At 35.3% G+C, this 144,179-nt stretch overlaps 11 protein-coding genes across 14 annotated transcripts; 4 read left to right on the top strand and 7 right to left on the bottom strand.

Annotated features, from left to right (window-relative positions):
* The first annotated feature begins 3,258 nt into the window (after positions 1-3,258).
* LOC130645987 (E3 ubiquitin-protein ligase Mdm2-like) lies at positions 3,259-3,847 on the top strand. The gene is made up of 2 exons (XM_057452118.1): positions 3,259-3,264; positions 3,353-3,847. The coding sequence occupies exons 1-2, from the start codon at positions 3,259-3,261 to the stop codon at positions 3,845-3,847; spliced, it is 501 nt and encodes a 166-aa protein (XP_057308101.1).
* Positions 3,848-11,966: 8,119 nt separating this feature from the next.
* On the top strand, positions 11,967-49,971 carry LOC130644955 (dentin sialophosphoprotein-like). 2 transcript variants are annotated; one of them, XM_057450758.1, is made up of 12 exons: positions 11,967-12,269; positions 40,595-40,818; positions 41,385-41,440; positions 41,556-41,612; positions 42,821-42,935; positions 43,064-43,287; positions 43,565-43,716; positions 43,787-43,903; positions 44,421-44,697; positions 46,170-46,279; positions 47,287-47,463; positions 47,727-49,971. In XM_057450758.1, the coding sequence occupies exons 1-12, from the start codon at positions 12,225-12,227 to the stop codon at positions 49,356-49,358; spliced, it is 3,186 nt and encodes a 1,061-aa protein (XP_057306741.1). In that variant the 5' UTR covers positions 11,967-12,224; the 3' UTR covers positions 49,359-49,971. The 2 variants fall into 2 exon arrangements, with proteins under 2 accessions (XP_057306741.1, XP_057306742.1); XM_057450759.1 differs by lacking the exon at positions 11,967-12,269 and adding an exon at positions 37,987-38,138.
* Positions 49,972-62,202: 12,231 nt separating this feature from the next.
* Positions 62,203-70,589, bottom strand: LOC130644954 (trafficking protein particle complex subunit 3-like). Its single transcript, XM_057450757.1, has 5 exons — positions 70,507-70,589; positions 70,328-70,425; positions 64,633-64,732; positions 64,271-64,453; positions 62,203-62,781 (listed from the first exon to the last, which is right to left on the bottom strand). The coding sequence occupies exons 1-5, from the start codon at positions 70,543-70,545 to the stop codon at positions 62,662-62,664; spliced, it is 540 nt and encodes a 179-aa protein (XP_057306740.1). The 5' UTR covers positions 70,546-70,589; the 3' UTR covers positions 62,203-62,661.
* A 1,907-nt stretch (positions 70,590-72,496) lies between these two features.
* Positions 72,497-76,930, bottom strand: LOC130644952 (trigger factor-like). 3 transcript variants are annotated; one of them, XM_057450755.1, is made up of 6 exons: positions 75,196-76,923; positions 74,486-74,801; positions 74,275-74,402; positions 74,176-74,197; positions 73,461-73,899; positions 72,497-73,389 (listed from the first exon to the last, which is right to left on the bottom strand). In XM_057450755.1, the coding sequence occupies exons 1-5, from the start codon at positions 75,341-75,343 to the stop codon at positions 73,830-73,832; spliced, it is 684 nt and encodes a 227-aa protein (XP_057306738.1). In that variant the 5' UTR covers positions 75,344-76,923; the 3' UTR covers positions 72,497-73,389; positions 73,461-73,829. The 3 variants fall into 3 exon arrangements, with proteins under 3 accessions (XP_057306738.1, XP_057306737.1, XP_057306736.1); XM_057450754.1 differs by lacking the exon at positions 74,176-74,197; XM_057450753.1 differs by lacking the exon at positions 72,497-73,389 and having other exon boundaries at positions 73,756-74,100; positions 75,196-76,930.
* Positions 76,931-79,220: 2,290 nt separating this feature from the next.
* On the bottom strand, positions 79,221-85,984 carry LOC130644953 (uncharacterized). Its single transcript, XM_057450756.1, has 2 exons — positions 80,857-85,984; positions 79,221-80,671 (listed from the first exon to the last, which is right to left on the bottom strand). Exon 2 carries the CDS (start codon positions 80,094-80,096, stop codon positions 79,524-79,526), a length of 573 nt encoding a protein of 190 aa, XP_057306739.1. The 5' UTR covers positions 80,097-80,671; positions 80,857-85,984; the 3' UTR covers positions 79,221-79,523.
* Positions 85,985-86,295: 311 nt separating this feature from the next.
* LOC130644951 (uncharacterized) lies at positions 86,296-96,781 on the top strand. The gene is made up of 6 exons (XM_057450752.1): positions 86,296-86,763; positions 87,129-87,401; positions 87,493-87,555; positions 88,608-88,871; positions 88,959-89,047; positions 94,512-96,781. The coding sequence occupies exons 1-6, from the start codon at positions 86,421-86,423 to the stop codon at positions 94,545-94,547; spliced, it is 1,068 nt and encodes a 355-aa protein (XP_057306735.1). The 5' UTR covers positions 86,296-86,420; the 3' UTR covers positions 94,548-96,781.
* A 3,500-nt stretch (positions 96,782-100,281) lies between these two features.
* LOC130645986 (uncharacterized) lies at positions 100,282-101,873 on the bottom strand. Its single transcript, XM_057452117.1, has 2 exons — positions 101,858-101,873; positions 100,282-101,753 (listed from the first exon to the last, which is right to left on the bottom strand). Exons 1-2 carry the CDS (start codon positions 101,871-101,873, stop codon positions 100,282-100,284), a joined length of 1,488 nt encoding a protein of 495 aa, XP_057308100.1.
* A 12-nt stretch (positions 101,874-101,885) lies between these two features.
* Positions 101,886-104,719, top strand: LOC130645985 (uncharacterized). The gene is made up of 3 exons (XM_057452116.1): positions 101,886-102,198; positions 102,300-104,233; positions 104,633-104,719. Exons 1-3 carry the CDS (start codon positions 101,886-101,888, stop codon positions 104,717-104,719), a joined length of 2,334 nt encoding a protein of 777 aa, XP_057308099.1.
* Positions 104,720-106,731: 2,012 nt separating this feature from the next.
* Positions 106,732-107,546, bottom strand: LOC130645984 (uncharacterized). Its single transcript, XM_057452115.1, has 2 exons — positions 107,107-107,546; positions 106,732-106,996 (listed from the first exon to the last, which is right to left on the bottom strand). Exons 1-2 carry the CDS (start codon positions 107,544-107,546, stop codon positions 106,732-106,734), a joined length of 705 nt encoding a protein of 234 aa, XP_057308098.1.
* Positions 107,547-113,535: 5,989 nt separating this feature from the next.
* On the bottom strand, positions 113,536-114,723 carry LOC130645983 (zinc finger MYM-type protein 1-like). The gene has a single exon (XM_057452114.1). The coding sequence runs from the start codon at positions 114,721-114,723 to the stop codon at positions 113,536-113,538; it is 1,188 nt and encodes a 395-aa protein (XP_057308097.1).
* Positions 114,724-115,523: 800 nt separating this feature from the next.
* LOC130644950 (uncharacterized) lies at positions 115,524-119,189 on the bottom strand. The gene is made up of 2 exons (XM_057450749.1): positions 118,836-119,189; positions 115,524-118,671 (listed from the first exon to the last, which is right to left on the bottom strand). Exons 1-2 carry the CDS (start codon positions 119,048-119,050, stop codon positions 116,454-116,456), a joined length of 2,433 nt encoding a protein of 810 aa, XP_057306732.1. The 5' UTR covers positions 119,051-119,189; the 3' UTR covers positions 115,524-116,453.
* Between the last annotated feature and the right edge of the window lie 24,990 nt (positions 119,190-144,179).

Raw genomic sequence — 144,179 nt, 5'->3', positions numbered from 1 at the left:
TGTTAAGTTCACCCTTGAGGATATTGATACCATCCTGGTTAGCCTCCAACATATCGTTTAGCTTTTCCAACCTCTCGGCCACCTTCTCCCTCTGTTCATCCGTGTATGAGGGATCTTCCAACTCCTTCAACTTCATTTCTTCCTTATGTATATTGTTCTCGATATCTACCTTTTTAGCGGTCGTGAGTTGGAGACTCCCCCGAATTTTTTGCACGGAACTATCCAATCCACGAATATCACCCGCGGGATATTTACCTCTCAGTGTACCATCATCGACCAGCGATACCAGGTCCTCCGCACTGTTCACAACATCTCCAGACATGGTTTCTAATTCTATATCGGTCGCTGTTTCTATTTTATCAGGTGACGGTAGTCTCTCTTCTATTTTGTTTAGCCTAGCGGCCTGTCGGGGGGTAATACTACCTTTCGGTATATCGAACCCCAAACTGCGCAGCCTTTTCTTGCCTAATAGATCTGCAATGGTACCGGTAGACCTTAGAGATCCACCATGTGTCAGTGGTCTGTTATCACCCTTGTAGTATAGTTCACCACCACGAATCTCAAACAGATCGGTATGTATCACACTAGGGTCCTCGTTTGGATATTTAGTTAGTAGCGCCTCATATAGTGATTTAACCCGCTCACTAGTAACTCTAGCGCGTTGAGAGGAGCCTCCACCGAATGATGTCTCCTCTTCATCAGGTGTGTGTATCTGTACCCGTGTGCGTTCCTTCGGTACCAGAGGTGTGGTTTCATCGGGACCCTCATCGGTTTGACCATGTTCACCAAACGGATCAATATCAATATCAATATCAATATCAATGCATATTGGCGCTTATGGAGGGTATATCCGAAACCGTGGCCGTTACCAGCTCGATAGCGACCGCAGCGATCATTATTAGAAAAGGCCGCGCAGTTTGGGGTTCGGGTATGTGTCTATTAAGCTCTGCTTCATGTGCGGTTACCACCGAATATATTAAGATATATCGGGAGAAACTTAACAAAGTCAGAGCCTCATGTCACGTTGTACAAAATGCCATCGATGTGTTCGATAAAACGCTACCAAACAGCCGGTACATCTGTAGAGCCGATTTTGAAAGTTTGTGTGATACATATCACAGAACTCTCAAGGATCTGGATAAACTAGATATAGGTTATTTAGAGTAAAGTTTTTTTCTTTGTAGTAACCAATGGCAGAGATTTATCCGAAGCTACCCACGGCTCCTGAGTATTCGAGCGAGCAAGACAAGTTTAACACAAATACAGTTAATTCCCAACTTGAGGAGTTGATAAAATTAAAAAACAAATTCAACACAAAGTATGAGAAATACAACAAGGCATTACACCGATTAGTGCTTTTAAATGCCGGCGCGGGCACCCTAACCATTGCCTCCGGTATTGGTTCAATAGTAACGGGCGCTACCCTTATTGGAATCCCCGTTTCTGTCGGATTGGGTGGTGTGGCCCTATCTGGCTCTATTTCCACCGGCATTATCACAGCCATGATTAAAAGATATCAGAGCAAACTTGACAAAGTCATGAAATTATATGATGTTGCGACGTCTGCCATCGCCGTGTTTGAAAACTCCTTCTCGCAGGCCCTGAATAATGATGACATTAGTCACATTGAATTTCAAACCCTGTGCGGTATATACTACGAAGCTCTGGATAAAATTACGAAAACCGACAGAAAGATGGAGAGCGAAACGCGCAACCAGTTTGAAAAAAGTCTAATGGCCGAGGTCCAAAGTCTAAAAAAGACATTAAATCAGGAACAAAGTTAGTAATGTGTGCCTGCATACCATTAGCATATTTCGTGTGCTATTTGAAAAATCTTTACCAGATACAGGTAAAGATACTTTTTATGTATCGTCCCCCTTTTTCACCAACCTTGCACATAATCAGGAGGTAATTCTGTATCTTCAGGTATTAACATCAATTCCTCTTTTACAAAAGCCCGTCCGGGTCCGTCTTGAACATAGTACATTACACGGTTACCAGGTTGCGCTATTACCTCACGCAATCTATATGTGTTTTTCGACCATATTCTATCGGTTGCCCGTCTCCGCCCATCATCATGCTCTTCACCGGGTTGTAGTAGTTATCTATACAGGCCATCTTTAGGTAATTCTACTTCAGGTGGATAATTCTCTCGTTTAGCAAGAGGCACCTCTTTCATTATAATAGCATCTTTTGGTTTCATACCAATCATCTGCGTCTTTGTATCGTTTAGCCTATCAATCAGTTTATACAGATGCTTAACCCATGTAGATGATACCTTTTCCGAATCATTCAGTTCTTGAGCATCTTGTATTTTGAATAAATTTTCCGCAAGTATCTTGTTCAACGCCTCAACAAAAGCTGTGTGCGTATGCTTATATTTTGTAGTCGCCCTTTTAATTTCAACCTTATGCTTCTCCAACAGCTTTGTCACATCTGCTTTGAATTCTGAACCGTTATCACATTGGAAAGTTTTTGGATAAGTTAATGGTCCGGCCTTGTAGATGTCTTCAATCATAGCGGCAACCTCTTTGGCTTTCTTAGTCCTCAAAGGTCGGGCTACTTTGTATCTGGAAGCAGCATCGATTCCCGACAAAATGTACTTATATTTATTACCATACAGTATGTCACCGGGCATGTACAATAAATCGAATTGATGTAAATCATAAGGGGTGGTAACTTCATAATGTGGTCTTTCAACATGTTTTGGAGCGGGTAAATGTACTTGCCAAAATGCTTGTTTTGATAGCCACTTCTTAATCTCCTTTGGCTTGAAACCGAATCCTCTTAAATTCTGAACAGCCTTTTGTCCTTTCCATAAATTTTGAGGTTGATAGTAAGTCTCTTGAAGTTTAGAGTTTGACATGTTTTATTTATGCACACCTTTATTTATCTCTTTTTGTTATGATGTGGTACGATAAAAGTGCTTAAAGTTTTTTATATTTATATTTATATGTCAGACATGAATACCACACCAGATTACAAATTGATGAAACTGGGAGAGTTGCGAGAGGTTGCTAAATCCCGTGGGGTGAAGTATATTGCGGGGATGAAAAAATCCAAATTGGTTGAGGTGATTGAGAAGAATGATCTCGACCCATCCTACACCATCGATCTGGATACCAAGAAGGAATGGTATGGATACTGTTCAAGGTGGAGGTCGGACAACAGGGAGGCATATCTAAAATCTCAAAAACGTTATAACGACAAGAGATCCAAGTGATTGAGCATTTTTTTTGTTACTCGAGCGGGTAACAAATGTCGGTGGGTGAGTACCCATGGTGTACGGGTCGCGAACCTCCAATACGATTTATAAAAATTGGGTTAAAGATTACAAAATCGTATATCATAGCCAAGCATGACATCGAGATTTATTACTTCGATTTGTAACGTTCACCCAGACACATGTGTCTTAATACGAAATCAGGATATAGAATGGCACATTAACCATGAATTAACGGTTACCGAATTAAGAGATATCGCTGGAGATCTCAGGAGTAACCGTGACTACCAGGATCTCGGGCGTAATGAGCTTTTCACATTGGTGACTGATCTTCTCCCTTTGGTGACAACTGGAGCTATAGCTACGGAACGGGTGATTGAATTAATAAATCCAGAACCCATACCCGCTCTGGTTGAGAATGATAATAGTGATGATGATGACCTGGATGAATCTGAAAAATGCATAATTTGTCTTTCTAAACGAAGGACCGCAACCATTGTTCACGGTAGAACAGGACATTGCTGCTGCTGTTTATCGTGTGCGTATATATTGGAGAAGAGGAAAGATAAATGTCCAATATGTCGAGCACCAATAGATCTTGTCATTAGACAATATATGTCATAATCACCTAGATTGTTTTTTGTTACTCGATCGAGTAACAAATGTGGACTAACGACCCTCGAAGTGCTGGTGGGTGGGTACCCATGGTGTATCGATGTATGTGTGTTTTAGCGTGATGGTTGCATTACAAACGAGGACACTCACGGCCCTCCAACACGGTTTATAAAAATTGGCTTTAAGATTACAAAATCGTATATCATAGCCAAGCATGACATCGACATTTATTACTTCGATTTGTAACTTCCACCGAGACACATGTGTCTTAGTAGAAAATCGGGACTTAATATGGCACATTAGCAATGAACTAACGGTTCTCGAACTGATAACTATCGCTATGTATCTCGGAATACTTGACGAACAAGATCTCGATCGAGATCTCGGGCGTAATGAGCTTTTCAAATTGGTGACCGATAGTATTATATTACTAGCATGCACACCACCATCCGAATCGAAAACTGTAGAACAACTAAAGAAACTCGTCAGGGAGCATTATCAGTACGGTTACCCATAATGTGATCACATGGATCTTTGTTACTCGATCGAGTAATAAATTAATCTTTTTATAGTTTCATGATTATATAAAACCATCTTAAAGATTCAAAATCGTATATCATACACAAGCATGACTTCGAGAAATACCGTTGTTGAATTAAGAAAACTCGCTAGAGAACGAGGTCTACATGGATACTCAAGGCTCAGAAAGGCCGATCTGATCGAATTATTGACACCCACTACCGTGTCAGCACCGGTTAGACCGTTACCCGTGCCGAGACCCACCAGACCAGTACCAACGCCGAGACCAAATAGACCAATACCGATGCCTAGACCTGTACCGGCACCGAGACCCTCGAGATCCGGTATTAGCCAACAAGACATGGATTTGTTTGAGCTGCAAGAAATGATTAAAACCAGACCTATTGTGAAAAGTAAGTTGAATGAATGGAGGGAATGGTTGATAAATCATGTACCTAAGGCTATTAAGGATAAAACAACAAAAGCTTTCAAAACCATGAAGGATAAGATCATGGGTTTGTATAAAAAGGACAGTGGAGAGGAAGAGGTGAAGGAGGAGGAAGAGGAAAACCCCTATACCCCCATTGAAGAAGCGTTTGTAGGTTCATACAAACGCTTCAAGATAAACTCGGATGGTGGGAAGAATGTCAGGGTCTTTCTCGAAAAGGTCGAGCATGTCGTCAAGAGGTTGATGAGTGACGTGCTCGGGCAGAAGAAGTCATTGAAGACCCAGGCGACCTTGTGGGTGAAGTGGGTAAGGGAGGACACCAGCTCGGCTGATGCCCCGTGTGTACATGTCGATAAAGCGTTCAATAGCTATATGGAGATACTGCACGCCCACGATGACATTTTCGATGTTTTCGATCGGATGTGTAATAAGATAATCGAGCAGATTGAAAACCCTGCTCTACCCGCCAGCGGATTCACAATCGAAAGGATCCTACATATGCATGTGGACTTTCACAAACTGAAATTGACCAGAGGTAGTTCTTACCTACCGCTGCCGGAGAACTTCAGTGGTAAGCGATCCGTGATTAATCCTAAAAATGAAGATGATGATGAATGTTTCAGATGGGCTATTATCGCCGCGCTTAACCACAATCTGATCAAAATTAATCCTGAGCGTATCTCAATTCTTAAGAAGCATGATAAGTATAACTGGGATGGTCTAACTTTCCCAATGGCGCTAAATAACATAGATTTGTTTGAGAGAAGGAACCCCGATGTCGCTGTGCATGTTTTGACAAAGGATGAGGGAGAAGGTATCTACATGTGTCGCAAGTCGAAGCATCTGGATCGTAAGGAGACAGTTGTTTTGTTTTTACTGTGTGATGGGGATAAGAGACATTATATCGCTGTTAAGAACCTGAGCGGTGTCCTGAGCAAGGTCAACTCAAAGCATAAAAATAAAGAGCATTATTGCCTGAATTGTCTTTCTGGATTCCCGAGCGAGCTGAAAAGGGATGAGCACTTTGAGTATTGCAAGAATAACGATGCCGCTAAGATTCAACTCCCTGAGGAGGGTAGCACCTTAACCTTCACCGATGGTAAGTTTCAGCTCAAAGCCCCATTCATCATGTATGCCGATTTCGAAGCTTTCACAAAAGAGTTGCCCGAAGAAGAGACAAAATGCGGATCATCCACCGAGAAAGTTGGTAAACATGTCCCAACCGGATTCTGTTGTTATAGTAAATATGCTCATGGTGAAGTTCCCAATCTTTACCGTGGTGAGGACTGTGTTCCGTGCTTTGTTGATCATGTGGTTTCTGAGGCTGAAAGGTTATATAACATGTTTCCTCAGAAAGAAATGGATCCACTGACGGATGAGGAGCGTGACGGTTTCAATAGATCCAAGGTTTGTCACATTTGCATGAAGGAGTTTGATGGTGATGATGACATCAAGGTTAGGGATCACTGTCATTTCACTGGTAAGTTTCGTGGAGCCGCCCATCAGGAATGTAATCTGCGATATAAGGTACCTAATTATATTCCGGTTGTATTCCACAATCTGAGCGGATATGATGCGCATTTATTCATTAAGGAGCTTGCGAGGAAGTACGGAGAAGATGGTATGGGTGTAATCGCGGAGAATAAGGAGAAATATATCTCTTTCTCGACCGATGTTAAGGTCGGTGAATACATTAACAAAAATGGTGAGACTAAGGACAAAAAGATAAAGCTAAGATTCATAGATTCGTTTAGATTTATGTCTAGCGGCTTGAACAATCTTAGTGCAAATCTCGCGGGTGTTAACAACATGAGATGTGATGAGTGTAGCTCAGGCTGCTCGTTTGAATATATTGATGAAAACTATATTGCTCACGGGAAATGTGGTGAATGCGATGTCGGTTGCAATAGAAATCTTGATAAGCAGAGTTTACTTGAAAAGTTTCGTAATATGCACACGGGAAACGATGAGCAGTTCAGGTTGCTGTTGAGAAAAGGTGTATACCCATATGAGTATGTTAACTCATTCGATAGGTTTAATGAAACTGAGCTCCCGTCAAAGGATGACTTTTATAGCGAGCTTAACATGAGTCACATCAGTGATGCTGACTATGAGCATGCTCAGAAGGTTTGGAAAGCCTTTGATATTAAGGATCTAGGTGAATATCATGACATCTATCTCAATACAGATGTTCTATTGCTCGCCGGTGTGTTTGAGACATTCAGAGAGACGTGTTTGAGATACTACGAACTAGATCCCGCGCATTTTTACACAACTCCTGGATTAACTTGGCAAGCATGTCTGAAAAAGACCGGGGTTAGTCTAGATCTATTGTCTGATATTGAGATGGTCACGTTCATTGAAAGCGGTATTAAGGGTGGATTGTGTCAAGCTGTCCACCGCCACGCCAAGGCCAACAATCCATATATGGGCGATATGTATAATACTTCGGAAGATACAACCTATCTGCAGTATCTTGATGCTAACAATCTGTATGGATGGGCCATGATACAGAAGATGCCCACCGGAGGGTTTGAGTGGGATGATTCCGGTAAACTTACACCCGAACTCATTTCAGAGTTGGCTGTGGAAAACGGTGAAAAGGGGTACATGCTTGAGGTTGATGTTAGATATCCACCTGATCTTCATGACGCACATAACGATCTTCCTTTCATGCCCGAGAGGAAGGTTATCAATGGGGTCGAGAAGCTGACACCATGTCTTTCGAGCAAGACAAACTACATCATCCATATCCGTGCGCTTGCTCAGGCTTTGAATCACGGTATTGTTCTTGATAAGGTTCATAGAGTCTTGAGATTTAATCAGAGTGCGTGGCTGAAGTCGTATATAGACTTCAATACACAGCTGCGCACGGAGTCGAAGAATGACTTTGAGAAGGATTTTTTCAAGCTGATGAACAATTCGTTCTTTGGTAAGACAATGGAGAATCAGCGTAAACACAAAGACGTACGCTTGGCTACGAAGAAGGAACAGTATGAGAAGCTGGTGATGAAGCCAAACTTCAAGGGTAGCACATGGTTCTCGGAAACACTGATGGGTGTAGAGATGTCCAAGATCAAGATCAAAATGAATAAACCAATCTACCTAGGACTGGCAATTCTGGACATGTCTAAGATGATTATGTACGAGTTTCACTATGACTATATGAGACCGAAATATGGTGATGATGTGAAACTTTGCTATATGGATACTGATTCATTCGTATACCACATAAAAACGGGCGATTTCTACAAGGATATCGCTGATGATGTGTCTGAGAGATTTGACACATCGGGGTATGATAAGGAAGATGGTAGACCTCTACCATTAGGTTTGAATAAAAAGATCATTGGGCTGATGAAGGACGAGTTAGGTGGTAAGGTGATGACTGAGTTTGTAGCCCTAAGAGCTAAGACCTATGCATACAAACAACTATGTGGTAAGGAGGATAAGAGGTGTAAGGGGGTGAAGAAATGTGTTGGAAGGGAGATCATAGGTTTCGCTGATTATAAGAGATGCCTGTTTGAGGGTGAAAATGTTTACAGGGAACAGATGACCTTTCGATCGATTAAGCATGATGTTCACACGGTGAAAACAAACAAACTCGCGCTCAATGCGGATGATGATAAGCGTATAATTTTGGAAGATGGTATTACCACACTGGCAAGAGGACATTATAATTCATAGGGCACGACAGGTGAGGGTGGGGAGGGACCCATGGGACGGGGAGGGGGCCCGGGGGACACGACAGGGGAGGGGGGTTTTGGACGGATATTATAGAGCATGCCCGCTTATTTAACGTAAAGTGGTAAAGTGCTAAGGGGTGGTATGGACCTTTTTACGTTGATTTAACGGGTATGCACGCTTATTTGACATGATTGCACTAACATCCGCCTTTTCCTATCTCTGAAGTTACCATTCTGTTTCCACTTATCACAATCAACATATGCAGTATGCGAAGGAGAAGGCGCATGACGGAATGCAACCTGAACAAGGTGCATTAATATTACAGCATTGTGCTGATTATTAATGGCGTTGTAGGCCAATTGCAACCTGAACAAGGTGCATTGACATTACAGCTTTGTGCTGATTATTAATGGCGTTTTAGGCCAATTGCAACCTGAACAAGGTGCACATGCAACCTGAACAAAGGTGCAGTACAGCATTGAGGTTTTTTTATTTAAAATGTTAATTACAACATAAATTTGTCCTTCATTTTAGGTGTGACCTGCTGAGTCCCATTGGCTACCTTCTCGTGGTGCAGGTTGTCAAGAAGAGCTTGTAGACATCTAATATTTCTACTTGGGATATTAAAATTTAGTAAATATGTTTTTTAAATACACCTGATGTTGATAGGCATACACATTTTTTGAATAAGAAAAAAGTCTATATAAAAAACCCACAACTTACACAGGCCAAGTTTTAAGAAACATTTAAAAAACTTTATCAGGCTCAGAAATCTCTGACATCAAACTTATACATATAACATAAAAATACATACAAACATGTCATTTGTCAATGTTATTCATATATATCAAATTTATAGTTTAAGCAGCAAATAAGGAAAATTTAAGAAACTCTAGGCTTAGCAAATGTTTAGGTTTCTTATAAAGAAACGTGTAATTAACCTCACTTTTACAAAATTCACGAACGTATACTTTTTCTTTCTTGAAATAAGATTTCTAAGTATTTTGTGCGTTTTTGGTGAAAAATGATAAAATAGCTTACTGGATAAACTTTCGCGAATGAAGAAATTCGGAAACTTTCGCGAGATAAAGTTTCTGTGCCGAAAAACAGTCGTTGGGAGCATTTATCAGCTCCCAAAACTACAGGTCCTGGAAGGCGTCAGGTGGTGTTCGCGTTTACACCCAGGAGGACGACCGGAGGGGAAGGATGAACATGAAGAGGAGAGGAGGCAGCTATAGCGGAGGGAGGGGAGGAAAGTGGTTTTAGGGGTTTTTTTTGTTTTAAGTTTATTTTTTGTTAATTTGTTCCAATTTATTTTAGTTTATCAAGTTATGTGTATATATATATGAGAAAATTTAGTCTTTTTGTTGACGATGCAGCACTATAATTCTGTTCATTAACAATTGCGCCAAGATAGCTTTAGAGGGAGAAGTATAAAAGACTTTATACTTTAGTATTGTTCTTATTTTGTGGTAAAGTTTAGATCGGCGTTGTTCTTTAGTTTTCGAAAGTGATTGTTTAGTTTTTATTCTATCATCGACCACTTTTTGCAATTATTTATAAACTACAGACTGCGTACTTATTACTTTACATTTTCAAATATAAGCCTTGTTCTTTAGTTAAAATGTGAACATTTTGTTTGTTAATAATATATATATATAACGTATTTACTTGAAAAAGCAACACCCCTCCCCCGAATTATCTTCCTTTTTGGCGTAAATATTTAAAAAATGCCTTAAATAAGCGCCTCTATTTTCTCAGGAGGTGCTAATTTCACACCAACTATTTAAAGCAGCGCTTTTTTAAAATAAAATTTGTTAACATAATACACGCTTTTTTATAAGAATAGTGTTTTTTTTGTTGAGGGTGAAGTATTCTTATGATTTAGCAAAATATGGGGGTGAAGTATTCTTAATGTAGTCTTATTTTTCAGAGTAAAGTTTTTGTCACATGTATGAACAAGAATAACTATTTCGCGACAGCTGAATATGTTTCTTTTTCTAAGCAAACTCACCCTGGAAATATTCTTAAGATATTCTTACAATTTAGGCAATTTTCACCCTGATATTCTTATAGAAGTTATTCTTATAAAAAAAAGCGTGCAGTTTAGCCATCTTTCTTTGACTCATACATTTTTTGTTAGATTTATTACTTTCATTGTTTAGTTTAGAGAGAAGATAGAGCTATATTGTGGTGTCCTTGATTTTATTTAATAAGTGCCTTATTTTAGAATATAAAATTAGCACCCCCCTTTGAGAACTTAAAATTAAATAAGAGCCGCAGGTACTCAAGTACGGTACAGTTGAATTTTAAAAATTTTGTTAACATTTATAAAAGAATATAAACCATAAAATGTTGATATTTCTTTTTGAGAAGTTCCTTCTTTGTTTCACGTTTATAGGTGTCATTCATTTATATCAAAATCATAGTCCAAGCGGCAAAAATAATTTTTATGGTTAAAAAAGGAAAATTTAAGAAACTCCAATTATTTGAGCCTGAATCTGTTCTCATTTTGTTTTTATTTTTTGGAAAAATTTGAGTGCTTGTCTCTTATGAAATTGTTCTTATAAAAATGCGTATATTTTTTTCGATATGCCGTTTTTACTTCCTAAAACAGTGAATAATTTTATGCCCCGTTGGTCTAATGGCTACGACACTCATGCAAATGAGAGATCCGGGTTCGAATCCTGGACGGGGCTAGGAAACACAATTATGCATCTAACAACGGCCAGGTAATCCGTCGGTATACCTTATGGAGGGAAAAAACGAGTAAATTCGAGGTTTGGTGGGTTTCCTCCGACCAACATTTCCCCCGTGTTTTTTCCCCTGATAAGATACAAAGTCAGGGAGCCAGGGGTCAAAATTGGACAATCAAGGGCGGCAATTGACTTTGCTTTTATTCAAAATACCCCAAATTTAACAAAATTAAATGTTGCCCATCGAACTTTAACTTGTAGATTAATTTGTATTTAATTTGAAATTCCCGGACTATATATACCTTAGAAATATTGAGTATACATAATCTTTGATTTGTAGGGGGAGAGTTTCTATTAAGGTGCCTGCCCCTGCCTTGCCGTTGCCTTGCCAGCACTTACCGTGCCTTTGCCTACCCTTCCTATACCTTTTCTGCTGCCTGCCCACTATGCCCTTGCCTGTGCCTCCCATGCCTTGCGTACCCCTGCCTTGCTGATTCCTCTTCCTGTTCCCTTGCCTGCCTTGCCAGCACTGACCATGCCTTTCTTTACCTGCCCTTGCTATGCCTTTTCTGGTGCCTGCCTACTAAGTCCTTGCCTGTGCCTCTCATGCCTGTGCCTCCCATGCCTTGCCTACTCCTGCCTTCCTGATTCCTTTTCCTGTTTCCTTGCCTGCCTTTGCCCTTTCCTTTCCTTGCCGTGCTTAACGCCTTTGCCTTGGCAACCTCTCCGCAACACTTTCTATACTGGTTTCGTGGCAGATTTTTTCTAGTTTGAAATATGTACTCATCACTTCAACTTAAAGGGGATTTTCACGATACGAATTGAACGGCGAATTCGACGGCGAATTGTATCTGAGCATGCGTAGTTTTGTTTGTTTTGATTTTGCATCGAATTATTCGCTTCACGGAAAAGTAGAAACAGCTCCTACAGTAAACAAAGATACTATTTAAAATCACGCGGGCAAAATGTATAACATCCTGGTAACCAATAATAGATACATCGGAAATACGAACTCAGAGGCTTTAGGAAGAAAAAAATGGCCGATCGTATCGAAAACAACACAGCCCAAATAAGACACAAGGTGAGTAAAATAGTTATGTAAAGTTAGTTTTTATTATAGTTAATACACGAGTTCACAGTTTCAGCTTACCATTGTTTAAATAGATTTTTCTTTTGCTACCACGCTCTTTATTGAGAATTGAAAAAAGGAAGTAAGAAAGAAAAGTTACAATTCTTTCACACACACAGATATATATATATATATATATATATATATATATATATATATATATATATATATATATATATATATATATATATATATATATATATATATATATATATATATATATATATATATATATATATATATATATATATATATATATATATATATATATATATATATATATATATATATATATATATATATATATATATATATATATATATATATATATATATATATATATATATATATATATATATATATATATATATATATATATATATATATATATATATATATATATATATATATATATATATATATATATATATATATATATATATATATATATATATATTATAGTATTCTCTTCGTTGAAGAGAAAATACACTCGAAAGCTTGTCAAAACCGTTATTTTTTTCTTTGAAATATATACTTTTTTAAAAATAAAGCGTTGCTGTCTTTGAAGATTATATATATATATAGATATATATTTTTATATAGATATATGAAAGATTATATGGTTTAACCAGCGGTTTAGCAAGAATGTAGAAACAAATATTGGCAGTTATTTGCAAAATAAGTTTTCTAAATAAGCACTTTCCCGCAAATCACAAATAACACAAACTCTTTAATAAAAATACGGTTAAAATGAGCTACAGTTGTACAAAAAATATGAAAGCTGTTATCAACGGCCATAATCATAAGATTTTAAATACTGAGAAACGTAAACATACAGAGAAAACATGCAACTGTATAAGAAAAGAAAGCTGTCTGTTGTACAGAAAATGTCTTCAGGAGAACATTATTTATAAAGCCACGGTATCATGTGATGATCCGGTTTATCTTGACAAGGTGTATATTGGTATTTCCAAGTCTACTTTTACATATACATATCATATATACGATTTATAGAACAGTAGTAGAACAACAGTAGTAAAACACAGCATCGGGCATGTATACATTATATAATATTCATAACTGGAGGTGATCTCTATCAACGAAAGTGAAAACTTGGACCGAGCCGGATTTGAACCAGCAACCATTGGGCTAGCACCCCACTGCTCTGCCAACTGAGCTATTGGTCCGATAGTGAGACGTTTGCAATTGCCTTTTCTGTCACTGCAGGATCGAGCCTGTTGGTGGTTCAAGCCAACCAGGACAAGCCTTAACTTCTGCCAATCACTTGAAGATCGCATACATTTTCCGTGTTACAGCCCAAGTAGTCCAGTCGTTAAAGTAAAAAAAACACATTGACGCGGAAAAAAATGATATAGAGCTGAAATTTGGCACACTTACTCCTTTTTATATGTAAATTATACCAGAAGAAAAAGTCCCATTGATAGTATTCGTAAAAAATGAAATACGCACCATTTTTAAAAAAGGCAACTTCCTAATTTTTTAGAAAATGAAGTTTGGTAAATTTGAAAACTAATTAAACTATTCAAAAGAACCTTCGATTTGGAACAAAAAATATTTTAATTTATACACAGGGACTGATGAGGTACAGTACAGTCCAGATGTAAGCGTACGCTTACGCTCAAGTTTCACACCTTTTTCTCAGAGGCGGTAGTTGTTTGTCTTTTGTTCTTATTAATTATCTTGCGAGTCTGGAAGTCATTAACTTGCGCGTAATAAACAAAAGTTTATTGAAGAAAAAATAGCTTATTATAACTGCGCTTAACTAGAGTTAAATAGTGTTAACATAACTATTCCGAATAGCATAATTGCAAATGTTATCAACTCTATCAATATGACACGAAGAGCCATTGTTTAATATTTTTATTAAACAAATGTTTTGCGTGGAAACTAAATAAACTAGCGAGAAGGCATTGTTGGTTGCGCAGGTTAAATAAAGCTTTTAAGTGATAGAAATTATTATATTTTAACAAAGATTGAAACTTTAATTTTAAAACTTTAAAAACGAAAAACGGCGATAGAAATGTTTTTTAGATCGCATTTTAAAAGTTTAAAAACGGAAAAAGGCGATAGAAATTATTTTTTTAGATCGCATTTTAAAAGTTTAAAAACGAAAAACGGCGATAGAAATGTTTTTTTAGATCGCATTTTAAAGTTTAAAAACGGAAAACGGCGATATAAATGTTTTTTTTTAGATCGCATTTTAAAAGTTTAAAAGCGAAAAACGACGATAGAAAAAATTCGTTATATCACATTTTAAAAGTTTAATAACGAAGAGCGGCGATAGAAATGATTTTTTAGAAAGTTAAAGAACGAAGAACGGTGATAGGAAAGCTTCGTTAGATAGTGTTTAAAGGGGAACTCCAGTAACTCCAGTTGTTATATACGTACTCAGAAAAGCATAAGAAATAAAAAAAAAACTTACTTTACTTGTTTTTCTTATTTAAAATTGTTACTTGTGCCTTCGCATATTCAATTTTTTTCTCATAAAAAAACAGACAGGCGCGATTTCATTTAGGACTGGACCCGATTATAAATAATGACATCACATCATGCAGAAAGTTTAAGCGAGCGCAGAGAATGTCCATGTTAAAACCTATAGCTTACATTTAAATCGCTTTTTGCATGTAATTTATGTTTAAATCTTTAAAAAATGGTTAGTTGCTTTGCGTTTCGATGTACCAATCGACCAGAGAAGTGTAAAGAAGTAAGTTTTCACAGAATCCCGTCTGTGAAAAAGAAAGAACTCAAACAAAAATGGCTAAACAAAATACGTCGTGCAGGTGATCTAACAAGCTATCAAAGTTTTTATATTTGGTTGGCGCACTTCACAGATAGTTCTTTTAAAAGAGCTCTCCAAGAAATAAACTTCCATATTAAAATATTGCCACTTTGTAAAAATGCCATTTTAGCTGGTGAACGCGATCAAAGTTTCTCATTTCTTCTCATTATTTGTACTTATATCCACAGAACACAACCAAATAACGTCACTGAGAAAATTCCAACGTTACATAAAATTTGTTTGCATTTGTGCGCAAAAAAGCGTGTGCGGAGGAAAAATATTTCTAAACTGTGAAATAAAAATAAATTCGCTTGTAAAGTAGGAAAGTTTTTTTACTGAAGCAAATGATAAAGTTTTTTAACGAAAAGAATGTTTAAAAAAAGTGATTAAATATATTTTCTATTTCTTTAAAAAATATTTTGCTAAGAACGTTACTTTGAGTCAGTAAAAGACACCTCGTCACTTTGCATCATTATTAATTTCTCCCTTGTGAGACACAAGAGGTTCGAAGTCGTGTGCCTTTGGAAAGTCTTTTTCATGAAGAGAATTATCCTATTCTACGTTTTAAGTTAAAATCTTCGTCATTACTACAAGACGTCTTATCAACGAACAATGTAAACAGTAAGTAAACAAACTTTTAGAAGGTGTGCTGCTGAGCTCACGGACTTTCTGCATGATGTGACGTATGCTTATTTATTCAGACCTAGTCCTCTCAACTTTACGCGACCTTGCAAATTTATTTAAAATTGAAGATGTTTACAGACCCGATTAAGGTATATGTAAAAGGTTTTTTCTGACATATTTATGTATTCTTAAAATAACATTTTTTTCAAATATTTTTTTTCACCGGAGTGCCCCTTTAAGTATCTAAAATGTTATCAACTCTATCAATGTGACCAGGCGAGCCATTGTTTGATAGTTTTATGAAATAAAATAAAACTAAATAGTCAGCGAGATGCATTTTTTAAATCTTTTAAGAGATAGAGCTGTTGCGCGCTAGAAAAAATCAAAGACAATGTTTTTAACAATAAAATGTAGCGTGATGCTATAAAACGTCAAAAGTTATATTTTTAGATTTTTTCTTTCTTCGGTATTAAAATTTAATTTGTTTTCGAAATGTTATCGCGAAGGGAAAAGTCCCGAACGTAGGGTTTTTCCGTTTGCGTTGCTAAACGTTGCTTTTTATAAGAATAACTTTTAAAAGTTTCGCATGTTAAAAAATATGTTTCGACAATAAAGAAATATTACTAAAAGTTTTAAAAGTAGCATTAGTTTTTTTTTAAATACAGTACTGGAATCAGGACACCTAACATCGTGGATCGCGTATCATGCGCGTCACACACGATTCACAATGCTGTTGCGATAGTAAAGTTTTTTAGCTTGTAGTTTAGCGCATCGCGCACGATTCACGATGCTGTCGCGATAGTAAAATTTTTTAGCATCGTGAAGGTCGGGATTCATCGAGGGGTCGACTTTCACGATGCATCGTGACTTTCGCGATCCATATCGCGACCGTCATGATACATCTTTAAACATTATAAAAATCACGTAATTAATGTCTTGAGAGAGAAGCGCAATTAAATATGAATAATTGTTTTTTTTTTTTTTTTTTAAATCAAAACAAGAAGCCCTGGGGGCTCTAAGAATTTCCGCTCGCTACCAAAATATTTGATGACAACCTGCTAATTCGTTGTGTTATTGTGCCAAACATTCGAAGAGGTTTGGTGAATGAAGCTCTGAAGATAAAGCACACAAGTGACATTATGTCTTACAACAAACGCAAACAAAACGAAACGTGTCATAATAAACTCACATTTTAAAAGGAATTGCTAACAAAAAATACAGTCTGTCATTCATGGTTGAAAGTCTTGCGATTGAAACGTTTATGGTCTTAAACGGCATTTAGTTGATAAAAAATCAAAATTTTGATGTGACCATCATTTTCAGCATACTTTATTTCTTAACTGTGCCAAATTTGGCCGAAAATGAAGTGGTTTTAATTTTTGGACCAATTTTGGCCTAAAATGGCATTTAGGTGACAAAAATCAAAATTTTGATGTCACCATTATGTTCAGCATAATTTTTTTGTTAACTTTGTCAATTTTTGTTAAAAATGAAGTAGTTTTAATTTTTGGACCAATTTTGGCCTAAAATGACATTTAAGGTGGCAAAAAATCAAAATGTTGATCTCACCATCATGTTCAGCATACTTTATTTGTTTACTGTGTCAAATTTTGTTGAAAATAAAGTAGTTTTAATTTTGGACCAATTTTGGCCTAAAATGACATTTAAGGTGGCAAAAAACCAAAATTTTGATGCCACTATTATGTTCAGCATACTTTTTTTGTTAACTGTGCCAAATTTTGTTAAAAATAAAGTATTTTTAATTTTTAGACCAATTTTGGCCTAAAATGACATTTAGGTAACAAGGAATCAAAATTTTGATGTCACCATCATGTTCAGCATACTTTATTTGTTAACCGTGCCAAATTTTGTTTTAATTTTTGGACCAATTTCGGCCTAAAATAACATTTAGGTAACAAAAATTAAAATTATGATGTCACCATTATGTTCAGCATAATTTTTCTTGTTAACTGTGCCAAATTTTGTTGAAAGTAAAGTAGTTTTAATTTTTGGACCAATTTTGGCCTAAAATGACATTTAGGTAACAAAAATCAAAATTATGATATCACCATTATGTTCAGCATACTTCTTTTGTTAACTGTGCCAAATTTTGTCGAAAACAAATACCAAATTTGGCCTGAAACGTCATTTAGATGACTGCCAGGTACTTAGGGAGCTTGGGTACGAAATTTAAATCTGTGACGTTGCAATTGACCATTTGGGACAGGGGTAGTTAGTTAGTAAGTTATACCAATACTATCCTCCTCTCAGAGGAACTTGAAATCCCAGGGTTGATTTTTTCTCAAAAAATGCTCCAAAAGAAAAAAACGACGGTTTAAAAGAATTTCCTACGCCTTCGGGCGCGGAAATTCAAATATTTTTGTTGTCGTAAGCTTTTTTCTTGTTTAGACTCTAACTTATTTAGTTGTTCTACGGGCCCGCCCGACCCTAACTTTCACGATAAAAAAATAATAAAAATATCAACAAACAAACATTTTCTTATCCCATCTTGTGAGAAAAAAGATTATGAATGTCGTAACACCCTCCTTCATTATGATTAATATATGTTTAAAATTACGCTGCTTCCTAAAATCTTAAATTTCTTAGTCGATATCATTTAGGAAAAATAATTAATATCATTAAATCTTTTTTAAGGATATAAGAAAAATAATTAAAACAACGTAAAATACCGTCGTAACACCCTTCTCCGTTATGAAAAAAATAAATAATTTTAATGTCGCGAAAGACTTTAAACTTTTTCGTTGTTCCGAAGGAAAAAAATTAATAATTTATCTCACCAAAAAAAATGTTCAGATAAATTGTGCTCTTGTTTTGAATTATTAAGTAGCTGTCAAGGTAAACAAATAAAAATACTTGCATGCTCAAAAACTTGTTTTTAGAGGGTTATGCGGCAAAAAGTTTTCTCGTGCTGGTTGTAAAAGATATACAGAATATGCTTGCGTTGTTTTGAAAGTTATATCTATACAGCAAGTTATTCTCCTCCCACTAATAATGTAAAAAAAGCTTCAAGCGTTCTTTAAATGTTTTTTCCACAGTCTTATAAGAAATTCTAAATAAATCTAAGTGTAAGTTTTTTTTACGGAATATAGTTTAGTTACCAATATTTCAAGTCTTTCGCAGCATTAAAGTTAATTAATAATCATGACGAAGGAGGGTGTTACGACAAGCGTATTCTGCCCTGTTTTTATATCACATTTCCTATATGGTAGACTATTTTAATCGAAAGATTATACATTTTAACTAGCGTAATATAAATCGTTACATGTATAGACAAAAGATATAGCATTTCTTTCGTGTGCAGAACAATAACATTCGCATAAGCGTTTACAAAATCGAAGATACTTTAACAAATAAATTCATGTGTGAATAAAGGATGTTCGTGTGCTAAAACAATAGAGACACGAAGGGTAATTAACTTTTTAAACATTTTTTGTGTTAATCCCTTAGCAGATGCGGTAATTATAAAAAACAATAAGCCACACGAAAATCGTTAAAGTTCTGACGCTACCGAAAGCTCGTATAAAGGTGATAACTATCGTGCACATGTAACATTACATTCAGGCGGTACTGTAAACTATTGTCTGTGAAACTTTTTTGCACTTAAATATTAATTTTCCTATAAGACTGCGCAAAAACATTAAAAGCACACTTAACTTTTTTATTAAAATAAATTTTGTATTTTATTATTTTAAATGGGAAAATAATAACTTGCTGTATAAATTTCCAAACAGCATAAGTATAACCTGCTCTATATCTTTTAAAGCAACGCAGGTATATTCTGTATAACTTTCGAAACAGCACAAAAATAATTCTTGATGTAGAGCTTTCAAAACAACACAAAAAAACTTGCTGCATAACTTTTGAAAACAAGTTTTTTTAACATGCAAGTATTTTTATCTTTTCACCTTGAGTACTAGTTACATTTTTTTAGTGAGACAAAGTATTATTATTTTTCCTTCGCAACTTAAAAATATAAACTGCGTGCGTTATGCAAAAATACATAGAAAACGGTTGTCGTAACACCCTCTTCCGTTGTTATTTTTATTAATTTGTTGTTGTTCCGACCATACATTCTTATTTTTCCATGAACTTTCATTAAATCGGACATTCGCTAATTTAACATTCGCTAATATAAGCAAAACATAGATAGAAAAATATGCTTGTCGTAACACCCTCCTCCGTTGTTATTTTTTTTTTTTTGTTGTTCCGACCATTTATACATTCTCGATAAAATTATTTTTATTTCGCCGACCGACAGACCGTAAACTACTATCTACTTCGTGCGTAGAACAAGTAAGTAAGTTGGAGTCACCTTATTTCTAAAATCTAATTTCTAATAAAAATACAAGATGCAAAAGAATTTTTAAATGTAACAAAAACAAAGACACAAGATTAGCTATACACATCTATTATTTAATATTTTTAATGTTATTCACGATCCATCGCGACAATCACGATTAATAGTGACGATCGCGATAGCATCATTATTTTTTTATACATCGCGACTATCGCGAAGCTCTTCGTTAACATTTTTTCTATCGCGATGGTCACGATAGGATCGCGGATCGTTCGTGTCGCGCATGATACGCGCTCACGATGTTAGGTGTCCTGATTCCAGTACTGTATTTAGATCATTGGATTTGTTGTTTTTTAAAAGAGCTTGTGTTTTTTAAATAAATGGAGATGAAAATCGCGTTACTATAATTAGTTTCGTTAAAAAAATAAAAATTCAATGGCCTTCGCCTTTAATTTATTCTCGCGCAGAGTATTGTTTTTAAACAATGTTTCTTGCTATGCTTTTGTTTTTTTTAATGAAAGCATTTATTTTTGCAAGTTGAGCTACATCTGAACTGTACTGTAGTAGCTGTTAAACTCGCAATATGTGTATGACTGTAGGTATGACTGTAACCTGTAGGTTATCTTAACAGTTCTCCTAAATACTGCAACACCAAATAAATCCGATTGATTTATGCACAACACAATATAACACCACTATTCCAAACACAACGATTTCGCCAGCAAGATTGGTTCAACACAATTAACCCCCCCCCCCCCCCCCCCGCAAGTTTTGATCAAACAGTTACCGAAGACTATTCTCTCTTGGGTCCTTAGTTGTGTGATGTCAAGTGCTAAGTGGTATTTCAGCAATGAATTCTGACTGATGTTAACTGATGTTTTGTGGGAGTCCACTTCAATATAACTTCCTTTTGATTGATGCTCTGTCTGAGAGAAGCCATGTCAACTCTTAAAATCGCTTATCTTCTAAAGCTTTTGTTGAATGTGCAGCTTCATACAAAGATTTGTTATCTGTGTAGCACAAGATACCTTCTAGATTTGTCTTCGAAATTTCCATTATTACATTTTTTACCCATACATGCATCAACAAGTGCTAATGTTTCTGCTGCAAGTGTGCTGCACACAACTCTCTTAATCTTTTTTGACTGGCAGGTGATAGGTGTCATGATGTTCTCAACACCTTTAAGAAAAATAAAAATGAGGCGTCAGCGTACAAGATTAATTGTAACAGAGGCTTCAACTTCCAAAATTTTTGGCAAATATCAGGATCGAATTTCAACTTCTTTACTAATTTATTAGCTCTCATAACATCACCAACATTTGTGCGGTTTAACTTTGTGCTTAACTGACAAACAAAAGAAATATCTGGCCTTGATTGAGATGATACCCAATTTAATTGACCACAAATATATTGTAACTTAGATTGCGCTTCATGTGAGAGTTGTCTATGTCTGTCTTTGGTGCTTTGAATCTCAACCTGTTCCATGTTTGCCACATATTTACTTTGGTCATACTCAATAGAACTATTGAAGTGTTGTTTGTTGACTCTGACATACTACTACAATTCTCTGACCCAACCCGAAATATTTTTCTAATAGGTGCAATGACTTTCACTTGAAAATTTTCTGATCCTCCCCAAAGAAAATCATCAACATGTATTACAATCAATCCTTGACAACAGTCATCTTGAACCCAATAAATAAAGCCTCATCAATTAAAGACATTTTCATTCCCAAACCAAATAACTGTTCCTTTACTCATAAATACCAAGCTCTTGAAGCATCAGCAAGGTCATATACTACTTTATTCAATTTCCAAAGAACCTCTATTGCTTTTGCTTCCCTTGGGGGCTTTATAATTACTTCCCTATCAATCGGGTTACCTTGAAGAAATGCTGTTTTGACATCTAAGGTGTCGCATTCCCATTCGTTTGTTGCTAACATTGTGATTACAATTCGCAGACTTTCTTTTGAAAACGTTGGGGAGTCTTTGGTCAGATTTTGAACCTCCTCTTCTTCAAAACCTCTTATGACCAAACGACAATTTTGTTGCCCTCAATATTTTTAGTTGTGATTACCCATCTTGTGGATATTGTAGATTGACCTCTGTCTTCAACATTGTTGTCTTGCCAGTTGGTTAATTCTTTAAATTTCGCATTAAAGACCTCGTCTTCAATAGTTGCTTTTATCGCTAATAATACTTCTTTAGTGTCATTGGCTTCAACGACCGGTTGCTATTCACTCACACATCTTTTGAAATCTAACCAATTAATTTCACCTGTGTCTTCATTTTGCACATCTAAACAACTGCCATATTGCCTGCCTTCTTTTCCTTTTCTACTCACTTTACTTGCTCTGCTGTGAACTAATCCTTTAATCCACTCACTGTCTGGAGTTAGCTTATAGATGATTCTGGTTTTTAACTTTTGTATTCCTTGAAATATAGAGGTATTGCCTTTTTTTCATTGACTGTGGTTTTACTTTTTGATGTTTCATTAAATCTTTCCTCTATTGGTGTCCCACTTGTTTGTGAATTATCAATGGTCGCATCCTCAGTTACTGGTGCTTCTGTTACTGGTTCTTCCGTAGTATTACTTTCAAGATCATCTATGTCAATAATTTCGTCTTGCACTGAAACACAGTTGTCTAACTGCATAGTTGCTACTTCTGGGCTCTTTTCATAGTCTTGTGATGGTTTCTGTGAGAGTACTACTTTATCTACCTTTTGCAATCGACAAATATGGACTCTCACATAACTTCCACCATGCTTGACAAATACTTGTTTATTTTCTTGTCAAATTACAGTGCCTGGTCCATGCTATTTTCACTGTCTTTTCTTTTATGAAAGACTTTATCACCAGTTACATACTGCACATCATTGTAACACTGGACATTATGCTGCAATGCTCTACGTATTCTTTCAGAAGATTCTGCTGCTATAAATGCTCTTCGTGATGCATGCATCACAGCAAGGTTATGGGCCACAGTTTTACTTGCAACTGTATCATTCATGGCTGGTAACTGATCAGTGTGGATGCAGGGATAGTCATAGTTTTTTACCAAAAACAAGTTGGTTTGGTATAAATCCATTGTTGTTTGATAAAGAATTCTTGGCACTAATAGCCCATAAAAGTGCTTAATTAGGTGTACATTTCATATCTATAATCTTACTCAGCATTTCCTTAATGATACCATTATTCCGCCCACATAGCCCATTCGACCAAGGACTTTCGGTGGCTGTTCTGGAAAACTCTATATTAAATTGCTCACACATTTTTTCATACACTTTTTTGATAAGTTCTCCTCCATTGTGAGTCAGAAACTTTCTTGGTTGCCCAAATCTTGCTAACCAAATTTCAAAGATAATGTCTGTTATCACATATTTTCTTTTGTGTTTGTTAACTTTGAAGATGAAAATCTTGTGAAAGTATTATGATATGAATAAACCACAATGATTGTGAAGGTTGCACTAAATCTAAAGCCACACACTGATTGAAACCCGACGACATTGGTAAGTCAACAATAGGACGTGGTTTTGGTTTTCTATACTTCAGGCATACTTCACAAGAGTGTGAGATAGTTGAGAACTTCTGTTACTTAGGTGATATGTTGGGCAGTGAAGGGGGTGTTGGAAGAAGTGTGACTTGCAGGATAGGTTCTGCTTGGAAAAAGTTCAGAGAGTTACTTCCTTTGTTGACTAGCAGACTCCTTTTTTACATCTTCAGACTCCTGATTCTCATAAGAATGGGGACAATTCACAGCTCAGTGATAAATGGTTTACAAATATTGCACTTTGAAGGATTTCCAAATTCATCAGCCGGATTCATTACTCTGTTACTTGATCTGGTTTTCCTCCATCCATATCTTTGATTTGGTGCTGCAGCCCTTCCTCTTTTAAACCTTGAACGCTGATATCCACCTCTTTTAGTGAAGTAATTCTGTCCTGTAAAACAGGCTCTATATTTACAGCATCATTTGACACAGATGGCCACAGTATCACCAAATATTTTCCTTAACTGTAATACCATTGAATCATATCGTAATTCATTTATAGTTGCTCTAGCCAACTGTTGCTGCTCTGGTGTAAGATTAGCGCTTTGTAAAATTCGGTATGCCAAAACTCTATCAGGAAGTTCCATATGGTGAACTTGGATTTTGTGATATAATTCAAACTATAAGGTCATTCATGCTCATTTAAGAGGGCCGTTTGAATTTTTCAAAGGTTTCCTAAGCCAGGTACGCAGTTCGATTTTCATCCTTTAAGTAAATTTTGTCCAATCTGTCAGTAATAGCTTCTTCTAATAGAAGATTAACAATAACTAAGTTTGGTAAGACTTATGATTTGGTTACAAGATTGAGTAACCCTTACCTCAGCAAAAGCTATATTTTATAGTTAACTTTTACACTTCACCATATTATATGATCTTAAGAAAAAATAAACAAGGGCAGTTGGTATATTGAGGCTTGATCGTAAAGGAACTCACAATGCTCTAAAAATAAAAATTTAAAACAAAAAAGTGATGAATTGGTGATGTCGTACAAAGATGGAATGTGTATGTTGAAGGTGTATGGCAGGAAAGTGGTAACATTGATGTCTATTGTATATGACAATTTCTACAGGAAAGATTGATCGAAAAACAAAAGAGCCAATTAAAAAGCCCTTTTTCATGGCAAAGTAAACATGGGCGGTGTTGTTGCAAACAATCAACTGCTCAAATACTCTCTTTTTTTTTAGGAGAGCCATAAAGTGGTGGAAGAAAGTATACTCAAAAGTGCTTCATCTGATACTAAGCAGTATCAGATGAAGCACTTTTGAAAATGTTTTTTAAGGTGACGGTATACCTTTTGAGCATGTTTTTTTAAATTGTGATTTTCTCAGCGATAGTTAATTAAAGTTTATTCATTCATACATCACCAAAAGGCATTTTTAAACACCTATTAAATGGTGTAAAAATAATTTGAAACTTTTTAACTCGTGAAAAACGAAAAAAAAACACTACGAAAAAGTGTTTTAAAGATTTTTTTATATATCACACCTTTCAAACATACTCATAATGATGGTGATACTTTCACACTTCTGAGGCGACGAATATTCAGAAGGTTGTCCTTTGAAATTTTATTATTCGCAAAGACGTGACTGAGAATACCATAGAAATAGAACTTTCTAAGTCGTTTAACATTTCGTTTAACATTCCAGAAACAGAACAGGATGGCATACATTTTTAGAACTGAAAGTGTTTTTTTTTTCAGATGGTTATTTCTTTTCGGTAAGGAAATATAATTTATTTTTAAAAGTTATACTCAAGAGGATGATAAGTGTTAAAAACATTCACCCTTAACTCTTATTCAATTTGAGGTGTGAAAGACCGATCAGAAAAAAAAGTTAGTTATTTGGATAAAAACAATATTCCCTTTCGAAAAATAAATAAATAGTTTCACCATTGGAAAGATCGTCGTTTCTGTGTACCGTCACCTTAAATAAAATTTCATTTTTACAAATTTGATCATAACTTTTGATTTACTTGTTGTTAGGAATTCAATGGAGGCTTGAATTAAAGCTTATATCTTGTAGAATTATTTTACAAAAAAAATCCAAAATTTTTATTAAGAGATTACATTAAAGGGATCTTGAGGTACTTTTACAAGTTGGACTTACCTGAAAGATTTTCATAAGAAATTCCCAATGACATATTCACTTTTTGTTGAAAGTTCATGTAACCCCTGATATCGTTTTTTAAATATTCGTTTTTCCTGACACCTTGATGACTGCTTCGATCTTCTTGTTCGTTAAAAATTTCAGACTAGCTCCAGTCCTCTTTAGTGGCACGTGTCCCAGTTACGTAATATTTTAGTAATGCTCACAAATTAATGACTTTCACTCACTATTATTAATGACTTTCATAGCCAAAAACAATTAATATACTGACGCAACAAAGTTAAAAAACTTTCCACATCGATCTCTGTACGAATAATTTATGTTGTTTTTTTTAAAAAATAATTCAACATGATATATTAGCCGTAAAGCAATAAAACAAAAAAAATATATATTAGCAGCAGGTGTGTGCATGATTTCTTTTATTTCAAATTTAAAAGAATTTATTTCAACAAGCAGGTTGTAAAAATTACTGATCCATAATCTATTGCCAACCTTGTTCTCGACAATCCTTGGGGACGAGGTTGCCTAAGTTACTCAGTAGATGGATATATTTTCTATTAAAAAATATTAAAAAATCAATAGAAAAGAATACTACTTTAATTCATCCCACGAAACAGAAAGAGACAGAAATTACTGTCTAATTAAAGCTTGTTTTCATGATATTCTTCCATTATGTAGCGCAAACATCAACCCTGCTCTGCACCTCCATGATTAACCTTTTAAATGCATACATCATAAATTAATGTCCAACGAAACCCTCATAATTTGCCATTTTTAGCGTCAACAAATAACTGCTGTGGCTATATTCGCACTTATTAAAATACTCTGGCAGCTTCTAAACTTTGAAACTTAACAAAACACAAAAAAAATTTTTAGCTACCTCCTAAATAAAAAATATTATTTTTCCCGGAGAAAAGCAAAGAAAAATAAATAATAAAATAATTATAGTTAATTGCATAAATATTAAAGTTCAACGCAGATAAAACGGCATTTTATTAAATATATTTTTCTGCAATGATTTAATTACATTGGTGACAAACTGTTTTTAATGATGCAGTTGAAGCGCAAAACTAACTGATTTTTTACTAAGAGTTTGTTGTTCGTGCATTGCCCCAGGAGGCAACTGAACTATGCTCTGGAAAAACAAATGCTTTTTTCCGTTAGGATTTTATCTTCAGCTATTTTTCACACGTCTGATCGCACAAGGCCTAGGGACTTTTTATGTGCGATTTTACCACATCAATTAATTGCTGATGCGAAGGTACATGTTTTGAAAATATGTCAGTAATTACATCGGCAAATGCTGTGTGCTGTCTCAAATTACAAAGGTTGTAACCAACCGTATTCCTATTCATGCTGGAGGGGAAGGGGCGATTTCCCTTTCCTCTTTAACTTTTTCCATAAATTTTTATGGACTTATTATAGTCACACCTTGATATTTTGTTACTTTTATTTCCCTTCCAAAATATATCCTTTTGAAATAAAATCATACACAAATGTGTGGCATGTTGAATAATCAGTAACTTTCACAACCTGCGTCTCAACTAAAAGTCCTTTGTACGATGGCCCCTATGGCTCACTTCTCTTTCAATTTAAAAACACTTCTCTTCTATAATTTAAACAGTTCTCTTCTGTATTGTCACACTCCTCTTCTGTATTATGACACCTCTTCTCTGCGCTTAACATTTCTCTGCTCTGCACAAACAATAGCTCTTTTGTTTAGAACGATAGAAAAATAAGAATAGCATGGTCCACTACATATAAAATTTTTAGAGAGTCGTTAATTACTAAGAATACTTGATCTTTTTCATAGTTGTGAGCCAGTGTATGTCATGTCATAACGGGAGTAATCAAAATCCAGCTCCTTAATCAATATTGCGAACCAGAATTGTGTCTGGGAATTTTTTGAGTTAATGGAAGAGGAGTGTTTCACACTTTGGAAGAGAAGTGTTTTAAACGGAAGAGAAGATTTTGAAAGAAAAAAGGGAAGTGCTTTGACAAAGAAGAGGAGTGTTTTAATTAAGAAGAGAAGTGAGCCATGGGGCCATTGTACCTTTAAAATAAAAATCATGCACAACTTGCGTCTCAAATAAAAAGTCCTTTGAAACAACAGTCATGCAAATTTTATTTTTTCGTTTGATTGCTGTTATGTTAGGACATATTCAGAATTATTTTTTTTAAAAAAATAATCGTTCGCAAAGAACTTTATGCAGAATTATTTTAATTTTTTTTTAAAAAAATAATCGTTCGTAGAGAGTTTGGTTTTACTTTGCCACGCTAAGGTATCTGTTCTGGCTATAACAGTCAGTAATAATTAAAGTGCTACTGAAATATTACGTCTTACCATAGTGACTAATTATTAATGCAGGAGTATAAGAAATTCTATAAAAAACTTTAAACCTCTTTTCCACAGTTTTCATTTTTTAAGAGAGTACTTCTTACGTTTCAAAACTCTTTTACAAAACTATAAAGGCTCTGGGGTGGAGAGCACGCCTAGCGTGGAGAGGAATGTTTGATCTAAAAACGATTTTTTTTTATTTCGTGAGTTTGAGTAGAACGCAAGTTATGATGAGTCCAACGATCAGAGGTTAAAAATTGTCGCAAAAAACACCTTTCTTGTATACTCACGCCTTAAGCAAACCGATCCGCATCACATGGGTTAAATGAAAAATTTTCTGGGTATTAATCTTCGCGGATAGAAAAAATCTAATTATTTTGCGGTTAGTCGTAATTAGTAGTACCATAAAGGTCTGGTTCTGATGATTTCTCTTCCAAATGTAAGAGTATATTTTGTGATATCTACAGCAATGCTGAATTATCACCACTTTTCTTTTGCTTGGCTGGATACTTTGTGGCTCAGTGAAAATACAAACTCACTTGAATACCCTGATGAGTATAAAAAAAATTTTTCCTTCCTAACTAACTCTTGATTTTCGAAGAAAACAATGAAATTCTAGTGCTGTTATCAAAATTTTTTGATAAGATTTCTCGAAACAAGGAAATGAAAATGCAATAAAAATCCAAACACTGTAATAACTTAGAATGGAGCATTTGTTATAAGTGTTATGTCTTCTGGGTTGGGAAGAATTTATGGAAAGAAACAAGTATCAAAGGACATTTCGGAAATGTGTATTTTTGTTAATATTTTCAGACCATGTGATTAAATATCTAAAAGACAGAATTGAGGTGTGAGTGGGGGAAAGAAGTGCTATGTATTAAACATTGTGAAATTAAAATTGAATGTAAGTAAAGGTATTTACATAATTATTTTCCAAAAGCATATAAAATTATCTAGACAATAATGTAAATATTATGTGAAAAAATTAAATCGTAGATCTTAAAAAAGCTATAAAAAATGACCGCTTCTTTAGAAAATTACCTCCATTTACAAAACTTGAAGATTTTCGTACATTCTTTTATAGTTTTGTATTCACTATACATTTATCTCGGGAGCATTCTTGAATTATACTTCGAAATTTAATATGAAAAGCATCATAATGTTTACATTCACACCTTATTCAACAAAAAATTCCACAATGGCATATCGGAAAAGTGGGACTCGGGACCTGGGACCCCTGGTCGGGACTCGGGACCCGGTTTCTGGATTTGGGATTTGAGACTCAGGACTTGAGACTCGGGACTCAATATTTGCAAATGTGTAAAAATCAGATCAAAATAAATACCGAAAGTCAACAGCTTGTTTTTCTTAATAAAAAATATACACAATATAAGCTGTGATAAAAAAAGATCTAGGTCTAAAACAGGTCTAAAATTACTGATGAAAGAAAATGTACAATTTTTTTGTTACTGAAATATGACATAGTAATTCATGCAGCATAATTAAATCTGAAATTCTTTAAATGTGAATATCTTGAGAACGAAAAGAGTTTTTTAAAAAATTTAAAAAGACTTGTTAGCTAAGTTTTTAAGCTCTATAATATAAGTCCAACATCATGTTATACCTCGAGTTCCCTTTAAATTTCCTCTTATTTTATAATTTTTGAAGTTTAAATATTTTATGTTTTAGCCCCATCATCATAGCTTCCTTCACAAACTTTTGTATGTTTTATCCCACTCTTTACACTTCTCCTTCCTAGCTATGTTGTGGCCTTTATGTGCTACATGGTAAACAGTAGGGAATGATCCTCTTCCCATTTCTTGTTCCCGGGAAATTTCGTTCACATCAAATTTGGGTAGACTGTTTGCACCTGGTGGTATTGCTATACTCTTCAAAAGACCATCTGTTATAAAAATATGAGACTCAAAATACTTAAAAACACAATTTCCATTAGCGTGTATCTTTCTTTTCATCATTTATTTTTCCTCACTATTGCAGCGCTATCTAAACAGATGAACCTTTCTTTCTTCCAAGGTGTGAAAGATAAAGATACTGTAATTGTGCATAATTAATAATTTTAATAATAATTATCCACAAGCAGTACCTGCAATTACCTTTATTGGAACTCTCTATTGGAACTCTGTAATAGCAACAGGGTGACAAAAAACATACTGAAGATAGTTCGGTCAGTATTTTACAGGGTCCCGAGTCCTACTGGCATAATATATCATTCCATTACAAAAAATATTCACCCTCCACCTCACATCTTTTATCATTTTGTAAACATATTGTGTACTCTCTGAAAAAATGAAGTCTGTGAAAAAGAGTTTCAAAGGTTGTTTTAAAAGTTCCTTATTTTGTGTATAATTAATTAGTTGCCATAGTATGTATGATGCACGCATGCCTACTCACTTCTGCACTTTGATCATAACAACATGGGTAAAATAACAATTAAAAAAAGGAGTGAAAAATTAAAAGAAAATGAGATAATAGACGAAAATGGTTGTCTGATTTGACTGATTCAGTATTTTGAATCAGTCCATTTCCCCTTTTCTCTGAAATAGCAGTGCAATTGCTCTTGCTAACGTAAAGGCTCACCAAATTCTGAGAAATAAGAAGAAACTAGCTAAGCCAATAATTGCTCCCCCATTTTCAAAAAAAGTTTTTCCGGCTAAGCAATATCGATTCATCTTACATGGAAATCAATGTTCTTTCTTATTATTTACAGTAAAAAGAACCAAAATATATAAAAAAAGATAAAATAAAATATATAAATAAAAAAGACTTTGTGATAAAATATGCGTTTATAAACGTTTATTCTATTTATTCAGATTGCTCGCCCAATTTAGATTATTGTAACCTTGGGGAAGCGATTTATTGCTCGGGTGTTATTTTCTTACTGGCAGGCCTGCATTGCTTGCAATGTCTTGATTTCAGTTTAACATGTAAAACTTGAGAGTTACAATCTGCAATAGCTGATACAACACCATTATTAGCAGTCCAGCCACGACTATACCAAGTACATGAAAACTAGTGTGGTTGTGAGGGGCAATAGTGACATGCACTCTTAAAAATTTTCTCTTAAAAATAAGCGAGATATTTTATCCTCATTGCTAAACGACAAAACGTGGGTAACTAGGGACCACCAGGACTAAAATGGGACCAATTTCCTAGGGGCTGGGTTAATCCACTCGTTTCGGAACGAACTGATTAATGATGTCATCCAAAAACTTTAAAACTCAATCTCTCCAACTGATTATTAAAATCACATGATTCTGTACATTTTCTTGATCGGCATTTCAAGCACTACACAATAGAAGTAACTGTCAAACAAATCTGTGTATTGATGAGTCTTTGCTGATTAACCCCCTACATCTCCTTAGCAATTCATCGAAAGCAAATGATCCTATACATTATTTTGATCAGAGTTTCAGGCTCTACACAATAGAAGCAACGGGTAAACTATTTTCTATAAATTATTTTTTGCAACTCAATGGGTCATTACTAACGTTAACGTTAAATTTTATCTTACTGACTTTTTTTATTGTTTTTCTGCCTCACTGGATTTTCCATGGGCTCATTGACTAGTTGTGTTATATTTTAAGTTACTCTAGCTAGTTTTATGCTGTAAGACAGAAACCAATAAGCATTTGTTAGAAAATTTCACTTAATATCATGTATTATATTTCCATTCTTAGGGTCCATTTTTTTCAACTTAGGAAACAGTTACAAATACCACATGTACCAACGACACTTATCAGGGCTGAAAAAACATTTGATATCTGGCCACGAACACCGCCATTTTGAAAATGGATAGTTCGAAAATAAAATAATTATTTTGTTGTTATTTTCATAAAATATCCTATGGACAATATAAATATCATGCCGCAAAAAAGCAAGTTTATTCTAGGCTGTGTTTTGGACAGCTATCTGTCATCGATGGGAAATGATCAAAATCCTTTTTGGATATCTATTAGTTGGGGAGATTTAGAGGAGTGAAAGTAATAGAAGTTAGCCAATCATATCGTAGCCAGGAGACCCAGCATATTTTTTCTTACCACCAGGAAATCAGAATAGTTAAGGTGGAAAAAATTACGCTGTGTCTCAAACATTATTTCTAAAGTCAGAATTCTGATTTGTTTACGCCTAAACTTTTATTTGAGAGAAACTGAATCAGGTATCCTCGAAGAAAGCTTAGTTAACTATGCTAATCATATCACATCGATTAAACCAATTAACTTTTTGCGACAATAGTCAAAATGATTAAAATCTAACACCCTTGTCTGTGTTCAACATGCAAAAATTATCCTTAAATATCTCATTCATTATGTTTTTTAGTGAAAATTGGTAAATTTCACACAACATTGAGGCGAATTAACTGACGTCTTCTTCTGGATGGATAATTAGGGGCCACCTGGTTGATGATGTATAAGACCATGTGCTTTTGACAAACAGTCACAGAGATTTTGGCTTCAAAAATTTTTTAATGATGCTGTGTATCAGTCATGAATAATGTATCCTGAATAACCTAATTTTTGTGCCAGTCCTAGTTCATATGTGAAAGGAGGTGTCAGATATTTCCATACGTTTTTCAAGTTATTAGGCCTTAAAGTTTTAAGTGCGCTACAATTTTTTTTACTTATAACTGTTGCGTTATTGACCTCAAAGAAACTAATGTATCAACATCGAAACAGTGCCAATTTGTTGGCTAACAAACGAGACACCCTCTTCAGGCTGCATCATATAAAAAACACAGGCGTGTGGTATGTCGCGCTTCTAAAAAATGTTTTCAGACATTTTGGTGCGTGCTTTATCACTCGCCTGATCGGTCCTGGTCTTTTGAGGTGCGTGATCGCGCCCCGCACCTCCGCACGCTCCTGCAACAATGGAGCAGCGTTTTCAATCACGCACCAAAACACCTTAAGTCACTTCAATAATGCGCACCTGAAATGTCTTCTGTATAAAGTAATTATTTACTATACTAATAATCAAAGAAAAAAATGACTTACAGTTCGGAATTTGAATGAAAAACATGCGCGTTTAAAAATGAATTATTTATTCATTAGTTTAGGGCATCATTAGGTTGTATATCGCGGAAGTCGTCAGTGGCATGCTTCGAAAATGCCTGTCACTGGCACAGCTTAACATGAAGCAAAACTGTACAGGGGACTCAATTGTTTGAGTCTTCGCAGAACATCTCTTCTCACAAAACCGAGGGCAGGGCTGACTTATTGCCTGCTGTGTCGTGTGGGAGACAGAACTTCTGGACTTCTTTTTAATACGATATACAATTTTTTCGATTATTATTACTAAACATATTTGATTTCTCTATCCCCTTTTAAAAAATTTTTAAACTTTATTCAACATGTTTTTTCTTTGGTATTACATCACGAGAACATTCGTCCGAAAGCTGTATTAAGTTACAGGACACCTAACCTCTCCCATGTTCTGGTTATATTTAACTTGCATGGCTGCGCACTCTTCTCGCAGTATTCTCTGTGATGATGAAGTTCGGACTGACTTGTGGCATAGTTCCAAATGGTCTTCCGTTTTTCATTCGAGTCTCAGTGTAATGCACCAGCCGAGCATAAGAGTGTCAGCATGAAGGAAAGGAGCCGACTTTAACGTTCTTTATACCTTACGTTCTTCATAATAGCACCGACCGTTTTTGATTGTGGCATTTAAATTTCACAACAAAGTTACATCGGCAATTTTTTTGCGGACGTAATCATACCAATAAAAAAATAATGCGTACCTGATACTTCGTCACAAAACTTGTTCCTTCGATATATGCCTGCATTGCGGTTTTTGCTGTCCCTTTTATCGTAGAACAATTTTGTATCTCCTTTTTAAATTTGGCACAGATCTTACACCACACAAAATTAACAACGTTTGCGCTGTCTTTTTAAGGCCAAACTATTTCCCTTTACAGTTGCCATCTCTCCACGCTACTTGCAATTCTGTACTCTAAAGAACTTTATTTCTGCTTCTATTTTTTTACCTTTTTATTCAAAAAAATGATCAATGGGTTTTACCTGTTCATTCAAAAAGTGAGCAATGAGTTTTCCCGATTTATTTTCGAACACGCAAATCTTTTTCTTCTTTAATATTCTAGAAATCGCGTGACCTTATTTAAAAGAAAAATTTTGCAGTCTCGCATTTGTTTTTCTTTCCGTAATGTGATTTCTAAGAATTATTACTCGCTACAGTTTTATTTAGGAGCGTGATTGTTCACGCACCTAAGAAATGAATTGATATTTTAGGCGAGTTATTTTTCACTCGTCTAACACATTTTAGGAGCGTACAAAGGTGCGCGTGCGATCGCGCACCTAATATGACACAGCCTGCCTCTTTGTCACAGATACATTAGCAGATGGAAGTAGAGTATTGGTATAAAGATTTAAGATTAATAATGCTATATATTATTGAAAATATGAAAAGTTAAAGCTGATAATAATTATTTTTGTTAAAGCTTCCGACTGTAACATCACCTCCTTTAAGAAACTAAGAACAGTTTGATGGTTTATAGGGAGAAGTCCAATTTTTATAAGAGCATTGTGTCATCCCTGTTATATCTTATTGATAAATTAATTGCTTTGAGTTCCAGAATAATAACACAAAATTGACGGAAACAATGTATTTCTGTTGGAATGAGTAGATACAACATGTTCAGTATGCGTTGGACTTTTTATACAAATTTTGGGAAGTGGGTAGAAATGTAGGTGCCTCCTTCATGCTTCGTCACATGCACATATATAAAATGCATATCCTCACCGTCAGGATATGCGTCTTCATGCCCTGAGCGTCTGTCGCATGAGACAGATGAGATGCCCTGACCGTCAGCCGCATCGACATGTCCTGAGTATCAGACACATGCTAATTATGGTGTTTTCATTCATACCCTGAGCATCAGGTGTATGAGAGAATTGAGATGCCCGGATGGGCCAGGCTCATTGATATGCCTTAAGTGTCAGGCCACATTTTCTATTCACGTGATGATTACAGTTGAGATGCCCTGAGCGTCAGGCGCATAAACATAAGGCTACCTACAGACTCGTTGTTTCTACCTCTGGGCGAAAACCCTGACAAAACATGAGTCAAAAGAAATGTCAGGGATACCTTGAGGCATTACACCACGGTGATAAATTAAATTGGTATCTCATATCATAGACGTGTTGATGATATAAAATTAAAAAAATTTAGGTGAAGAAGACTCAATATGTAAAAACGTGTGGGAGGGTGTGTAACTGTAAGCTTAAGGTACATATGAAGAACTTGTGTGGTGTGAGGTGTTGGGATTTTTTATGCAGCTATTATTAATTAAGACCTGGGTTCAGTTCTTTTGCAGGCAAGCGAGACTATTTTCCCTGGCAACCTTTAAGATCAGGTCTATAGGTAGAAACCACCCCCACTGTGCAAGGCTGCACCAGGCATCATCATTGACAAGGTAAACCTATAATGTATAATAACCACAAGTGCTGAAAAACTGTACATCTGTCACTACAATTAACATAGCAAAACCTGCAGTTTAGCTCTATTTGTTTATTAGTTTGGGAATATTTTGTACATGGTCACCTACTATATATGGTTAGATTATTTATTACTTAGTGTAAACTAATATATAAGCCTGTCTTGTTTAAAAAAAATATGCTGATTTCCTGATGATGCCGCAGTTACAACCAAAAGCTTCAATAAGAAAAAATTATTACTACCAACTTGAATTTTCCATATTTTCTAATATTTATGTCATTTCCTGTTATGTACAATGCCTAATTTTTTTATTCAACCCTCAAAATGGAACACATCAGAATGTAAACATATATAAAGCTTAAATTGCCATTTTTTAACAGTATTTTAATAACTGATAAAGCCACAAGTCAAAACTTTACACTTCACTTTTCTGTAATAATTTGTTATTTTATGGTTTTTGAAGAAATCCTGTTGCTTGGACTAGTAGAAAAACTAATAGGGGTTGACAAATTGGGGATTGTAAATACAAAAATTGATCAAATTTTTGACACACATTTACGTCATTTGTTAACGTGTACACAGCTCATACTTTTTACTGCTTCTCCACAATGATTGGTTTCTTCTCCGTCCAGTTTTATTAGACTGCTGATAGACAACAAAGGATAAATGGTTTCAAGAAACAGTGTAAATATATATATTTGGGCATGTTGTATAATGAATATGGGTACGTGGAGATTAAGTTGCCTTCCCCTAATTTATACTACAATTTTCCTTTAAAAAAAAAACCCTGTGTAATAAAAAGAGGTTCCCATTATTACTGAAAAAAGTCACACTGAATTTTTTTACGTCAATGTCAATTACGTAACTGAAAAAAACTAAATAATAAACAAAAGTAGAAATCTACTAGTAAAGATTAAGAGAAACTAATGTATAGTGCAAGTATGAAACATTTATCAATTAATGCAAAATATTTATGATTTGTTTATTTGGTATGTCATTTTATTTACATGCTTTAAGAAGATTTCAGGAGAATTAGCTACAAAGATTAATATTCTCACAGTAATGGTGAGCCTGGCCATTTTTAACAGTTTACGAAATTAACTATTTGGTAGTCGATAAGAAGATTTTCTAAATACATTTTATAATATCTATAAAAACTACAACACTACAAAAATTACAACCCCAGCTCTTACATTTTTAACACAAAAATAATAAATCAAAATAAAATAAAATTTATGATTTCCCATTTTTTTCATTGGCGATGGAGGTGGGTGCTTATCCAACCTAGGAGTTCATTTCAGTGTGTTTATTTATTACAAAAAGTGTGAAATTTTACTCTTCAAATTTCACAAATTTTATGAGCCCCAACTTTTCACCACCTCATGATTTTTCACCAGTCTCTTTCAAACTTATGCATATTTTCAAACAATTGCATAAAGCGATGTTAAAAGAAAAATATTCAAAGTAAAAATATCTCTGCACACCATATCATATCTGCATGATTCTCAAAACATTTTTAAAGGAAAAAGAATATGCTATCAGAAGTTGAAGCTTGTGCAGTGCAGTACTATAAAGATCGCCATAGAATTCTATGTTATGCGTTTTCTTTGTTGTTATTAACGTTTCTCTTTAATAATTACGTCATTTCTTATACTGAATAATTTTACGATCGTGGAGCACTGGGACTGTATCCACCAAATAATTAATTATTCATGACATTTAGGTTTAAAGAGGAATTTTTTATTCAAACGGGATATTTTTAGTGAAAGATAATAGTATTATACCTATAAATCGTAATAAGAGTGGTAAAACAGAAAAAATATGGATATATAGTTGAGAATAACTTCTAGTATATATCTAATTATGTGAAAAGAATTTCGAAAGGGTTACTGCCACATTAATTAACAAAGTTGTGCATGTCCAATTTTATCCATTTTTATATGTTCACTATAATGTATTTTTCTCATTGCAAAGATAAAAATATATAAAATATAAAATCTGCGTAAAGTAAAAAGAAGATAAATTATAAAAAATATGTTTGTTTTATACAACTGTTTTTGTAATACTAAAATATTTTTCAACACTTTCCTTAAATGATTTTTATTGTCGAAAAACATCTGTACTGTAAAATATTATATGTTTTTATGTTTTAAAAAATAAACCGATGTCTGAATAATGCCGTTTTAAGGCTTTTGTAATAAGTTTTCTTCTGCTAGAAAGTTTTGAAAAGTCGTGTTCCTTTATGAATTTGTTTTGTACAGTTTAAGAGTAACAGCTTATTAACAACCTTTGAGTAAAAGTATTTATACATTTGAAATTCCAAATAACAAATTCGTGAGTATATTGACTATGTTTGCAGCTTGTTTTTCACCTGCAGCTGTTAAACTGACTACACAAGAGAAAATTTATTTATTTAATCGGAAGAAATCGATGCAGTGAATATGATATGATATACTGTTTTATTTGTTGCCATAACTGTGAGAAACAACAACGATAGATAAAGGTTTTTACTAGGGATTTAACTTATAGAAAACTTGTAAAAAAACAATAGCAGAAGATTCAGTCAAAGGTTCACAGGACGTATTCATCTTATTACGCAAGTGAAGTGCGAACTTATGTAAGTAATGTGATATCAAAATGCTGTGTCAGCGTTTTGATATCCTAACATATCATTATTTCTTTTAAAAAAACAATGTGGTATGTTTGACTATTTAAGTAGCAACAAGTTTTTCTATGCTCTCCGACTGTGGAGAGTCATAAAATCATAAAATTATACGATGTTTGTGCCTGAGTTTAATAATATTTTGGTAAGGCAGAGGTTTTAGTAAAATAAAATATATTTTACAGTACTTTGTTACAGGACCTTTTAAAAAATGACCATTTTTGTGTATTTGTCATGAATGAGACATTTAACTGCATTAGCGGACCTTCTTTCTAACATGAAGAAAATACATCAGTTTTCTAAATTTATTGGAACTAACGATTGCTTCTGTGCTTCCCCTCTACCACTCCATTTGGCTCAGCCTACATAATTATATATAGTACCAGTGATTGTATTGCAATGCATCCCTTATGATCGTGACTTCCCTGAAACTTATTAAATGAACACGAATTACTTAGGAATTGCCCTTATTCCTTAAAATGCATATACTAAGTCTCATTGAACCTAATCATAAAAAAATGCTAAATCATTCAGAATGTATATTTTAAAACGTGTTTTAAAAAGGAAAATATATCTCTATTTAGACTGTAGATTTTTTTTTTAAATTCTCTTCAACTTTCAATATGTCTGATATTTACTTTTACCATGTATACATTGCTTTATTTTGGTTAAGTTAGTTTAGTTAAGTTTAAGTTTTGGTTTAGTTTGCTTCAGTTTTGTGATATGTAGGCATGGTATAAAAGATTTGTTTTAGAATTGAAATAAGGGAGATAATATTAATGGAATAAAATGTATGTGAATGTTGTAAAAAGAGAATAAAATGAAATCATTTCTTAGAACAAAACTCAAAGGGAGAAAATGTTTATATTAAATCATGAAATTTTTAATTGGATTTTTTATTTTATATTAATGCTGCTGGAGAAAGGAGTAAAGTGAAAGCTAGGCATGGACATGAAAGCTAACTGTAAGAAATGTGTATAAAACATCGCTAAAGTTATAATTATAAAAAGCTAGTTCAGACTGTATAGCGGTGTTGATTAGGTCTTTTATTGTGTACAAGAAATTAGAAAAGTCTGTGTCTAATTAAAATGCCCATACCACAAGAAAAAACACACATGAAAAAAATTCACCAAGGCTGAGCAATATGCTTTAACATATGCTTAAAGAATTTCCCTATCGAACCCTGAATATGCTAGTGTTATGCATATATACAACGTGTAACGTTTAACAATGTATAACGTTTTCCGCTAGGAATTTATCTGTTCTGATGTTTGCTATCGGCATAGTTGATATCTTTTGTTATAAATCTAATAAAATATACTTTTTAAAAAGTAAACAAACAGTAATGAATAAGTCATGGCTTTTAAACAAGTTTGCAGTAATAAAATTTTGTTTTAAGTAAATGTTGTGTAATTGCTAAACGTACAAACCCAACATTTTTTTAAAAAATTTTAATTTAATCGTTTAACGTATTAATTTTTTTTGCTAAAAGTTTTATTTTTTTAGTTGTTTGAATCATTATTTATATGAAGATTGTTCCACCCTTTAGTTTTGTCTTGGAAGTAGAACTATTTTAATCGTTTTTTACTTTAGAAATAAATGAAACACTCCAGTTAGGTGAGCCTTTAAAACGCCTTGCTATTAACTGGAGAAGGTACATTATATCATATGTGTGTATATTAGAAGATAATAGTCTTTTAGAGGACTGGGTATATAAAAAAAGAAACTTGTATAATGTTATTAAAAATTTAATATTATTAAAACCAGAAAAAGTTTTTGTAAAATTTAAGCAACCTTTGTGGTATAATTATGATGAAGTTTTGTCAGACCTAATTATTTTAAATGTTAACAAGAAAAACCCGTTGTGAATTTAACATTCGTTCTAAACCGAATGTCAAAAAGTAAACAAGAAACTACTAAACTAATACACTCCATCGTGAACGGTCGAGTGTAATTAAAGTCCGACAGTACGTGTTGTTGTCTAGGTGCATTAACATGTTTTTTGTAATTTTTGGTTTTGTACCACCAAAATAAACCTGTAGTTTTCCTAACTTTTTTAATGTTATAAAGGGAATTCAAGGTGACTAATAATAGTTTGTTGTAAAGCTTACAAGTTTAGTTAACAAGTCTTTACATTTTTTAAAAGAGCCTTTTATTAGATCCTACTTATTTAACTTTGCTTGCCCATGGTAAATTACATGTGATATTTAGGTGTCTGATATTTATTTATATTGATTATTGGATTCTTGACCTTTAAGTTTAGCTTTATAATTTGCTTAATTTTTTTGACTCATAAAACATAATTTGGAAACTACAGTTTTCTTAATTTTTCCTTCATTTACATGCAACAAACCAAAAACAAACCAATTTGCATCCGATACCTATATTGAAGCTTGTACATATTATTTTAGATGGCCAAATTAGACATGGCTGATGACTTACAACAGAAGATTGATGATCAGATTCGTATGAGAGAAGGTGCAATGAAACTAATGACAGCATGCAGTACATTGAACCAAGCATTGGAAACAAGTAAAAATTTACTAACAATCAATGCAAGAATTCTAGGCTTGATGTCAGCTCTGCAGAAACAGAAAAAACAACATGTTTTAGAAGAGTATAACCGTCAGCGAAGGCATGTACACTGATTTTTTTAATTTTTTTTAAACACATCGAGCCCAGCAACCTGAAGTACTTATCAAGGAGTTTTGCTTGTGAGCAAATCTGGAAAACTGTGGAGACTTTGCCTTTATGTAGAAGATATTTTTACAGTCAATATTAGTTTATTTTTATTTATGTTTTCATGTTGTTAAAATAAAGGTGCAGAAACTATCCTATTATCTACTCTTTTCTGCAGCTAATATTAAAATTGGTGAAAATAATTTTGGAAAGTGGAAACCCATAATTACGCAATTTTATTTACTAAAGAACCTTTGTTTATTTTTTTTTATTTTACTAAAACTTTAGGAGAATTTCTGGCATGATGAGGTCATGAGGATTTATTGTTGTCAGACTATTTTTTAATGATTACAAGGACATCTTCTTTTTACTTTCCCCTGGCTCTCAGTTAACAATTGATGTTTTCAAGTCATAAAAGTATTTTCTTTCACATTTTGAAATATCGTAACATAGCCTATCATTCTATAGGTAACATTTGTCAATTTTTGTGCAATAAATTATAACTTTTCATATTTTTTATAGCTCAGCATGTTCTGAATCACTAGTAGATGTATGCACTGGAAGAGTTGCGCTTTCAGGTAAAGCAACAATGTTCTTGCGTTTTATTATATTTGACAGATAGATCAAATTGTTATTTCGTTATATGTCATTTGCGAAAGTAGAGTTTTGGAGGTGAAAACACTTTTTATTTAGATATTCGAGTTCCTCTTATGTGGAGAGATAATGTACACTTCACTGGAAAAACAGGAGGTAAAAAACCAGTGGATTCTTGTACTTTGTTTTTAGGCTGGTTACATGTTGTTGTTTTTTAAGCAATTCCAGCTTCAGTAGAGAATTATTAGAGAAGGGTTTTTTAATTTTTTAAAAAACTATTTTGTAGGTTGTTTGTTTAGATTATCTAACTTTGAGCCATGGTTGCGTAACTTTCATTTTAAAACTGTCCATTGCTTTAGGTTTTGACCAAAACCCCAGCCTCAACTTTTGGAAACCCAGTTGCTTATAAAAATACCTGGTATTGTGAGCATATATTAACATTATGCGAATCCATCAAAGGATCCACTTGAGCATAACGTAATTTATTTCAAAAAAATTTTTGAATCGTTGTTACTCTTTGAACATCAAATGCAGATAGTTGATGAATGTTTTCAGCGCTGCCACGTCTCCTCAAAACTCTTCAACTCTCCTCAATTTTGAAAAATCTTTTCAAAAATCCTTTAAAATTAGATGTTTTAACAACTCCAGAAAGTTCTCAAATCTCCTCAATTTTAGTTTTCTAAAACTATATGGTAAAATACATAAAATGCTACATGGGTACAGCAACAATCTATTCTGTACTCATGACAGTACATTAAAAATCTCAAATATTTTGATTTTCTGTGAAAAAATATAAAAATGTCCCCAATTCTCCTCAATTTTTTTTATGGAAACACCGTGGTCTTCTCAAAAAAGGCTAAAATTCTCATTAAAAGTACCAATTTTGACTCTATAAAAAGAGTGCCAACCCTGATTTGTTTTAAAAAATCTTTTTAGATTTTTTAAATGTACTCTCTCAGTTTTTTGCTCCATTATCTAAACAATTGAAGTGACGGGATTTTCGTTTCAACATCAGGCAAAAAGCACAGTTAAAATTGAAAGATCTAAGAATGCAAACTGGTGTAAAAATGTAAAGGGTGCTGTTGTTTAAGCAGCCTAATTCAACTGACAAACAGAACTAGATTTTGTGTGTGGAAATAATTTAAATGAAACCTGAGAAAAGACATTTTGCATTAATGATATGATGCAAGCAAAATTTCAAGATGATATTCTTAACTTTTGGTCTTATTTCATCTTGAATATTCTTATAGTGTATATTCTTAAAAGCGTGTACATATCTAACTGTGTAATTTTTAAACATGTGTTATAATTTTCCATTTCTACCATCAGGTAGAAATGGAAAATTCTAATTTATTTTAATTTAGACCAAAGTTACTATGCTTTTTCATTAATCCGTTGTGGTGATCAAGTGAGAGATACTCCACTGTATGAAGTTACCAGTGCTGATACTGATATGTATTTTGATCAAACTTTGATCTTGTAAGTATGTGTATTTTAAAACAAAGCATTTTTATGCATTTTACAGATGGCCGAAAATTAAAATTCATATAAGACTTTTAAAGACTTTTTTTCTTTTGCTCTTAAATTTATAAAAACCTGCTTTTTAGTGAAGAGCTAACACCAGATTTTAAAATGGACCTTGAAGTGTACTACACAGTTATTTCGAGTCACGAAGTGCATGGTATAAGAACCCCAATCCGAACACCAATGAATTTACGGACCCCCAAAAAATCCATTCAGTTTAAAGCTCCAAAATTTTGCTTGGCTGGTCATGCGCAACTGACAGTTGACGACATTAAGAAAGGAATTATATCAATGGATCTTGGAATGGGTATATATATACTTCTTTCGCCTTTTTTACTTTTTTCCCTTTGAGAATTGTCAACATCATAAGTGAGATGTGCAAACAATGGTTTTTATTCATACATATACAAGTACGCTTTTTACTACGTAATATTTTTTTTTAACCCAGAAAACTGTAATTTGATCTTTAATTTTTGATCTGCAGCATTGTTGATGTAAAAAAAGTTAAAAACCCCTGGTTTTTAAATTAGTTCACAGACAAACAGGAAGTATTATAACATAGATATCAACAATCCAATTTTCAGGTGGTAAGGGTGCAAGCGGAGTTGCTGTATTGGGAGATATTCACGAGTTTCCAATTCATCCAATGGAACTGTGGGGACAAGTATGTTGTCAGTTAGCAGCACAGCCAAAGTGCATGCTTGAAGAAGCTATCTCTGGCTATTGTCATGTCCAGGTATACTTTTTTGCTGCAACTTTAGAGATAGTGGGCGCGTTTATTTATTTTTTGTCCTGCCTTTTATTAGGTGGATAATCAATGGGTGGAGTATTTTTGTAAAGTCTACCAATCAGCAATCAGCTGTTGGAGCGAAAAAGCGCTCTCGAAGAATACGAAACCTACTTATGTGATGTCATTCACAAATGTAAGAAGGTGTTTTTGTTTTTGTTCTATTTATTTTCACAAATTTGTTCGCTCTTTTTCGTGTGAAGATATTGATTTTTGCTTCCTTGAAATCTAATATTTCAATTTTGTTTATTATTCTTTCCATAATCTGTTGGACATCTTCACCTTTTTAGGGCATTTATTCTTTTTTGCCTTTTTGGGCATTTATTTTTGTGGAGCCGATATCAAAAAATATTTTTCCATCTTATATTATCACAAATGAGCCGTTTTTAAGGAATTTTTTTCTTAGTTTTTTTGCATTGGGTTCCGAAAATTACTTTTTTACGAATAATGGGCGAATTTACAAAGTAATTTAGCAAAAATAATGCCGCAATTAATCCAGCGTTAATCCTCTTAAAATGTTAATGTCTTTTTCCATCAATCTTTTATATGATCAACTTACCTGTATTAAAACCCCAGAGCAAAAAGTCATTGTTTTGTAATTCTGTGCTTATGAATACCATGGAAGAACATCACGTTTTTTTTTTTTACTTTAGGTTATGAAAGTGTCACAGCCAGTCGTGACTGAGAATCAACCGGACTACATTATTAACATCATCTCCACCAATAATACTACGCTTCACTCTCTAAAGTTCGAAGGCAACACTGCATGTTTGAAATGGAAATACGCAGTGAAACAAGCTGTCACCAACTTCAGTGCGTGGAAACAAGCTTGCAATGAGATTATGTACATCCACGAAGTGAAAAAGCGTCGCTTGTCCATACCTACTACGGCGTCGTTCTACGATCAAATTAAGACATCTGATATAACTAGTAAATATGTTTCCTTTTTATATTCGTCTTTTTGTGTTGATGAATTCCTGTTTTCCGGTAAAGTGAGATACAGTTTTCTTTTATTTGGAAGAGTGGATTGACGATTTCGTGAAGTCAACGTGTGTTTTTTTCCCGGCTGTTCTGTACAACGAGGGAATCTATTTATTCTCGCAATGGATTTCACTACGCACAATTGAACCGGGACAAATGCAGCCGTACATTTAGAAAACTTAACCAGAAATAAAGCACCGTTAACCCTGTTCGGTCTGAAGTTGTATTCTTCATACCAAATATACCGAATACCAAATATACCTTCTTCCGGTATATTTTTAATAACTCGTTTTGGCTCGGCTGCATGGTTATGATACTTCCTATGTTTTAATATTTATTTATAAGACACCTGCATGCTAAATATTTAGGTCCCATACCTCTTAGACACGTGAGTATTGGCTATTACTCGACACTACTCCTAAAAATCTCTATGAAATCTTTATAATCGGGAAACTATAATAACTTTCGTTAGGATTATACTTAGAAGTTGAAACTTGCAACACAATATAAAAACGATATAAAAATTATTGCACACCAGGCAGGCAGGATAATCACGGTGGCTAAAAAACCTGGAGAATTTGGAAAAGTCAAAATTTTAAAATTTTGTCCAATAGTCAGGAGGTCTAAAGTGAAAATTGAATAGTGGTTTAAAAGTGTTATTTTTACAATAAAGCAATTTTACGAACGTGGAAAGTCGGAAATTTTTATAACAGTCAAGAAAATTCGTGGAAATTAAAAACCAAATTGGCTGGCCATTCACTTACTGCTATTTAAAATTACACTTTTTCTCAAATATTTTTTTTTAGGTGTTCGTTGAAGCATACTCTTTACTGTGTTTAGTTTTGTTTTAGTGTTTTGAGTAACCTTTCTCAGTAATATATGCGGCAAGGTTTTTGCTTATATTTAAGCACACAGATCGATCGTCCATGGCAACGTTTCTGTCCTAAAAGATTGGAAAACACTCAATTTTCTTCGTGTGGTTTCTATTGCAAAACGAAACATGGATTTTTTGGGCTTTTCAATGCATAGTGCACGTTTATAGCCATTGCAAATGGTCGTTTCATATTGCGCATGTGGAAAATGCATGAACGAAAAAAATCATTATAGATGCAAGTAAAACATGAATCTTTGGAGCAGTCTTTTACGCCATCTAAATTTTTAAATACGACTCAACCAATGCTTGCGTACCTTTTTTAAGTTAGGTGCAATTCATGTGAAATTGCGCAGTGGACACATATTGCGCAGTGGACACATAATCAGCACTGAATTTTATCTAACATATTGTGGGTTTAATTTTGTTTTAATTTAGCCTTCTCTTAATTTTTATTCTGGTGTTTTCTCTTGGTTTTGGCAGATTTTCTGTTTTTACTTTTTCTATGATTTTTTTCAGTGGTTATTTTATTTTAATTAATTTTCATTAGATAATGGCAGTTTGTATAAAGCCACGCCTAATGGTAACAGTTTAGTTAACACCGCTCTCAATAGCAATCGTACAACACCTCTGCTAGATAACATCGACGAGAAATCCGAGGTACAAACTAATGTTATGTGGGTGGCCTTCTTTACCTTTGTCAACATTGCCACTGAATCACCAAATTTTAAAATGTCAACATTGCCACTGAATCACCAAATTTTAAAATGTCCTCGAAACGAAACACACCATATACGACATAATTATAACATAAAAAAATTAAATATGTTAACCATTTTATGTTGATTAAGTTTTCCACACCTCAAAACCAAGAAAATGAAAAGCGTTGCTCTTTATTTTTCATTGTAGCTATTCTCCTTTTTGTTAAAAAGAATTTTTAAGTAACATTAAAATATGGCCAAATTGCAACTTTTTCTAAACAAAATAAACCCGATATGAAAAATTAAGATGATAATCATTCGTAGCTAAGCAGTAAAAATCATAAATAAAAAGAAAATTTTGCCAGGTTTTGCTTCTTTCTGACCATTTTCCTATTATCTTTATAAAAGTTAGTGTTTGGTATTCCATATACCTCTTTCATTTTGTAATTTCGAAATTTGATGGCAACTGGCGAAGAAAGAAACATGCGTGTTGTACGAAAAGACAGAAAACATTACACGTAGATGTATTAACGTAACAGACAGACGCTATAGTTACAACTTACAACTGAAAACAGTAATCTTTTTAACAATCAATTAACGTTTGAGGAATTTGCTTCCATATGTTTTTATCCAATGCGAGAAAAAACTAGCACGTACGCAACTATCATGGTGAATATCAAAAGTAGTTAAAGTACTAACATCCCTCTTCTTCAATACTAAAATTTTACCATCAACTCTAGAATTTAGAAAAGTTGCAACTAACCATAATATACCAGACACGCAGAGACATGCTAGTAACTTTATAACTACCATATTTGACTTGTAGACTGACTTTTCGGACGTGGGTACACATCGTATGTTTTCGGGTTATTCTATTTCGCTTTTTCTCTACATCCTGATATATTGCTGTAACGTCTTCTTTTTTTGTCACTCTTCAATCAAACAGTTTTTGTCCTTAATTTATAGTCAGTGAAGACAGAGAAAGCATCAAACAATTCTTCAGCTACTTCAACGACCTTACCATGCGCGAACGATCTCCCTCAACAAAATCCATATCCTCCAGATATGAACATTCCGCTTCAAGAACAAGTAACTCCCCCTATAACAGTTTCGAATCAGAAAATCGCCACCCCATCGACTCAGGTAGGTTGCCTGCTGTCTGATAACCTTGATGTATGCTAAGCGTAACCTTTGTGCTCTGCGCTAAAACAAAAAAATGACGACAAAGTCTTATCTACGTTTTCTAATTAAATTGACTTTCGAATTTTCCCATCTATATAAAATTGCGTACTTAGGCCGTATTTGTGCGTGAAATATTCTTGAGACAAATAAGCTCATGTTGTGAACCAGTAAACATCACCTGGATCAAAGACTTATAGAATTATGGTGTTTACATATTTTTCTAGGAGACAACGAACAGTGCAACCAAAACGAGTGAGGCTGAAGTAGCTGAAAGTAATAAAGAAAATTTAGATTCAAATATTCCTACTGTTAAAATTGATGTGGACGTTGAAAAAAGCACGGAATCAGGTGTTGATGAAAGTGCTAATGTGGACACGGAATCACGTGTCAATGAAAGTTCTATAAACACAGGGTCACGTGTGAATGAAAGTCTTAATATAGATTTGGATAAAAATAGTCAAGTAGTTAGCAACGTTGAAAGTGATATTAAAGATGACCAAACTGTAAGAACAGACGAAGATGTTACGATTACGACAGAAGATGTAGCTTCTGAGAGTTCCACCGTTAATTCGGAGGATGAATCTGTGGAGATTAAGGAAGAGGAGGTCGTGGGTAGTACGTCGTCAAATCTCGAAGCAAAGATAAAAGAAGTAGAAGTTAATGATACACCAGCTGCAGTTGCTTCCGAGGAAGCCAAGAAAGCTGATGAAGTTATTGTAAACGAGGCTGCATCGGCTGGTCAAGATCCAGAGGTTTCTAAAAATCAAGGCTGTGAAGTGGAGAAAACTACTGATAGAAGAACGAGCACAACTAATACGAACACCGATTTGTGTGATGGCGACAACACTAATAATGAAGACGTTTCCGAAGTAGGTGGTATTATGGCAGCTACTGAAGACATGCCATCAAATATTAAAACTGAAAACTATCCGAATAACGAAGTTTGTCAGGATACTGTCGGGGCATCTGTCGTAACTGATGAAACTGGTACGGCTGTTGAAACATGTGATCCTTTGACCATATCAGTAGAATCTACGAACGTTGAGGAACACAGTAATTCGGACGAAAATCTGGTTAATACGGATACTTCAGTCAATGCTGCAACCTTGGATAAAGATAAAGACTTTGCCGATCATAATGGTGATTTGGACCACGCTGTTGAAAATAGCGTCAGTCAACCGACGATGGAGTTGGATGCACCAGATCCTCAAAAAAGTCTTTTAGTCGCCACACCTGTTGATAAAGACGGCACAGATACATCTTCATCGTCATCTGACGTTGACAAACGAAAAATAGCAAGCGAAGCCAAACCTGTGAATAAGGAACCTTCTATGGAAAGGAAGGAAGAGGAAGCAGGGAGAGGATCTTTGATGAACGTCGAAGGAGCCTCAGACGAAAAGTTGTCGGCAGTTTCAAATGACATGGTTATATATACTGAATCTTGCGAAGTCAAGGTACAGTGGGATGAGAAACCACCCGAAATTCCCGGTTGTGATGCTGAGTCGGATACACATTGGAATAATGAGACGTTTGATAAGTCTGCTACCGATGAGTTTGACAATGAGTCACAAAGTAACCATAACGCTAACTATTCGTTAAAGAATCTTCAAGGTACAAACCATGTAGGCAATAAATCTGATAGCGTTGAATTTGAAAAGGAGAATCCAGAAAGCAAACATCTATGCGGAAGAGATAGAACCGACAGTCAAACCTCTGAAGCAAGCAACAACACAGAACTTAGCACAATGGAGTCAGTGGATAGTTCCGATCAAAGTAAAACTGACACTAACCAGACGAACAAAAAAGCGAAAGTGCAAAAACAAGCTTCACTTTCGAAAGTTCAGACAACAGTTTGATTGATTTTATTTGTGATCACGGTTGTTTTTTAAGCATCTTTTTTATAATAAGTACCGCGAAAAAGGAAGAGGTCAGCCTAAAAGTTTTGACTGTGTAAATACGTCAAACCGGGCTATTATTTATCAAATAGAACTAGGTGCTAAATTATTTAATATCTATTATTCATTTGAAACTTTCGAAGATTTTTTTAGTGTTCCACGCCGTTGTACTTATTGTAATTTAGCGATAAATTTAAGACAGAAACTGTTTTAGTGGAACAGGAGAAGGGAAAAAAATGTCTCACTTGACTGGAACAAGGATAAGTGCCGTTTTAGTTAAAACTCTTAAATTGGTTTTTAGATAAAAAAAAAATGATGGTAACAGGTTCCTTCATTTCGCAAAAGAATGTGTTGTTTTATCAACTTATGACAACGAAGCAAATATTAAAAAGATGTAACAATTACCCACCCCTTAAATAGGTGTTTTATGCAAATATAAATAGTCCCATCTAGGGCGTGCTATATTTAAGCTTTTTTTGTTACATAATTGTTCCACTTATCCTAGGTAGCACGATGGTGTTGATCATGTTCATTGTAAAAAAAACTTTCAGTAAAATATTTTTTAACTCGTTTTTATCGTCGTGTACACTCTTTTTACGCAACCTATGAGGCTAGTCTAATTTTGCTAACTGTAGATATCAAGACCATCTTCATTTTAAAAATTAGATTAATTTTACAGTCTCTCAAAGTATGAAGTTCTTATCTTAGATGGCTTAGACTGTCATTACCTAAACGAAGTATTTTGTTTTTAGTGTTTTAACCTTAATTTACCTTAATTTCTTTTTCATTAAAGAGTGCTCAATAAGATAATAGAGCAAATACAGTGTGTAAAATGAAAAAAACAACTTCGTTTGGAACTCAAAGTTTCATGCGTTCGTTGGCTGAAGATTGTGTATATATATATATATATATATATATATATATATATATATATATATATATATATATATATATATATATATATATATATATATATATATATATATATATATATATATATATATATATATATATATATATATATATATATATATATATATATATATATATATATATATATATATATATATATATATATATATATATATATATATATATATATATATATATATATATATATATATATATATATATATATATATATATATATATATATATATATATATATATATATATATATATATATATATATATATATATATATATATATATATATATATATATATATATATATATATATATATATATATATATATATATATATATATATATATATATATATATATATATATATATATATATATATATATATATATATATATATATATATATATATATATATATATATATATATATATATATATATATATATATATATATATATATATATATATATATATATTTATATATATATATATATATATATATATAGAAAGGGGTCAATATTTGAGTTTCGTCAATTTTGTATGAAACGAGGAAATTAATGTACAGTCCGTTAATTCGAATGCCGCTTTATTCGAACTTTCCGTTATTTCGAACAAACTGCCAAGTCCCTTGACTTTGATTTAATAAAGTCTTATATTTTGAGCTGCTTCATTGGAACTCCGATAATTCGAATAATTTTTTAGTTGCAAGGCTACATTATGCTCGTTAATTCGAACTTTTGTGTATCAATAAATAAAATCTTATAGGAAAATCAAAAAAACCTTTAATTTTTATTGCATTAATGTGTGTGTGTGTGATTTCCAAAAAGTTTGATTTTAAAAATGTTCTAGAAACAAATCGAACGTTGAAAACGTTCTAGCTTATGTTTTGAAAATGGGAACAGCTAAAGTAACATTTGAAGAGGACAAAGAAAAGGAGATAACAATATTTAGGATGCGGCTGCAAGATGATTGTGCACATTCTGGGATTAGCGCGAATGACGAAGATACCATCACTAAAAGTTTCTTAAAAAATGAAAAATCAAGCGCCGTAGTCAATCGACAGGACTTGTGCGTCGCCTTTAAACATTACCAACTTAAAGGGAACTTTTTGAACACTGTTTCAGTTATTACCGATTGTTTTTTTTGTTAGCCTTGTGTACCATATGCATTGCATTTTTGCTTATATTATTTGTGGGTAATTAGTAACTAGCTATAAGTGGCTCTAGCTATCTCTACCTTTATTTCACAAAGGAACAACAGAAACATTACTTCCTTTGTATCCATCACACAAAATTGCAAAACTCATTTTACACAGTCTACCATTATTAAATTCAGAATAGGTACTTTTGTTTCTTGTTAAAAAAAACTTGTTTTGCCTGTGCGCTGTTGTGGGCTAGTAGTGCATTACTGCTGCGTTAAACTATTATCATTGAAGTTTCTCGATTCCATCAATGTTTGTTTCATATCGCGAGGAAAAAGATGCTTATTGCATACCACTTTAAAAACTTTCCGGGGCCCATATGACGGCTTGTTTCTATAAACCTCTACCCCTGTGGTTAATGCTGGAAGACATATTTTGCATACAAATAGTGGTTCTGCATATGCTTCGTCATCAATTTGAAAAAAGTCTAGCCAGTTGGATTTTTTCATCAGAATTCACCTGAATCAAATATTTTCCGAGAATTTATTTTTGCGATTGTAACAAAAAATTGGCGAAACTAAGAAGCGCTGGGAACGAGTTTGCCAAAAAAGTTTTTTGGAAAATTTTCGAAATAAATAATAGACAATAGATTAGTTTTATCTTTACAGATTTTTTACGTCAATAGTTATGTTATATATTGAAGTAACACAATAAGCATTGAGAAATTTAAAAATTTTTGAGCCTTTAACTGCCTTTGAAAAATTAAGTGCCGCTTTTAAATGAAGCTCACGTGAGCTACAATTTTCTTTTGTTGAAGCAAGTTGCATTAGTATGTTGGCCGACAACTGCCATGCAAAAAAATAATCTAAAAATAAAAAAATAAATCAACTTTCTTTAGAACAAATGAAATGAAACGAAATGAAATCAACTTTGCTTTAAATCAAAGTGAAATGAAACGAAATGAAATCAACTTTGCTTCAAATCGAAGGGAAATGAAATGAAATGAATTTGTTTTTATAAACCTAAAGGTTGCTCAAATCAACGATTTTTTTAAAAAATACAATATTTTTACCGCGGAAATGATGAAATGTGATGTTTTCGCTTATGAAAAATTGTTAATTGTCAAAAATGTGGTTTCGACGTATAGCTATTGACTCCAAGATTCACGAACCAAATGTAATACTCTTAAACTTTTAATGTGCGCTAAAGGCCGGTTTCCATACAGCTACATTTTGCGCCCAGTCGTAAAATGCGCCGCGACTTTTATCACATATACCGAACCATTTCCATTTAGCGATTTTTGCTCATGTGTTTTTTGCAAAACATGGCTGATGTAAACAGACGATATTTCTTGCTGCAAAATTTGAGAGTAGTCCTAGCAATATTTTTATGGCGTAGAAATAAACAACGTTGTTTTCTTTGTGCCTCCACAGACCCATTAATGTTAGTTTGTTTTTCATCTACTTCACTTGATTGATATATTCTACATTCATTTGGCTTTGACAAAAATTTAACACAGAAACGAGATGTTGCTAGCCATATTGAAATGATCTAATTAAAAATTCTTTCGTAATTCATGTACATTGCTACCTTTTGATTGGCTGTTAAGCTGAAGCGCAAAATGTAGCTCGCAAAAAGTAGAGCCTGTTCAACTTTTTTTAAATCGCCCCAGCGCATGCAAAAGCGCGAGGTCAGCGGCATTATTCTGATAATGCGCATGCGTAGATCAAAAGTCACGGCGCTTTTTACGACTGGGCGCAAAATGCAGTTGTATAAAAACCGGCCTTAAGACAGAAATGGCGGCGAATAAAGTGGAAGCACTTCGCATGGACAAGTGGAAACACTTCGCATGTAAAATGAAAAAGAAAAGAACTAAAAAGCCCGTCAATGGAAAAAGGAAAAGTGAAGAAGCCGGGGCTACAATTGGAGGTAACATTCTGGCGAAAAAGAAATGATTGTTCAGCGTTGTGCCAGTAAAACAACAGGTCTACGATATGAAGTATCCAAATATTGGTCCTCTTGAGTTTGTACCTTATCCTTTCGAAGAAATAACATTTAATAATGTCAAAATTACAGTCTATGCAATAGAAATATGGAGTGTGATATTTGAAAATCAGTATAAATGGACCATCTTGTGTTAGAATAGATCAAATTAAATCATTTAATTTGATTCATGTTAAATTTTTTCAGAACACTTCAAGAAACTATCCTATGAATAAGGAAAATGATTCAAATCAAAAAGTGCTAAGCAAACTTATGATGAACGCACTAATAAATTTCAACAAGAAAAGGCAAAGAATGAATACAATCAAAGTTTATCATAATTTTCAACCAAGTCATGCCAGAGACTAAGTGTGAATCGGTCCTTTCTGCTTAATGTTCAGCATGAGATCTTAGGTGGTTGTCTAGTTAAGCAGTTAGCAAGCTCCTTAACTACTGGGAAGTCTCGTATTGACGTTTCAGGCTAAAATTGGTATTTGTTTTCGCCAAATTTGGCACAGTTAACAAAAAAGGTATGCTGAACATAATGGTGACATAATAATTTTGATTTTTGTCACCTAAATGTCATTTTAGGTGAAAATTGGTCCAAAAATTAGAACTACTTTATTTTGAACAAAATTTGGCACAGTTAACAAATAAAGTATGCTGAACATGATGGTGACATCAAAATTTTGGTTTTTTGCCACCTTAAATGTCATTTTAGGCCAAAATTGGTCCAAAAGTTAAAACTACTTCATTTTCAACAAAAATTGGCAAAGTTAACAAAAAAAGTATGCTGAACATAATGGTGACATCAAAATTTTGATTTTTGTCACCTAAATGCCATTATAGGCCAAAATTGGTCCAAAAATTAAAACCACTTTATTTTCGGCTAAATCTGGCACAGTTAACAAATTAAGTATGCTGAAAATGATTATGGTACAAAAGTTTGATTTTTTGTCACCTAAATGTCATTTCAGGCCAAAATTTATCCAAAAATTAAAAATGCTTTATTTTCGACAAAAATTGACACAGTTAATAAAAAAAGTATGCTGAAAATGATGGTCACATCAAAATTTTGATTTTTTGTCAACTAATGCCGTTTAAGGCCATAAACGTTTCAATCGCAAGACTTTCAACCATGAATCGTTTTGTTTGCGTTTGTTGTAAGATATAATGTCACTGGTGTGCTTTATCTTCAGAGGTTCATGCACCAAACCCCTTCGAATGTTTGGCACAATAACACAACGAATTAGCAGGTTTTCATCAAATATTTTGGTAGCGCGCGGAAATTCTTAGAGCCCCCAGGGCTTCTTGTTGTTTATTGTTTCTCGTGAGTTTACAAAATTTATTGCAACAGATTCATTGGCTTCAAGAAATCGGTTTTCATAACTAGTGCCGTTATTTTTAAGTGAAAAAAAACACATGCTGCTTCGTGCGCCTTCTTGTCTCTGAAAGTCTCTATTATTATCTGTGTTCCGAGTATTATTTTCCGGTTGAAAGAGTACCTTACGATGCGCATCCCCTTAATTCGTGACATTTTCGCACACTACGGATTGTACAACTCGATGTATTGCATTTCTTTCAAAATAAGGGTTTTAACTTTATAAAAGTATAACTTTGCATGGATTTTTAGTGCTAAAAGCTTCATCAATGTTGGATTTACGTCGGCCACCACTGACAATATTGTGATTATTGTCAATATTTAATCTTATAATTCTGTGAAAAAGAGGTTTTACGAAATTTCTTAGTTATCGTTTATGTTTAGTTTCGCGCGATCTAAATTTCTCGTACCTTCTTAAAAGAAATATTCCGCATATATATATATTGTATTTTTGCCAAAAAATCACTACTTTTGCACAACGAGTTGTTGTTGTTCCGCGGAGAGTTTATTTTACAACTTCGTCGCCAGGGTTTTCTACGTCTATGATATTCAGTTTTGGTGTATTTCCCAGATATCAGCTGCAGTAAGATGTAAGCACCTCGTCGTTTTATATCAAAGAGAAACAAAAGCACTAGGGTCAACTATTGGCTAGTTTCGATTTTGCTTGCAACTTGCGTAATGCTTCGCAACCTTTTTTTAATTTCTAGTTTGTATAACATAAACTACTACAGTGTTTGTCATTATGTATCACTCTTACAACTTAGCAAGGCTCACGTGAATTCATTCATTTAATGTTTTTTCATTCCATAACCTTATCTTCCATATCTTCGCGAATTGTAACACAACTACTTGCCTGAAGTTCATTATGAACTTAATTTTTATATCTGTCAGAGAGGTGTTTTCAAAATGGAACTTCGCACAGTTTCAGTATACTTGTTTCCACAGTTACAAGTTGAAATCTTTATATGATTACTTAAATTCACATCGAGAAGGTAGTATAATGCTCTTTTCACTTCATGCTCTGTGTTGATTTCCGAACATTTATTAATATATTTTTGTAGCTATCAAGATTTGTTTCCCATCAGTTATCTGTAAAATGTTGTAATATCTCTACAATCATAAATATAATCCAAATAAAGTTGTTAATTACGATATGATGTGTAATATACAGTTTTGAGTCCATTCCATATCTTAATTCCATTTTTTGGAAGGTATATGATACAAATCTTTCATTCATACAACTGAAACTGGGGCAAATCTAACTTTAATCAATCAGTTATCAGGCATAGAAAATTCTTTAAAACAACTGTATATTAAAATTGTTTGTGAAAGTGTTCAATATCATTTTTTCATTTCTCTACGGAACATGCAGCACATGATTAAGTACAATACCAAATACAAAATTGTTATTGAATTTTGAATAAAATTATATATTTTTAGATATAAGCCAAGATTATATAGCAATATATAGTGTAAAAAATACACAAAAATTGAAAAAAAAGGAAAGGCTTATACAGTTACTGAATAAGGTCACTATTCACTATTTATAATAAATAACGAAAACTTAAAACCTCTGACAATAGGAAAATAAGGATTATTGATATCTGAGGAACATACATAGCTTGAGAAAAGTTGCGAAAACATGAGAATCTAAATAAATACTAAACCTAGAAAAATTATAAAAAGTGGATAATGCATCCAGTCTTGAGACAACCTAGCTATACACAGAACAAGAAATCCGGGCGGCTAAAGAACTGTGGAACCTATCGCAAAATTCGATTCAAGGAATAGCGCTTTAAATGCTAGAAAGGTCGACCTCCACTTGCCCGCGCGTACGCAAGCGCAGAAACTTTTTACGTGCGCGCGTACATTGTCAATTCTACCCCAGTCTCTTGGCGCGCACAAAAGAAAAACAGAGTGTAAACAAATATGGCTGCGTTCAATCATTCAACAAATATCATGTGGGAATGTCATTGGGGGAAGGGATTACGTTGTTTATATTTCCTAGCAATCTGATTGGTCCAACGGCGAGCGGCTGCAAAGAGAGTCGAACTTGGTAAAATTATAGCAAAATAACCATAATTTACTTCGCAAATTTTTCTTGGGCAAAAATTACTAACAGGAAAAATTGACAGGTGAAGTATTTAAATACACATATTACCACTGTGAGTAACAGTTTTTTTTCGTGGAAAATAGATTCACTTCAAATATAACTATAAAAACCTAATATAAAATCTCAGCTTCAAATTTCAAAATAGAAAGGTGCCATTACAAAATTATGGCATCTATGAATGTTTAACACACGCGTCATGCAGAGACGGATATACCGTTTTCGTTCAGCAAAAAAATGTGAACAAAAAAAGTAGTCATTATCAAAACACTACACAGTAAAAACAAAACTCTTGATACTATCAAAGTATCTAACACAGCGTGGTACAAGAACGATAAAATATAGTCATAAAGTATCATGCGTTGTGGTATAAATTACAACAGCATGTTACAACAACGTAGAAACCTGTATTATATCTATATAAAAAAATTTAAAAAATGTTAACAGAATCAAGATATGAATTCCTATTAGGTTGGATCTAGGCCACTCATCATTTTTGTCCATATTAACATCAATATCCTTTTTGTTGTTTAAAGGGGCTACGAACCGGTTAAAATGCTCACATTGCGTATATCCTGCGCACATATTAAAAATCCGGCAAACGCGTTTGCGCAATAAACAGACCAGCGCACTTTGCTCGCTGGTTTAATATTTTTTTTCGAAAAGTATATTACAATGAAATATTTCAACAAGACTCATTCTTGATGAAAACATGACCAAGGTCGGAGAAGGTAAAAAATCTAGATATATCTATATGTTCGAGTCTGTAAATTACATACATGCTAGAAAAATAGCCATTTTTGTTTCTCACCGCCATCAGCTCGACTTTCGTGTAAGTCACTAAAGTCAAAAACCAACAGCCGTTCCGAAGCCCCTTTAAGTCGATATCAGACGGAAGTTTTTCGTCAATTTTGTTCTTCTCATTGGGTTGATGAATGGAAACAACTTTTTCTTCATCAACATCATATTTATTTTCACAAGAGTGCTTAACATCGCTTTCACAAGTTTCAATTTTTTTGAGGATGGCACATTGTAAAACTTTTCAACGATTTCAAATTTAGTGTTACATGGAAATTCTCTTTTGTTGCGTTGTCTTTAAATGAAAATGACAACTTCTGAGTAGACACACATTCCTCTGACGATATGACATGGTCACACTTAGTACATTCAATTATGTCTTCAGTATCAGTAGAAGACACTGCACCGTTACAATTAGTGCATAATAATGTTGTGTTAAACGACTTCATATCGATAGAGGACACTTTTCCTAATATTTCTTTCTGTACATCATTGACAACAATCTTAACACTCATATCAATGTCTTCGTTTTTGCAAACTGTTATCTCTGTCTGTTCAGTTGTCTTTAAGAATCGTCGTGATTTGAACTTATGAACCATTGCATTTGTTATTTCATAGCACATATCCTCCTCCACTTTGTTGGTTAAATCTTCGTAAAATGTAACATGGATAGATCCAGTGTTATCACACATCACAGTTTACGATATTTCAAATTTTTATCATTATGAGTAGCACTTTCTATTTCGGACATGTTTGCAACACTCCTTTCAAATGAACTCTTTCATAGAGAGCGGATTCGTTAAGAATATCACTAATGGATTTAAAGGTATAGACTTGTTTTGTCAAACTTTAGATGAATTTTCTTGAATGAATTCAACAGTTCACGCTTTTCCGGACTTAAACATACAGCCCGGCTAAGATCTTCTTCTGCGTGAAAAGTGAAATCAAAATACTTTCTCTTGTTCTTCAAGGTTTTGATAAGTGACTATTTTGCTGTTTATACAACGTGTCACCTTGCGCCAATATATATTCCAATTCGTTGCATGTTTATCGACTTACTGCTGGAGAGCTGAAAAGCATATACTGAAGAGAGATTTGCAAGAGCATTGTATTCCCTAGTATTTCCAAACTTTTCGTGACCCTGGTGAAATGATGCCTGAATACATTTCATAATTGCATGAAGGACCTGGATTTAACTCTATGTCGCCAGAAGCAAACAGTAGAATTTTTAGCAAAGTATGACAAAAGATATTAAAGAGAAGGCATGTTCGCGGCAACAGTGACATATGAATGCCAAGCAGAACTTCAAATAACAGGCAGTAGAATATATAAAACGTTTGATAATCAACTCACTTTACACACGATCCTGGCAGCAATGCTGTGAAAGTCAGAAAATTCAAGGTGGCTCGAGATTTGTGCACAGTTTTTGAAAAGCGTGCGAACAAGATGACGCGACAAAGTCTCTGAATAATCAGCCAATCATGGGTCAAAGAATGAGAAAATTCACTATCGTGCAAGGTACTTAAAAAAATTCTTTTACAAGCGTACCAGTACCAACTGCGTGTATGACGCACATAGTAATAGGTACAGAATACTGAAAAGATCAGGAAAGTTGTTAAAACTAAGCAGACATGGAATCTTGCACGCCGCTTATTTTAGAAACTGGGTGTTCCACAGTTAATGAACAATGCAATAGATTCTGAGATTATATCAGAACAGGTAGTGACAATTGTCACAACTCAATACTCTAAAAAGCTTTGTATGGGAATAAAAAATGATTTTTAAAGAAAAAAATAATTTAGGGAATAAACTCCACCAAAACCTCTGAAGAAACTTTAACAACTCCCCCCCTTATACCTTTTTACCCGTAAATTAAATAAATAAATAAGTTCTATTTAAAGGGATATATCTTTAAAATTAAATTACTTTGCAATTTTTAACCAATATATACTATAGTTTGTTTGAAGTGGTTCCAGACTGCATGACAGCTGAGGCTGTGTTATTACAATGTGTTACTATTTTTCTGTAACATATCTTCATTGTGTTTTGGGCGGGGGAATTCTCTAAAAATATAGAGAGAGCATAACTTGGATAATTTGGGTCAAAAGGTGTGGTGAATTGGGATGTGAGAAAACTTTTACAATTAAGATCAAATTGGTTGTTTTCACTTTATTAAGTACACCAATAATAGAGCTGTCACCCTTTTGTCACATAGCACTTCCAGTTCTGACAATTGAAACTTCCTTCATAATGGATCAACATTTTCCATTGCATAATGGCTACCACATGATGAGTAAACAGGTGCAGGTGTCTTTGAACAACCAAATATTTCTACAAGACGTTGATGTATATAAAGCAGTAGTTTGTTTGAGACCAGTGACACTTCATCTATGATAATTATCTGAAGTTGTGAAAGTTTATTTCTCAACGTAGACTTTCTCTGATCACTTAATCTTGGTACAAAATCAATCTTTGAATGTCCTGATAATGACATATGTCTATTCTCATTCATCTGATCTGAATAAACATCATCATCAACATCACTCAACATTTCTGTGGCGACCATCAACCTCATTATTTTACTGTTTGGTAAAAGCACCATAGTTTTGGAGTAAATCACTACGAAGATTATTTAAAGCTGTTTCTACTAACTTACCATATGGCTGTATAACTTGTTTGTTTCTGTTGATTATTTCTAAGACACCAGGTTCAAACAGTTTTTCAATGTAAGTACCATACTCTTTCCGCCTTAGTTCACATTCACTTCTAAATGGATAATACATGAATAAATGATAATATGCAAATCCTTCTGGATGTTTTTTTCTATTTTTGGACAATGCATGCTCAAAACAACTTTCACTTTTCGGCATGTCAAAGTTTCCATCACAGATGACGTAAGTGGAACAGTTTTTGGTAGCATAAAGGATGAATGATTCACCTACATTATTTTATCGACTAAAATCTTAACCTGATTATCATTTTGTACATCATTGGGCTTCAATTTAACATGTAATTAGCTAATAATTTGGTATTAATTACTATGAGCAAATGTAACACCCGGACATGTTTTTCTCAACCAAACCATTCTTTGTTTATATGATACACTCTAGCAATATTCTTCATAAGTTTAAATTTTTTATTTTTAAAATCTTCGGCCTCTCTTGCTTCATTGCTTCCGAGGTTTCGTCCTCCGATGTAAAAAATAGGCACACACGTAAGTCACAGCCTTGTAATGGTTGGAAACAGGCTAAATGTTCAAATTAGCTTCCCAAGCCATCAGGCTGAATATTTTTGGTGATAGATAATGCATTATAGCTATAAAACCGTGACAAGTGTATTATAAAAGAAAAAATAAGAACATGTAGTCTGAAAATAATCTTTCGTAACTGATTATGTAAAAAAAAATTTGCTGCCACCTTTTAAGATATTTTCCAATCTGTTTTTCAGAGAAAAAGAGAAAAAAGAAAAATTTTCGGCCTTACCGTTGTTTTTATTTTGTTTTTATTGTTCATCAATTTTTCTTTTAAAATTGTTCTTATAGAGAAATGAACTTTATGTAAGTTAAGTTAGCTATGATTTACAGTTACAATAATAATAAAAAATTGAATTTTAAAATTTTAGAATATTCAATGATTTTGTTCCCCAATATTAGTCAGTCCTCTTCAAAGTTCAGTACTTTTTTAGATAATTGCTAAAGGTAGAAATCTTTAAGCCGCAGGGCTTCTTGTTTTTGTTATTTTGTGCTGTGTCGTTGATGTATTTTACGGCTTTTTACTGTTAATGTTTTCCTAACGAACATAAATGGATAAATGTTGCCTTTCCAGAAAAAATCCATATACAAGGGCCCTTTCCATTGTCAATGTTGCATGTTTTTTTGGTAAGTGTTCCCCAAGTCGAAAACGGAGGCTCGTTTAATTCGAATATTCGTTAAGTCAAACTATTTTCCCCGGTTTCTAAGATGTTCGAGTTACTGGGAGTCAACTGTAAGTTGTAGGAGTTGCTGTGCATGTTCAGTTTACGAAAATAATTTTGGCCTCAATTCTGCAAAATTAAGCTCCAGAAAATTTTTTAAAATCGAATAAATTTCTTCCGCAAAGTTTTTTAATTTTTAATTTTTTCCTGCTTCCATTTTCTGTAGGAACTATGCAATTTAAATTTTTACTTGAGCATTTCAAAATAACTTTATTCCGGAAAGCTAAATACGTGTTCACAACAATTACTAATTCTTCAGTACCCGTAAAAATCTATTCCGTACATTTCGGGAAAATGCGAACATCCAAAAAAATTTCTTCCGCAAAATGAAACATTTTGGAACCACTTCGTCCGCAAAATTTAAGTATAATAAGTATCTAATTAGAGTTCAAGTATTTCCAAACCTTTTCGAGTACGTTATACCCATTCATTTAAAATGTTCAACTTCCGTAATTAACAGAGTTTTTCAAAGCCAAAATAAATATGAACACGGGTTCTTACAGCAGTTGTGTTTATTATTGAAATTATATACTTCTCACAAAAAATAATAAAATTTAACATTAAGCATTGTAACCTGTTTTGTTACAAACGATTTCAATTTTTAACTGCTTAATACTATCATTCAAATTAGCAGTGCCTTTGTAGTTTTCCCCAAAAAATAAGAATTCTACAAACACAAATTCTTACACATCTTTAGCCACATACCAAATAAAGAAAACTTTGTTTGTGAGAAAAATTAGAGTATTTGAAAAGATGTCACGGTTTACATCAAACACAAAATAAAAAATATTTTACTCTTCTTTGTGCCATTGAAATTCCATTACTTTTACACGTTTGTTATCTCTTTATGCTCGATGAAAAATGATATCATAAATTTACCAACTGTTACACCATACACGTTGAGATAGCAAAACAAAAGCAATTTCGTATAATATTTTTAGACGATCGCATGTTTATTCTTCTCCAACAGGCACAGCATCTTCTAACCTTTTAACAAATCGAACTCTCATTTCGGTAATACTATCTCCACGTAGAACGTCTTGTACAAATCCTGCATCGACTTCCATTTGGACCTGTGTAAACAAGGACGGATATAAAACATACGGCGATTAAGTACAGAGACATTGGAGTTGCAAATGGATATGATGTTGCAGTGTCAGCAAATTTCATTGTTGTAACACAAAGACAATCAATAGCTGATTAATTGATTACAAAAAATGCGATTTTCGATTTAATGGATGAAGAAAAAATCCAATAAGTTTTAAAGTATAACTGATGCAGATCTTCTTTACACGTAGAAATTAATACGAGATAACTTTAAGTGAGTTTAGTGTTTGATATTTGGTCTTTCGCATTGTGTTTATGATTAAGGATACGGTAACCCCCTAGGCACATACTCAGCATAATTAAAATATCTCCTCTGCTCGCTATATTAACCCTAGCAAATATATATATTCTGAAAGCCAAATTAATTATCTCTAGAGTGATGAAAAAATATTTCCATAAAAAAATCCAAAAAGGAGAAAAAAAATTATATACAAAAATTCACCCTTCCAGTTCATTTTGTCGAACACTCCCCTCAGTAAAATTTTTGTTCGTTGAGAAAATATGATTGCGAAGCTCTTATTCAGCTCTAAAAAACTTTGCTTTTTTTACTCAAAACAACACGTGGTTCCAAAAATATAGCATATTTTGTGTTACAATAGTTGTTTTATGACTGATTTATCTATTTTTAAGCATGATAAATCAATAACTCGATATTTACTCACTTTCTGCGTTAGAAAAAGCAAAGTTTTGTAGCCAAAGATATAATTGTCGCAACAAACTTGTTTTCATACAATTTCGACAAGATGGAGGGGAGTGTTCGACAAAAATATATACCGTTACGACTAAAAATTTTATTTCGAGAAAAAGCAAATCTAAGACATTTGCTTTTACCTGCAAGTATCATGGTTACACCCAATTAAACGTTATGAATAATTAATAACTCATGAATATTTTATTTAAAATTAAAGATAAAGTGTTTTCGTAGAACTATGGGTCTAGTTATTGTTAAACAGACAACAGGATAACATAACATAACAGGATAAAAACGAAAAAAATAAAGAAATAACTTATAAAGGTATAGATGATAAATAAAAATATATTTGTATAGATTATTAAAGTGTAAATGATTCCTGTGTTATATATGGGGATGCAATTTTTTATTTGTTTTGCCTAACTCTCTTTAATTATTATACAGATTAAATATATTTGAGGAATTTTAAACTTTGAGCACACTATTGAAAACTCTAAAAGATAAAAGGATTTTTCCCATTTTATCCCTCTTAACAATAAATATTTTTGATTCTTTTTTTAAAAATGTCAGGAAAATATGCCAAAGAATCAATTTTTTTTAAAAAAAATGACTCTGAAGGGGGTTACCGTATCTTTAAAGTAACACATAAAAACTTTGAGCAATAAAATATCTAATCATATTTTTTTTCAACAGAGTCTTATTTCCCAAGCCATAAGATGATTTCATCACTTGGCACCAAACTTCTACACCATCTGTAAACTTACCATTTCTAAGGCACCTTTGATAACACCAGCTAATATACTAGAATACCATAAGTTATTATGTCCTTCTGGCAGTTCAACGAACTCTGCCAGGGGATTACTGTCAAATAATAACGAGAATTCATCACCGGCAGAACTCCAGTTAGTCACTTGTGGTGTGATGCCAAGAAAAGTTTTAAAACCAACCTAGAAATAAAAGTAATATTTTACAAAAATTAGGGTTTTGTCTGTCTGTTTTTTCATTTTTATTATTATTTCCTGGGCATGTTTTGTAACAATAATAAACAAAACTCGAGCAAAAACCTCCTAATCCCGTGAATAATCAGCACTGGCAACAACTTAAGAAGCAATGGAAAAAGGAAAACCTTTGCAATAACATCAGCTGTTTCTCTGAAATCATGACATCTTCCCGTGCTTGATCTTGCCAGAAAATCTTCGATTAATCGCACACCAATATTGTATCCCCTATGTGCATATTAAAAATTTCATTACTGATTTCAAGACTTGTTGTTGGGCTTAAATCTAGTAAATTTCAAGCACTTATCATTAGCTCCACTGCTTAGTGGTAGCATCATGCCTTACTACATCAAAAGAAGAAGTTTCGACAGAAAGAAATTATATAACTAAATTTCCACACAAGATAAGTTTTTTTAACACTCACTAAAATTAAACTTGACAAAACGTTTTTTCACGACCACCAAATTACATACCCGCTGAAATGAATTATTTTTTGCTCCCTGTCAATTTTAAAAAACCTGATTGGTAAAAAATAGGATTTTAATGGAAAAGTTTTTTATTTTAGTATTTGACGATTGACTTTATTTTACCTAAAAATTAGGGGTTGTTATTGCAAAAAAAACTAATGTCCAATATAAAAAGATGACTACAAGATAATAAAATTAAATGCATGACTACTAGCTACTGGATACTGGAAAATGAAACGAAATTAACAAAATAAATATAAAATTCATGGTTTATTTGTCAAAAAGGTTTGTTGCAAATTTCATTTAAAGGTGGAAATAATTTTTTACATAAATTTTAAATAATTTTTTTACATATTATATATACATGTACAATTTAATATTTATATCCTTTCCAGTTGTTTGTTGACTTTATGGGGCCGTAGTTTCGTGGTTATCACTCTTGTACTTAGTGCAGGAGACCGGGGTTCGATCCCCCTTGGTGGGGATTTAATATGGGCAATTGAATATTACCATAGCCCCGGGTTAACCCAAGCCATGTGAGGGAAATTGGGGAGATGGCGCACTGTTTGGTCTGTTGGATGTTGCAGGGAGTTGTCTGGCAGAGCGCTGACCCTAATTGAGTTTGGGTAGCTCAAAGAGAGCATTAAATACTCCAGGACTCCCCATCAAAGCCACGGCCCCTCCTGGAAATAATAGACAGGGTATATCCCTCAATATTTGTAAGGCTAGCCATGTAAAATATGCACATCTATCTAAGTTTCCTCTGTCATTATGTTCATTATATCTTTTAGGTTTAGATGTACGGCTTTATGCCATAATTAACAATAAAGATCTTTTCACATTCTGGTAGCAGAGGCTAGTTAAGAAGATGGCAACTGGAACAAACAGGATGGCACAAAAGTATGGATTGCCCCAATTTTCTGAAGATGGGGATTTTGATGCATGGTTACATGATCTGGAATTATGGAAAGTAGTTACAGAACTTCCAAAGAAGAAACAAGGGCCAGTTGTTTATTTGAGTTTAAATTCAAAAGTACGTCAGGCATGTTCAGCCTTAACGAAAAAAGAATTGAATGAAGAAGATGGTTTAAATAAACTTGTTAATAAATTAAAAGAACTTTATGGCATTACTGTTACCGTTCCACGACAATGTCGATTAGTGATTATGTAAATGAATTTGAACAGCTGAATCAAAAACTTAAAGAGTTTTAAAATTGAGTTACCAACTGCAGTTCTTGCATATCAACTACTAAAAAATGCAGATGTACCGAAAGCTACACGTGAACTAACACGTGCTTTCCTTCCCTCACATACGACTCTATGAAAAAACAGATAAAAGCCATTTATGATCAATGTGCTCAAAGTGAAAGTAGTACAGACAGTAATGATATTGGTGTTAAGCAAGAAGTATTATATGGTCAAAAGTTTGACAGACGACGTTTTAACAATTGGAACACTCGTCGATGTGGCAGAAGTGGTAAATATTTCAGTGCTAAAAGAAGCCAGTACAACCCTAATGGTCCTGATGGATATCCATTGCAATGTCACCATTGCAAATCTATAATGCATTTCATGAATGACTGTCATGATAAGAATAAAGGAAGCAAAGGACAGGATGAAGTACATGTGCAGTTTTTTGCAAAGGGTGTGGAACAATGCTTTATGGAGCAAGTCGTGTCTGAGTCTTTGAATTGTGCTTTACTAGACTCAGGATGTTCATCGACAGTTTGTGGTAAAAATTGGCTTGACTGTTACATAGACACTTTGCCAGAAGGGACAGCTTTAGCTGAAAGTAAGAGTAACAAGTCCTTTAAATTTGGGCCAGATGGAAGCTTCCCCTCAGTTAAACAAGTTAATATCCCTATTAATATGGCTGGAATGCAAGCCCATATTTTTACTGATGTTGTCGATTGTGAATTACCATTATTGTTATCAAAAAAGAGTCTGAAAGCAGCTAATAGCCAACTTGATTTTGTTAATGATAAAGTCACTATGTTTGGAAGAGACATTCCTTTACAACACACGCCAAATGACCATTAATGTATACCTCTTACACCTAAGCAAGTTGCTGCTAACAAAACATCTCAGGGTGAAAATGCCACCAGAGTTATATTCACAGTCAACGATCTTACTGTAAAATCACCTGAAGAAAAATGCAAAATAGCTACAAAGCTTCACAGACAATTTGGAAATCCCATAGACAGCAGCAAACTGAAAACTCTTCTCGAAGATGCAAATGTTGAAGATAAAGAGTTATTTCAGCAAATTGACAATGTTACAAAGTCTTGTGACACATGCAGTAGATATATGAAGGTCGATCAAGGCCAATTGTCTCACTACCAATGGGCTCAGATGTCAATGAATGCCTGCCATGGACCTAAAATCCCTGACAGTTGATCATAAAAAGTTAACCATACTTCATATGATTGATGTGTTCTCTAAATACAGTGCATCAACAATTATCAAATCCAAGAATGAGGAAATTATCGTAGACGCAATTCTCAAGCACTGGGTTGCTATTTTTGGCACACCAAACTCGGTTTTTTCAGACAACGGAGGGGAGTTCAACAATGAGCTCTTAAGAGATGTAGCAGAACTGTTAAACACAAGAGTGTATACAACAGCAGCAGAAGCTCCATGGTCAAATGGTGTATGTGAGCGTCATAATGCCATCCTGGAAAATATGATTTTGAAAATTGTTGACAACACTAGTTGTTCTGTTGAAAATGCACTTACATGGGCCACTTGTGCCAAGAATGCGTTGCATAATAACCGTGGATTCAGTCCCAATCAGCTTGTATTTGGACGCAATCCAAATCTCCCATCTGTGCTTACAGCCAAGCCCCTGCTCTTCGAACAGTTACACTCAGTCAATTAATTGCGAATCATCTGAATGCCCTGCATGCTGCTCGCAAAGCATTCATTGAAAGTGAATCTTCAAGGAGAATTAAAACAGCACTCAGTCATCAAACACGGACATCTACCAGCAAAGATCTTTACAATGGTGAATTGGTATACTATAAGCGACGTGGAGAGAAAGAGTGGAGAGGACCTGGTGTAGTCCTTGGCATTGATGGAAAACAGGTGCTTGTTAAACATGGAGGAACTTACGTTCGAGTAAGTCCTTGTCACTTGCAATCAGTGAAGGGACACCGTAGTTGTCAGGAAAGCACAAGTGGAAACCCTCAAGTGAAGAAAACTACAACCAAAGAAGATTGCGTTGATGAGATTTCAAACAGCGTAGCGAATGGGTTGCTTAAAATCGTAAACGATTTTGATATCAATACATCGTCAGAAGTTGTACTTGATGACATTCCTAGTGGCCATGCCGTAAATACAAATGATATCCCTGCTATTTCCCATGCTCAGGTTGAAACAACACATCAACCAAGCATTGAGCAAGAAGTTTCTAACACACCTTGCAATGAACAGTCATTGACAGTGACCCTTCCAAAAGTCAGGGACAGGGTTAGGTTTATTGATCCTGATACTAATAAACTTGCTGAATTTATGGTTGTTAGTCGTGCTGGTAAAGTAGGAAAATCTGGAGTTGGAGCATATAAGAATTGGTTGAATGTCAAAGATGTTTAAACCAAAGCCATAAAATCAATTGACTTTGAAAACATTTTGGATTGGGAAAAGGTAAACACAGAGTCAGTATATAATGTAGAAAGTCATGTGATGTTAGTGAAGCTGAACATAAAGAATTAACTAAATGGCGTGATTACAATGTTTATGATGAAGTTGAAGACAAAGGGCAAGACATAATCAAACACGCTGGGTGATAACTGAGAAAAGTCATGATGGTAAAACAGAAATTAAAGCACGATTAGTGGCTCGAGGTTTTGAGGAGGACACTATTGGTATACGAACAGACTCGCCAACTGTAAACAAGGAGAACTTTCGTCTTGTGTGTAATATTGGTGCAACCTATGGATGGAGAATTCACAGTCTTGATATTAAAGCTGCGTTTCTTCTGGAAACTAAAAACACATGTTTATGGCTTGTGCGACGCTTCACGCGCTTGGTATGAGACATTATCTATTGAATTCGATAAAGTTGGAGCTACAAGAAGCATTTATGACAATGCATTATTTTTCTGGAGAAAAGAAACTTCACTCAAAGGTGTAATTTGCTGTCATGTTGACGATGGCTTCTTCGTTGGAAGTGATTTGTTTCATGACACTGTCATTGCACATTTACGTAAGACATTCTCACTTAGTAAAAAGAATTCAAAGTCGTTTAACTTTTTGGGATTAGAAATTGAACAAGAGTGTGGTGCAGTAATTATTCATCAGCATAATTATATTAGTAACATTCCACCAATTAATTTGACAAATAGTATGTCTACAATTCCACTTACAAAATATGAAGAACGTCACTTCAAAGCCTTAGTTGGTCAAATTAAATGGGCAGCAAAACAAACTAGACCTGATGCTGCTTACGTTGCCTGTGATTTAAGCACTCGCATAAAGCATGGAACAGTTGCTGATGCTCGTAGAGCTAACAAGCAGCTGAAAGATCTGCAGCAAACTGAAGTAAAGATTGTTATTTCAAATACTGGAGATGTTAAAGCATCATCGCTCATACTTTTCAGTGATGCATGATATGGAAATTTAATTAATGGTGGCTCACAAGGTGGATTTGTTCTGCTACTGCATGGTGAAAGCAAAATTCCGCCACTTATTTGGAGATCTCACAAGTTAAAACGTGTAGTTAAAAGCGCCATGGGTGCGGAAACCATGGCTCTCTTAGAAGGTGCGGAACATGCTATGTTGATCAGAGCCCTAATTAAAGAGATTTTTTCAGTTGATATACCAATTATCTGTATATCAGACAATAAATCGCTTGTGGAAGCAGTCAAAAATACCAACGTCATAGAAGACAAAACGATTGTATATTGATATTTGTGCACTTTGTGAGATGGTCGAAAAAGGAGAAATCGGGGAACTCATTCTTACTAAATCAAGTGGTCAGATTGCTGACTGTCTTACAAAAGGCACTGCTTCAGCTGAAAACCTGCTATGTATACTATCCGGTAGAGAACAGTTGAAATACCGTTAAGTTTTGGTTAATTAGAACAAATACAACAGTATGCCAAATGACACTTTCAAATGTTTGACGACATTGTCTTTAAAAGCATTCTTAAATTGTGTTCCTGCGTCTTGCAGTTTCTTTTGTTGAACATACTTCATGATTTTGTTTTATTGAGAGAGAATGTAGTGGCAAGATTGTCATTATGTTCATTATATCTTTTAGGTTTAGATGCATGGGTTTATGCCATAATTAAGAATAAAGATCTATTCACATTCTGGACTGCTTTTAAGCTTTTAAATATAAGAAACTTAATATTTACATCATTTCCAGTTGTTTGTTGACATCCTCATCATTTTCAAAGTCCTTTAATAACTGAGCAACCAGCGCACCATAAGTTAAAGTGAAGAGTTCGCCACTCTATAAGAAAGATCTAAAGCTGAATAATGCAGACACATAAATAACAAAGTTGGATTATAAACTTTGTGTATACATACTTACAACTTTTTTATTGTCCCTCAGTGATCCTTGTTTTGACATTCTATATTTCTATAGTAGTAAATTCAGGTGTGTGTGTCTATATATATATATATATATATATATATATATATATATATATATATATATATATATATATATATATATATATATATATATATATATATATATATATATATATATATATAATTCCGCATGAATGAGAGGCTAAACACACATGTTTTCTCTGACGTTGAACAGTGGTGAGAAAATCAAAACAAACCGCGCTCCGGTAAAGTATAGACCAAAACAAAATATCTTATTGACTTATTTTTTTTACGTTTATCTTTTAAGTCAGTTACTAGCCCCGTGTAGCATATATTCGAAAATGTGTTATAAATAATTTAACAGGTTTCCCAGGTTCTGTGTATTTGCTAAAAGCTGTTTGCTGAAGAAAAAACTTAAGAAAAACTTAAGAAAAAAAATGTAAAAGAGGCCGCTTCAGCACGACATTGCGCAATTTCCCCTCGAAAGCAAACTAAAGAACATTTTTTTCTTTTTGTAAATTAAGTCTCAACGTAGAAACATCAAAAATTTGCTGTTAGTAGGGCATACTGTTGGGCGTACGGTTGTAAAAATAACATTAAGTCAAACAAAGATAAAAACAATCTAAAGACGTAAGCAAATTCGATTTTTAGGAATACTACTCTCGAAAATATTATTAAATTGTTCTTAATTTATCTTATTTTGCTATTGGTATTGACAAAGCCTTAAATGTTCTTAAAATCCCTAGAGTATATCATCGTTGTTTCCACTCTTTTTATTACTTCGTTCGATTGTTATTAGTTGAAGTCAGCCTTGGTTGAAGATTCTGAACCATTATCTTTAATCGATCGTTATTAGTTGGTGAAGTCAGCCTTGTTTCAAGATTCTAAACAATTATCTTTAATCGATAATGAAGTTCAATTTGAAGTTGAATTTGATGTTGAATCCAAATTATCAATTGGAATACAGGCCGTACCAAAACAATATAAAGATACGTCAGTACGAAGTACATGTACACAAACGTCGTGTTCCGCAGCAGATGCGCAAATGCAAACGCAAGCGCAAACCCAAGTAGCTGTTGTACATGCGGCTGTCCATAACACACCTTCAACAATACAATGTGGAAAAATGTGGATGCTGTGTAATGCATTCCTGATCTTAAAAGAATTATCATGAAGTTACAAAAAAGTCTCGGAAAATAAACTTCCCTCATTATTTTTGAAAATATATAAGAATAAATCGCTACCATTAACATTGAAGTATTTTATCGCATCGATTTCAACACAGCAAACACACTCTTTCTCTGTCGGCATCCTCTCACATTTACCACAACGACACCAACAGTAACAGGCTTACACAATCTAGAATTTTGCTGAGGATCAAAGTCTACCTGATCATCACAAACATCATTATAAACCTGCCTAGGCTGTGAAGCTATTTCGGAATCTGATCTTTCTGGTTCATACTGAAAACCTAATACCGTAAATGTTTTGTACGACAAAGACATATTAATAATCGTATTTCATAATTTGTAGAGAGAGATTAAAATTAAATGTTTTTTTTTAAATAAGTTTCTAAACAGTTAACTTCTAAGGGGTTTCATATTTTGTACTGTATACGCTACACACTTTCGCTACATAGTCTGCTTTTCACCACTCTTCTACGTCACATGCATAATTAATTTTTAACCCAGGCCGTTTTGCGCCATTTGCAGCAACAAGACGAAGCAATGCTTTAACAACTACGATAAAAAAGTTTGTTTACATGTGTTATGTGAATAATTTAAAAAAAGAAAGGTATATTCTGGTATTTCTTTGGAGGATTCGAACTTGCGAGTTATTACAGCGGGGGGAGATAGGAAAGCTGGGGTTGATGGTTGGTGTACTTGTGGGCACTGCGTCGTAATGGATACGGAAAGAGAGTGCATATGCTGCCACTAGATAGACAAAATAAAATATTTCAAATAAGATGGTTTGCTTTAGTTTATTTCTATTTACAAAATAAACAGTGAAACGATTACACATACAATCTAGTACCCAAACCTTTTTTAGATTGCAGATGTATCACTGAGCACAATAGCTTTTCAAACGTGATGATGGACAGGGGTGTTCTGTGGACTGCTTTGGTATCGTTATATGACAGGGTGAATACATCGTTACCATGTGATAGGGATAACGTACCTAGCCAGTAAGTAGAGTTATATAAGAACATGTAATATATTATATTATCCATAAATGAAATATATAACCTATTTTAGATCATATCGCTACGCATCGTACAGACAGTTTAGTTGGTTCATCCATACTAGGTTGGGACGAGGTGTGCGTAGAGTCATTCCTGCTTGTGTCGTTGCTAAGATAAGAACAGCCTTCCCTTCTGAAAGTGGTAATTACACTGGTGTAAGGGAGAGGGAGGAATGAATGTTCCCGAGATTGAAATGGTGTGGCAATTTGCAGCTCACAAAGACGAAAGCGACTAAAACGTTCATTAGAATACATGTAAAATATCCATGTAAATAATATATGTATGAAATAGTATGTATATATAATTAGATAAGCTAAAAAATAAAAAGTCACCACAGTTTAATCTGCTATACTTAGTTGATTGCTCAATGATAACTTCACGGTCTTCTCTCTCTGATGGTGCTACAGTCAAACTGAGCCTACGTTTGCTGCGCTTTTCCGTGGTTATCTTTCTATTTTCTTCCACTTGTGTGATTATATTACTGAGTATGTCAACAAGATAATTATAATCTTTTGCGACTTTCTTCTTTTTGGCGACAAAACGTTTTGTTGGTTTGCTATAGGCAATGCGAAAAATTGGTTTCACATTACCCTCTTTTTCAGCTTTTTTAGATGTCTCCTAAACGATTAGTTTTTAGATTATATAATTGCTGCACTTAATTAAAACAAAAAAGTAAGACGTATTCGTACCTGTTCTCTATCCACATTTAAGTTATGATCCAAAATAGCTAACTGAGTACCCGCAATCATCTTTCCATATTGAAAAAAAATGGATTTGGGGAGATAGCCGATTTTGACACTATGAAATACTTCCAACAATGTGATATAGACCAATCGGGTCATGTGGGAAAGATCAGCGACAACTTGTCTTTGAAGAACAATAGATTTGAACTTCTCATAAACTTGCGTTTCTTTCTTTAACCACTTCTTGCGTCGAATGTCAGTGTCATTGAGTTTGCCATGTTCACATTTTATTTCCAACGAAATTGGAATGGTGGTTTACAACATGATGCATATATGATGGAACAAAAATGCTCTTGTAAGTCATTTGGATCACCATTACACGTTAAAACAGACCAGTATAAATGATTTACTGTCGCAAAGGCCCATTCTCCCAGCAGATGGAACCCTAAAGAAAACAAACAGACGTGCTATAAATATATCTCAATAGATAGCAATAAGCAACTTATGTAACAATGACTCCCCCTTTTTCTTTGAAGCTTTAGTCAGTTTTTTCACAAATCCTTTAGCAATGTGCCATGGATCGAATTGGTGAAAGATGTGATTAAAGCGAGGATCGGTCCTCATCAATTTTCGAATTTGATTGTGTCTATCAATAGCAACCACTGCTATTTGAAGTTTATGTTTTTTCAGAATGTTTTCAAGGCAACAAATAAATCCTTACTTTTCCATTATGAGTTTTCGACCTACGGCAAGAGTGGTGTTTATTTTATTATGACAAAATACAAAAATTATGACCTTACAAAGGAATGCAATGACTGACCTCGCGAACAAGGACAATGTTGAAACACCAAGAAAGTTTGCTCTTTCTCTTGCACGGGAATTACTAGATTAATCTTCTCGTAATCTTCTTCAACATCTGGTTCGTACGTAGAATCAGTCTTCTCACAGCTATGTTAAGTAAAAATCAATATCAAGCATAGAGTATATATAACGCAGCAGATTCATGTTTTGTGGGAGATTTTGATTCTTACCGCTCTTCTGACTTTTCCAACCACAAATCGTTGAATGATACATTGTGCAATTCTTCTTCATTTGCCTCATCATCTTCGTCTACGTTCTCTATACAACTGTTGTTGCTGTTTGTTATTGAATCCCAGCATCCCAGCATGTTGGCGAAGAATTCTGGAGTCAGGTCTCCCATTTTTTCAATGGTGGTACTATTAAGTTTGGGGACAATGTTATCGTCATCACAATCATCATCAAACTCGTAATTATTATCATCAGTTTCATCATCATCAACATTTTCATTGTCATCAACATTGTCATCTTTGTCCCAGTCGGCTTGGTCTAGGAAAAAAGAAACAAAATTTAATAAGATATGATTGATTCTAAACAAAATTATAAGGAATGAATTTAAATTATGGTCGAGACGTGTTTTACAGTGAATGTTTGTTGTATCTGGCGTTACTTGTACACATTGACTTCTGTGTCAATGTCGCATATTAACTTGATACCCCATATTTCTGACACTAATTGGAGAAGTCTGGGTACCAATGGATCGAAAGACAACTTTTGGTTTACTAGCGACAATAGGAGAATCAGTTTGTGTTCCACATGTGTTGCTAGCTTCCACTTCTTCTTCATGCACTTCCACTACGGCAGTTTCTATGACCTAAAATTTCAGATAACATGGAGTATATGCTCGACATGTGACTCCTATTAACAAATATCTATAAATTACCTCTTCTCTTTCTCTGCATTGGACCCTTCGAACTGAGGCCTTTCTTTCCTTTGGTTGCTCTTGAAAACAAAATATTGTTTGGAAGGCATTTTTTAACAGCATTCTCGGGATTTTTCGCTGGAATATCTGGTGTTGCATGTCCCAACATGGATCAAAGCATTTTTCTTCAAAATGTTTTAAACAAACAAAGACCTTTTTAGGTAAATTTTTTCTCTGCGAAGCATGTATCCACTTTTTGCGCATATCTTCATTTGACGGCAATTTAAAAAAATGAACTTTCTCAGGATTATTATCCGTATGATTAGTACAACCTACAGCAGCACACTACGCCATTTTAAGAAATACAGAAAAAAAAAATCTTGAGCATAAATGTTTTTAAAAATATAGCGACGGGGGTTAAATTGTATAAAATAAATCTAAACTTCTATTATAAATTATTAATAGGTTTAAGAGCAAAACGAACAAACTTCGCATGTGGTGTGTGAAAAGAAGGCTTCTGTATTTTCTATAAAATTGCTTACGTCACAGTAAATCGATTATGCTAATCGCACTTGATCGTGTTTTCATCAGAAACTATCATGGCGGTCGAAGAAGGCCGCTCTCGTGGCGAAGGTTAAACTTTAAAGAACAATATTGTGCGTAGGAATTACTTTTTAAGATATATATATATTAATGCTGAATTATTGTTTCGTGCTATATGAAGTTTTTATATGCAAATATTTATAAAATATGCTATATATATTCCCTTTAAGGCTATATTATTTACGAGATTACACAACTTGGAGAACTTTTTTTAAGAAAAAAATTGCCATGTGAGTTTTCTTCCACACATCCTTCTTGTTAACTTAATTTACTAAGTTCTCCTAATGACATGTCAATTTTTTAAGCAATAAAAAGGTACATGTCGTCTATAAAAGTGACAGAAAGAAGTATGCAGAAAAAAGACAACTTATTTGTGCAAATTTGGGTGGGCATCAACTATTGAAATCCAGACAGACGCCTCAAAAATGGCAAATATTTACTAATGCTTAATCCATTGACCTATTACATCAGTCTTTTTTGGTCTCTGTAGCCTGAGGGGAGGGGTAGTGAGTATATAATCCCGAAAGTTGGAATACCTGTAAAACGTCACGGTATAGTGCGATGAGAGTAATAATGTAGAAGTCAAATAAATATTATTTTACAAAATTAAGCTACCACTGTGAGGAGGCCAACATTATTAGCCTACGGCTATGACAAGATGCTGCTAGCCACCTTCTTACCTTTGTCCACCTTTAACACACAAACAAAAAAACAAAACCTGACAAAACAAAAAAAACATGCAAAACGTATGTGTGGTGTGTAAATATCACATAAAAAGGAAAAGAAACGTTGACAAAATAGCTGTGCAATTAGAAAATGAATTGGATTAGAGAAGAAGTTAGCACAGCAGGGATATTGGTAAGGAAAACATTAGTTACAAGAGTCGATTGGTAGGTCGTATTTTTTTTTATCATGTCGCACTTGCACTGGAGACATGTCGAACATAAAGAAAACAGGAAAAATACCGAACACAAAGCAAAACATCAACATAAAATACACCAATCAACCCCATCCGGCTACCATTATGAAACCGCGTCGGAGGAAAAGACTAGTAACTAGTATAGGAGGGACAGGAAGAAGTAAACATGTTCTGCCCGGATAATGAACATTGGCCTGATTAAGTACGGCAGCTTGCACCGATTAAGAACAGGGCAGAAAATACATAATCAGGGCAACATAATCAGGACAGGCCGGCTTATTACTCAAAAAATATTATTTGGCACTTATAAAAGAAGGGACATATAATCAGGGCAGGCCAGTTTATATACGACAGTGTAATATTATTTCTCATTTTTTATAGAACGAACATAATCGGGGAAGGCCGGCTTATGTATGACAGTCAAATATTATTCCAGACTTATAGAACAAATATAATCGGGGCCGACCGCTTTTATATCATTCGTCATCACTTCTGACAAGCGAATAGCCCTGGTGGCAAAGTTGTTGTTGCTCTCAAATGAAACGAAATTTCGCGGCAAATACTAAATTTTGGGATTCGCAAGTTTAATAACTTTTCACCAAACTTAATTCCCTCAAAAAGAATAATTTAGGTTCCGTGAAATTTTGTTACTTCAAAGTATATTATGCTGAAATGTATTTACTACAAGATTAGTTTTAAACTAAGAATTACGTCGAGACTTTTTCTTCCGCCATCTCTAGTTTTTAGGGGTGTTCTATCTTCCAGAGAATGTTTAATTCACAAAAGTTCGAAGAAAATGCCAATCACAGCCTGCCTGGCCAGCCATTATATCAGCGTTCATAATCCGGTCACCACTACATAACCAGTGCAAAAAAAACATAATCGGATCATGTGTACATAATCCGGCTGTCCCGGTTGTAAACAGGCCGTTTTCGCAATCTGGGCAGAACAAACACGCTCATTTACAATGGAGTTTGATATGATAAGCAAGATGAAAGTTGAAGAATTAAAAAAATATTTAAGAATGCGGGGTTTAAAGGTGTCTGGAAGGAAATGTGAGTTAGTGGCAAGGGTATTTTCTGCTAGTGAGAATAATGTAAAGCTGGTAAAAACTGCAGCGCAGGTAGAAGAGCAGTTAAACGAAGAGTATGTGAGCAAATTATTAGTTGAAGATGGTGTTATACCTGACCCAATGGACATTACTTCTGGATGGTTAGCGGAGGAAGACGGTGTATCGTTTTGGCCAATGATTACATATGGAAATATTTTTAATTATTTAACCTTTACTCCTAGCACACTGGGGAGTGACGACCTAAACGATTACAAAACAAGCAAAGCATATAGCTATTTTACAAATGGTTGGCTAGGACCAATAATGTACCATCCGATTGACGAAGATTCAAAGTACTGCTTTTTAAAAGGAGATTGTAGGCCTTCAGAACGATTAAATGATCCACCTCATAAACTATGGGTATGCGTTCTGAAAGGAGAAAGTAATCGGATTATGTCAGCACACTGCACCTGCATGGCAGGGATGTCCGAGACATGTAAAATAAAGCCTTTAGAGCTTCAAAACATTGTAACTGCGCTGAAAGACACTCTGCCATGTAGTGTATTGTTTACATCTGTTCCAACACCAAAGATAGATTGTTAGAGATTGTTAAAACTGTTCCAGAACAGAAAAATGTATTATCTGTTAATGAAATGATTTCATCTAGTGATAACAAGATCACGTTTCTCAGTAAACTAGATAGCCAAATGACACCAGAAGCCAGAAAAAAAATAGAAGAGATAACTTGTGGGCAATCAGAAATTCAGGCATGGTATTTATTTCGGAAGGATATTGTGACTGCATCAAAAGCACATGAGGTATTAACTAAAATGAAAAAGTTTAAAAAAGAGAATCTTAATGTTAACCTCTGGTCCCTTTTTCAGAAAGTCTGGGTCTGTGTTTATCAACCCAAATATACCTGCACTGAAATATGGAAGAGAAATGGAGCCTGTTGCGTTAGCCGCATTTAAAGAAGAAATAAAGAAAGAGCATAAAAATGTAGAAGTGCCGTCTTGTGGCTTATTTATTGACGGTGACGTGAAGTTTGTTGGTGCTAGTCCTGATGGGTTGGTGACTTGTTGCTGCTGTTCGTCTAGCTGTCTGGAAATAAAGTGCCCCTTTTCAATAAGCCACAAGTCCCCAACAGATGTGGTACTTGATTTCTGGTTGAAAGGAATGGAAAGAAGGTGTTAAAAAAATCACACAAATATTACACGCAGTGTCAATTGCAAATGTATGCAACAAATTTGAAAAAATGTTTTTTTATGGTTTGGACTTCGCATGGCTTTGTTATTGATGACATTTTGTATGATGAAGATTTTTGTAAAAATTTAATTGAGATGGTAAAAGCTATTTTATGAAAAATTTATAGATTTTAAGTTTAATGTTTAAAACTAACTGATGTATTTGTATTTTTTGTGTATATATTTTAGAAAAAATTTGCGTAAAGCCTTGATCGTCTAATGTAAGACACCTACATTGTAGGAAATCCAGGTTCAAGTCCTGGTCAAGGTATTATGGATGTAATTTAGAGATAAAATGGTATAATATTTTGCAAATATGTAAAAATACATAACATTGTTAAAATGTTTTATGTCTGAAATACAGTTTCTGCTGCTATATTCTAACCAGGACTTGAACCTGGATTTCCTACAATGTAGGTGTCTTACATTAGACGATCAAGACTTTTTTTTTTACAAATGCGTGAAAATATTAAATTTATACAAAAAACAGCTATAGTTATATACATAAATATACCTAATCAAATATAATAAATTAACTGTCCTTTTTTTTAGCTTTTTGAATTAACATGGATTTCAAGTTACAAAATGCAGCACATGTACGGACAATATCATCAACGTGATGCAGCATTGTAATTGGTAGAGGTGTCTGCAAGATACGATAAGTTTTCATACGCCGTATTGACCTTTCCACATGTATTCTTAAGTTTGCCACGGATTTGGTTTTGCTGCATTCCATAAATGTCATTTGTGATTTTAACCTGGCTCCTGGAGGTACAACTAGATGGCAGTATCGTAAAAGGAGTTCCTCTGTGATCTGGAATCCTCTGTCTGCCATTATATTGTCTCCATATTCTAGTAATTCAAAAAAGCCACTGTCATTGCAAATAAATTTGTCTGAAGCTCTTCCCCCATAGCAATCAGATAAAAAGGTTATATAACCAGTAGGAGAAATACCAAATAAAAACTTTACAGTGTTATGATGTTTATAGTCTGACCATGTGACAGCTTGAACATTTAAGGACTTGGATCGTTTAATGAATATCTCAGAACAATCAATTATGCACCTTACATTTCCGTACCCCTTTTCCTTGTAGATATCAGGCATATGTTCCAAATGTTCTTGTCTGTCCCCTCTAAACTAGAGCCCAGTTTCCTTTATGCGCGGTTGAGAGCTACGGGGTTGATTGGTGTATTCTGCGCACGTGCTTTTTCTATTTAGTAGAAAAATGTGAGATTTGCTATTTATACAAAATTAATAACTCGTGCTTTTTTAATTTTATTTTATTTCATTTAAAAACGTTTCGCGATCGATTCGCCTTCATTTTCTCGTGGGGAGGAAAACATATTGGAACACGGAAGCAGAGGAAATTATTCTTCAAAACGAAATTAATACCGACTGGAAATAGTTTAATAAAAAGCATTACTAAGCAATGAGAGTATAAAATAAGACATCATAAAGTAATACTGCTTACATGCAAATATTTCAATAGCTGGGAATGTTTAATAAAACTAGAAAAGATCAAGATAAGAACAAAAGAAAGAAACTTAACTTGTTTCCAAGTGGCAATACTATTTCTTTCTTTCCAAGTCGAATTTTCGTTTTCAATACCACATACAAATCAATTGGTGAGTCTGAACCAAATGTCTTTCAACTTGCATTAGACTTTTCTGCTTTAACACCTAATTGTCGAAATGTTTGTTTATCGATAATGGTGACTAGAGTTAGACTGGCCTCCTGGAGCAACTTCCGCCGCAAACGCGCAGACAAGCAAGTTTGCACAATGTGATCGCGAATCATATCATCTTCCAGAGCAGCAAATTCACAAGTTTTTGCAAACGAATACAATATGTGGAAACATTCTCACCCTTCTTTTGTGTTGCAGAGTTGAACAGATGTCTCCGGAACGGAAAGTTTTTTTTGGTAGAAAATGTTTGTTGAACTTCCCAATTGCACATTCAAATTGTTCATTATCAGGTTCTGTTCCTTTTATGTTTCGTAAAGTTCTTGTCTTTGTTCCCCAAGGAAATGTAACAGTAATGCTTTCTTTCTTTTATCATCTCGAATGTTCACAGCAATGATATAAACCTACAACGATTTAACCCATCTCTTCCATAATTCGGTACCATAAAAAAAGGAGCCTTGGAACTTACAACTCACAACTTGCTCAATTGCTTATCAAACCAAGAGTAGATCCACAAGTATGGTAAGAGTGAGAAAAATTGTTCCATGATATAAATTACATTTTTCATATGAACCAAATCAGTAAATTTTAAAATAGTAAGATTAGAGAAAAAGGGGTAGGAGTGGTTCTGCGTTGTTTAAAGGAAATCAGTCCTCTGTATTTCTTCCTTCAAGATCAGTCTAACTGCACAATGTGGTAAAAGATAAATACAATCAATAAAGTATTGACCAGGTTTTGGAACAAGGTGTCGAAGTTTGACTATAGCTTCATTAGCTCTCTGAGTTTAACATTGATCTGAAATTTCCAGTTAATATCAGAATCTAAGGGAATACCAAGGTACTTAATGCAGTTACTGGGGAAGAGTTTCTTGTCATTGATGATTAAGTTTAAATCATAATTCCTTTGTTTAAGCTTGTGCTTAAACAGGATATATTCAGTTTTACTAACATTTAGAGAGATTTTGTTGGTGTCGAGCTATTGAAACAGATTCCAGGTAAAACATTAATTGGATGAAGTCATAATGGATCAGAAATGACGTGTACGTGTGTAAAGTAGGTCATTTTCCTATCTGCACAAAAGTTTCTTATTTTAACAATACAAGTGAAAAGATCCATTTTTCCAGAAATATTTACGTTTATGTCCTTAAATTTGGTATATACATTTTAGAATATGACAATTTTATGACAGTAAAGGGTTAAACATTAATAAATGTATCCCATGAAAACATCAAAACCACACTAATAAATTTCACACATTCTAACTGTGTTAAAGATTTGCACTAATTATTATATATATATACATTTCATGTATACATGTATATATAAGTTAACCCGTGAAAAATCCACGGGTCGCTTGTCTTTGAATTACACGCTATTTCGTGTGCCTGTTGCACGACGCTTTTCTTGCGGACAGGTAGACAAACCGGCAATGACTTTATTTAGCATCGGGCTAATTGGACCTGACACACGACGTACAACATAAAGTAATACCGCTTAATATCTCTACCGACATACAAACTCCGACACCCGTCGACTGAATTACCCCAACCAAATGGACCGACAAAATATACATGATATTCCACATAACCTAGAGAATACTCCCTATTGTTACATAACAGATGCATATTTTTATTGTAGATAATCCATAACCAACGCAATATCGCATAATACTCAACATAACTGTAATAAAACTCTTAATTACTATATAGATGCAAAATTTTCCAGTAGATAGGCCATAATCAGCTTAATATAGCATAATATGTTGCACAACTGTAATAATACTCTTTATTTACATATTTTTAATGCATATTTTGCCAGTAGATAAAGCATAACCAACGTAATATGGCATAATGTTTCATATAAACCCTAATAATACAGCTTTGCCCAAAAATCTGAGACGACAGAAGAAGCAGCTCTTTGTCTGGTTTCCGCACGAGAGATCGGATATGAAGCTAATCGATGAAGAGACTAACATGATTCCTGATTGGGAAGAAATCAAGGCTGAGTTAAAAAAGTCCAAGCATGCATGCCTGTATGTGAGATTAGAACATCCTAGGACTTGGAATTGAAACTCTGTTCGATGAACAAATTCAGCTTCTGTTCAAACGTGCATACCTGGGGTGGTTTTTAGGGATTGTTGATATAAAGAGCAATTTTCAATATTTGGCTGAAGAAACTACAACAAGGCAAGAAATTATAAGAAAAAGTGGGGAGGGTGCCACCCTCCCCTTTGGAAGAGCGAATCCGCATGACGTCTTCGTCACATTGAACGGAGCCCTGGAGATTGTGCACCGCTCCAGGAAACCTAAGGCTGTAGAGCTAACCCACTGGCTAGCTGGGAAGGGGGTGGAAAAATTACAAGGTGAGGTCAGGGAGCGTCGTCAAGCCCTCAAGGAAAGGGATATGGCCATGGCGATCCTAGAGGACGACCTAGACGATAGGGACAAGTAGCTCGTGGCGCTCGGGAATGAACTTGAGGATAGGTATCAGCAGCTTACTGTGCTCCAGGACCAAGTAGGAACATTACAGCAACGTACCGTGCCCTACCTGGAAGACTTTGGAAAAGATAACGGTATGGTCATTATCCAGAACAACAACAACGATCCCTTTCCATACCTGGCCATCTGTGGTCAACAGGGGTATGTAACGCAAACTTGTTTACTATCCCAAGCGTGAGATTGTCGTACTAGCAGAGACACCCAACGCTATTGTACACTACAACTGGCTTCGAGAACGTGGATGTATCTCTGTTAACCCCGAGCGTGTGAGACATTTTAGGCTTGGTGAAAACTACACGCATAAACGTCTCCTAGAGCTCGCGGAATAGACGGCCTCCAACCAAACACAATGTAGAACTACACTTTGGAAAGAGGTATACATTTTAGACCCGTGTTGCCTCCTACTAGAAACCCCTTGAAATAACAACTATGGAAGTATACGTACAACAAAGACAATTAAAAATATCTACAATATCCACGTACCTGTACTACGATGTTGTATCAACGCAGCGTCAGTGACTGGTTATTGTCCTACCTGCTTGGAAAATTTTAGGTTTCGAGTGGGAGAATTCTACGAAGGCTTTGAATACCCTGATGATGAAGAGCATTTAAATAGGGTAGCGTCAGGGGAAAAAGCATGGGCTACATTCGCGAGACGCGAGATTGATGAGGATCTAGAGAATGATATTCAACGCCTAGTGCTGCATATTGTTGATGTCAAAAGGAACAAGTATGGTGCACTCTGTTACGAGGTTATCAAAGATGACGAGTTGAAACTAACGGATTTGGTTGATATAGAAACAATAGGCGATATCCTCAATTTTCAGATAGACGATAGACGTGCTTCTACTAAAGCGCTCCACATGAATGATGGCACAGTTTCCTATTAATCGCTCCACCAGATGTTTAATATTGGGTAATACAGTTCCTTATCCAAACTTTTCAACACCAGGTCCCCCCATCTATTTAGTAGAAAAAATTGAATTTTATTATCCACAAGAAGAATTAAATGGCTATATGTGCTGTAAATCCATAAGCATATGCACCAGTAAAGTTTTTCATATATATACCCTGTTGGTCTAATGGCTAAGACACTCATGAAAATGAGAGATCCAGGTTCAAATCCTGGACAGGGCAACAATAACCACTTTCATTTACATATCACAAAAATGTCATGTTTAGAAAAGGCAATTATACATGTTTGTCCTGCCAAGGAATCTTTTCAAAATAAGGACCACTAAATATTTTTGCTTGAAAACCTAGGGGGGGGGGCAGTCCCACACTCTGCAATCCTTTCTATATTGTTGTATTGTACATTATTATACGTAATTTTTGAGTTGTAGGGGGAGAGTTTCTGTTGAGGTTACTGCCCCTGCCTACCCTTCCTATGCCTTTTATCGTGCCTGCCTACTACTATGCCCTTGCCTGTGCCTCCCATGCCTTGCCTACCCCTGCCTTGCTGATTCCCATTCCTGTCTCATTGTCGTGCTTAATGCCTTTGCCTTGGCAACCTCTCCGCAACCCTTTCTATATTGATATTAAGAAGCGTAGTAAAACTATTTTTACAAAAATGACGCTGAGAAATTGATGGCATTTAGCACATCAACTTGACTCGTTAAACACATATTGCATCTTTTCATATAAATAAAGTTAATATGTTACTAAAAAACTATTTTAAAATAATTTAAAGGTCTATTTAATTAATTGTTTACCATAAGAAATAGTAACGCTTACTGTGTTCGATCACGTTAAGGGTTTGTTTACATACGAAATCAGCCATTATTAGATTACGTCATTTTAAAATTATGATCGCGCTGAAATCGGAGAATGGTGTATTGCTTGCTTCCAGCACCTGTTTGAGATACAAAGCATCTTCTTGTCATCAACATTAAAGAGATCAGATCTCAATTTTGAGTTTGAGCCATAATTAATGGTTTTGGAATATGGAATAGAAACATTTGTGAGGGCAGATCTGGTACCATAGGAATGAAAACTGAAGATGGGTCGTGCAAAATCATGACAAAAAAATGACTGGAACAATCTGCAATTAAAAACCAATAAAAACTTTAGGTCCTTGTCTAAAGCCCAATTAAAATCTCTTTGAACATTATCTTAGTAACTATGTATAATTCTGTTTTTTTTTTCATCCAACTTTGAAATACCACTCTATTACTATCAATACCATGACTCCTATTGCTATCAACAACTCTTCCTTGTGCTGTGTCAATCTCCTGCTGAATCGTTGGTTCCTGTTGATTTTTTGAAAATCCCATCGGTTTCCATAGGCTTTCTAGCCCTGCTAATTCTATGGTTTTCCCTGTGTCGAGCTTATAACATCTTCCACAATCCTAACTAGTGAACCTCCAGTGAAGTTTATTTGATCACTTAACATTCCTGAACTGTAAACAACTTTTTTTTTAACTTTATATATTACCTGAGAAACGAAAGAGTATATTTATATTTATATTTAAAACATAGCTATAGTAACTGTTATAACTATTTATGAGGTCTGTGTGGAATTTCTTAGTAAATTATTTTTAACTAAAAAATGTAAACGCTCATTATACACGAAAAATATATCTATCTATCTATCATACTGAGAAATAAGTATATACTTTATAATTCTTCATAAAATATAAGAATGTAGTGTTAATAGAATGTGGGGAAAATAGGGGTTGTGCTTATGATGTTTTTCCAGGTAGCCATCACAGGTAATTTTGATTTTTATTATTTTTATTATTTTTCATACTATCTGATGGAAAATAAATAACTAACTAACCTTAACCCCTATTTTCTACAATAAACATACTCTTTTTGCAGTCTGCTACTACAACCAGCACTGCTTCCACCAGTTACTTTGTGTGAATATGCTATAATTTGCATCGGCGGGTCACGTCGTGACCTCATGAAAATTCAAATCATGGATCTTTTCCATTGTTCTTCTGCCCAAATGGATTTTTCCATAGGCTTATTTATTTACTAATTACTGTTATTAAAAAACATGATAGCATGAACTTTGCACTCAAGTGATGTCTTTGGAACCAACTTTCCATTATTTTTGTAAAAACGGCTGTTAAAAGTAAATCCCTAAAATGTATAAAATAGTAATACTCTTAAGTTAAGAAAAATTGTTTACCCAATTTAAATTTAGGTTGATGACAGGGTAAATATCGTTACCCACCAATTTTGTGGCCTGACAAACCATGTGATATAGCTTTTGTTGTTTCCAGCAATTTGTGCAGTGTTAATAATGTTGCAATTTAGGCTAATGCACAAAATGTTTATCTTTGCATTTAGAGTTAAGAAGTATTCAGAACAATTTCAAATGGCATCTTCCTCCGGGCAAAATATTACTTCATCAAGCCCAGCTGTAACATCACAACCCATATCTTTGGTTGGTAGCATGGGTCTTGTGCAAAACACAGGACAACAAATTGTTCAAAATATGAATATTTTGCAAAATCCAATTAATGTGCATCAAATTGCTGCTTTGCAAGCACAAGCTCAACAACGGGCTTCAGCTCAACAGGTCCAACCAGTTGTTTTGGGAAATCAGCATGGTGTTACCACCCTGCAAAATGTTCAAGTGTTGGGTGCGTTCAATGCATTATTTTTTCTTATAAACTTATGCTTATATACGCATAATGAGGCTATTATTCCAAAGCTAAAGGTATACAAATGGTAATTGGGACACAAATTTTATCAAATTTGACACAGCCTCTGTACAAAAACGTGTCAAGAATTTATTTTAGTTTTATTCAGGAAAAGAAATAGATCCTGAGTAAATAAAAAAATGCATATTGGTATTGATAAAAAGGCGTATGTAACATGCTTATTGCCTACTTCAAATTTACCTAATGCTCATACAAAAGAAGTGTATTATATTTACTATAGTATGACTAATCTTACACCCAATTTAAATTGTCAACAATTTCACCTACACCTATTTATTCATTAGGTTCTGCTACTCACCACCAAGATGGGATAGGGAATCTCCCTATCAATATCATTACAACAGGGGGTCAAACTTATGCAGTTGCTTCTAATCTTCAAGTTGGTGTACCATCACAGAACAGTGTTCCAGCCCAAATGCAAATCCGATCTATTGCGCCTAATGCAGCCACGGTTGTCAATCAGCTGCAAACAAATCAAGTAGCTGTGCAGCAAGTTAGAGGAAACATTCAGCAACAACGTCTTCAAAATATTGGAAAAACAAACCGTTTTCCAGATGGTAAATATGTTTACCTTTATGATTTGTTTATTTGGTTTATTTGTTCTCCTTTTTTTTTACGTCACCTCTGATACCAAGTGTTTTGTATCAGGTGCATCGACTACAACTATGAATTCTCCGAACACAGGTGGAAAGGCTGTACAGCAGGGGAACTGTAAGTTTTTTTACATTTCTTTAACAAGTTAAATACAATGGCAATTTATAGACGTCTAGCATTATAACTGTTTGACTAGAATCCAAAGTATTTTTCTCACAAATCAATCCCCAATACAACGGAGTCGAACAATTTATGCAATTAGTCTCTCTCTGCTGATAATTAACATTTTTTTTCCAGGATAAAGCGCTCAGAACAATTTTGTCATATTTAATGAAGTGTATTTTTATCATGGTACCTAAAAATTTTTTGGAGACCTCAATTTTTCATTCCCTTCTTGTTAAGTTCTACCTTTAGTTGCATGATCTGAATGTTAAAGCAAATTGTTTCATTCTTCTTTGAAGACCATTTATTGATATGACTTCGTATTATTCATTTACCCTAATGGGCTCCAAAACAATTCAATAAACTCAATCCCTGCACATTCCAAAGAATGGTGTGTAATAAACAGACCTGTTTATGAATTACCTTTTTTTATGATAGTTTGCAAACTTCAGTATTTTAAAATAAGCTATGGTCTGTAAAATATATTAAATATCAGGAAGTCGAAAGTTTGTTTTGACGAGGAAACAGAGACAACATGAGGATGAGGATTTGTAGTTGTTAAAAAATGCTATGTTAATAGCTTTAAGAATACCTCTAAAAAGATTTTAAAGTCATTGTTGTTGTTGCTTCCACTTGGTTATGTGTAATAAACCTGTATGTTTCTATGCAAAAATTCGAAGGATATGGCCAGCTTAGCTAGTTTAAAAATATTTTTTATTAAAAAACTTGAGTTAAAAGCAAGTCAAGTGCTTATACTGAATAAATTATGGATATTCAATATATGTAGGGAGCTTTTCTGTCATTTTCAGTTATATTTAGATGCCTAATATGATATTTAAGATGGTTTAAGGTTTTGTTTTTACTAGTGATCATAAACTTTTCCACCGCCATTAGCTTGACTTTCATGTAAGTCACTAAAGTCAAAAACCAACAGCCGTTTCGTAGCCCCTTGAAAGTATGATGTTTGGTAATAAAGTTGATATACATTTTTTGGTTGTACTTTCCAGTATCGTTACCACTACAGTCCACATCACAATCTTCAAACACCAATTCATCGTCAGCTGCATCTCATAGTCAAATTTTAACGAAACGGAAACTTCAAGATCTATTGCATGAGATTGATCCTACTGAAACAATGGATGATGATGTTGAGGAAGTCCTTCTGCAGATTGCTGATGATTTTATTGAGAATGTTATCAACTCGTCATGTCAGATAGCTAAGCACCGAAAGTCGAACACAGTAGAAGTAAAAGATGTCCAGTTGCATTTAGGTGACTGTAACAAAATAAGTTTAATCAGAATCCTAGATAAATTGCTTATAAATTGTTTCTTGATGTTTCATTTGATTGTCTATTTAGATCGAAATTGGAACATGTGGATTCCAGGATATGGCAGTGAAGATTTGCGTCCTTATAAGAAACTACCCTCTACAGAAGCGCATAGACAGGTAGGAAACTAGTGTACTTTCACTGAATCAACTAATAGCAGCGCGTTAGTTATTTTTTTGTTGCTTAAGATTGTTGGAAAAATTTTAATTGGACACTGCACAAAAAGTTAAGCTATCCAACTGGTATATTAGTGGGGTCACTATGTTCTTCATGTGCGGGGACTTGTTAGAAGAAATTTTTTGATTGAAATCTGGTTTTTAGTTGATTTAAATACAAAAAATTCTAGGTGTCATTTTTTCCATATCTGGGTGTGGCCATGGGTGACGTCATCCAGTTTCTGATCAATAAAATATCAAAGTTGTAATTTTTTATTTCTTTTTCTTTTCCAGCAGATATAAAGATAGCAGAACATAAAAAATGAACAAAAAATATATAAAAACTATATTTTTAAAATGAGGCACTCAAGAGATACAGAGATTTTTAAGTTTTAAATTTCTAATGTTTTTGTTTTGCAATGATAGTTGTTTACAACTGTACAGTTATATGAGACAAGTGCATTCTATAAAGAGTAATTTGTTTTATAGCAGTTTTGAAGTTATTAATGTAATAGTGTACCCCCTGAAAATTCTTTTATATCGTTCAAGACATTATTATAATGTACAGTGTTTGTTCCATATTTCTTATACCTGTTAGTAGTTTAAATTGTCAAATTATATTAGTAATTTGAAGTAAGAGGTAGCAGGTTGAAGTTAAAAGGATGCATAAGACTTATTTTTAGTATGATATTTTTATGATGTGGTTTTTTTGATAGATTTCCTATGAATAGTAAAAGTAACGTTAATTTTATTTTATTAGAATAGACACAGTTTAATTAAAAAATATGAATGAAGAAACTCCAAAAAAAAGAAAAAAAAGTAGTGATTTCAGCTTGAAAAGTGCATTGTTTGTCAAGAGAACAATAACAAGAAGGTATGTTGTATTTTTTCAATGATTCTTAGCTTTATGGTTTTTAAAGCTATTTTATTTTGGAAATTGTTATTCTCATTTTTCATAGATTATTGCTATTCCAAAATTTGAAAGCATGAAAAAGTTAATTGAATGCCTTATTGAAAGAGCCAATTATGAAGATCGAACATTTATTAAATCCTTTGACACCTTGGAAAGTTTGTCAGTTGAATCACTAGTTGATAAAAACGCTTTTTACCATCAAGAATGTTACGAAAGTGTAATTAATAAAACAAATATTTCTCGATTGAAACCACGGTATGAAAAGTTACATGATTCAGCACCCATACGAGGAAGACCATCACTAGAACCAAAGTTGACTAGTAATACAACAAATGACAGTATAACTGATTCACAATTATCTCAACCGAAATCTTTACGCTTTAAAATTACTTTATTTGACAAGGAGTGTTGTGTTATATGTTAAAAAGAAGGAGGTAAACTCCATAAGGTTGCCGTCCTTTCAACTGGGCACAAACTGCTACATGTCGCACAACAACTACCAGACCAAACTTTGTTTAAAAGGCTCAATTCTGTTCCAAATGCAGCTGACGCAGTAGCAAATGGTGTCCAATATCATCTTAATTGTGGGTTATGATACAACGACAAGTTTCTAGCGCATCTACGAATGAAATTAATTATGAATACAAGAGATAAACGATGTCGCAAAGGTTGTAGTAGACATTGAGATAGTAAACATTGTGAAATGTGCCATAAACAATGTACAATCGAAAAAAATGCTTGACATGAACAGTGTAAATACCACATATAACAATTTATTAGAGAATGAAATACATCACCATTAAAATCAAAACGATACCTGAAACAATTATTGGCAAATAAAATAACCAATATTGTATTCTCCAGATCCAAATCTTAGCAGAGAAGCTCAAATAAAATGTTCACGTGCTGCTCATAACAATGCATTTAAAAAGTTACAGAAATTCACTTGTTGACTATAATCAATTGTTTGATGCTGCTTTACTGGTGCGTCAAGATATCTTACGACAAGAGAGTTGGAAATTAACTGGTGAATTTAGCTTCAATCTTCCAGAAAGTCTTAGATCGCTTTCACAGTGGATCATTGTAGGCCCAAAGTTTATAGTTGATATGTGCCCAAAGAAAAAAGGGACCATTGATACAAATGTCAGAAACATTGGAGAGATCAGATTGCGATGCTTAAAAAAGTCATGCCTCAAGAAGAAAAAGTAATATTAGAAAAAGACAAAAAGATTAACGAATTTCAAGCTAAACAATGGGAAAAGGAGAAATTGTTTCGTCAGAAAATTCAGGCGATACAGAAGGAAAGTAACGAAAGGGTAGAACAGTTGCAGTTGGAAAACCAAGCTCTAAGAGCTCTAAGAGCTCTTAGAGTTTGAAAAAGAGAGAAGATGGTTGAAGTTGGAAAAAGAGTTGGAAAACCAAGCTCTAAGAGCACCAAGCTCTAAGAGCTCTAGGTAACTACTTCTTCTGTAGGGCTGGTAAACAAATCTCAGGAAGTTGATACGGGATGCTGTTTATGTGTTTGTTAAGTTCTACACTGTTCATGGTTTCTTTAATCTCCCTGGCCGTTGTTTTGGATCCTCTGTCAATGATTTTTTTCTCATCCTAATTAAACTGATGACTTCTGCTCCAGCTGTGGTCCGCAATTTCGTTTTTCTTCACATCTCCGTTTCTCACTGCGCGCATATGTTCTTGTACTCATTGCTTAAACTTTCTTTTTATTTCGCCTATATACACTGCATCACAATCTTTACACGGGATTTCGTAAACAACATTGCTTTGTTCTTCCAGGTTTATTTTGTCTTTTGGTTTAGACAAGGTGCTTCTTAGGGTCTCTTTAGAGTTAAGAATGCATTTGATCTTGTGTTGTCTTAAAACTTGACGAAGGATCTCGCTGGTACCTGGTACGAAGGGTAGGAATGCTGATGCGATAAATTCCTCTGATGTTTCCTTGTTGTCTCCGTTGCATTTTCTCTTTATTTTATTTTCTACTTGCGTCATGGCTTTATGACTGTATCCATTTACGATTAATGCATTTCTTACACGTCGAATTTCTTCTTTTCTCTCCTGTTTGTCACTGACTACGCTGTTGGCACGATTCAGTAATGAAGATATGACACTTTCTTTGTAAGATTTCTGATGGTTTGATTCGAAGTTAAGGTACTGGTCAGTGTGTGTTGGCTTACGATACACTGAAACTGAAATGGAACCATTCTTGCGTTTGACCGAAGTGTCCAGGAAAGCGATACTTCCATCGTGTTCAAGCTCAACAGTGAATTTGATTTGTCGATGTAGGCCGTTGATGTGTTCATGGAACTCTTCTAGATGAGATCTTTTTATTATGGCGAATACGTCGTCAACAAATCTTTTCCAAACCTTTGGGCGTCTGTCTGATGTGACTAATGCTGTTGTCTCGTGTGCTTGCATGTATATTTCTGCGACTACTGATGATGCAGGGCTTCCCATAGCAACTCCGTATGTTTGAGTGTAGAAGTTCTTATTAAACAGATACCATGTTTTGGTTAGAACAAGTTCGACCAAATGCAGAAAATCCGGTACTGGAATCTTGGTCTTTTCACCGAATGCAGCATCGTTTTCGATAAGATCTTTAATGATGTTTAAGGTGTCTTTTATGGGAACATTTGTGTAGAGTGATGTGACATCAAATGATACCATGCATTCGTCGTCTGCTATCTTTATTTCTCTGATGTATTCCGAAAATTCTTTTGAGTTTCTGCTGTGGTCACTTGCTGTAACTTTGCTGAGGATAGAAGCAACAAATTTTGACAGGTTGTATAACGGTGTTCCAGTGCAGGAGACTATTGGTCGAATTGGATTTCCCTGTTTATGAATTTTTGGTAGTCCGTAAAATCGCGGTGGTGGTCCGTCACAAGGTTTCAGTCGATGTATTCTTTTCTCTTCAAGTCCATTAAGATGTTTCTTGCTTCTCGTTTGATTACTTCTGTAGGATCTTCTTTGAGAAGTTTGTAAGGCCCGTTGTTGATGTGTTCGTTGCACTTGTCGATGTAATCAGGTGTATTCATGATAACCGTTGTTATCCCCTTTTCTGCCGGTAGGATTATGATATCTTTGTCCTTCAAGAAATGATCCACAGTAATATGAATACTGAACAGACAAACCGAAATAATGTGTTCAATTGCAGAAATTGTCATCAATTCTGTAAAAACAAAGAGACAAGCTGATTATAATTCTGCTAACGCATCCTTTCGTAGCACTGCAGAAACACTATTTTCAATAGGTTTAGGTCTCTATATTCATCAACAAACGAAAAGCAAGAAAGTAATCAACACCCTTAGCAATTTGAATCTGTCGATTCCATATCAAAAGGTGATCCAAATGGAAACAGATATTGCAAACTGTGTCACCAATTACTTAGAAACAAACAGAGGTTTTTATGCTCCACCTATCATTTTGGAAAACACTCCAATTTATTTCGCAATAGACAACACAGACTTCAACAATCACACTCCTGATGGTAAACATGAATTTCATGATACTGAACAAGTTGTGTTTCAGAGAACTCAACTAACTTAACTTGACCAACAACAATTGCACATTGAACACTCGATAGTTTGAAGTTTCAAAGAGATATATTTATGCAATCAACAACATGCAACAAACCAACTCCTCCAAATTAAATATTTCCAGGATGCGATGAAAATACATTTTCCAATTTAGGCACTAACGTTTCGGACTGGAAAAGGGATAAACTGCAGAGATGCCGATGTCAACGCTTTCTTTGAAAATCTTGGTCCAAGTCATTGTAAATCACTTTTGGCATTTGACGTGTTTACTGGGTGTGCGACCAAACTGGAAGGTTTTGTGGAAAATCAAAAACAACTGGGTGGAACCATTTCATAACAGCTGACAATGCCACATTGGATGCATTTTCAAGGCTGGGCATTGGCGATACCTTACCATCTCTTGTCGGAACAACGATGATGAAGAAAATGAAGCGGATAAAGATATTGACATCAGTGACGATTATTTATAAATTTTACTGAGATAAAAAGTGTTTTTTGGACTTAAATAAACAAAAAAGCCTAAGATAAAAATTTTTCTACTCAACAAGGGTTGAAATAACTTCAGTAATGAGTATACAACATTACTTAAAAACAACAAATAATTTAAATAGGCATTTTTACTTTCTTTCTGAATTACCGCTACTGACAAACAACACAAAGCTCATCTCTAACGCAAAAAATGTTTTTCAGCCAGGGCAACACACCCAAATACGGAAAAAAATGACACCTAGTGTTTTTTGTATTCAAATCAATCAAAGAATAGATTCCAATCAAAAAATGACTTCTAACAAGTCTCTGCACACGAAGCTCTAATTTTCCTTCATATATCTTTTAATTTTATAACGAAATAAAATGAAACAACAATTGCTTCTAATAAATTTTGCACATTTTGTAGTTGTAACTTTTTAAAATTTTATTTACCCACGTCATTTTTAAAAACATTTAGTTATTACGTAACTTTTCATTACAGCGTCTAGCGTTAATCAAGAAAGCCATGAAGAAATAAAGTCTCTAATCTGTGGTATTTATGCCGACAAATTGCAAAAGTGGGCGATGATGATCTTTGCAGAGTGGCTTAAAAGTTGGAGATGACGGTCTACAAAGTCACATAAAAGTGGTATTGGAAAATTCTGCAAATTGTAAATATGTAAATAGCTATAACTAACATTAAAGACAATTTTTCCTATATATACGAAGGGTGGCACTTGAGGGCTAAAAAATGCTAATATCAGCAGCGAAAATCTGAAAATCACAAGGCAGAACCACATTTTTTCAAAATTACCCAGGGTTCCTCGACGTTGTCCATCGTATTGGCTGCCGCTGAAACTGGAGGATTACGTAAGGGCGCGTTGCGGCGGCAAGGTAATCCCTATTTCATTAATGAAATCGAAGCACGAACTAATACTGGATCTCCCGATCTCGCAATAAATCTAGAGGCCAAGATGAAACACCCAGTGAGCATATTCTTCTAAGAGCGTTCCCAAATCATTTTGAAAAAAAAACTGACAGGATAGTCATACTGATGCATTGCCCAAGTCTCTTAAAAACCCAAATACACATGGAACATGTCGATATGGGGAGATGAGAAGAAAAAAACAGCGCCATAACCACCTCGGTTGCCTTAATAGATAATATAAGTAAACATACAAAGTGCAGGAAGGGAGGAAGGGCAGTATTAGCTCGTGCTTTGATTTCATTCATGAAATCGGGATTACCTTGCAGGCGCTACGCGCCCTTACGTAATCCTCTTTCATTTCATGAAATCTCCGTCGAGCTAATACTGGATGCCTCGAACTCGCAATAAATCTAGAGGCCATAGTCTCAACCACCTCTCTTCAAAGCCCACTAGAGAGAATGGACTTTTAAAATTCAAGACTTGGATCATGGATTTTGCTTATGATAAAACTTTTGAAAACTAGACTCTCCTGACCAATATGCCTGACTCATGTGTGCAATACATACACCTATCACCTTCGCTTTTGATGTTGTTGCCGATCTAGTTGAATGAGAAATAAACTTGGTGATATCAATACCGGCTAATCGAAGCAAATCCTTAATCCACCGTGATATTGTTGATGAAGATTCAGCCTTATGTGGATTCATATAACTAACTAATAATTGAGAATCAGATACTCTCAATATGTCCCTTCTACTCAAATAGGCTGTCAAAGCACAACTAACCTCAGCAAATTTGTGAAATTTTACAGGAGGCTTTTGCTTTCCTGGACGAGAAACCTTAGTAAGATTTTTAAAAATAAAAACAAAGTTTTCATGTTTCACAAAATAATCTGTATTCAAATATGAAATTTCAGAAACTCCGCTAGCAGTTGTTAGGGCAAGTAAGATCGCTACTTTTAAAGTTAATTATTTGTCTGTGAGAAGGTTATTTTCTGGCAAGTTTTTAACCCTATTCGCTCCGGGGTTTTCGAACATATTATGACAGGCCTCCTCAATAACTTTTCATAGGTTTGTCCAAATTGAATCAAATTTGGCACACTTTAGTACGTTACTAAAGGAACAAAATCGCAGCAATATATTTTTGCTCGCGTCAGCCCTTTTTTTGTGACGTCATCAAAACCTTAAAATTTGTCCAAAATGCCACTATCTGCTTATAATTCAATTACTTTAGTTCTAAAGCGAATTTTTACATTTTGTTTGAAGTTTCTGGAAGCTAAATAAAAGTTATTTAACATATTTTCCGGTTTTTACACATATCGCATAAAAAAACTACCGAAAAAGGTATTAAAAAAAACCGTTAGAGGGGGGGGGGTGCGGAATCCGACCCCCGGACCGAATAGGGTTAAGATACTTCAGGACCTGTTGCACATCGTGCCACAACCCTTGGGGGTTCCCCAACTGGCTTTCCATTAACCACATCATGGAAGGCAGAAATGACTGGTCTATATGATCCTATAGTGCTACACTCTAAACCTTGCTCGAATAGACCGGCTAAAAAATTGTAAGGGCGCGAAGCCCCCGCAATGTAATTCGAATTTTATGAATAAAATCGAAGGAAGATCTAATACTGCGTTCTTCGAACCTAATCGCAAATCAGACTGGGACACAGACGAACCTTACTAAAACAAATACTCTAATTTCGCGCGTTTGCTTTTGCGAAGGTATTTTTTCTAAGAAATATAAGAAAAATAAGGAGTACAACCAAGGAATACTCATAACTTAAATGCTTAATTTTGGCATTGTATATAATAGATGTAATAAAGAATACAACTATTACTTTTATACTTTTCGTATTATAAAACGAAGTTTACTTTAAATTTCCTCTTCTAGCTTGTCGATAATTGAAATGACGAAAAAAAAGATATACATTATTTACGCGACGGGTTAGAGCGGGTGGACAGTATTAGATCTTAAACCTATTTTAAACCTATTCTGGCATATTTTCTGTACTGAAACCACTGGCTTGTTATAAAACCGTTGCCATGTGGATTTATTTGTCCATGAACCCCTTTCTAAGATGTCCCCTGTTGATAAACCTGAAGCACCCGCTTTAGAAGTTGACGCAGACCGAGGAAAATGACCTTTAAATAATTCTGTATCAACGCCGGCTTCTTTGAGGACATCTTTGATCAATCTCGACACCGTACAGCTTTTTACCTCAACAACTGGTTTAATGGGACTAAGTAACAATTGTGTCTGGTGACCACTAGATCGCCACTGTTGTGTTCTTGACTCATACACATCTAAAGCGTTAACCACACAAAGATCCTTGTCTGCTGCAAATTCATGAAATTCTAATTTTGGAGGAGCTTTTCCTCTTTTCCAGCTCTTATGCAATTTATGGAATGTAAAGGAGTATCTGTACCCCTGGTCATATATCTAATATCTAAATGGTGTATGGCAGATGCTCTTGAGGCAGATGTTAATGCCATTAATATTACTACTTTATAAGTAATATGTTTATCTGATAATTGATGACAAATTGGCCACTGAGTCTTCATTAAATTCAACACTAATTGTACATCTCAAATAAAAACATATCTAGGCTGAGAAGGTCTTGAATTAAATACACCATTTACAAGGGCACATACCTGTTTATGTTGCCCTACTGGCATCCCATCCACTGTTTCATGATAGGCCGAAAAAGCTGATCTGTGACAGTTTATTGTTCTATAACCTAATCCTTTTTCAAATAAATATTGCCTAAATATTGCAAAACCTTGTTTACATGGCAATAAACTGGATCAATTTGTTGTCTACAACAACAGCTAGCCCACTGTTTCCAGGACGAATTGTAATTTGAGTTTAAATCTGGCCTTCTGGAAATAGCAATGAGTTGAGCTGTTCCAGAAATGCCTTTCTCTTCCAACCTAGCCCTGAAACTGTACAAACCGCTAATCTTAATGTTTTGTAAATCACTAGAGGACGGGGTTTTCCCATCACATATGTCAACAGTTTGTTTTAAATTGGTAATGAAAGTGGTCTCGCTACCAACATTCTTAATAGCCTCGGGTATCAGACTTGAGATGGCCATGCTGGAGTTACTATCAGCATTTCTAAAATTTTCCGGTGCACCTTGCTTAGTACCCTGTTTATCAGGGCAAATGGAGAAAATGCATAAAGAAGTGTTGAGACCACGTTTGCTGCAGAGCATCTGTTCGATAGCTGAATGGGTCAGCCCTCCAAGCCATGTACTACGGTAATTGATGAGATAGACAAGAGGCGAATAGATCCACCTCTGGAGTACACTTCAAACGACATATCTGTTGGAACATAGTTGGTAGTAGGATAGAATAGTGAAAATACCCCCAAAAAATTAATATAAAAAAGCAGCATGACCCAAAAAATTGATATAAAGCTGAAACTTAGTAGAGGAGTTAGGTTATAGTGTTAGGATTCACGGGGAAAAAAGCCCCACTGACAGAGTCCCGGCAACTACCAAAAAAACTTTCGCGGAAAGAGAACAATCTAGACAACTTTTTGATTTATATATCCATTTTTTTCATTTTTTAATCAATTTCTACAAGTTCAGGGATCTTTTATTTCTGCTTGTCGGTTGTTTCTTGAGACATTTCGTTATTTCTAGCGACAGGATTGAAAAAAATCACAAATTTATTTTTATTGAAAAATTTCGCGGGAAAAAACTTTCGCGAAAACGCCCAAAAACCGCGAAACTTTCTAACCTTAAAGTACTTAATACTGAGCTATCGACATTCTTAATAGCCTCGGGTACCAGCATACAGCGCAGTCCGGGCACTAGTAAAGCGCTTGTAGGAACAAATTTTTCATAATGGTAGCGCAACAAGAAGAAAACATGCCGTTAAATACCACAGCTGCTCTAACCAAAAATGCATATATTTGAGCATATACAGTATATATAGTATATGCTACTATATGATATGTGAAACGTAACGCCAGTATAGCGCTAAGGATTTTTTGAAAAATAAATGAAGCTGTAAACAACAATATGAATACAAATATGTTTTTTGATAGTAAGTATTCTACTGCTTTAAAATGTATTAAAACACAGTAAAACATTTTCTTCTTCTTTTAATCAATTACAAGCAGGTAAAAAAATACTAAAAAAACCTAACATAACCAAATATTACCTAAAGCATATATGTAAAATAAAATAAAGTAAGAAGTATAGTTTTTCATGTTCTTTGCTGACATTTCTTGCAAAACCATTCTTCTTTCGCATGAGATTTTGAAACATTGGCGCAATCCCTTAAAATATAAATGTTACTATTACTTTTTCATAATTTAAATACAAAAAACTCCAAAATTGCCAGATTAGCCAAAATTTAATATTGTATATATGTAATTGGTTAGAAGGGGAATGGTGGGTCAAACTTTTCTGACAAGGATAGGAAAATGTTGAAATGATATCATAGCAAAATTACATGTAAGTAAGAAAATGTTCTCTTTATACTTATTGACAAGAATTAATTTGCAGCAAACACATGACTGACTCTTAAAATCTGTTGTGAATTTGTGAACTTGAAAACTTCTTTCTGTAAAAATCCATCTCATAAAGATTACCTTCATCCTCAAAATCTTTTCCTCAAAAAAAAAAGTTCAGAAAACGTTGAATTAAAAAATCAAAAAAACTTTTAAAATTCAATTTTAAACCCAACAGGATTAACAATGAATCTGTTAGCGAAATTTGGCATTAGCATTTATCAATATATCTATATTCCAATATGTATATCAGTTCCTTATACATTGTCTGAAAATATGTCTTGATTACGTCTTTGTCGGCATCCACGACTTTGTCTGCATCAAAACAACAAAATTATAATAGCTAAATGGATGTTTGAATGTTTTTAATAATTCGCTTTTCATCTGATGACTTCCCAATCCATCACAATTTTTTCAAAGTTATTTTTAGAGATGCTAAACCAGAAAGTTATGTAGTTGGCGAGGTTAAATATTCGCCTTTACATAATCACGTAATAAAGGACAGTATAAGCTACATATGCAGTTGTGGCATTTTTAATAACCTTTCGTCCAAATTTAAAAATATTCTTTGATAATTATCCATATCTTGATTCTTTTAGCTTGATATTTGATTATCCATTTCTTCTACAAGTATTGTTCTGTATTGCTATTGTTGTACATATTAAAAAATAAGAACGACAAAATCTACGACATATCCAAATATATCTTTCAGCAAGCTTTCGCCAACGGCCAGGTTGGCATGTTCACACTGTTTCTAAATTTTATTTTACAAGTTAGAGATAAAATACTAAACAAGATATAATAGGAAGAAAATAGAGCTATTATAGTAATTCTAAAGGCATAGATTTTACCGTGTTATTTAAAATGGGACAGTCACGCTCAATTAGTAAGCTCTCCATCAGAGTAAGTTTAAAATCTTTAGACTCTTCCGCAAGTACTGAGAAGTTGTGAAACGATGCTTGAGAGTAATTACAAAACATTAAATGTTCAAGAACGGCACTGGCCTGGGGACCAGGTTTAACGCGTTTACCTGTAAGTGCAGAAATACCTAAATGCTCAGACATACGGACTTTAAAATGGCGTTTTGTTTTGCCAAAATAAGTGGCGTTGCAGCCACTACACTTAAAACAGTAAACGAGTCCGGAGCGTAACGATTCGGGTATTCTGTCCTTAAAGGCAAAGCAGCTACGTAGCCTCCTCTTAGAAAAAAATATAAGTTTAACATTACAATGTGCCAGTTTCTGCTTAAACAAACGGTGCAAACGTGTTCTAATTTGTAAGGTAATCTTTCCTAAAAAAGGTAAAGCAAGGACTAACTCTTTCTTAGGAGCAAGGGACACTTGTTCCTTCGGTTCGTAATTTCTGCTCTTGAAAATTCTGAGACAGAATTCAAAAACCTTTGAAGGGTATCCATTCCTTCCAAGAATAGTCTTCAACTGAGATATTTCTACATGAAATTTATTAAGGTCTAAACACAGATGGTAACAACGATAAAGTAAAGAAAAAATCAAGCCGTGTTTATATTCCATGGGTATGAAACTAGAAAAGTTAGTATAAACTCCACTAAATGTTGGTTTCCTATATACGTTGGTGACAAAAGAATCACCTTCACGCATGACGCAAACGTCCAAGAATGGCAAAACCTTATCACATTCTTCTTCAAACGTGAATTTAATATTCTGGTGCCTAGAATTAATATATTCATAAAAATTTTGAATATGCTCACGTGATTCAAATAAAACAAAAATATCATCAACATATCGTCTATAATAGATCGGCTTAAATTCAGACGGACAATTTTCAAGCCAAATGTTTTCATAATGACACATAAAAATATTGGCCAGTATAGGCCCTAACGGAGACCCCATAGCCACACCGTCAATTTGCTTATAATATACGCCGTTGAAAACAAAAATAGACTCGGTAGTCGCTAGAGTAAGAAGATGTTTCAAATCTTTCTTAGGAATACCATCTATAGAATTAGATTCTATCTCATTGATAATAATATCAATCGTTTCATGTAATGGAATATTCGGAAAAAGTGAATTAACATCAAAACTAGCCATATAACAGTTAGGATTCTGCTGAACAATTTCAGACGCAAAACTGAAGGAGTCTTTCACGGTATAGTCATTGATAGTGAGACTTACAAGCTTAGGTACAAGAAACTTTGCAAGCTTGTACGTGGGAGTACCAATAGCAGAAAGAATAGGACGAAACTTAGGTACGCCATTAACGCAAGGTTTATGTACCTTGGCTAGACCATACAAAACACCAGGATTGGACCCACCAACTATTATTAATCGACGAAGCAGTTATTAAGTACATCTTGGATAACGCAGTAAGCCGAACTCACAATCTCCGCCGTAAGTCGTTTATCAATCATTAACGTTGTACTTCGCTCCAAAAGCATTGTTCACCCACGATGTTCATGAAAGCCCTTGGATTAGTTTTTGTTTTCATTATCCGTATTCGGTTTCCACGTTCAAAATCTATCGCTAATGTTATTAATCAAAGGTATGGAAATTCAATTTTGAAGGACATTAGGAAATTTGAACAATGTGATTATAAATTAAGAAAATGTAAACTGGATCTTGAATTCTTGGAGTCTTGCAAAGTAAACAATGTCACACCGAATTTCTTAAATTTTCGAGTCGCCAATAGAAATCTTCGTAACTCTACTGCGTATCGTAAATGTCAACTAGCGCTACTTGACGATGAAATCAAAACCAAAAGAAGTAGGTTACGCGTGCTTGAAAATAATCTAGAGATATTTAAACGTTATTTAGATATTTAAAAGTTATATTTAACTTTTCATCTTATAAATTGTCTGACTCAGAAAAATCGTTGCTTTGTAAGGGACTAAATTTCGCTATCCCCCCAAAGAAGTTGGAATATGCAAGCTATCTCGTACCTTTCGAACTTTTGATGAGAGATATCAACAGAGACGACCTGTCTAACGAAGACAAAAACTACATAAAAACAAGACTGAAAGATACTGCCTTTTCATCTTATTACTCGTACAACAGTAATCCAGAGAAGCCCAGCCTTCCTGCCAATGAGTTTAAAGCATTACAAGACCTCATGAATCGTGATGATATCGTAATACAAAAAGCTGATAAAGGAAACACAGTAGTATTGTTGAACAAAGATAGTTATATTTTAGCTGTTGAGTCCCTTCTCGATGATGATACAAAATTTGCTAAATTGAACATTCCTCCTGGTAAGGACATTAATTATATAATTAATATAGAAAATAGATTGAGGAAATCCTATAGATCTTTATTAAACAATAATTATATCGATGAAACTACGTACAAGAAACTTTGTCCCAGTGGGTCCAATCCTGGTGTTTTGTATGGTCTAGCCAAGGTACATAAACCTTGTGTTAATGGCGTACCCAAGTTTCGTCCTATTCTTTCTGCTATTGGTACTCCCACGTACAAGCTTGCAAAGTTTCTTGTACCTAAGCTTGTAAGTCTCACTATCAATGACTATACCGTGAAAGACTCCTTCAGTTTTGCGTCTGAAATTGTTCAGCAGAATCCTAACTGTTATATGGCTAGTTTTGATGTTAATTCACTTTTTCCGAATATTCCATTACATGAAACGATTGATATTATTATCAATGAGATAGAATCTAATTCTATAGATGGTATTCCTAAGAAAGATTTGAAACATCTTCTTACTCTAGCGACTACCGAGTCTATTTTTGTTTTCAACGGCGTATATTATAAGCAAATTGACGGTGTGGCTATGGGGTCTCCGTTAGGGCCTATACTGGCCAATATTTTTATGTGTCATTATGAAAACATTTGGCTTGAAAATTGTCCGTCTGAATTTAAGCCGATCTATTATAGACGATATGTTGATGATATTTTTGTTTTATTTGAATCACGTGAGCATATTCAAAATTTTTATGAATATATTAATTCTAGGCACCAGAATATTAAATTCACGTTTGAAGAAGAATGTGATAAGGTTTTGCCATTCTTGGACGTTTGCGTCATGCGTGAAGGTGATTCTTTTGTCACCAACGTATATAGGAAACCAACATTTAGTGGAGTTTATACTAACTTTTCTAGTTTCATACCCATGGAATATAAACACGGCTTGATTTTTTCTTTACTTTATCGTTGTTACCATCTGTGTTTAGACCTTAATAAATTTCATGTAGAAATATCTCAGTTGAAGACTATTCTTGGAAGGAATGGATACCCTTCAAAGGTTTTTGAATTCTGTCTCAGAATTTTCAAGAGCAGAAATTACGAACCGAAGGAACAAGTGTCCCTTGCTCCTAAGAAAGAGTTAGTCCTTGCTTTACCTTTTTTAGGAAAGATTACCTTACAAATTAGAACACGTTTGCACCGTTTGTTTAAGCAGAAACTGGCACATTGTAATGTTAAACTTATATTTTTTTCTAAGAGGAGGCTACGTAGCTGCTTTGCCTTTAAGGACAGAATACCCGAATCGTTACGCTCCGGACTCGTTTACTGTTTTAAGTGTAGTGGCTGCAACGCCACTTATTATGGCAAAACAAAACGCCATTTTAAAGTCCGTATGTCTGAGCATTTAGGTATTTCTGCACTTACAGGTAAACGCGTTAAACCTGGTCCCCAGGCCAGTGCCGTTCTTGAACATTTAATGTTTTGTAATTACTCTCAAGCATCGTTTCACAACTTCTCAGTACTTGCGGAAGAGTCTAAAGATTTTAAACTTACTCTGATGGAGAGCTTACTAATTGAGCGTGACTGTCCCATTTTAAATAACACGGTAAAATCTATGCCTTTAGAATTACTATAATAGCTCTATTTTCTTCCTATTATATCTTGTTTAGTATTTTATCTCTAACTTGTAAAATAAAATTTAGAAACAGTGTGAACATGCCAACCTGGCCGTTGGCGAAAGCTTGCTGAAAGATATATTTGGATATGTCGTAGATTTTGTCGTTCTTATTTTTTAACATCTTAAAACACTGCTCTACCAACTGTTGTACATATGGTGGTTTATATTTAAAAAATGGTTTACGTTTAAAACCACCATATTACATTGTTAAACATATGGTGGTTTTCAGCCATCTAGCTATAGCTATATATTTAATTCACATGATGAAGGTTGATTATAAGGAAAAGATGTGTAATATGTAGCAGTGCGTCATGTAATTTCTTATAGATACTTCAGTCCAGGCTCATTGCTTCTGCAGACACAGAGCTAAGAATACCCTTACCATCATCCAGCTTTGAACTTTGTAAAAGTTAATAATTGTAAGTTGTTCTTGTTTTAGTTAATATACCATAGAGAGGACTAGCAGCACCATTTCAACACGTTATTTAAAAGTTAAACGTTAGTATAAAAAGCAAAGAATTGGAAAGAAACAACAAAAGGTTACACATTTCTCCGCCTTTCTACGTACAACACAAATAATTCTTTGTGAGAAAGTGACTGAGAAACTTGACTGGGCTATCGAGTCACACAAAAACAAGCTAAAAATTTGTCCCTACAAGCGCTTTGTTCGTATGCCCAGGAATTCGCTCCCCCGATACCTTTACCCCCAAAAACCCCGCTTCCACCCCCACCCCAGCCCCTCCCCACCCAAAATCGGTAAATCCGACAGCATCCGAAAATAAATCCGATAAATACCGAAACCCGATAAATCCAACGCATGCGCACACGCCGATAGTAATAATGCTGACATCAACAAAATTTAGCGCATGCGCAATCGAGTAGGGGAAGTCCCTTACTCGAAGCTCCATGCCAAAGGATCCCGGATAGGATTTTACTTAAAGAAAAAATGAGTTGGTTCAGAAATATACCCGATCATATCAAGACTCAGGAAATGTGCAATTGGATAGTTGAAGAAATACCCTAGATGCTTGAATATGTCCCCGATCAGCTTAAGACTCAGGACATGTGTGACAGAGCCGTTGATAAATATCCTCATATGTACGATTATGTGCCGGATCGATTAAAGACGGATGTAATGTGTAATATAGCCGTTGAGGGAGATATCACCACAATTATGAATATACCAAGTCATATCACGACGCAAGACATGTGTAATTGGAGGGCTGAAGAAATGTCTCATATGTTCAAGTTTGTCCCGGATCATTTCAAGACCAAAGACATGTGCAACATGGCGGTTGGTGAGAACCTCTGGCTGTTGGATAATGTTCCGGACCGTTTCAAGACACTTGAAATGTGCCTTGAGGCTGTTGAAGAAGAACCCCATCTTCTCGGATTTGTTCCAGATCATATAAAGACACCGGAAATGTGTGCCATGGCGGTTGAACGGGAGCCCTGGCTATTGGGTATGTTCCAGATCATATCAAAACGCGAGGCATGTGCACTATGGCGGTTGGGGAGTATCCCGGGCAACTCGAGTTTGTTCCGGACCATTTCAAGACCCAAGACTTGTGTATCAAGGCTGTTGAACAAGGACCATGGCGATTCAAGCATGTTCCAGACTGGTTTGTTACCAGGGAAATGTATAATAGCATGGCTGGGGAGGAACCTGAGCTACTCGAGGGCCATCGCTTGAGAAAAGCTTGGGAGTATAGGATTAAGAAGGAGCTTCTTATAGTAGCCTGGCATCCCGATGGAGTCATGGATTGGTGGGATTTACGTCGGTCAACACTGACAATATTGTGATTATTATTAATATTTAATTTATAATTCTGTGGAAAGAGGTTTTACGAAATTTCTCAGTAATCGTTTCTGTTTAGTTTCGCGCGATCTAAATTTTTCGTACCTTCTGAAAAGAAATATTCCGCCTATATATAATGTATTTTTGCCAAAAAATCACTACTTTGCGCAACGAGTTGTTGTTGTATTGCGGTGAGTTTATTTTACAACCTCGTCCCCAGGGTTTTCTACGTCTATGATATTCAGTTTTGGTGATTTCCCAGATATCAGATGCAATACGATGTAAGCACCTCGCCGTATTATATCAAAGAGAAACAAAAAACACTAGGGACAACTATTGGCTAGTTTCAATTTTGCTTGCAACTTGCGTAATGCTTCGCAACTTTTTTTTTAATTTCTAGTGAGAGTTTAATACGTACGAACTAACCACACGTGCGAACTCAATATATACTTTATTTTAAATACGCAAATAACCGAACACACATTCGGAACACATCTATATACAAACTAAATGTCATGTCTCAAAACCACACTCCCCCCTACGGGCGGTTTACTACTATAATGTCATGTTATCTATAAATACAATCTGTATGTCTTCAGAATTCTCTTCTTCACGTATTCGTATACTTTCACGACAGTTCAACGGGGTAAAGTTTGTTTACCGGTCTGTTTAGAGATCGTACAAAATTGTTCGTCACATACTCGACTTTTGCAGCTCGTACATTATTGTCTTTACCGGTTATTAATGCAATTACTTTTCCAAGTTTCCAAAATGACCGTTTGTGTCTATTGTCATCAATCAATACGATATCGTTCACAGAAATAACGTTTTTAGAGGACTGTATACAATGTTTATGTGTTTCACGTAAATTCACAACATATTCGTTTAACCACCTATTCCAGAAATGATTCTATAAATCGACAATATACTTATGTCGTCTTATTGCATCGTCGTTTCGGTCACCCTTGTGATCAACAAACTAAATGTTAACAATTTAAACTACTGGGCGTTAAGATTTCTTTCATTCACGTCGTCGTTAAAAAATGTTAAAGGGCGATTATTTAGTATCCTTTCAATTTCCGCAAGAAAGGTCAAAAGCTCTTCGTAATTTACAAAATATTTACCCGAGCATTTTCGTAAACATCGTTTTACTGACTGAACCAGCCTCTCGAAAAACCCATCCTGCCAGTGGGCGGCTTCGACGTTAAAAGTCCATTGGGTGCCATGTGCACTAGCAAATTCTAGAGTACTAGTAAAGTTTGATCCATTGTCCGAATTAATTAAAGTAGGTGCACCTTTTCTGTTAAAAAAATCTTCGTAGGACATTAACGCATGCATCACCAAAATAACCAGTGGCGATGTCCAAATAAATAGCGCGAGAACTTGCACAAGTAACAAGGACAAGCTAAGCCTTATGTGCAGTTTTAACAGCACTATATACATATTTGATAGCAATGGGTTCAGCGTAATCAATGCCAACATTTGAAAACGCAAGGTTTCTTGATAAACGATTATCAAGTTTGTAATAATATAATCCTAAAAAAATGGGATACTTCGTAGAATGGGGCAAATGTGCATATTCCAAACGACCTCTGCTTGCGAAGTCTTTCCAGCTTGCGATCACCTACAAAACATTTTTGTGCATGTTGTAACCATAACAACCTAGCAGAGGTAAGTTCATTTACATCTAAGATCAATTCTTCGGCCTATTGCCTCTTATTAGTACGTACATTATGTATGCTTTCTTCTTTCTTCTTAGCAATTCTTCTTTTAAACTTACCAACAAATGACACGAACTAACTTTTTAAAACTCATAAATTTAACTGGGTCTATGATCACGCTTAAATTTGGATCACAAATACCAGTGTCAACTCCACTCTGTAAACACGTGGAAGCTAACAAACTAACAGTAGTATCAGTATCAACCCTCTGTAAACACGGGTTATCATCATCACTAAAATGTGGGAAAATCAATTCCACAGAATCAATCTTCTCGTCTAGATTATCAAAATTAACACCAACATTTAACTGAGGCCACTCTGTTTCTTTTAAGCTAAGAAACGCTGACCACAAAACCACAAATTGCTGCCAATAAGTTGCAAGGGGTACATCCCTATAGATATGATATCAGTAGGATTTTCTGTTGATGGTATAAGTTTCCATGAACTTAATTCTAAGTTAAGTCTTATTTCCTTCACTCTGTTTTGTATAAAAGTTGAAATACTTTCTTATTGTTAAACCTATTTGGTATGGGCTTTTTTGACCCTGGGCATAAAGTTCCCGCGGGCTGTAACTTTTGTTCAGTTTGGTTTTAAGTGACGAAACTTGGCACAAAGAAGCATCAATATGTTGTGACTTAATTAGTGACAAAATATTAAGGTTGACATGTCATCACAGGAAGTGATGACGTCATAATGAGACAATGGTTGAAGAAAATATGTCTTTCTTGGAAATTCTCGTTTTTGTATCTTTTTAAAATTATTTACAGTACTAGTCATTAAAAAAGTAATATAAGAATGTAAGATATTATTAGGAACATTAACAGGTGGTACAAAGACAAAGGATTTAGCTAAGGAGAAAATGGAAATCGAACAGAATTCAAATCTTCAAGTATTTTTATTGAAAAATCTATATTTAAGAACCTTAGTGTAAGTAGCTGTCATGGAATAAAACTTGGTATATCTATTAGCACTTATGTCAGTAGCTACTCAATAAAGACAATTTGAATTGACATGGGAGAAAATTACCTATGACGTCATCATATGACAATAGAAATAGAGAAATGGGAAAATACGAATATTCTGGTCTGTAAATTACCATTATTCCGGTCTGCAAGTTACACAGTATGCATGTCAACATTGTATAATGACTTTTTGTCACTGTCACATACATAATCCCATATTCATACAACTGGTTAGTTTAAAAAGCATTTATTTTTAGCACTACAGTAAAAAAGTTGATATGACGACCTGTCAAACAGGACAAAGTGACATTGACAGGACAATTTTTAGAAATATTTTTTTTTATTTTCCGAAATTCCAATAAAAGTTAGGAAAAGTCACAAAATTTCAAGTAATTTTAATTTCATCCAGTATTTAAAAAGTTATTAGACTTTGAAAATTCCGCGGGCACTGCAAGGAAATGCAAGGAAATTTGAAGAAACGCTTTCTTTATATCCGCTATAAATGCAATATTATTGGCGCAAAACCTCAATAAAATTTCAAACATGGGCGTGGTAAGCGATGGTCCTGGATCCATGCATTCATTTAAGGTGGATTTACACCAGTGCGAATCTTCCTATCGCTTTAAAATTACACCAAATTTTAGTGCGACAGGAGTTCTACGCTGCAAATGAGGTTTCAGTGCGATAACATGCCAATACAAATTATTATTTGTGCGAAATTTTCTTATGTGAACACCCACATTTTAAGATGGCAGACAGTTCAGAAGAAGAAGCTATAGCTGCCTTAATAGTCATTAGAAGTATAAGGAAGAAGAGACGAAGACAATCGCCATTTTTCTGGGTTCGTCAAATTTATAGAGAGAGAGAATTGAAAGGAGTGTATAATCAACTGCTTCAAGAAATGAAATTGCACGATGATTGATCAATAGTTGTCATCTTGGCCAAACTTGGTGATTTTGTAGCATTCTCGTTATTTAAACAATCTTTAACCACTGCCTCCGAATAAGAATCAATATCCTTCGCATCCTCCGGAGCCGCTATATTTAATTTTGCGTCTCTTATTTGATAATGCTTATCAAGCCAAGATAAACAAGAAAACCGTCCGGTTTGATCACACATTCGTATTGTACACATACTTTATACTTAAATATTGTATTGATTATGTTTATATATCTTGTATCTATGGCAACGTTCTTGTTTATATAGACCTGTTGTATATTTTTCATTTTACTTGAAAATAGGTGTATGACACCCGAAACGTCGTAAAATGTTGTTTTAACCCTATTCGGTCCGGGGTTTTTCGAACATACTAATAACTTTTCATAGGGTTGTTCAAATAGAATCAAACTTGGCACACTTATAGTACGTCATAAAAGGAACAAAATGGCAGCAATAAATTTTTGCTTGCGTCAGCACATTTTTTGTGACGTCATCAGAAGCTTGAAATTTGTTAAAAATGCCACTATCTGCTTAAGATTTAATTACTTTTGTTCCAGAGCGAATTTTTGCATTCTGTTTAAAGTTTCTGAAAGCTAAATAAAAGTTATTTAACATATTTTTCGGTTTTTACGTGGATCGCATCAAAAATTGCCAGAAATCGCCCGAAAATCCGGTTTTTTCCGATTTTCGGGTAAAATCCGACAAAATCGGGAAATCGGGTTAATCACGTGTCCTAATTATGGAAAATGATTCTTCTTAATAAACCAAAGTTGTGTTGCAAGTTTCAAGTTCTAAGGATAATCCTAACAGGAGTTAATAAATTTTCCCCATTATAAGGATTTCATAGAGATATTTAGGGGTAGTTTCGAGTAATGGCCAATATCACAGCCTCTGAAAGGTATGGGACCTAAAAATTTGGCATGCAGGTGTCTAAAAGATAAAGATTGTAACTCAGTAAGTTTCATAGCCATATAACATAGTAATAAGAAGTTATTAAAAAAAACCGTCTTATGTAAAAACAACAAGAACTGAAGCGCTTTGAACACTCACACAACACTATGATGATAAATAATTAAAATATATTTATTAAAATATAAAATATGCAATGATAAAATTTGGTATAAAATATCAAGGCACAAACTTAGAGAAAGAGATGATGATAAATTGAATCATACTACAAGTTGTGACTATTTTTAGATAACTGAGATATGGCTGGAGAGCACCAACTCGAGTCAATTTCAAACATTATAACATTGTCAACATGCAGTAAATCAAAACAATCCTTTCAAGACAATGAACACCCTCATTTGATGCAAGATTTCTCGAAATTCGAATAGAATATATATCTACTGGTTTCTTTATTTTGGGTATACTATATAAAGCTACACGATAATAAGAAAACAACAAAAAAACGATGCTATACGCAAAAAAACAATACATAAACAAACACTTTTGGGCAATATAGCGCGCTTTTAGTGGTGGCCTTAATTTGGATACTATTCGGGCCCCTTAACTTTTCGTTACTACCATGACAGAACGCAGCCCATATCAAATCACACATTTCTACAAATGTGTGAAAAAAGAGTATTCCTTTAAATTTTTGACACATGATTTAACATCAGCCAAACCTGATCCCGATGCATATTTCCTTTTTCGGTTATTCTTTTTCTTGCTGCATCTTTTTTTCAAGTTGCCCATCTTCGAATAGCTTCACCTTAACAATTAAGTAATAGAACAAGCTGAATACGCTCAAAGTTTAACAGCGTAAAAATATTGCGCATTGAACTGAAAACAAGGATAAACTTTACCCTCTTCACATCCTAATTTCTCCTCAACTTTCTTCCAACCATTTGCCACTCGATCTTTTTCTCGATACTCTTTGCAACTTTTATCGTACAGACATGAAAAATTCGGAACAGCCTCTGCTAAATATTCATCTTCACTTAAGTCGCACCATAGTCACAAGAAAAAAAGATAGTCTAGCAACAAACAATAGGCCATTGTTCTATGTTTTTACGGCTGAACTATAGTGGCTCCCAAACCTCCAATCCTGCACAGAAGTTCAAAATGGCGCATTTTTTGGGTGTTGTGTGTACTTAGTTTGGTGTTTTTATTTCAACTTTGGGTGTTTTTCGTACAAGATTTTACTATGCCTGGTGAAAATTGTGCTATATATGGATGCTCTGTATCGAGGAGAAATAAAGACATCAGTATTTTCAAAGTTCCGTTGCCAAATAATGAAGTAAACAAAAAATGGGGAAAGGAGCTCATCAATATCATCACGAAATATAGGGAGGTAGATGACGAGCTGAGACGTCGCATTTCCACGTTCAAATTGTTTATTTGTGAACGTCATTTCTCGGAGGATCAAATATGGGTTTACCCAACTCGAAAAAGTTTAAAAGAAGGAGAACTACCACATCTGAATCTTCCACAAAAATCTGGCAATATTTCGACCTTAGCCTCTCCACCTCGATCGAACACTTCGATACAAAAACGTGAAGATTTCCAAATTTTACAAGATTTTTCACCACCACCTTCTCCAACCACCATATATAGAAATTTTGTTGACTTCAGTCAACGTGTTTCAAAGCTCTCGTTGGGTAGATGTTGGCAGGGGCGTAGACAGAAAAAAATTAACCTTAGTCGAAGCATTGACCCGCAGGGTCAACATAGCACCGAAGGTGCGATATTAGACAACTGGGGGTTTGGGGGGCGTTGTGAGCCCCCCAACGGGTACAGGGCGGAGCCCTGAAAGCCAACGCCCTTTTACGCCCTTTAAGCACTAAAACGCCATAAAACCGACTCTCTAAGATACACGATACACGTTAAGTATTCTGAACAATTGATCAAAACGGGGGAATAAATGACAACATAAAATACATTACAATATTTATTAGCAAGGTTGTAATCAAACCAGCAATAAGACAGCATAACACCATAATAATGTTTTTTATAGATTGAAAGTTATTAATGCAATAACTAAAATCTTCATTCTTCTTTCTTCATATTCAGCACCAAAATAATGTTTTTTGCAGATTGGAGGTTATTAAAAATATAACCAAATCAAAATCTTCTTTCTTCATAACTATTAACAAAAATTTCAAAAATATAATGAAATGGAACCATGGACAAATTAAATCTAACATGAATGAATGAATAAAAACATGGCAAGGATCAGAGTTTCATACCCAAACCATGAATGAGTGAATCAATCAAATCAGATACATAAATATACATGTATATCTACCGGTCAAAATGACAGTAAAATGGAAAAAGGGGTGTTTACTTAATATTAGGCTAGAAATGGGGTATTTACTTAATATTAGGCTAGAAGTGGGGGTAAGTTGCTTATTTATTTAAATTTTTTATATATAAATACCTTACTTATAATACATCTTAATAAAGATTGAGATGGAAGTTAATCAAAAAAGTTGAAAAAAGAAAATGATTAGACAAAATCTAACCTGCGTGGTCCCTTGGCGGAAAACCTATTAATTATATCTTCTTTATTTATTTGAACACCCAAATGAACATGGAGTAGAGCAAGACCATTAAACCTTTCTTCTGTCATTGTTGATCTGCAATAGTTTTTTAGTCTCCTCATTGCAGAAAAGGATCTTTCACACTCGCATGAAGTCATGGGAATAGTGGCTAAAATTCTAAGGGCCACCTCTATGTTGCTAAAGACTCCATCTGCACGAGGGAAAGCTTTAAGAGTAGCTTCAATGGAGTTTGGAATGGATTCAGGATTTTCTTTTTCCATATTTTGCCAAAAGGTTACCCACACCTCTAGCTCATTTGAAATAGTTAAAGGGTTGGGAAATCAGCATTAATTACCCCATTAGGGTTAAGGGCCATCTCATCAAAAGTAGCTAAAATGCCTTCAAATAAATCATTAAAAACACTCATGCCAATAATACGTTCCACCCACCTAGTGTTACAAAAATCAATAATATGAGCATAATTAGGATTGTTAGTAAAGTCAGCAACATTCTTTCGTAAAAGTTTCAATCTACTTTCAGAAAATTTGAAAAAATATGTTATCTGTTTGATTTGATCCATCATGTTGCGGACATAATGTACAGAGCACGAATTACAGACAACTAAATTTAGGCGATGAGAAGAACAGTGTGTGTATAAATCTAATCTGTTTTGCTTTAAAATATGAGCCTGACAACCATTAATTTTACCAGCTACATTCCCAGCACCATCATAACATTGACCTCGACAATTCTGTATGTCAAGAGAAAGTTCATTCAAGGTTTTTAAAATGACCTTTGAAAGAGACAAACCTGAGAGCCCTTCACTACAATGAACAAACCTTATGAATTCCTCTCGCAAGTTACAATGTTGGTCTACAAAACGAAGTACTACTGACATTTGTTCCTTGGTAGATGTGTCGCAAGCTTCGTCACAAATTATTGAAAAAAATTTAGCTTGTTTAACTGCAGATATTATTTTGTCTGTTATATAATCACCACAACATGAAATAATTTCATTCTGTGTTTGTGGTGATAAGTAAGTTGCATTTTTTGAACAGGCTTTTAAATGATTACCTAAAGCTATATCACCCCCTCTTACTCTATAATTTAAAAGGTCAAGAAAATTACCTACAGAATAAGGAGCATAGCCACCAACTTCAGGAAAATCTTTTAAGTTGTCTCTGTGTCCTCTCAGGGAAATGCATAGGCGGCCACAAAGAATAACTGTATCAATAATAGCTGCTAAAAAAATTCTGTTGGCTTCTACCTTTTTGGAATACATAGTAGATACCAGTTCATTAATTTTTTTGGTTGTACCTGACTGGTTAGTCCTTAAAGAAGTCAAAATAGAAGAGGTGTCCTTATGAAGAGCACTTTTTTCATGTTTTTTATAGACCGAAACACTGTCATTCCAGTAGTTCTGCCCCTTTGAAATAAGATTAGTAGCTAATGCAGATTTTAAATTTAATTTTTGATGCAATAATGTGCAAGGCAGACAAAACGCAGCATCCATGTGATTAGAATATGCTAGCCACAGAAATTTTTATTTCAACTTTGGGTGTTTTTCGTACAAGATTTTACTATGCCTGGTGAAAATTGTGCTATATATGGATGCTCTGTATCGAGGAGAAATAAAGACATCAGTATTTTCAAAGTTCCGTTGCCAAATAATGAAGTAAACAAAAAATGGGGAAAGGAGCTCATCAATATCATCACGAAATATAGGGAGGTAGATGACGAGCTGAGACGTCGCATTTCCACGTTCAAATTGTTTATTTGTGAACGTCATTTCTCGGAGGATCAAATATGGGTTTACCCAACTCGAAAAAGTTTAAAAGAAGGAGAACTACCACATCTGAATCTTCCACAAAAATCTGGCAATATTTCGACCTTAGCCTCTCCACCTCGATCGAACACTTCGATACAAAAACGTGAAGATTTCCAAATTTTACAAGATTTTTCACCACCACCTTCTCCAACCACCATATATAGAAATTTTGTTGACTTCAGTCAACGTGTTTCAAAGCTCTCGTTGGGTAGATGTTGGCAGGGGCGTAGACAGAAAAAAATTAACCTTAGTCGAAGCATTGACCCGCAGGGTCAACATAGCACCGAAGGTGCGATATTAGACAACTGGGGGTTTGGGGGGCGTTGTGAGCCCCCCAACGGGTACAGGGCGGAGCCCTGAAAGCCAACGCCCTTTTACGCCCTTTAAGCACTAAAACGCCATAAAACCGACTCTCTAAGATACACGATACACGTTAAGTATTCTGAACAATTGATCAAAACGGGGGAATAAATGACAACATAAAATACATTACAATATTTATTAGCAAGGTTGTAATCAAACCAGCAATAAGACAGCATAACACCATAATAATGTTTTTTATAGATTGAAAGTTATTAATGCAATAACTAAAATCTTCATTCTTCTTTCTTCATATTCAGCACCAAAATAATGTTTTTTGCAGATTGGAGGTTATTAAAAATATAACCAAATCAAAATCTTCTTTCTTCATAACTATTAACAAAAATTTCAAAAATATAATGAAATGGAACCATGGACAAATTAAATCTAACATGAATGAATGAATAAAAACATGGCAAGGATCAGAGTTTCATACCCAAACCATGAATGAGTGAATCAATCAAATCAGATACATAAATATACATGTATATCTACCGGTCAAAATGACAGTAAAATGGAAAAAGGGGTGTTTACTTAATATTAGGCTAGAAATGGGGTATTTACTTAATATTAGGCTAGAAGTGGGGGTAAGTTGCTTATTTATTTAAATTTTTTATATATAAATACCTTACTTATAATACATCTTAATAAAGATTGAGATGGAAGTTAATCAAAAAAGTTGAAAAAAGAAAATGATTAGACAAAATCTAACCTGCGTGGTCCCTTGGCGGAAAACCTATTAATTATATCTTCTTTATTTATTTGAACACCCAAATGAACATGGAGTAGAGCAAGACCATTAAACCTTTCTTCTGTCATTGTTGATCTGCAATAGTTTTTTAGTCTCCTCATTGCAGAAAAGGATCTTTCACACTCGCATGAAGTCATGGGAATAGTGGCTAAAATTCTAAGGGCCACCTCTATGTTGCTAAAGACTCCATCTGCACGAGGGAAAGCTTTAAGAGTAGCTTCAATGGAGTTTGGAATGGATTCAGGATTTTCTTTTTCCATATTTTGCCAAAAGGTTACCCACACCTCTAGCTCATTTGAAATAGTTAAAGGGTTGGGAAATCAGCATTAATTACCCCATTAGGGTTAAGGGCCATCTCATCAAAAGTAGCTAAAATGCCTTCAAATAAATCATTAAAAACACTCATGCCAATAATACGTTCCACCCACCTAGTGTTACAAAAATCAATAATATGAGCATAATTAGGATTGTTAGTAAAGTCAGCAACATTCTTTCGTAAAAGTTTCAATCTACTTTCAGAAAATTTGAAAAAATATGTTATCTGTTTGATTTGATCCATCATGTTGCGGACATAATGTACAGAGCACGAATTACAGACAACTAAATTTAGGCGATGAGAAGAACAGTGTGTGTATAAATCTAATCTGTTTTGCTTTAAAATATGAGCCTGACAACCATTAATTTTACCAGCTACATTCCCAGCACCATCATAACATTGACCTCGACAATTCTGTATGTCAAGAGAAAGTTCATTCAAGGTTTTTAAAATGACCTTTGAAAGAGACAAACCTGAGAGCCCTTCACTACAATGAACAAACCTTATGAATTCCTCTCGCAAGTTACAATGTTGGTCTACAAAACGAAGTACTACTGACATTTGTTCCTTGGTAGATGTGTCGCAAGCTTCGTCACAAATTATTGAAAAAAATTTAGCTTGTTTAACTGCAGATATTATTTTGTCTGTTATATAATCACCACAACATGAAATAATTTCATTCTGTGTTTGTGGTGATAAGTAAGTTGCATTTTTTGAACAGGCTTTTAAATGATTACCTAAAGCTATATCACCCCCTCTTACTCTATAATTTAAAAGGTCAAGAAAATTACCTACAGAATAAGGAGCATAGCCACCAACTTCAGGAAAATCTTTTAAGTTGTCTCTGTGTCCTCTCAGGGAAATGCATAGGCGGCCACAAAGAATAACTGTATCAATAATAGCTGCTAAAAAAATTCTGTTGGCTTCTACCTTTTTGGAATACATAGTAGATACCAGTTCATTAATTTTTTTGGTTGTACCTGACTGGTTAGTCCTTAAAGAAGTCAAAATAGAAGAGGTGTCCTTATGAAGAGCACTTTTTTCATGTTTTTTATAGACCGAAACACTGTCATTCCAGTAGTTCTGCCCCTTTGAAATAAGATTAGTAGCTAATGCAGATTTTAAATTTACTTTTTGATGCAATAATGTGCAAGGCAGACAAAACGCAGCATCCATGTGATTAGAATATGCTAGCCACAGAAATTGAGCAAACCAAACATATCGAAATCGCCTATTAAGTTTGTCCCTAGGAAAAGTGAATCCTTGATCAGGTTTTGTTACGTTATCAACATATGTGACTATATCATGATCACTAAGGTGTGGAGCTTGCTTGTAATAAGTGCCTACATCAAATTTTCCAATACCATCAATATAACCTGGGGGGAAAGAATTTAATAAAGGTTTTGCAGAAAAAACTTTTTCAGGTGTAATAGGTTTTAACTTAGCATTTCCTTTGACAAAAAAGTTTTTAAAGTTAAAGGTTGGCTTTTTTGAAATGGAAGAAGTCTCCTCATTAGTGCCAGAAGTACCACATTGATTAACTAATGTTGTTTGGCCTAATGAAGAGGAAAAATTTGGTGATGAGACACATACGTTTTCAGTTCTTTTTATTTTGCTCTCTGTCTTCATAAAGTATGGCAACCTAGCTTGAAAATATTGAGCAGGACGCTTTAACGTAGCTTTACTCAATTTAATGGAAACTAAAGGGACAAAATGATTGGGTTTAAATTGCCCAGAATGTTTGCCATTATTGCAAAATAAAATTGAAACAGGCTGTAAATTTTTATTTGAAGGCAGACGAGGAAAAATATTCTGATTGAAAAGCGTCTTGAATCGTAGCTGACCACAATCAGGATATAAAGTGGAAATATTTCTTTTTAATACACTGGTAAGGGCAAGTATACAGATAAAAGATGACCATATGTTTTTACTGCACATAAGAATAGCTTCCTTCTGTACAAGATCTGCTGCCGAAAGACCTGTGTCTACAGAGGAATGGCTAACTGAAAACTTTAATGTACTTTCTACACAGGAAAACAAATCTGAAGATTGACATAAAGATACAAAAATTGGATGGTTTGAGTAGAATAGAGAATTTTCGAAAAGCTCTATGCAAGTTAAAGCTCTAAGCTCATCTATTAAATCATTCGTACCTGAAACAGCCAGAGAAGCACTGCTGTATAAACAATCACCGTCTGTCACTGACCTGAAGTTAAAATAAAGCTCTCATAAACCACAACATACAAAATAAGTTTACTTTACAATTACACCATTATTGTTAAGTGATTCCGTGCGTCGAATGACACGAACTTAATCACTGCATTGTTTAAACAATGTATTGTCAAAGGATTATAGCAATTATAAACTAACCTGAGAGCCCGAATAGAATTATCCTTCAGATGATCCTTTGGGATGAAACTTTCGGCTTCTTCGTTTCGTTTCACAGCGCCTTCATCTAATAAAACTGAGAAATCGGGATCTCTCAGTTTATTATCCAGCGTAGTTCTCAAAGAACTTGAAACTTTTTGAAGGTCGTTCAAATTTCCTGAAGCTAAATACGACTTCACGTTTGATAACACCATCATGATTTCTTCACCTTCGCAACTTCACTGACCTTGATTTCATTTTTAATTTTTTCGCGTATTTTCATATAGCCTTATAAGGAGCGAATTTTTACCCTATCTGCGAAAGTTATTAGCCAATAGGATGCGTCAAAAATGACCATAAATAGAAGACACATGACTTTACATGGGCATAAATTTCGCATGTAATCCTGCGAAAAAACTATCTGCGAAACAAAGTAGAGATTCAACACCTCAGCCTGCAAAACAAAGTGGATACTGCTAAATCCTGCAAAAACGACGTGCGAAGGCGCGAAGCTTGTGTGCGACGCCCGGGAAAAGATTTGTGCCCATCCATGTGTTGGCGGGGGCGGTGGAAAAAACGACGTTTTGGGATGAAAAAAGTAGGTCAGTCGATCGCAGAGCCTGACTGACGCTGGCTACGCCCCTGGTTGGCATATTGACACCCAAGACTCACTTGTTGTTGTTACTTGTTTATTACCAGACCACATCATCCCAAAATTTGAAATATTCATTGATCGATCCCTTTCATTTTCTTTAAGAATATTTGGATGGATGTTACCAGATGACCATGATTTGCATATCTTATACAAAAAATCCTTTCTTAATACAACACTCTCCAATTTCATAAAAGAACTCAATAGTTATGAATTATGTATTGGTATCACCGCTCCAGATTGCAATAATAGTAGAGAGACAAACTTCCAAAAGCATGTCATTCCTAAAAAATTCAACTATCTAGACTATCAACAAAAGTCCTTTCAGTCAAATCTCCATCAAGACCAGTATTTTCGTTCAAATATGTGTCGTATGTTAATTCTATCACCCAAACCTAATCCTTGTGGAAAGTGTACATCGCATAACATTTCATTCAAATCAGCTACTGTCCGTAAAGAAAGGAAGATGCTTGAACCTGCAAAGTTGAAAGCACCAATCAAGTTCACATCACCGGACCGTGTCAAATTAACCCTTCAGAGTCAGCGTTTGGAATGTAAACAACTGGCAAGCCAACTGTCTGAAATGAAAGCTGCTATTCAAGCACATGGTGGTAATGTTACTTCTGAAATGAGCTCTGATTTTGTAACCTTATTCAGTGGATGTGATAAAAAAAATGTACCACCTTTTATGAAATCGTTCGGCTATTTTATAGCCACACATTTGAAAAAATATTATTAATTGGCAATTTTATCTAGTTCTCTTTATATTGTGGGACTGGAGATGCTTTGTTCTATCATTGGATCACTTTAGGAGATGGTTATTGGATGAGTATGTATGTTTATTTTTTCTATGTCCCATCTATCTATTATTTTGTGAAAGCTATTAGCTATGGAAAAATTGCAATGTTGTCACTTTTTCAAAACGCGTCAGAATTACTCACGCATATATTTACAGGAAAATCCTGTAAATATATGCCTTTAAATCGTACTATGAGGGATCCTGATTTTTGTCTGAAGTTCAACCAGAAAAAAAAAAAAAAGGAATGAATTTTTATTGTGATTTTTAGCCATGTGTAATGTTTTTTTATCACATGTGTGGCTATAAAAATAGCCATTGTGGCAGATTTTATAGTTCATGCCTGGAACTAGATAAATCAGTGACCCATGTCTTTGCTGCTACTGGCTTTTTTAATTTCAGTTCTCAATGATCTTTTCTTTACAAGTTTTTTAGCAGCCTTATGTTTTTCACGTATGTCTGTAGCATAGGAAAAGCTGCGAACTCTTGTAAACATAGTAAGCATGTGTTCCAGAAGATTCATACTGACTTCTTTACTGACTTGTGGATCAATGGTATAACAGACACTTTTGAAATTGGAAAGTACAGAACAGTTTTTGAGCATATTTTTAACAAGGTCCTGACAATTTAGTGTTGTGCTGAAATTTGAAGTTTTCAACCGAAACATTTTTTCACATTCTCGAAAAAGTTCTTGTATTTGTTTGTTCACTCTCCACAAGCCACCATGGTCGCGTATATTGATCAATGTCTGTGAATCAACACAGTCAACTTTGCATGTTTGCGAAGCATGCAAAGTTGACTGATGGATGATTGTGAAGGACCAGCATTCGTCGATATTTCAGGAGTAACTTCAGTAGTGTGTTTGACATTGCGATGTCTTCCATCAAATTTTGATGGAAGCAAGTTATCTTTCAATAGACCATAAAAGTTTGCATAAAAATCTTCTGCATCACCGTTATACTTTCCAATGATTGGCTTCAGTTTTTCCCAAAGTTTGACCGCATCATCATTAGAAAATCACGAAACACTTCCCTGAAATCACGAAACACTTCCCTGGTTGATTTGGGTAAACATTGATCACCAAGGCATATCTCAGCACTCTTCGTGAAAAGTACTTTCAACTTCAAAGGGTGTAGCTTTTTCAAAATTTGTTCTTCTTTAGTAAGTTTTGGTAATGAAGGACCAGCATTCGTCGATATTTCAGGAGTAACTTCAGTAGTGTATTTGACATTGCGATGTCTAGTCAGGCCACGTTGTGATTTACAAATTTTATCACAATCCTGACAAGGATACCCAACTTCTTCGTAAGCTTCCACTTCCGTTATCACAGCATCTAATTCCACATTAAAATCCACATCTTCATCAAGAAAACCGCCTTCAAGTAACTCAAATAAATCATCAAGATCTTCGCCTGCAAGGTAGTCTCCTCCTGCATGCGCCGCCATTTTGAACTTCTGTGCAGGATGAGCGGGCCGTCCCAGGCTGATTGAGGATAGTTCGCGTAAACAATGCCGACAGTTACATTTCAATAGAATCTATTCAATTTTTTAAAAGGACATTCGGTATTTCTTTGAAGTTGCTATTTTGGGCGAAAACTTAGAGCAATAAATATCAAAACTTCTTTATAATTGTCGCTCTGACTATCGCACTGAAATTGGGCGATAAGAGCAAAAAAAAGTGACGCTCTGCAATTTCCACCAGTGCGAAAAAAGATCAATGGGTCAAAAAAGTCAGAGCGATAAGAGAATTCGCACTGATGGAAATCTGGCTTTAACGACGGCCCGTTTCTCTTGGTGCTAGCATTAAAAACAATGCGCGTTTTACTAGTAAGCTTATCTTCGCGTATGATCGGCAGATGCGGTAAATAGTGGGTGGACTTTGTAATTCACAGGCGAAACTTCAATAATGCCGGTGGCTAATTGATCTTTTATGATCACATCATAATCTTTTAAAAGTTTTTCATTCTTTTCAAATTGTTTACTCAAACGTTTTAATCTTTCTTTTGCTAAACAATAGTTGTCTTCTAGTAGTACTTCGTGATCTTCAAAAAAAGGAAAGCTTGCTGTATATCTTTTATCACGATATGTTATGTTTGACTCATAATCAGAATAGGATAAAGGCTTGAAATTAATTTCTTCGTCATTTTTAATTCCTAGTGTTTTTAGGTCCCAAAAACCTTTAACAGCACATTCTAAGGATTTCTGTTCACTCACAAATTTATTTTGAACTTTCAAAACGCGCGTGTTCACAACATTAACACTACTTTGTTCAAACAACTTAGTGCCTAGTACAGGCCGACTTAAAATATAACCTAATTTTGAGGATATGGCGGTAACACCTCCATGTTTAGATCGCTTCATATGGTTGGTTATTCAAAAATTCCCAGTAGTCACCACCAAAAAGGATTTCCACATCTAGGGGCACATTACAAATGTTTTGACAGCCAATGGTAAATCCTTAAGAAATGGTTGGCCTGCTTTCGCTTGTTCGATGTTTATGATTGGTCAATGGGAGACATATTTCGAATACAAATGCCTGGACGTAAATATTAAAACTAGAATCGTTAGTTTTAACGCAAATTTTGACTATGTCCAGAACTTTATTTGTTATTTCACCTTGCGATGTTTCCCGATTTCGAAGATTTCGGGAAATAAATTTTTTTTCGGATTCTGCACTGCAATTAGTGCATAAATTACTGTTAGAGCGCGTTTAATATATATTCAACAGTTAAATACTGTTATTTCTCTCTGACAACAAGCTGTTATCGTTAACTCGTCGCGAACATTACGATATTAAAACTAAGATTCAAAGTATTGTTGACAATGACATTTCAAAGTACCAGGACCAAGCACTGACGGATACTTCCAAAGTGGCTGAGAAGATTGCCAGGGATTTCTTCGACAAACAGAAGAAAGACAATAAAGCCCTCCACGATGAACTAGAGTTGAAGACTTGTACTGTGGACCTAAAAAGTAAAGGCAACAGATCATTATTGGAGTTTTGTCGCCAACTAAATTCTACACTAACTAAGATCGAGGAAGGAGTTACAAACAAGAACCTCGAATTGGCCCAAGAACACCTAGAAGAAGGTAAAAAGTTAATACGCAAACGTGTGAAATTGATTAACTGGCTGATAGATAAAACTGCGCTACAGTTAATGAGTACTTAAGCGATGATATGGCCTCCGATTCTGACGACGAGAAAAGGATAAGCAGGGTAATAAGCCAACGCGAAATTAGAAAAGAGAAAGAAATCCAGAAGTGATAAGAGAGGCTTTCATAAGTCTAATCCGCATCATCTTTTTAAGAGAAATTACAAAGGTTCTTCTGAGCAGAGTTGTTGGGGTGGTGGTAGGATAGGACATTTCTATTCGCAATGCCCATTCAACAGAAATCCGAACAGCTCAAGTTCCTTCAGACATCCTGCTTCTTTAACCAGGACATATAAAAGTTAACTAATAATTTATTTGTTTTTTGTAATTTTTGTGGCTTTAATATGCGTTGAAATTTAGATATATATAGTCCCAATCAAGCAAATCGACTTTTTTATTAGGGATAATTTCGGAGCATCAGGAGACTACAGAAAGCGTTGTCGGAAAACTATCGAAAAATTATAGATTACCTTTTTCTTCAAGACAAATCCTTTCTTTCTACGCGAAAAACAACGCGTCTAGTCTAAGACACAGCGATTTCGTTGAGGCCAGAATAATCGAGCTTCTACATCAAGGTTGCATCGAAGGGGTAAAAAGTATGCCATTTTGCTTCAATCCTTTGACAGTTGCTGAAGGAAAAAAGTTGAGATTAGTCATAGATTTCAGGCATGTCAACAAATATTTAAATTTTCCAAAGTTTAAATATGAGGATCTAAAAATTGCTAGACAGCATCTGGAAAAAAAATACTTTATTACTACTTTTGATTTAAAAAGTGGTTATCACCATGTTTCTATTCATGACGAAGACAAAAAATATTTGGGATGTGCATGGACAAAAATGGCACAACAAGATTTTTTCAATTTAAAGTTTTACCTTTTGGCGTAGCCAGCGCATGCTACGCTTTCACTAAGCTTACTAAACCTCTAGTGAAAAAATGGAGAAAACAAGGGATACGGAATACTATGTACTTAGATGACGGAAGTCAGTCAGCAAAAAGTTTCTACCTGGCAAAACTGCACGCTGATATTGTAAAGAATGATTTAAGAAAAGCTGGACTAACAATAAACGTAGAGAAATCAAGTCTTATTCCAAAACAAGCGGATTCATGGCTTGGCTTTATTATAAATATAAGCACGATGGAGTTTTCTGTACCTCCAGAAAAAATCGAACATTTGTTTACCTTTTCTCAAAATTTATATAAAAGAAATTTCGCTTCAGCTAGAGAGGTTTCCAAGGTTTCAGGCAGAATTATCTCCATGCAGATAGCCATCGGTCCACTAAGTCGACTGTTTACACGTCAAATGTATGCTTTCATTGATTCATCTAATACATGGGACACACCCATGTTTATTAATCAAGAGTTGAAAAACAAATTTGATTTTTGGCTTCGCAACCTAAACAATTTAAACGGTTATCAAATCAAAACATGTAATGTTTCATCGAAAATTGTCTACTCAGACGCTAGCGATACAGGGTATGGAGGCTATGTGGTACAAAAGTTGGGGGATTTATTAGCAACTGGAAAATTCTCACCTCAAGGAATCTGCGACTAGTTCAACATCTCGCGAACTTTTAGCTTTAAAATTCATTTTACAATATTTCGGATTACAACTGCAAAACGAAAATGTGCAATGGTTTACTGACAATATGAATGTGGCTAAAATAATCGAAATAATCGCGGCAGCGCTAAAACACATTTACAAAAGATCGCTATAGAAATTTACGATTTGTGTATGCAATTTAATATCAAACAAGAAGCCCTGTGGCTTAAAGATTTCAGCCTTAAGCAAACATGTTGGAAAGCAATTATTAGCAAAAGCGTTGCGATCAAAGACAGTATTAATTTAAAAGTTTAAAATGCCAAAAAAAGTAAATGAGGTTAAAAACACGAAGAAAAAAGGTGTTTGAAGTCGTCTGTAAAGATGATGTTCCGTAGGTTGTTTTTTTCCAATCAGAGAGACAGAGTTAAAGCCTGATTGCATCGTGATCACTGAAATAGACAGTTCTAACGAAGGTCTCGACTTTAAAAGTATTTAAAACATTCTCACGGATATAGACATGGTCAATAAGTGAACCTGATATATGAGTTGGCGAGGTTACGACTTGTTTATATCCAGTAAGAAAAGCAAGGAAAGAGTTTTCATCGCTAAATGCATTCACATTAAAATCTCCGAGTATAATATCAACAGTTTCATTTCCCAAAAAGTGTTGAATAAGGTATAATGACTCATCTCTATTGAGGGAATTTTTACGATATAGAAGCAAAACATTAATAGGGTTTTCGTGAAACGTTCTTTTTGTCATTCTAAAAAATATTGCACCAGGAATTTTTACAATATCAAACAATTCTATAGTTTCATTATGACCAACTAATAGACTAGAAAATTTATCCACATTGTTGTTTGGAATTAAAGTAAAGTAATCTAGTTTTGAGTCACAATGTGAGTTCAATGGTAACTGAGTTTCCGTTAGGCATAATAAATCACTTTCCATGAGAACGTGGTCCGATTTAATATCGTTTTTATGCTTGTTGTAGGATCTTGTATTAATCAAAGCGACTATAATAGAATTTTCGCTAATGTCAATTTTTTAGTGTCAATATTGAATGTTCTCGCATGTAATTGTATTGCTCTGTTGCTCGTGTGTCTGACTTAATGGTTGACTTAGCAAATGTACCCGTTAGGTATAAACCGTCTAAACTTGTGACTCAACTTAACCCTATTCGGTCCGGGGGGGGGCAGATTCCGCCCCCCCTGACGGTTTTTTTTTAATAACTCCTGATTGCTTTGTTATATGGTTATGATACTTACTGAGTTTCAACATTTATCTATTAGACACCTGCATGCTAATTTTTTAGGTCCCATACCTTTCAGAGGCTTTGATATTGGCCATTACGCGAAACTACCCCTGAAAATCTCTATGAAATCCTTATAATGGGGAAAATATAATAACTCCTGTTAGGATTATCCTTAGAACTTGAAACTTGCAACACAACTTTGTTTCATAAAGAAGAATCATTTTGAATAATTTGAACACGTGACTAATCTGATTTCCCGATTTTGTCGGATTTTACCCGAAAATCGGAAAAAACCGGATTTTCGGGCAATTTTTAGCAATTTTTCATCCGATCCATGTAAAAACCGGAAAATATGTTAAATAACTTTTATTTAGCTTTCAGAAACTTCAAACAGAATGTAAAAAGTCGCTCTAGAACAAAAGTAATTATATTTTAAGCAGATAGTGACATTTTTAACAATTTTCAAGCTTTTGTTGACGTCACAGAAAATGTGCTGACACAAGCAAATTTTTTTTGGCGCCATTTTGTTCCTTTTATGACGTACTATAAGTGTGCCAAGTTTGATTCAATTTGAACAACCCTATAAAAAGTTATGGAGGGGGGGCGGAATCCGCCCCCCCCCGGTCATAGTATGTTCGAAAAACCCCGGACCGAATAGGGTTAATGCAACAAAGATTTGTCCTGAGTGAAAGGCTCGTTGTTTTGATAAATAAAAACAGACAACAATTTTATCAAACGTTTTTCCTTGAACCTTGTGAACAGTGCAGGCCCATGACAGCATTAGTGGGAATTGCAGCCGTTTCATAGAAGGTGAAGATGGATTATGTTTGTTAAATTTGATTTCTTTCTCTACTCTATTAATTGGAACAACATTATCTTGAATAGCATATGGATCTGTTCTCACAGTTTTAAGTCCACATATGGATCTGTTCTCACAGCTTTAAGTCCAGTATATATGTCTTCCATTTTCAAATATATTCTTGTTACATTTCCTGAGCTATCGGTTTTCAACCGATGAACAATACCTATCTGTCCGATAATGATTTTATCAGATACATCAATATTTGACGTCAACATGACTTTTGCATGAAGTTTTAACAGAAGGTTTCGCGCAAATCCACCGGTTTCCATTTGAGTGCGAGAATTAAGATTTTGGACTAATTGCACGGGTATATTCTCTGGAATTTTGTCAATAGCTTCGATATTTATTTCGTCCGATGTTATGCTATTAAGCATTTTTTTTGTTATGCTCAGAGGCGGGTTGATTTTCAGCAAATATATGAATTGCATTTTTGGGGTAATGTGGGTCATTTGGTGAAATAAATTTAGATTTTAGTAAATCTTCGTGTCGCCTTTCTAATTTTCCCACACTGATATTGTTTAATTATTCAATCAAATGTTGATCACCACGCTGTCTCATAACTTCTGTTAGTTCAGCAATCTTAAAATGCTTCCAGCAATGTAAAAGATTTAATAAAGCATCTTTGTATTCTATGTAAACTGACCTTGCTTGAATTGGTGGAAGTTGGTAGAAATCGCCACATGCTATAACAGATATTCCTGCAAATGGAATGTCATCTGCGCATCCAAATATTTCGGCTAGCCGTTGATGAATATGTAAAAGTAGCTTGTTTGAAACCATTGAGATTTCATCTATTACAATAACGCTTAGTTCTGAAAGCTTGTTTCGCAACATACATTTCTTTTTATCACTTAACTTAGAAATGTTTTTAGTGAAACTTCTATCCGCTGGTATACTTAAGGCTGAATGTATTGTATTCCCCTCTATATTAATGGCAGCAACACCGGTTGGTGCTAAATTGAGAATTTTATCCTTTTCTAAGTTTCCTGCACGCTAGGAAAGTGCTTTATTTAGCATGTCAGAAGTTGTTGTTATTAAATGGGACTTTCCACAACCTGCACTTCCTGTTAGAAAAATGTGAATTGGCTTAATTTTATGGTATGCGTTACATGCTAAACCTTTTACGTAAGTTCTAACCCAATCATATACCACTTCAAAAATTTGCCTTTGTGTTTTATTTAATGTTCAAATCTTTTCATGGAGTTCGTCTTCGGAAATTCCAGGCTCAGTAATAGATGAAAAAGTGCTTCCAAAAACTGGGATGTTTTCGGTTTCACTTCGAATTTCGTCAGTGTCATGGTTGTTTATGTTACTAATCTCATCAGTAACATCGTCGTTTTCCTGTTCAGCGAAAGAATCAAGATTATTTACATTTGCGTGAAAATTTATCATTGCTTCTTCAACAAGTTCATCAAATGGTTCGCATATTCTTTTATTTGTATTTATAATTTCTAATACACCGTTTTCCAATAATTTCTCTGTGTAAGTACCCGAGTTTTCACTTAACAATTCTGCTTCCTGGCGAAAAGGATAAAACATGAAGAGCAAATGATGTGCATATTCTTCTGGATTTTTGTCTCGACTAGGTACATGGTATCTTAGAACACATTTTTCTTTTCACAAATTCAACATTTCTTTTGAATCCAATATCCAATAGTTTTTGGATAAGGAGATTCGACTTGAATCTCAGCTTTTATTTCTTCAAGTACTTCTGGTTGACTGTCATTTTCATCTTCTGGTTTCGGTTTTATTTTCATAGAATAGCTTGACAAGAACTCAGCATAACACATTTGTTCCAACATGGGGTATCTGCCTTTTTTAAATTCTAAATTTGGTCTATCCATGTATCTATCCAACATGTTTCGTTTAAAAATATCCGTACTGTCTGGTGGTAAACTTAAAATTTCTTCTTCGTTACGACATCCCTGTATCGCTTCTCAGGAATGTTACTATTTGCAAAAACTACAGCTGGAAATGTCTTTCGTAACCATATTTCTGGCATTATAGTGGCTACTGCTTTTTGAACTGACATTTCGCAATGATTTCGATACGCATTTGCAATTGACTTCATCTGTTCAAATAATGAATCACCAGTTTCTAGTGCCTGCGATGCAGCTTTTTTCATTGCCTCTGAAGATTCATTTTCAACTTTCGACAAATAAGCACACATGTAAAAAACTGCTTTATAATAATTAGGAACAGGTTGAATGTCTATGTTAGCTTTCCATGCCTTCAAACCTTCAGTAAAATAATTATTGATAAAACAAGAATCTGGAAGCCTTCGGAAGTGAATTTGAAATCCACTATCAGGTGAGATGCTTAGTGCGTTTTCATATTCTTTTTTTGTAATGTCTAAACCTTGAAGGATTTGTTCAATTGTACCTGGTATGTTATAATTCGGTTCATCTGGATGAAGAATACTGTTGAATCTTGGATTCAAATGTAAGTTTTTACTTTTTCTAGCATAGCCTTTCTTTCTTTTACCGTGTTTCTTTTTCTTTCTTTGAGAGGTTATCAGGTAAAGGTTCAGCAACATTTGCACGGTCCGTAAAAAACTTGCCGAAAGAGTATCGACAATTCTTGTTTTTATATTTACGACAAGATTTAGAATGAGAATGTGTTTGACATGTCGAAACTAGTTTGTAGAGATCTGGGTTGCTGTCTTTATTAGGAAGCTGACATTTGACTATGTTATCCACTAAGGCAATATATTCTTTTTTGTTATCGCTACGTAAAATTGGTGCATTGACAACCCATAATAAAGAGTGGATGTGTGGGCTACCTCTAATCTGAAATTCAACTCTAATCGCGTAGTAGTTTACTTTACCTAATGGCCCGTTGACAACTATGATTTTAAAAAACGTCTCAACTCGGTATTGGAAATGTCTTGCTAGAAGAACTGGATTACTGTTAAGAATCTCTGTTCTCTGATAATAATTTAGATTTTCGATTTCTTCTTCGGATATGTCATTACCTTTTAATTTAGTGATGATTTTAACCAGTTCATTCCATCTTAAGTCTGCACAGGACAAAGTGTTCATAAACGTAAAAGCGTCGTCACTGGCTATAAACGATTTAACTCTTTCTTTAAAATTCGCAGACATCATTCTTGCTGTAAAACCACCCGCTTTAATTTTTTGCATAGCGATGTTTATGAGACTATTTAAATTAAGATGTTGAGTCACTGCATGAGCAAAGAATGTATAGTCAGTATCAAAGGCAAACTTCTGTCTATAATTTAGTAATCTTTGGTTGAAATACTTGGTCGGGGAAAGTGGCACTTGTCTTTTCGTGTGATATCCGAATTTACCTGTTGGAAATAGATAGGGGTGGGAAAGTTCTTCACAATGATCATCAGAAATTATTGGTATGGGAAATTTGTTTTCTTCCTAGAGCAATAACAATATTTCCATCATTAGTATGGTCATGTGGAATAGTTGGAACAAAAGACGTTTCTGCGTCGCATCCTCGCAAGAATGAAGGTACCCATGCCCTACGAAGGAGGCTTTTCCCAGTACGAGAACCCCTACTCCGCCTCGGGGTATGCGACAATATGTCGCGAGTACGCTGCAAACCCCAACGCTTTCTACAAGTTCAAAGCGTTGGTGTCATCGTTGACAAATGGTCGCTGGTGGCCGCAGGTTGATGGAGATTGGGCCAAATTTATCACTCCCACTAGCCAGGGTCTGACATCGGAGGGCCTAACCAAGCTAAGCGAAAATATTTGTGTTTACGTGATCTTACTACTAGGATCTCAAGCGAGTGCCAAGGCCTCAATCCTAGGCTCTAACGCCGATAACTATACAGCAAGGCAAATCTTATTGCAGAAATTCGAGGCCATGGTTCAACGTGAGGAAAACGTAGGTCAAGACATCACCGAGTTTCAAAAGGTGTTACAGTACGCACGAACTCCAGTCAATTTCGCCGTGATGTCCAGCGTGTACATGCTTCACTCCAACATGGATCTTCGCATTGGTAAAATTGTGGGGTATAACAACAACGTTCTAATCGCGCCCTCTAACATAGGTGTCGGTGTGGAGCTAGACCTGAACACCATGGCTGTCAAGCATGAGGCATCCTTCACCACACCTCTTAGGCAACATATCAAGAAAACCACGCCTGATACCAAGGAAGCCCACAGGCAGCATCACCAACATCAACCTTCCCAGGTACATGAGATATCAGGGCAGCATCCAACAGCTTCTTCTGAAGCAATAGCTCACGATGAAAAAAAGGCCACCATTATCACGGTAGGAATAGGGCTAATCCTCGCTTATATATGGCTGAGGAAATAGTTCTGGTATTTTGAAAAACATACTAGACTTTTCATCTATTCTTGCCACTCCTTCTGTTACCTATATACGCTACAACGATACCCACAGCACCCGCGATGGCCATATGCAGATGCTTTGCCGCAAATTCCACAATTTTAGCCGCAACTCTGAAAAAGAACGAGACCACGCTGCCAATGATCGCCGGTAGCGCTGCACCTGCCTTACCTGCTAGATACTTCAGGAATTTTCCGAGTCTTTCAAGCTGTTTCCGTACAAAACCTTTGCTACTTCCTCCAGCTCCTGCTGCCCCAGTACCACCTGTTAGCGCCAGTACCAGGGTTGAAATAAGCAGACCAACAGCTGATACGATGCTGGCAATCGTTATACCCTGCTCTTTGAAGAGTATCTTGAACTTCTCCCGTAGGGATACATCATCACCTGCTATCTTCATCAGCTCGGACTTAATAGACCTCAGTTGCTTAAAAACCTCGGAGGAGAGTAGACCGTGCCTGCCCAGCTCATCCTTCTTTTTGTCCTTCAATTTCTTCAATTCCTTCTCAAGATCATTAATATCCTGAAGCTTTCGCACCCCAGGCTTCTGCTTTTTAAGTTCTTTTAACTTACCTTATTACCTTATCATATTGTACAAGTTTATCCTTCACCTCCTTAATATCCTTCTGCAGGTTTTCAATTTCGAGCTTTATATCAGAGACATCGTCGATGCCCGCGAACGAAGTATCTACATAACCCTCTCCGTCACGAGCAAAATTTTGAATGCTATCAATTGTTTGTATTTCAATCATCTCACCCTCCTCTTTACCCAAAGCCTCCTCATCGCCCTTTTTAACAAGAACATCAACCTCTAGCGCGAGGTTCTGAGCCTGTGCTTTACTACCCTTGTTTGGTGTCTGATAGTCACCAAACCCTATCGCTTTCATGCGTGCACTACCTAGCCTACTCTGGAGCTGTTTTATAGTTGAAAAATTACCATCTTGCAACGTGAGTACTACTTCCGGTAGTGCTCTTTTTCCTGTCACAACCCTCTTTACTACAAGCTGACCATCCTCTTTTAATCTGAACATATCATAATGTATCGCATCAGGCTTAAGCCCAAGCCCATCCCTAAGATTTGTGTATAGGCTATCAACCTTTGAATTAAAAAGTAGTGTATCGGTCGACTCCGTACTCAACTCTAATTGCCTACGCGCACCGCCCTGCTCTTCTGGTACTATGCTGGTATCGAGCTGGATGCCCGAAGGCCGAAGGATCTCGCTACTAAACTCCTCAGGTTCATCTTGAATGTGTTTTTCTGGCGTAAAGTCGTCTGGTTCGAATACTGGGTTTATTGGCATTTATTTCAGCCCTCTACAACCTATTAATAAATGTACGGAACTATCTTAAATCCGAATAAGGAGATCAAAACGATGATGGCTATGAAAGACAAGAAACAGCGTGTTAAGGTATTGCACGTGCCATCCACAATCAACCAAAACGAGGACTTATACGTGGATATTCCTAATATTGGGCAAAACAATTTAATTTTTCCGGGCTCTCTCAAACTCCTCTTTGACCTGGAGCTGACTGGTACAAATACTAAACGAACCATAGTCTCTAATATCGGCAAAGCATTGGTTCAAAACCTTCGCATTACGCTGAATGCTAACGAAATTCAAAGCATACAAGATTTTAATATACTGGCGACATATAAGGATCTGTGGCTCCCAAATTTTGACCGAGATAACAATCTAATACTAAAAGGTATCAATCCCAACGATGGTACCATCAGAGCTCTGCAAGTAAAAGCCGGCGACCTTGTGGGGAATAATGAGGAAAAAGCGATCGTGGCGGCGTATGGCAACACCTTTGCTATCCCACTAGGTCAGATGTTTGAGCTGACGAGAGACTTGCTCTTCTATCAACATGGCCTATACGATAGGTTGCAATTTGTGATCCACATGGTGACGTAATCAAAGATGCCGGAATCTCAGCCGTTGGAAGCACGGCAGCCAAGCCAGCTGATAGCGCTTATAAAATTACCAACATTTGCTTAGAATTTGATAAAGAATTGGCAAGTGTGATGATGTCGAGATATTCCCGGCTTGCTTTACCATACGAAAGGATCCTGAGAAGTAAGGTCGTTACCATGAAGAAAAGTGACACATCGTACAACCTTAATATTGACACTCCTGCCAAATCATTGAAGGGAGTCCTCCTATTATTCCAGTGGTCAAGGGATATGCTGGGAACAACGAGAAATTCTACAATCCGAAGATCACATCGGTCAGTGTGACGATAGAAGGAAGCCCCAACGAGCTTTTTTCGCATACGATGTTACCCAGGGATCATTTAGAACAAGTAGCGGGGCTCTTCGGATCCCATGATTCCATAGTGACCATTGGTCAGTTTTTCACTGAAAGATACTCCCTGTTTATCGATTTCTGCAGTAGTCCGGATCATACCCTCCACGGTTCAGGGCGGCCCCTGCAGAGGCTTAGCGACGGGATCACACTTCACATGACCAGAAAAAATGACGGGACGGGTGATATACGATGTCACATGTACTTGTTAATGGATGGTCAGGTTAATATTTTGGATGGTAGGTTTCATTCAGTAGAATATTAAGAGCATCAAAATTTGTTTTTATAGGTCTTGGATCTACAAAATAAACATGGCTACCTTAGCGATTATGGCTGGCGGGGCACTAATTAACGCTCTCGCGTTTTCCGGGAGTAACTTCTTATTTTTAAAACTGTCAGGGCATAGCGACGCAGAACGTAAAAGACACGATCTAGCGGTAGAAAAACTACAAGCTGCTCAAGCTCAGTGGGTAAAGGATAGGCAAGCAAAGATAGACGCCTATAACAAGAGACGTGAAGAACAGCGTGCTGCTGGGCAATCTCTCAAAGAATTGGATGAAGGAATGCGAGAATATTTTATCGCGACGATCGAAAAAGCTCCTTAGCCCTTTTGGGTTTTGCGGCGTACAAATGGGCGTAACGTAATCGTTTTAGATATGTAATAAAGATGTCGAAAACAAAAGCACAGAAGAGGAGGTTGAAAAACTAATCCAGATCTACTACTCTCCAGAACATCTATGGATCGGGAGAAAGGCCATCAAATTACTCACTGAAAAATCTGGTCTCTTAAAGAAGAAAATTATTCACTGGCTATCTCGTCAACTCCTTTGGCTCATACATGTCAAAGGTCCTAAACGTATTAACTACCCTCATTTCACCATCACGAAACCGAATCATATGCATCAATTCGACCTACTTTATATGCCTCATGACAAGCTGTATGGTAATACATACAAATATATACTCACAGGCATCGATGTTGCCTCTAGGTATAAGGTCGCAAGGCCCCTGAGGAGCAAGAAAGCCAGTGAAGTTACGGAGATGCTGAAGGATATTTATAAAGCCGGCCCCCTCCGATATCCAAATATATTCCAATGTGATAATGGCTCGGAGTTTAAATCGGATGTGAGTAAGCTGTTGGAAAGCAATGGTGTCGAGATCAAACGTGCTACTACCAAATACCATCATACTTTCACGGCGTTTGTGGAGTCCTACAACAAGGTGCTAGCACAAAAGCTTTTCAAATCTCAAGATGCGCAAGAGTTGGTCATTGATGTACAGAGTACCACATGGGTCAAACACTTGTACGCTATCGTGAAAAGCATGAATAATACCAAGATTACCATGATCGGAATAAAGCCAAGCAAGGCTATAAAGGTCGAGGAGGTCCCACTCACGAAAAGCGAGGATGAAAAGCCTCAACCTGATGACGGGTTATATCTGTATCTGCTACAACCCGGCGAGGAACATGGGGATGCAAGGAGACGCGCAACAGATGCTTGGTGGAGCAAAAAGACGTACAGGCTGGATCGTATCGTGACAGGTACACACCTCCTATATTATTTGGCAGATGGGCCCTCGCGTAGTTTCGTATCAGAGGAATTAATTTTGATTCCCGAGGATGTAGAATTGCCCCCGGATTATGTGAAATTTCTCGATTTTTGTGTGTTAATAACACACAAAACTACGCTTCTCTATTCTTCTTCTAATGCCGTATCACCCAAATCGTACAAGTTGTATCGAGTAAGATCAATAAGCCTAAAATGGCATATGTATCGCTTTATATGGCCTTCTTCTTCAAATCGATTAAACGCATGCATGCCATTTGCATTATCTATAACGACTATTTCCTCAGAATCAGGAAATTGAACCCTTAGCTACCTCCTTTTCTGTACACGGGCGCAGTAATATGGAAGATGGTGGTATTTATCGTCGTCAGCTCTAATTACATTATCCTTCCCTGGATTATACGCATGTGGTACATATCTCTGACGTAACCCTGCAATTTCCAATGTTCGTAGATCAAGCTGGTTCTCTCGCTCATTAACCCTATTCGGTCCAGGGTTTTTCGAACATACGATGACCGGGGGGGGGGGGGATTCCGCCCCCCCCCCTCAATAACTTTTCATAGGATTTTTCAAATTGAATCAAACTTGGCACACTTATAGTACGTCATAAAAGGAACAAAATGGCGCCAATAAACTTTTGCTTACGTCAGCACATTTTCTGTGACGTCATCAGAAGCTTGAAAATTGTTAAAAATGCCACTATCTGCTTAAAATATAATTACTTTTCTTCTAGAGCGAATTTTTACATTCTGTTTGAAGTTTCTGAAAGCTAAATAAAAGTTATTTAACATATCTTCCGGTTTTTACATGGATCGGATAAAAAATTGCCAAAAATTTCCCCAAAATCCGTTTTTTCCCGATTTTCGGGTGAAATCCGACAAAATCGGGAAATCGGATTAGTCACGTGTTCAAATTATTCAAAATGGTTGTTCTTGATAGAACAAAGTTGTGTTGGAAGTTTCAAGTTCTAAGGATAATCCTAACACGAGTTATTATATTTTCCCCATTATAAGGATTTCATAGAGATTTTTAGGGGTAGTTTCGAGTAATGGCCAATATCTAAGCCTCTGAAAGGTATGGGACCTAAAAAATCAGCATGCAGGTGTCTAATAGATGAATGTTGAAACTCAGTAAGTATCATAGCCATATAACAAAGCAATCAGGAGTTATTAAAAAAAAACCGTCAGGGGGGGGCGAAATCCGCCCCCCCCCGGACCGAATAGGGTTAAGGTCATTGTTAAGCATCGCCATAGCCATATCCCTCTCCTCGTTGGCCTCCTCTAATTTTGAAATACCCTTTAGCGCCAGCCATTTCATGACCTCAAGTGCCTTTGGTTTTCTTGAACGCGCACAAATCTCAGAGAGCAGCATCCAATGTCATAAAGGCATCATGACAATTTTTATTTTTTCCAAGGGCCTGGTTTGAAACCATACCCATTTCATCACGGGAAATGGTTGGAATATCTCGATACCCCTCCACAATATTAGCAATACCTAAGAACCTCCCAAGATCAGCACGTTTAAACATGGGTTTACCTTGATTGTTTAATAATATCTCAATGGTAGGCAATGTGTTAAATAAGGTAAGTGACATTTTATTTTAAATAATGGCTCCAACCAGGGCGATCATTAGAACAGACATGAATCCGAAAAATACATGGTGCTCCTATGGATTCTTTCTCTATCCAGAACATCACGAAGCTCCTGTTGGAGGGCTTCCTGTTGACTTTCAAGATAATGAATGCGATCGAGCTCTTCGTGGCAAGCAGCCAGCTGATTTTCTAATGTTCTGATATATGACATATTTATTCTAGAACAGTCCAGGCCATGGGATGCTCGAGACGAATAAACAAACAGGTGTGCTTGGATCTCCTGAGTTGATTTTTGATTAGATTCCAGTCGTCTATCAGGTTGGTCTCTTGATCCAGCAAAACAAGATCACTTTTCTCATGCGAGTACCAAAGGAACAACTGTTTCTTTTGCCGACGGAGATTTTTAGGCAAAGCTGTGTAGGATTGTGTGAGAAGCCAGAGGCTGTGCCGACGATGTCTCCCACTGATTGCGAGCTCAAGTAAGGGTTGTCTGCGTTTATCTAGGCTCTCGTCAGCGATCATGTCATCAATAATAAATAATGTTTCTTCGCTTTCAAGGAGGTTTGAAAATTTGCTTATCCAATCGAACAAATTATCACCTGGGTCAATAAGGAACACATAATCACCTTTCCAAAGCGAGGATCTCTCCAAGTATGTGGTATTCCATCGTATGGCGGGGCAAAAGATTACGATATTGTGGAATTGTCCCCTGTACGTACTCATGCTCAAGCAGGTCCAGAACTCTTTGAGTTTTAACGCACGACGTAGGCCCGGTAAATATTGTAGTGCACGGATTTTTTACGATGTTTAGAGTCCTTTATTCTTCATGTATACCACGTGGTATACACGAAATTTGCATGTGCTTACTTAGGTTTTGGGACTATACTCGCGGGCAACCATCCCTTGCTCACTGCCATTTCACGGCTTCCTCGCCCTGCTGTAAAATATGCTACCATTTTCATAACGTCATTCGTATCCAGCTTTGTACTGGAACTCGGTATTCCTAAAAATCGGTTACCAAGCATCGCGTAAGCGAAAGTGAATCCAAGGTCCACAACACTTTCGTACACCATATCGATTATCTCCTTCTGTTGGGGGGTAACATTTGAACTCATGTTTTATTATACCCTATCGCATGTGAAAAATATCAATATCGTGGTTCGTGGTAGGTTTTTGCTGAACCGCTGGTGCAGGCTGCTGGGTACCCGTGGGTCTCTTACGGATAAAATAGTAGGCTACTCCAATACATGTGATCGCGAGTAGGCTTCCACCAATGTATATTCCACTTCCCATGGACTTGGAGGGACCTGCTGTAGGTTCCTGATTCTCTTGCGAAGTACTTTTGCCTTTGTTCTTCTGCAAGTTGGCCTTGTTCTTGCGACTCCATTCCGCAAGTCTCTTCCCAGCAGCAACACGTCCTTCGTTTTTCTTGGTAATTACTTGGTTAGTTTCCTCGTTCATTTATTTGTTATAGGCCGTAAGACTTGTAACAAATCACTTCTTTTTTACATTAAGATAGAGGGATAACCCCTGTTCCTCAAGGATCTCCATGGTCTCTTTTATCCCTGTGAGTATGGCTTCAGGAGTGTTTAAATCTCTCTCAAAGTATCGCAGGAACTCTCTTAACGTCATGGGTTTTTTCTTGGGTGGAGCTATTCCAAGCTTTCTCTCCCTCATCAGTGCCGCTAGTCTGTGCCCCTGGGCAACCCTTCCCGGGTGCTTTTTGTATACTTCAACAATTTTTTCGACGGTCTCGGTTTGTTGTTTTTGTTGGTTGATAATAATACTACACGCGCTGCTCATCTTTTTTTTGCTCTTCATCAACCCTCTCTTTAACTACCTTGGACGTTGACATCTGCGTATGATTAATCGTATGAGCGGCTACCAACAGCGGCGCTAAAAATTTACCGAACGCCATATAAACGATAATTCCCAAATCGGCCATACTTTCTCGTATTAAGGCTGAAATACACTATCATTTCTCAATGATCATTTTCCAATGATACATTTCCATGACATTAAAAATGACAAATTTTGGGCGCAAATTCACTATCATTAAAACATGAAACTTGAGCATGTTTTCTTTGCAACATGGACTCTGAAGAAGAAATAGCAGCTGCTGTTGTTGTGTATATGTTATTAAAAAAGAGAGCTAAACATAGGAAAAAAGCAAAGAAATGTATGGGTGAAGCCGTATAGGCGAAATGAACTTGGCATCTACAATACTCTCATGCATGAACTGCGTGTAGAGGAAATTGCAGAGTATACGCGATTTTTAAGAATGCCGCCGAATATTTTTGATGAGCTCCTAAATCTCATAGAAGTTGACATTGAGAAAAAAACAACGCATTTGCGAGACCCAATTCCTGCTTAAATCAAAGTAGCTGCAACTTTGAAGCTTTTCTCATATGGGATAAATTACGCCGAATTACAGTGTTTATTTCGCGTTCACAAAAGTACTTTGTCACAGTTCATCGCTGAAGTTTGCGAAGCTATTTACATGCGATTAAAAGAAAAGTACCTCAAGGTAAATATATATTTCGTTCGGTAATTTATCAAACAAACGTACTAAACTAGCAGTCACACATTAATACCCTGTACTTTGTGAGCCCTCACTTTCTGGGTTGAGATCTGACAAACTTTCGCGACTCTGAGAAGTGTTTTGATATATGTTCACTGGGTGTCGGTACATATTCTGTAAAACAGGCGATAACGGCGGAGACACAAAGGGTGGGTAATTTTGTGTGGCATGTGTTGAAGAGTTCCTTGGGATCGGAGATTAAATGGGCGGTGTTCTGAAAGAGGGTACGCGAGTAATCTCATCTGAACAACTACAGAAATGATGCGAAAGATATCAGGGATAAATTTTGTGCGTACTTTAACTCCACCGGTGCTGTTCCATGGCAATAAAAATTTGTCTGAAATTTATACCCACCAGAAGTTGTTTTTCTTGGGACTATGGAGTCACGTAGGAATAGCAAGGACTGAAAGTATGGCCATTTACTTTCGTAAACATCATCTCGTCCTGCTCCACTTTTGTTGCTGTTGTTTACTTTCTTCAATTCTGCGCTGAAATAACTTCGCAGTGTATTTATTTTACTCCTCACTATTTTCTCTAAAAAGAAAAACAGATCATAAAAACATGCATGTTTTTCTTTTCTCATCCAAACCATTCGAAATAACACAAACCTTCCATTCCTAGTCTGCCTTAGAATATCTCATAACCTTTTGCCTTCTCGTGTCTGTCCTTATAGAACGGGGATTTAACATCCTGGGCTGGCTTCTCCAAATCACGTGTGCGAAAACAATGGATTCGATTTAAAACAATAGAAAAAAATATCATTGAAAAATTAAAAGTTGAACATGTTCAACTTTTAATTTTTAATGATCATTGGAAATGAGAGTGTAAAAAATGACATTTTTTTCTGTATACACTGTCATTTTTCAATGATAATTGGAAAATAATCATTGAAAAATGATAGTGTATTTCAGCCTTTATTGGATCATTTTCAATATCTTTCCTCAAACTTTCAGGGCTATCAAGCGGTACAATATTGCCTATGACCTTCGTATACATACTAATGGCATGAGTTGACAAGGCCTTGGCAGTCTTCTCTCCTTTCTCCTGGATTTCGCGTTCAGTAAAATCATTATAAATTTTGTCAATGGCCTTAGGTGAAGCTTTGTCCAAAAATGCCTCGGTACATTTTTTCGTTAAAAGATGGGGCTTGGTCTTTCGTATATCCCTCAGTGCCTGGCGCTTATCTATAGGTTGATCAACAGCCTCTGCTGGTGTATCTTCAAATATTTCTGCTAATGAGGACATTCCTTTTATTATACGGCGGTACCTATATAGGAAGGCAATTATCAATATGTATGGAAGAATTATTGCGACCAGTAGCAATGCCCCCATTTTTATTTGCAGCTTTGTGTATAAAGGTGGTGTCTCACAAACCCGCGGTACAACAGCAGCAGCCTGCACCGCGGGTTTTTTATTTCTACACCGTCGGGCTTAGATGGTTCAACCCATACCCAGCGCCCTGGGTGATAGCAGTTATATGAACAAAAGGATCGCTCGCAATCTTCTTTCCAAGGCATTTTTTGTTATATATACTATCAGTATATACAAACTTTGGGACAATAGTCATTACTTATAATTCTAATGGATTTGTATGAACACCATCCTCATGCACAACCCTTTTATTGCAAAACGCCGATAGACCCAGCTTATTTTGCTGATATGTGATCATTCCCTGGTTATGAACCCGGAACCCTACATTTTTTGCAGTGTCCAAATTTCCTTTTAATGCTCCCATATATCTCGACCATGTCACTTCGTTCTGCCTTTTCGACATGCCCTTGCAGGAGAATTTCGTACCATCTTTACCTTCGACAAAGTAGCACTTGGCTGTTAGCGCTATCATTCTCGATCCGATAAATTCTTCTTTAAATAATCCTCCGGTTCTATTTGAATATTTATCGGTAACTAGCCAATGAGCCACATCCTCATCGTACTGCTCGAGTAGTTCAGGACGAACAACATTACGTAGGTTATCTCCAGAGATCGCGAAATACGCACTATCGGTGTCCATATAAAGGTACTCGTAATTTTGTCGATCTACGTACTTGTCGAGAAAATTATAGTAAAATTCGAGCATCCGCAGCTTGGCCAATTGATACACTAGGATTCCACATTGGTACGCCCTGTTAATGGAAACGCCTTGTTTAAGCCGCCTTACTTCATATGCGTCTCCAATTTCTTCAAGATCCTCCAAGTAAGGGCTTCTCATTGCTGCATCTACTACCTTTTCATCCCTTGTAAATGTCTCGCCAGGTCCTCTATTATCTTCCCATAGAAGCTATTGCCTTTTAATTTAGCAGTACCGCCAGCGATGCGCTTGTGGGGGTCATTATCTGCTTGGCGACGCGCATCCGCGATTTCTTCCGGGAACCAAGCGAATGGTTTACCACGGGAGTACTTGAGTATTTGATAAGCCGTAATCTTCAACCCATGCTCCAGGTACCATTTAAGCAGGTCCGTACAAAGCAAGATCTTCTCATCTTTTATCACTCCCAACAGCTTTTTAGTGCCTGGTATACGTTTTGGCTCTGTCTTGTATAAATAATCGTGCATATGCTGAGGGATTTGATTGTCAGGGATCTCTCTAACCACAAATAACGGGGACATCACGCTGAATTTTTCGTACAACTCAGTAGGCACTTCAATATCAACTTGAGCAAATCCGAATAGCGATCCATTAAGAATGTCTCGCACTAGAGCATCTAATTCTCCAGCAGGGTCTGCCATTTTTATAAGCCTCTCTTTCCCACAAGGGAAATCTTGGAGTAGGGTGCTCGGGTAGAGCATGTTTGCATCATACCCGAGTATTGTCTTGCATTTTTTTGGTTCGGTATAAATATGCGATCTGATACCTGTAACATCACTGTCATGGTACCTGCAAATTACGATTGCGGGGCCACCCACCATGCCAGTTTGCAGGAACTCATACGCCTCGTTCTTTGCACACTGTGTACAAGATTTTTGAACTTGTTTACAATCCTTGTATAACGCCTTGGTACAAAGAGCCTTACATTTATGCTTACAGGGATCCCCTGGGGCATAAAGCTTTATGTCTGAGTTCAACCAAAGAGACTTGTTCAGAACGTAGCGCATCGACATACCCGGAATGCTCACGGCATCCTTCAAAATGTCAATTTCATCCTCGTAGTACGTGTTGCGGATCTTGTCTACAGCCTCGATAAATGGGGCTACGTCGGCCATATTATACTTGGCTAACCAATCAGGCATCGTGACACATCCTCTTTTAAAAAAATCATCTCTGAACGTCTGGTAATCTTCGGGTGAGAGTGTGTTTTGACCACTGAGGGTGCTATAAAACGCATCATGATCGACTGGGCCTACATGGTTCAATTTTTCGTAGCATGTTAGCCATTCATATGGAAACACTAATTTTTTGAGATCACAATCCAATGATTTGCACCATTTTTCATAACTCAGGCCTGGTGCGAGGAAATTTTTTATGTCGATGAATTTGAACTTTAAAGTGGTGAGAAACATGTATTCATTATCTTTTTTAGCCACTTTGATATTGGCCTCATCCGTTGTTTTATCATGTTGATATCGTATTTACCGCTGTTAAAGCCTATCACAGTACCCTGGTTAACCCATTCGTGCCAAGCATTTTGGGATTGTTCTGGAAGCATATCAAAATCATCTGGCTTGGGGTACATCTTTTTGACTTCTTCCACAATCCTCATTTGTCTCTGTTCCAATTGCTCGACAAATTTCCTCACCAATACCTTAGGATCGTCGTTCATGATGAATGTAGGATGTTCCTGGAGCGAATCGTGGATGGCAACACTTACGGGGATATGCTCTGATATATATGTCAAATCAGACGTTTGCTGCTGGTTCAATGGTGCCAGAAGAGCCTCGAAATCAAAAACGATGAAGTGAGGATATGGTTGAATTTTTTTCTTAAATAACTTCTTAGCCTTGGGAGTCACACTCCCATGCAGTGACAAGATTGTACCCCAGCCCCCGAATGTGGTCTTCTTTAAATTTGGTACGATTGAAATTATTTTTATCGGTGTTGGTTAGCTGTGGTTGACATGGACATCCATGCCATTTGGAACCGTGGTATTCGTATACTGTTTTTGTCTGAGGATCATACCCATCGATCTTGTATACAGCCTTACTACCGTCGCGTATCACACGCTCTCCTCCATGCCCACAAAGAGCATGATGTTTATGCCTACCTTTTTGCTCTGACATGGCTTCAATCCATTGCCAAACCGCGTAACTAAAACCCTTACGAGGGTAAAATACCTTTTCGGAGCTACTCGGCATGCGCTCGATCCTCTCACCTCTGCAAATGATCTTGGTCTTAATACCTTCACAGTCATTTTGCTTGTGTCGTGTGAGGTTCTCCGATCTGGTAAATCTTTGTGTACAAGCCTCGCATTCCCAATGCTGAGTTATTACCTCCATTTTCTTGATATAAAAACAATGACCCTGCAGCATACCAATATTGATCGTGTCTAAGTCTTTTTTGTATTGACCTTGTCCATAGACGAGTCGCCATGGGGCCTTGTCGGTGTTTGTCCTCGGCTCAAATACTCTTATGTTAATTTTGAATTTTTGGTGATACCCTCAAAATCCACGAGCCTCGTGGCACGTACCTCGTTCCCCTTTAATTTGGGTTCCTCGTAGTATTCACGAGCTAATTTGATGGCCTCTTGCGTAATATGTTTTTCACGTTGCTTTCGATCCTCA

Source organism: Hydractinia symbiolongicarpus, chromosome 5 (genome assembly GCF_029227915.1).
Source record: "Hydractinia symbiolongicarpus strain clone_291-10 chromosome 5, HSymV2.1, whole genome shotgun sequence".
Classification (NCBI taxonomy): Eukaryota; Metazoa; Cnidaria; class Hydrozoa; order Anthoathecata; family Hydractiniidae; genus Hydractinia; species Hydractinia symbiolongicarpus.
Note: the sequence above shows the minus strand (reverse complement) of the source record. Positions and strands in the feature narration are given on the sequence as shown.

Bases quoted from the DNA above. Each gene is read 5' to 3' on its own strand.
- LOC130644954 (XM_057450757.1), bottom strand. From the start codon at position 70,545: ATGTCAAAACAAGGATCACTGAGGGACAATAAAAAAGTT. The intron at 64,454-64,632 runs GTTTTCCTTTTT...TTTTATTTCTAG, and splicing joins CAGCTGATGTTATTGCAAAG to GTTGGTTTTAAAACTTTTCT. The intron at 62,782-64,270 runs GTAAGTTTACAG...TTGTTTACACAG, and splicing joins TCAAAGGTGCCTTAGAAATG to GTCCAAATGGAAGTCGATGC.
- LOC130644955 (XM_057450758.1), top strand. From the start codon at position 12,225: ATGGCCGATCGTATCGAAAACAACACAGCCCAAATAAGACACAAG. The intron at 12,270-40,594 runs GTGAGTAAAATA...ATATTATTTTAG, and splicing joins CAGCCCAAATAAGACACAAG to ATGGCCAAATTAGACATGGC. The intron at 43,717-43,786 runs GTATACTTTTTT...GCCTTTTATTAG, and splicing joins CTGGCTATTGTCATGTCCAG to GTGGATAATCAATGGGTGGA.
- LOC130645983 (XM_057452114.1), bottom strand. From the start codon at position 114,723: ATGGATGCTGCGTTTTGTCTGCCTTGCACATTATTGCATCAAAAATTA.
- LOC130645984 (XM_057452115.1), bottom strand. From the start codon at position 107,546: ATGTATATAGTGCTGTTAAAACTGCACATAAGGCTTAGCTTGTCCTTG. The intron at 106,997-107,106 runs GTAGTTTAAATT...TTTCTGGAATAG, and splicing joins GAAAGAAATCTTAACGCCCA to GTGGTTAAACGAATATGTTG.
- LOC130644953 (XM_057450756.1), bottom strand. From the start codon at position 80,096: ATGCCTGATATCTACAAGGAAAAGGGGTACGGAAATGTAAGGTGCATA.
- LOC130644951 (XM_057450752.1), top strand. From the start codon at position 86,421: ATGTTGCAATTTAGGCTAATGCACAAAATGTTTATCTTTGCATTTAGA. The intron at 87,556-88,607 runs GTAAGTTTTTTT...TGTACTTTCCAG, and splicing joins GGCTGTACAGCAGGGGAACT to TATCGTTACCACTACAGTCC. The intron at 88,872-88,958 runs GTGACTGTAACA...TTGTCTATTTAG, and splicing joins AGATGTCCAGTTGCATTTAG to ATCGAAATTGGAACATGTGG.
- LOC130644950 (XM_057450749.1), bottom strand. From the start codon at position 119,050: ATGATGGTGTTATCAAACGTGAAGTCGTATTTAGCTTCAGGAAATTTG. The intron at 118,672-118,835 runs GTTAGTTTATAA...TTTTAACTTCAG, and splicing joins AATTCTATTCGGGCTCTCAG to GTCAGTGACAGACGGTGATT.
- LOC130644952 (XM_057450753.1), bottom strand. From the start codon at position 75,343: ATGTTGGGACATGCAACACCAGATATTCCAGCGAAAAATCCCGAGAAT. The intron at 74,403-74,485 runs GTAAGAATCAAA...TACTTAACATAG, and splicing joins TTGGAAAAGTCAGAAGAGCG to CTGTGAGAAGACTGATTCTA. The intron at 74,198-74,274 runs GTCAGTCATTGC...CTCTTGCCGTAG, and splicing joins ACATTGTCCTTGTTCGCGAG to GTCGAAAACTCATAATGGAA.
- LOC130645985 (XM_057452116.1), top strand. From the start codon at position 101,886: ATGTTCATGAAAGCCCTTGGATTAGTTTTTGTTTTCATTATCCGTATT. The intron at 102,199-102,299 runs GTAGGTTACGCG...TGTCTGACTCAG, and splicing joins TGAAATCAAAACCAAAAGAA to AAAAATCGTTGCTTTGTAAG. The intron at 104,234-104,632 runs GTAAAATCTATG...AATTTCTTATAG, and splicing joins GTCCCATTTTAAATAACACG to ATACTTCAGTCCAGGCTCAT.